Consider the following 119,629-nt stretch of genomic DNA (forward strand, 5'->3'; position numbering starts at 1 on the left):
CGGTAGAATTCGACAAATGGAGACATCGCTTGATGCGTATTTAGAGACACTCATGTTTGTATCTGGTCACTCTTGATAAAGTTCCTCATTGGAACGAAACGCGTTGAGTGAGAATCCCATCATCATCATCATCATTTATTTATATAGCGCCAACATATTCTGTAGTGCTGTACACCTTTTATGTTTGCTGTCTTCTTTCTTCTTTCTGTGTACAGTGCATCAGAACACAGTTCTCGGGAAAAGCAAGTTATTCAGCTGGCCATGAGTTTGGATCTGTAACGGTGTGAGAGGGAGCGGATTCTCGCGGATTGCCCATTGACACACAAGGTATTCCAATCAGATACCATTTGGGCCATACATTGTAAGAAAGCACCGGGTCCAATTGAATATATACCCACGATCAGTCACTCCCACGGACGTTGAAGTACCGGGTTCTATTGAACATACATCCACGAACGGTCACTTCCACGGATACTGTAAGTGACTTATACTGTATCTATTAGACTGCTTCTCCTCTCCCATTTCTCTTCTTTTTTTCTGTATATCTTGATTTTCATGGAACACATTGGAATTGTCCACTACGATCGATCAATAGAATATTAACATCTTGGATAAATCATATGTGGACACACAATCATATATTTATATATATATTGTTGCTATTCAACACATACCAATCGCTATTGTATATTGTTTATCATGATCATTGGTATTGTGGTTATTTAGTTAGATGTTTTTGTTTCACTTATTTTGCTTAAACATTAGTTTTATTTATTTTGTTTGTGCAATAGCCTATAGGATTATTTATTTCACAATAATCACCTGGGAATGACCTGACAAGTCCCCCGGACACCAGCCCTCTCCCATGATATGCAAAGATACAGTGTCTTCTACAGCACATCCTACTTCCTTTATTTGTACTTCAAGGCCATTATTGGGTGACAATCATGGGTTTACGTTATCAGTTAAAACAAAATAACTCAGGAGCTGACGTGTTTTAAAACGAATTATGATCTAAAATTTTAGTATTGTTTTCATTACTCAACACCTAATGCAAGATTTGTTCCCTCTGCGTTTTATCCAGCGAATGGATCCATCTATATTTTAGAACATCTATGATGTTTGTGTTGCTGTTATGTTTTATATCATGTTGTTCTTGTTTAGAATAATGTACTGGTATTTCCACAACTCTTCGTCCTCACATAGTAAGTCTATCAGCTTTAACATCTTTTCAGTCCTTTAATCCGGCTTGGAAGATTTGTGACTTCATCCCTCTAATATTCGTCATGAAACGGGTACTTAGGATGGTCCTGCCACCTAAGGAATAGACAACACCAAATAATTACCGTAGTCACCAAACGCAAGGAGACGGAGGTAGCTCAGCAGATCCAGGCACTTTTTATTTTCCTAGATGGATTTGTCGACCTGTCTGCTATTAGGCTGTAGACTAAAGGTGAACGGTAAGTACCCTTCTTGATGGTCGTTCTAATGAGGATTAATCCTTCAATTTCACACAAGAGTTGATAAGGTGTAGTCAGAATTATAATACAGACTTTGAGAAATAACTGTAAAATAACTAAAAACCAATTAAAATTGCCATAGCTACTGAAGGGGACCCTCCATTGCTAGACTTAAATACTATTTATACAAATTGGGGATAATTCAATTCCCGGCGTTGTTCTAAAGAACAACACAGGGTGAGCGTTATTACTGCGCATTCCTGCTGGCGGCTTAGAGAGCTGCGGGCAAAAGTCAGAGTTTAAATTACCGTAGTGACGGTAATAACGCGCATCAATTACCGTGATAACGGTATTTGTGCGCACCTTGAATCTTCCCCCCCAAACAGGAGGGCTCACATTATAGAAAAAGAACACGCAACAATCTTCTGATTATTTTATTTTTTTATTATTAAGGGGCTTGTTCCAGGTCCCAAAAATGATACCCCTGTCACCTTCTACTCTTTACTCATCTGTGTTGTAGTCGTACGTTAGGGATTATATTTTGAAAATTAATCGTAAAATATTTAATGTCCAAGTTCTTAGCCAATATTCTGTTGCTTCTCCATCCCCGAACCCCCATGCATGTGTACGGGTTATCATCAATACATCAATTGATCATTGACAGCCAGGTCCCTGCTCCCCAAAACCTGCACAGTTCAGATATCGCAGTGATACTTACTTGACAGTATCCATATAACGCAGATTTTTGTTTAGTCCGTCCAAAGTCTTAGTTTCTTCAGCGCTTAACTGGAAGTCAAAGACCTGAAACATGATGAACAACAAGATTTAGTCTGCTACACGACTGAAACATGCATGATGAGTGTCGTGAACATAGAGAGCTTGCAGTTATTTATAAGGGATAAATCATAACTGCAGTGTAAATATGTTATATCAAATGAATTCATTGATAAGCTTAGTTAAAGTGTAAAATGACAGAGAGTCTGATGTAAATGTATTTGCTGGCCTGGGAGGGAGTTTTGGACACTTGAATAGACTGTGTGGGGCCGATCCTAGCTGGAGATCCTTGCAGGCAGCATGTGAAAGCCTATACAACCCTTTTTATTTTAAACTGTTTTGCTTGTTTGGTCAATCTATTGTCTATTCATTATTTTCCTTTATATCTGGCGTCTGGGGTACCATGCTGTTGGTGCCATTCCCTCAGCGCCTCTCTCATCTCCGCCCTGTTTGGCGAATGGCTGATGTCGATGCCCTTGGCACTGCACAAAGTCTCGAGATCCCGGACACGTTGGTGTAATCAGACATCCTGTGCGTTCTCCTGGCTGCAGTTATTCCTCTCTTGAATAACTCGGCTCTCCTGACTGGTTCAGGAAAAGCCGCCTGCGGTTATCCCACCGCTGCCACCAGAAATCTGTGACATGATGGACCATCTATGCCACCCTGCCTGTTGTTGCGAGGGACCGGCTGGGCTTACTTTGCCACCGTTTCCTTTCGTTATCCAAGTAGGAGGGGCTTAAGCTGCTGCCCTCACTGGGCTCCTATACCGGCACCTAGAACCGGGTGTCTCCTTGCTGGTGTACCTGGGCTGGTCCTGCTGACCTCTTACTATGGATCAGGGATGCTGTGAATGGATCCCCCCTGGCCTATCACATTACCCAGGGCTGCTGGGTAGCAGGCAGAGCGTTGGTACTGGGAAAGCTTGGGTCCAAACCGCAGAGTCAGCCGGAGAACGGATTAAATTTTAGGGTCTAATCGGTCACAGGAAAACAGCGATATTGAAGATGTTGTCAAGCAGGTTTTTGAAGCAGAGTGATGTTTATTGCTTAAGTGTCTGCATCTATCTATGCATCAGAAATAGGCATATCCTATAGCAAGGTTAGACAAGAGACAAATTTCTTCCCTGGTCTCAGAAGTAACGATTACCTATCCCACAATATAAACAATATAAAAAATAAGTGCCATGCGCTATTCGCTTTAAATAAATTTTTACTAAAAGTTATTTAATAGTGATCCAGTCACATACTCTGGATTGTTTTCGCACTCGCTCTAGAATGTTTTTGCACTCTCTCTGGAATGTTTCACACTCTCTGGAATGTTTCACACTCTCTCTACAATGTTTTCATACTCTCTCTGAAATGTTTTCGCACTTTCTCTGGAATGTTTTTGCACTCTCTCTGGATTGTCACACTCTCTCAAGAATGTTTTCGTACTCAATCTGGAATGTTTTCAAACTCCCTCTGAAATGTTTTATTACTCTCCCTGGAATGTTTCTGTATTCTCTCTGGAATGTTTTCACACTTTCTCTAGAATGTTTTCGTACTCTCTCTGGAATGTCCACGCACTTTTTCTGGAATGTTCTCGCACTCCCTGTAGAATGTTCTCAAAACTCTCTAGATTCCTCTCACACTCCCTCTAGAATGTTTTCGCACTCCCTCTAGAATGCTCTCGCGCTCCCTCTAGATGTTTTCGCACTCCCTCTGGAATGTTTTTGCTCTCTCTGGAATGTTTCACACTCTGTAGAATGTTTTCGCACTCCTTCTGGAATGTTATTGTGCTCCCTTTAGAATGTTCTCGCACTCTCTCTGGAAATTTATCACACTCCCTCTAGAATGTTCTCACACTGCCTCTAGAATGTTTTTGTACTCCCTCTAGAATGTTTTCGTACTCTTTCTGGAATGTTTTCGCTCTCTCTCTCTGGAATGTTTTCTGCTCAAGTGCGTCTTGATTTCCACCAAAGTGCTCAGGTTAGCAGATCATTTGTGTAATTACAGTGAAGGCGTTCCATGCACACAGTGTGCGCGTGCTGGTGCGCTGAAGAACCCAGATTTATTTTTTCAGAGATTTCTGCAGAACATAAATATGGAAACAAGGGGTGGAGAGGGCACTTTTTAAGGCAAACTAATCCCGTCTGCGGAGGGCAGGTGGGCACCTTCATGGGTGTTGGGCAGACCATCCAGATGAAACAAAAAGGAGTTTTACAAAGCATATGGAATACGCGGCAGAATCTTGCACGGCGCATGGACCATACCTGGTGATAGCTCTTGGTCTACACCCACCAGGTGTCTGCAAAACACCCTCTGAGCGATTTATCTATTTAATGATAATATAGGCACCATTGGCTCTAATTTTAAGACTGTCCTATGGAAAAACTGTCTCATAATCTTTCTGTCTTCTAAGTTAATTAGAACTGCGTCCACCCAGTAAACGTTTGTAATTTTAGCGAGGTATGATTGCTGCAGTTGTATACAGCAGATCTTCCACCACTTATACGTGCTGAATTGGAACAAAATGAGCCCCGCGCCCGATCAGCCCACGAATCGGGACTGAACTGACGAAATTGGGAGTCGGAAGGTATGATATAGTTGGCTGTAGTTGTGTAAAACAATATCTGAATATTGGAGAGCACAAATAGCTACACACACACAAATTTTATGTCTCAAGTTTTAAATGGAGGCTTTTATAAAGGACGTCCACAGACTCCTCACCTGAAAATTCTGCTTAATCCTGGCTGGGTTAAAGCTCTTTGCAAGGACCACAATGCCCTTCTGCAGCAGGTACCGCATTGCCACTTGGGTGGAGGTCCGGCTGTGCTTCTCCGCTATTGCGTTTAACGCTGGATCTTCCAGTACCGCAGGAGAGCTTTGGTCTATCCTGTAAAGCAAAAATATTTTCTGTTGTAGCATTCTGAAATTCTTCTGACAGTTTTAGGGTACAGTCTTCTGGACTTTAGTTCCCCTTTAAGGTTACAAAGTCGGGAATAATTGTTTTAAAAGAAAACACGCACCAGCCGTAACTAGAAATGAAAGCCCCTTCATAAGAAGGAAATCTAAACCTCTATGCCTCAGCTGTAACCCAGTTAATCTAAATATTCATGATCCTGCACCCCGGTCAGCTTTGCACCCTTTTCTACAGCCCTTGGGCCTGATTCATTAGTGATCTTATCTTGTGCAAAAGTTAAAATGCTTACTTTTAAGAAGAATCAGGGAGATAAGAGTGAAGTTAAGATGGATTTTCATCTTAACTTAAGAAATTCTTCACTTACGCAGTGGATTTTGCTTCTTATCTCCCTTTTCTGAACATGAACAGAGTGGATTTGCTTAAGATAAGCAAAAAACAGCAGATAAGATCACTAATGAATCAGGCCCCTTGTTACCAACTTGCGCACCAGCATGCACCTCAATGTGCGCTGGGTGAACAATCTAGGCACATCCAGGGCTCATGTTACGCAGTTAGCGTGGCAGGAGGGCATCGAATCTCAGGGGCACCCTGCCTGCCCGCGCCAAAACAAGTTTTTCCCTGGACCGGCGGATTGGCTGGTGTCATGCTACTCATTTGGGGCTTCACTGCATATGTGCCGACCCCGATCAGGAAGGAGCCAAACAATCCCATCACCAGCCCTGGGCACACCGGTGCAAAATAAAGTGTTTTGCAGTACACATTAAGTACACTTCGTAAATAAAGCAATCTGTGTTTTGTAAGATGAGCTCTGCAATAGAGAAAGGCCGTGTTATGTGCCTCTGGTACAATGAAGAGTAAACAAATGTACTTAGAGAGCTCTGATTTCACTATCACTTGGCAAACACTGTAACTCCTCCAAGAAATAATCTGCAGAAATATGGGTCAGGTTAATATCTCTCTTTCCCTTTATTAATATTTAACAGAAGAGAAACACAAGGTGCCCACGTGTACAGTGTTTTTGCAGCAATTGTAGGCGGAGATAGCATTTTCTATTACAAAAGAGTTAAATATATCAACCTTGCAAACTGTGTCATCCAAAGCCTCATATTACTTATATCTTATATCTTACCTCATATCTTTTTTACTACTAATAAGCAGATTAATTTATCCCCCTGCTTAGAAATCTGCAGAACATTTATATCTCCCACGTGACCCTCATTAGATAGACATGAATGGGTTCTGTGGATTTTGCAGAACATTACATACAGATAAACTAGTAAAAGCTCTTAAACTGGGTATATTTTAAGCCATCTCTTTCTGTACATCCGCAGTTCTTATGAGAACTCCGCTCCTAAGAATATTTTCTTACAGGGACGGCGGTCTTTCCTTCCTCTTCCATGGCCTCTAAAACGTGGGCATTTCTACGGCAAACTCAGCACTCAGAGAGGTATATTTACTAAACTGCGGGTTTGAAACAGTGGAGATGCTGCCTATAGCAACCAATCAGATTCTAGCTGTCATTTTGTAGAATGCACTAGATAAATTATAAATAGAATCTGATTGGTTGCTATAGGCAACATCTCCACTTTTTCAAACCTGCAGTTTGGTAAATATACTCCTAAAAGGGAACGGAGAGGTCAAATGTCCACAGAGACCTCAGTGTCTCCATGATGTCACTAGCTCCCGATGAACGACTTGTTTCAGCCCAAAATACGGTTGTCTCCAGCGTATGTGGATAACAGATGCATGATAACAGTGTATTAGGATCGAGGTACACCAACTTAACAAGTGATAACAGTACAAGTCAGGGTTAGTTTGTACACCCTGCGCAGAGGAGGGGCAGTAGGGTAACAGGTGGGAAAGGTGTTTGGAAGGCTCTCCCCATTACATGATGGACGCTCTTCAGTTATAATTTCCTTACCGTAGAATGATGAAAAAGATCAGAAGCAGTTGGCCCATCCCTGAAATCTGGGTAATACCCAAGAACTTGGGGATTCTCATCAGGTTTACAGGTATAGGATACAATATGGCTCCGGGTCGGCCTCTTACCATTTCTCATCCCTGCTGGACCCCAGCACGTTGTACGCCACCATCACAATGTCATGTGACTTGAGGAACGCCAACAACTTACTCTGGTTCAGGTAAATGTGACACTCTACCTGTGGAGGGAGGGAAATTGCTAATTTAGAATGGTATAAACCATTGATAGTTTTCAGGTATACCTATGGTGCTTTATTTTGTTCTCAAATCCCTTTAGAAAAGCTTTTCATTTATTGCTTTAGTGTCTCTTCAGTGGTGTTAATTTTATATTTGATGCACAGCAACATGGGGCATTGAACCCCTTTATTAATGGCCTTAAAGTGCCCATTTCACACCGTGATTCTGCCATCGAATTAGGTCATTGGGGCATATTGTAGCATGAATTGCTGGAAACTGGCAATCCTGATCGACATCAGAACAGGATCTTTTCAGATGTTGCGCAGAAGCAGGAGAAAATACGTTCGGACAATGACCACATCTAGGGATACATTTATCAAGCTGTGATGTTGCCTATAGCAACCAATCAGATTCTAGTTATCATTTATTTAGTGCATGCTAGAAAATGACAGCTAGAATCTTATTGGTTGCTATAGGCAACATCTCCACTTTTTCAAACCCGCAGCTGGATAAATTTACTCCCTGGAATACAATTTAGACAAGGACTTAGGAATACTAGTTGACAGAAAGCTAAACAGTAGCACTCAGTGCCAGGAAGCAGCTGCAAAAGCAAATACATTTTTGGTCCATTCAGAGGACAATGGGTCATCGATTGTGACAGGAAGAAAGTAGGTTCAACCATGAGCATAGAAACAAAACTAACATGAATTAAGGATCAATATTAATAGTTACCTGATTACAGACTGGTTTGTGTTTCAGTTTGGGGTTGTTGAGGATGAGTTCTAGCTGACGTTTATTGAAATTGGAGACTCCGATGGATTTAACCAGCCCAGCGTCTTTACATTCTTCCAGAGCCTAGAAAAGCATTTCATTATAATTAGTGGTTATAATTTATCTTCGTATTTTGTGTGCTATCAGCTCTGCCTGTGTGATCCTATACAGTTATTTATTCCATCATCGCCCACAGATCACTGGGGTACACTGCAGGTGTTAAACTTGCTGCCAGCCTTTGATTGATTGCTGCTCAGTAAACTGCCCCTGGGTACAACCTGCAACAGCCAGATAGGATGGGTGATGGCGTATTTTACCATTTGTTATGAAGAAGACACCTTCGTTTTAAATTTACTAGGACAAGGAGCAATCAGTTTATTAGACCTTGAACCACAAACTGGGACACATTCAGTAAAACAATAGGGCTTATTTTTTAACATTGCTTTATGGGTGCAAACTCGTCACTGACTTACAGATTAGCCTCATTCATTCAGCACAGTTTCCTTAGAGCGCGGTTTGAGCGCTCCAGGGATACAGTAAACTTGGAGGGCCTGATTCATTAAGGAACGTAAATGCCGATTTTGTGCATATAATCCGCAAATTTGATCTGGACCAGAACCAAACCACATGCAACTAAACGCAGCAGCGTTCCGATTTTATATTCCACGTAGGTATTGGACATATCTTGCCGGGTCTTATATAGTAGAGCTGAACAGACCTTCACCTGAATTCATTAGTGCACGTATCTTCAGATCCGCTCCTTGTCAAATTGGGGCAAGCGCATGCCCAAATTCCATGCATTTTAACACAAACATACCTTGCACCCAGTATGCGGGCCTTAATGAATCAGGCCCCATAGTGCGATCGGCAGCAGGAAGCTGCTTATGATCCCGACACTGATTCAGTTTGACAGCTCAGAACGCCGCGCGCATCACGTGCTGGTGCGTCAATCAAACATGCTCAGAGAGGAAGTGCGGACTTCCGCTCTGGGCAGTATAGGAAGACGACCAGCAGGGTAGGTGAGTGGGGGTAGGGCAATGAGAATTTTGGGAACACTGATTCCAGAGGAAAAGTGGAAAATAAATGGAATTTACGGTGGTAAGATCTAAGGCAGTGGATCAAAGTGTCTCAGTTCAAGGCACCCTTAGAGTCCCCATAATTTTTTCAAGGAAATCCTAAGCCAAAATAATTACCAATTAGTCCCCCGCCTTGCTTATCACCTGGGCCGTGTCACCCCGGTGAGATCGACGCTGCATGGATATGGAGAGATGGTAATACTGACAACTGATTAGCCAGAAAGAAGTCCCGTGACTATATAAGCACACAAAGTGCAAGCCATGTGCTTATATACAAGTCATGGAGTACCGGTTGGCATTTAATGTAATTATCGTACGACTGGGTACATTATGTCGTATAATGCCATACCTCCCATCTGTTCCAATATAGGTGGGTCTGTAACTATTTGAGGTGTCCGTCCCTCCATCCCGACCACCGACACCCTTTGTCCCGACGCTCAGAATGTTTGACCCGTTCAACGCGGATGATTAAGGAAAATCATGCGGACTAGGAGCACTCGAGCTGGACCAGAAAGATGAATGAGTGGTGGCTGGATATTGTCATAGTCATTGTGTTCTGACATCAGTAAATGCTGAACGCATTAAAGTAAAATGAAGAAAAAGACACATTGTTCCATTGTATTATAAGGAAACTGTACTATCAAAGCAGAGGTGTGGTAAAGGAAATTACATTACAAATCATTAAAGAGCAAGAAAATCTACATTTAGACGTTAATATATATTAAAGTCTGTGTATTACTTGTCAAAATCGTTTACCTGTACAAGGTACAGAAGTATTTTAGATTTTCTATCCCATCCCTTTGAATAAATGTGACATCTCTAGATAGCTTTGTAGTGGTGTCATGGCTTCTAGAGCCCCCTCACATCTCATCACTCGGACATGGGAAATGATCTACACGGTTATCTGGCAGCTGTAGTCAGAGGAGGGAACTTTGATCCAGAGATTTTAGTGATGTATTACACTTCCATAATAAAGACAGGGATTAGCTCCAAAGTGATTAACTTGCCCTGATGGGGTAATGACTCTTGTAATGACAGGTATTGAATTATTCAATGTCTGTCACTCTGGTTGGCAAGAGTCATAACCGGAATCTCCGAGTCCGTAGTTCTCACCCATGTCTACAACATTCCGCTTCCTAGAAACAGTCGCTGACTCAGGAAACAAAACTCATACTCTACCTTCCAAGTATCACGAATGTCTGTGTTGTGAAAAATAAATTTTCCATTTTCATCCACGGGCAGAGGATCATCGCCAGGCTATTGTGTAACAAGAAAATAATATAGTAAAACAAGAATTTACTCCATTCAATACACCAATGGTTCTGACAATGAATATAGGTTTGAGTTCCAACTTTCCATCTCCAGAAAATAAAAAACATTTCTTCTAGATAATGCAGTTTTTGCCTTTTGATATATTTTAGAACTGCATAAATAACATGTCCGGATTGGCAGTCCTGAGTCTGTACCAAGTAATATCATATTCACGTACCAATCCGTTTTTCTGACCGCAGTGTTGCCTCTTAACACTAGATGGCACTCTCACTATCACATCTGTTCTATAGTCATCTGTTTCTGCCCTTTAAATGTATGAGACTTAGATTGTCAGCTCTTTTGTCATATGCAGTTGTTTATTCACCTTTATTAAAATGTAACAGTTTAATAATATAGTAAACATTATTAATATAGGTGGGGTATTATTCTTTATAATACACTTTTTATTATTTGTTTATATGGCACCCATCATATTATGCACCCATGCCCCATTGGTTGGCATCGAGCTCATGACTCCAACGCTATAGGGCAGCAGTGCTAACTACTGTGCCGCACCGCAACTGCCCTTAATCCTGTCTCTGGGACTGACCTTCATTTCCATAGGGGTGTGGATAATGTACAGATCGATATAATCCAGCTGTAGATCCTTCAGAGATTTTTCCAGAGCACGTCGGACTCTGTCCGGGGTGTGGGAGTTGGACCAGAGCTGAAATAACATAGCAGGAAAAATGCTCACGTTCATATCAGACATAAAAGACAAAAACATTGAGTGGTTTATAAGTTTTTCTCCGCAGATCTGTGTCTCGTGTTTCAGATGAAATTTGATATGTTAGAGCCTAGTTTTAATGTGCATGGACCTCAATGTTATCATCATCATCATCTATTTATATAGCGCCACTAATTCCGCAGCGCTGTACAGAGAACTCACTCACATCAGTCCCTGCTCCATTGGGGCTTACAGTCTAAATTCCCTAACACACACACAGACAGACAGACAGACTAGGGTCAATTTGATAGCAGCCAATTAACCTACTAGTATATTTTTTAGAGTATGGGAGGTAACCGGAGCACCCGGAGGAAACCCACACAAACACGGGGAGAACATACAAACTCCTCACAAATAAGGTCATGGTCGGGAATCGAACTCATAATCACAGTGCTGTGAGGCAGAAGTGCTGACCACTTAGCCACCGTGCTGCCCCATGTGCATATATGTGCATAGCCCTCATACATGTCAAGACATGTCCTCTTATTTGCACAGGGTCACCACTGCAGAGCGGCGGGAGGTGTGCCCATGCAGACCAATAGGAGGCAATTAGTCTGCGCAGTTACCTACCTCCGCTTTCCCCCATCCTATAAATTGGCGTAGATGGTGTCATTGATAGGAGGACTGGAGTCATCACCCCCCCTCTGTGCCCCGGGCAGTCGCCAAATCTGCCTTCATTATTGTCCACCACTGCCAGGTCCGCAATGCAGGACCGGGCACCTTGTTCTTTCCCCCACCCACTCCAAAAAAATATTGTAAAGACAATGGGTGTCGTTTTCAAAGAACAGAACTTATATTGAGCAGTGGAGCTATAAATTCACAATTACTCTACTTCTAAAGGTCACCTGTTACATGTGTACACACTGATATTGTTACGATCATTACGGATCGTGTGATTGGACTTCCCAGTTCACCCCTAATCACGCCCAAGTATCACATTATACCCTTCTCATTAATCAAATAATTTCTTTCTTTTCTTCTCCTAATACACTTCTTTTTTCACCCTCACTCATTGTGGCTGCCTATAGCTAAACCTCTTGGGCCCTACTTGCAATAATTGCACTTTCGTGGTCAAAGTAAAATTTCATAAAAGTTTCCGTAACCTGCAAAACGAAGTGGACTTCTGGCAGTAGTGTACGGCCCGCAGGGTGAAATCAAAGTGCCATCATTTAAAAATGGATTTCTCCAAATTGAAATATAATTTTACAGATCTTTCACAATGTAATGCGCATCTTTACTCTAACTCTGTAGTAGAAAGCAGTGGCCCTAAAACACTGATCTTCCCGTGCAAAACGTACTTATTGTGCACTGACATCCAGCTCTGTACAAGTAGATGCACCTCGAACAGACTTCTGTGACATCACAGCAGTAATCGCGGGACCCTTGCTCTGCGCATCCATTTTTTAAATGACTCCTAATGTCGCTGTTCAGAAGAGAATTAGTCTCTAATTACCTTCCCAGTGTAGAACACGTCTTCTCTCTTCACCGTCCCATCTGCAATCTTCTCCCTGATGCCCCGTCCAACTTCAACCTCATTGCCGTATATAAATGCACAGTCAATGTGACGGTATCCAACTTCTAAGGCCACTTTTACACCCTCTTCTGCCAATGTCTTGGGAAACTAAGAACAATAAAAGGATTGGTTATTTTTAGCTCCATAGGGTCATTTTACCTTACAGAAGTCCTTACCTTGTGAACTTGGGTTTGTGGAAGGACTAATACCTTTAATCCCACTGAAATGAACACCTGCCATGTAGACAACTGTCCGCCCTTCACCAGTTGCTGAACCATAAAGCCCATCAGCTAATTTAGTGCTAAGGGCACTGACACTTGTATCTGCAATTGATGAATATTAGGACTGCACATACAAACATAAAGATTGCTGTAACTCACAAGCTATGAGTAATCAAGCCAAAAACAAAAACTGGGATGTCCATGTGGCTACTCGGCAGTGTAACGCCATAGCCAGCTCAAGACAAGAACAAGCAGGTAGCAATTCAGAAGTGCTTAGCAGAAAAGATGAAATTCCACTTACGCGTTTCAGGCGCGTCAGTGGGTGAGTATCAGCTCTTGATCATAGATCTGGTACTGTGTTCCATGAGTCCTGGTACACAGTGGGGACTGGACTAGTCTGTATGCTCTTCATATCCACTGCGAGTGGAGCCCCATATTATTTTGCTGGAAAAAATCACATACAAACTTGGGGCTTTGAAAGGGAACACAGGGCCCCCCGAATTGCATGTCCCACAGCAGCTCTAGCCCCTGCTAATATAATAGTTCTGCATTTGTATAGAATAGCTGAGATGCCAAATAGTGATGACAGTGAAGCGGAGAGGACACCTGAGGAGTGGGTGAGTAGAGGACACCTATGGAGTGGGTGAGTAGTGGACACCTGAGGAGTGGGTGAGTAGTGGACACCTGAGGAGTGGGTGAGTAGAGGACACCGGAGGAGTGGGTGAGTAGTGGACACCTGAGGAGTGGGTGAGTAGTGGACACCTGAGGAGTGGGTGAGTAGTGGACACCTGAGAAATGGGTGAGTAATGGACACCTGAGGAGTGGGTGAGTAGTGGACACCGGAGGAGTTTGTGAGTAGAGGACACCAGGGAGTGGGTGAGTAGTGAACACCTGAGCAGTGGGTGAGTAGAGGACACTGGAGAAGTGGGTAAGCAGTGGACACCTGAGGAATGGGTGAGTAGAGGACACCTAAGGAGTAGATGAGTGGTGGACACTGGAGGAGTGGGTGAGTAGAGGACACCTGAGGAGTGTGTGAGTAGAGGACACTTGAGGAATGGGTGAGTAGTGGACAACTGAGGAGCGGGTGAGTAGAGGACACCTAAGGAGTGGGAGAGTAGAGGACACCTGAGGAGTGGGTGAGTAATGGACACTTGAGGAGTGGGTGAGTAGAGGAAACCTGAGGAGTGGGTGAGTAGAGGACCCCTAAGGAGTGGGTGAGTGGTGGATACCAGAGGAATGGGTGGGTAGTGGACACCTGAGGAGTGGGTGAGTAGAGGACACTGGAGAAGTGGGTGAGTAGTGGGCACCTGAGGAGTGGGTGAGTAGAGGACACTGGAGAAGTGGGTGAATATTGGACACCTTAGGAGTGGGTGAGTAGAGGACACCGGAGGAGTGGGTGAGCAGTGGACACCTGAGGAATGGGTGAGTAGTGGACACCTGAGGAGTGGGTGAGTAGAGGACACCTAAGGAGTGGATGAGTAGTGGACACTGGAGGAGTGGGTGAGTAGAGGACACCTAAGGAGTGGGTGAGTAGAGGACACCTGAGGAGTGGGTGAGTAGTGGACACCGGAGGAGTGGGTGAGCAGTGGACACCTGAGGAATGGGTGAGTAGTGGACACCTGAGGAGTGGGTGAGTAGAGGACACCTAAGGAGTGGATGAGTAGTGGACACTGGAGGAGTGGGTGAGTAGAGGACACCTGAGGAGTGGGTGGGTAGTGGACACCTGAGGAGTGGGTGAGTAGAGGACACTGGAGGAATGGGTGAGTAGTGGACACCTGAGGAGTGGGTGAGTAGAGGATACCTATGGCATGGGTGAGTAGTGGACCCCTGAGGAGTGGGTGAGTAGTGGACACCTGAGAAATGGGTGAGTAATGGACACCGGAGGAGTGGGTGAGTAGTGGACACCTGAGCAGTGGGTGAGTAGAGGACACTGGAGAAGTGGGTGAGTAGTGGAAACCTGAGGAATGGGTGAGTAGAGTACACCGGAGGAGTGGGTGAGCAGTGGACACCTGAGGAATGGGTAAGTAGTGGACACCTGAGGAGTGGGTGAGTAGAGGACACCTAAGGAGTGGATGAGTAGTGGACACTTGAGGAGTGGGTGAGTAGAGGACACCTGAGGAGTGGGTGAGTAGAGGACACCTAAGGAGTGGGTGAGTGGTGGACACCAGAGGAGTGGGTGGGTAGTGGACACCTGAGGAGTTGGTGAGTAGAGGACACTGGAGAAGTGGGTGAGTAGTGGACACCTGAGGAGTGGGTGAGTAGAGGACACTGGAGAAGTGGGTGAATATTGGACACCTGAGGAATGGGTGAATAGTGGACACTTGAGGAATGGGTAAGTAGTGGACACCTGAGGAGTGGGTGAGTAGAGGACACCTAAGGAGTGGGTGAATAGTGGACACCAGAGGAGTGGGTGAGTAGTGGACACCTGAGGAGTGAGTGAGTAGAAGACATCTAAGGAGTGGTGAGTAGTGGACACCTGAAGAGTGGGTAAATAGTGAACACCTGAGGAGTGGGTGAGTAGAGGTCACCTGAGGACTGGGTGAGTAGAGGACGCCAGAAGAGCGGATGAGTAGAGGACACCTGAGGAGTGGGTGAGTAGAGGGCATTGGAGGAGTGGGTGAGTAGAGGTCACCTGAGGATTGGGTGAGTAGTGGACACCTGAGGAGTGGGTGAGTAGAGGGCATCGGAGGAGCGCATGAGTAGAGGACACTTGTGAGCAGATATGCAGGCATAAGTATGCATCAGGCAAGACAGAATTAGTGGGCTACAAGTTAGGCAGAGGTCAGATTTACCTTGGATACAAATTGCAAGAACAAAGTAAGGTCATGCACACTCCCAATGGGACAACGAATACTGGAAGAATATGCTTTAAGGAGATCAACAAACAAAATGATTATTTTCACTCAGTCACTTCCTCAACTAGCAGGCGACACAGAACCCCAATGATGAGCTGGACGCAAACTGTGTTTTTTTAACTACTGCGCATGCTCACAATGCACTGGTCACATTTACATCTATATGTAGAGTTGCTTCTTACACTTATGGCTGCTTGTTGCCCTTTGTGATTGAAGAGGTGGAACAGGGGAAGGAGGGGGGTGTAAGGTCGTGTTGGACCTAATACGACTTACATCATCATCATCATCATTTATTTATATAGCGCAACTAATTCCGCAGAGCTGTACAGAGAACTCATTCACATCAGTCCCTGCCCCATTGCAGCTTACAGTCTAAATTCTCTAACATACACACACAGACAGACAGAGAGAGAGAGAGAGTGAGAGAGAGAGACGAGGGTTATTTATTAATAGCAGCCAATTAACCTACTAGTATGTTTTAGGAGTGTGGGAGGAAACTGGAGCACCTGGAGGAAACCCACGCAAAAACGGGGAGCACATACAAACTCTACACAGAAAAGGCCATGGTCGGGAATTGAACTCATGACCCCAGTGCTGTGAGGCAGAAGTGCTAACCACTGAGCCACCATGCTGCCCCTACTTACGTAGACTGAGACTCAGACCCACCTGTCAGGAGACGGGAAACTGGCGGGTGCTTGATCGCTGGTGTAAGTTACTATCTGATAGTGATGACCATCAGATTAGATGCGTCCAGCTCGACATATCTGTGTTATATGTGCGGTTTTTTGGAATGCAATTTCCATCTGAGTTTTAGATGGAAACTGAGTCTGACTCCATATTAATCATAACACACTAATACGTAACAATCTTTCAATGCGTAAAGTGACACAGATAACAAGTGCAGCTTCAGCCTTCACCACACTGCAACACATTTTTCTGTATCTGGATTTTTAGATAAATTGTAGCATTTATATGTGAATTATGTACATTTTCTATTTTACTAAATACAACATGGTCTGAAAGCCCTTTTTAATGAAATGTTTAGAATATTTTACGAGACACAAACAGCGATAAGACCAGCCCACCCTCACCTTCTCAGTGACCCACCTTCTCTGGGGCGTACGTGCCAAGCCCAATCACTGGCATCCTGTGCCCATCGTTCAGCACCACGTAGGAATTTTCCTTCAGCGCCATCGTACTTCTCTGATCTGTCATGAACTTGCTGAACAACCTTCACGTTTAAGTTATTCTTTATTTAATGGAAATAGCCAGACCCTCCCCTTTAGTTCTGTATTATCTTACGAGTATAACACTCCTAGCAGCCAAGCATAACCAGTGAGGGTGGGGGGTAGGGGGAACACCGTCCTCTCTAATCTCTAGTTCAGTACAAAAGCCGCACCCACAGCCAACATCAAAACTTCACATTTTGCAAAGTGACTGTGAGCAGTTTATTAATCCTCAGGGGCACATTTATCAATATTCACATAAAGTGAAAAGTAGTTTTCAATCCTTATCGCAATTTATGTACAGCCCTGCACAGAAACAGCAGTTCCGAAAAACTGCTGTTTCAGTGATAAAAAAAATCATACTTACTCCCCTCTTCGGAAGCGCTGTCTCTGGGTCTTCTCTTCACTCTTCAATTGCGCATGTCCAGTTCCAATTGCGCACACAGATCCCCTCTCTGTATCGTTGCAGAGAGAGCGCGCTGAGTGACAGGGAGGGATCATGTGATCCCTCCACACATGCGCTGTCCAGCTCTGCTCTTCGGAGCAGAGCTGACAGCATTAGATTTCTTCAGTTCCGATGATGTACGCCAGCTGAAAAAACAGTCAGTATTTAACTTATGTGCAAAACAGAATACTAATTTGCACCCCTTGCATTGTAACATGGTTTTGACCATGGAGACTGAAATAAGAAGTTTCTTAAGTTAAGATCCTTAATGAATCAGGCCCTAAAACACCAATTTACCATTATCTTGTGTAAGATGTTAGAAACACAGGCCTATTACAGAGTTGTGTTTTTATTTAGGGGGTTTACATGTAGTTCCACTTTTACTAGACTTGAAAGAAATGAGAACTGAAATATCTAGTCTGCATTTGGCCTCTTTCGCTGTTGTTGCATCAGGTCAGTGTGTACTGTAGACACTGACTAATGTCAGACTTCAATCTTGTTTCACTATAGGCAAAATGCCCGTTCTGCCCTGTACAAACATTAGGAAATAAAAATTGCATGACAGCTCAGTGAGTCCAGGATGTACTCAGCAGTACTGAGAAGAGCATTTTGCACAACGTAAAGTTGCATCTTGGTGCAAAGCTGATGCACTGCAAATGTGCACAACCTGCCTCTGTATTCAGAGTTGCAGGCATCTTGCACTTGTGGCCCTACGCGTTTGGAGAGGCGGATCACGGGCATCAATGTACAAGTGCATTTGTGTAAGGGCATACAGACACAAAAGAACAAAATAAAGAAAACAACTATTTATAGTCAGAGGCACTTCTGAGATATTAATAAAAGTATATTGTTTGATATCTACTGGGGCTAATTGAGATCAGGCTCTCATGACATTATACAGTCCACCATAATCATGTGGATTTGTAGTGATATTCAGATCTTAAACCTGCTTAGGCAAAGCGTTGGCATAACGTACACTTGTGTAGGTGTCCGGACGTCTTCATGCCCATGTCATCACGACCCAGTCAGGAGTACCATAGATTTTTTTTTTTATATATTAATTTTTAAATCAGTGCACTGATTAGATTACACTTATATGAATTGAGAATTTTTGTAATGTATGTAATGTTTTTCATCTAATTATAAATTGAAGTTTGTTTATTTGTGATACATTTTAAGATTGAACAAGGTACAGGAGGGAAACATTCTACAAGGGAAGAGAAGTATTAGAACACGAGGACATGTACTGACACTGGGGGGGAAGAGAAGTATTAGAACACGAGGACATGTACTGACACTGGAGGGAAGAGAAGTATTAGAACACGAGGACATGCACTGACACTGGGGGGGAAGAGAAGTATTAGAACACGAGGACATGTACTGACACTGGGGGAAAGAGAAGTATTAGAACACGAGGACATGCACTGACACTGGGGGGAAGAGAAGTATTAGAACACGAGGACATGTACTGACACTGGGGGGAAGAGAAGTATTAGAACACGAGGACATGCACTGACACTGGAGGGAAGAGAAGTATTAGAACACACGGACATGCACTGACACTGGGGGGAAGAGAAGTATTAGGACACGAGGACATGTACTGACACTGGGGGGAAGAGAAGTATTAGGACACGAGGACATGCACTGACACTGGAGGGAAGGAGGTTCAGAGGAAATGTGAGGAAAAACTACTTCACATAAAGGGTAGTGAATAAGTGGAATAGACTCCCATCAGAGGTGGTAGAGGATAATACAGTAGAGCAGTTTAAACATGCTTGGGATAGACTTATAAAGAACTAAGGATCAAATAGAGTTTGAGGTTACCATAGGTTAATAAAACAATGTGCAGACTAGATGGGGCAAGTGGTTCTTATCTGGTGTCAAATTCTATATTCCTGCTTTCACAAATTCATTTCAGGATTGCAGTGTAATCAACATCCAGCTCTGTGTTTTTTCAGATTGACAAATACTTGATAGCTTTATTATTACACTGAAATTTAAAGTTGATCTAGGACATGCCCAACTATAAATCTGTCACCACAGTATAAAATTACCTCCCCCTCCAATGCAACATGGTTTTGCCAAGGTGCAAAGTTACTCCTCTTTTATGCTTTGCTCTCCTTAATGACTCCGGCGCTTTGTGTTCAGTGTCCTAAGAGTCTGGTAGAGGAAGCAACCAGATCGGCCATTGACGTTGGGTATCGGCACACTGACTGTGTCTATATTTACGGTAACGAGGGAGAAGTTGGCCGAGCCATCCGGGATGAAATTGCAGAGAGGACAGTGAGACCGAAAGACTAGTTTCACACTGGGAAGGTAAACAGATAACTATATTCCGTTATTACTCAACGACCTATACGGCGCAGGTATAGGATGCAATAATTATAAACTTAGACAAGGAATGGCTGCGACTAAACAAGTTGGACGTGTAATCTTCTCAGGGGCAAATGCAGGATTTGCAGAGGGGGGTTTCCACACCACGTCGCCAGTGGGCGTGACCAGCATGCATGGGGGCGTGGCTATAATTTTAGACAGTGCTTGGCTGCTCTCCAGCTCTTCCTATCCCCATAATATACATGGGCAATGCTGCCGTATTTTCAAGCAGAGCCGTGTGAAGCGGGGGCAGGGTCCAGCCACCTCAATTATACAGTGCCCCAGGCTTGGAGGGGGTTTCCATTCACGAGATTTTGCCTATGCTTCTTTACATACTCTTTGTGTCTCATGCCTCAGTATTTCCTAGTGAAAGGCTGAATACTGGCAGAGTCGGATTAAGCGGGGGCACAGGGGGCATGAATATGGTGAAAACTCTGCTGCTTTCATTAATGACATTTTCAAGTATAAATTCTTTGTTTCCAGATTTAAAAAAAAAAAAAGTGCTGCTGTAAGTTATTATTTTAGCATTTGCAGCACATCAGCGTGTGACATTTATCTCAGGTGTAAATACTGCCAAGGGATTATAACCCATTTATTGCTGTTTGAGAAATGAAGATATAGATACATTTACGCCACTGAATGGGTTCATTTTTAGTCAATGGGTTTAAAAATATTTTTTTCTATTTACATCACTGCAGTATTTTGTTTTATTTTCTTGCAAATAATGTATCTGTAATGATCTCAGTAATCTATATGGATCTGACTGTAAGCTCTGTAGCCAATCCCCCTGATTACAGACCGGATGTGATTACTTGTTATGAAGGATTATAAGCACAGGCTGGGAAGGATGGATGAGTACAGGGGATGGTGCCAGAACTGCAGCGCAGATGTTGATTTAAGATTCCTGTATTATCTGTTGGGTTAGAAACATTCTCTAAAAAAAACAAACTGGTGTGTGTTAAACACATGTTGCATTGAAACCTTACGTTATTAACCCCATGGTGTAAAATGCTGTCGCTCAATATATGTTGCAACTGCTATGGTGTTTAGACCATTTTAAGCATTTCCAGGCAGCTGTAAATAACTTGTTGCACAGAAAAAGTCAACAAGACAAGAGAGCGATTTTTGGCTTCTAAAACTGAAGGATTCTGGGTAATATGTGTGCCAACATAGAAAACAAACAGAATATGGTGGCAAATATTAGCACAGGAGCAAGGTCTATTGTGGCATGTGAATACACATGTGAATGCCAACCTGTGGCTCTCTTGGTGTTGTGAAACTACAAGCCCCAGCATGCTTTGTCAGATGTCAGGGTATGCTGGGACTTGTAGTTTGACAACACCTGGGGGTATATGTATCAAGCTGAGAGTTTTCCGGCGGGGTTTGAAAAACCAATCAGATTCTAGCTATCATTTATTTAGTACATTCTACAAAATGATAGCTAGAATCTCATTGGTTTTTCAAACCCGCCGGAAAACTCTCAGCTTGATACATTTACCCCCAGGTGTACATTTACCTTAATAACAGTAATAGGTTAAAATGCTGCGCTACTTCGGGGGGAATTGAATTCCCCTATTAATGTATCTAACATTCATAAGTCAAATAAATAAATTGTAATGTCTGTTATTTGTTCTGCTCCATTTTCTACATAGTAATCTTTCTTCTCAATAAATAGAAGTGTAATTATCTCCAAAATATGGTGTAATACGTTTTGATGTGATGAATGTACAGTGTAAACCCAATGAACTTACACTCACACAAAGGAACCTGGATCGTGGATATCACCAAAGTATCTTTAAATGGACCACTTTTCCAGAACATACCTCCACTTTCCTATTGATCAAAGGTTCCCTTACCACCAACATAATAAAACAAGCACATCACAAGTTATAAAACCATCCCTTTTGGTATAATATATCTCCGACCAGACTCAAGATGTTAAAAGTGCGCGTATTATCTAGTGCAGGCGGAAAAGATGTTCCAAGCGCGGTTTCTTCGGCTACATCCGAGATCCGTTATACTCTGAAAGATGAGAGTCCTAGGGGTCAATCCAAGACCAATAACAATTTGTTCTTAATTTTCCTTTCTTATTGCAATGATAAGAAATTAATTAACGTGTCAATTTATTAAAATTGATTAGCTGGCACAGCGGCTCCAAATAATCTATAGTAAAGTGATAACAATCACGATCATTTTACTAACAGGCTCTTAATGGCCTGGCTGACTTAGCAATGGAGAGGAGCAAGAAGCCTACTGAGGAGGGATCCGAATACCCCTCTCCTGCCCTGCTCTCCGAATAGGTTATAAACTCTAACACCATCTGCAGATGGCGCTAACTACTGGGGTCAAGCCCCGAATGTTGGAACTTAAAAAAAGGACAAAATCGCGGCCCCTGTAGACACCTATGGGAACTGGATATGCAATTGAAGAGGCTGGGACAGCAGCAAATATCACCATCCTCTATTAATAAATAGCCTAGAAAAACTAGCAGAAATCTACTGAGGTTCCTAAATAGGCCTCTCTATTGTTGTTGTTCCTCCTCCCACCAACGCATTTCATTTGTATAATCTTTATCAAGGCGATGGGGAATCAAATTTATGTTGGACTTATATATCGCTCTCCGTCAATCACATAATATTATATCAGCGCCAATATATAGAAAAGTGAAAACCCCTTTACCTACCTGGTTTTTGTACATGAATACAATATAGACAGTATATAACTGATTTGTTAAATACACCAGATAGATATATAGATATATCATCTGGTGCATTTAACATATCATTTATATACATACATTGCTTTTCAGAATTGAGAGATATTGCATCTATATCTGTATAGATGTATGTGTAAATAATATATATATATATATATATATATATATATATATATATATATATATATATATATATAAAGGAATAAAGGAAACACGACGCCACATGGTGTATTACCACAATATATTAATGTAGTAAGAGAGAGTAAAGTGGAGGAGTCAGAGATGTACTCAAGGATAATAACTTCTCTCCGGTAGGGCTAATGAAACCAAAAGGGTGAATAGATATATACAAAAGTGACAGCACACTGTGTTCAATGCCACCAATGTAATCACCAATAAACATAAAACTGCGTACCAGATAAAAGAACCAGAAGATGTATGGATCAGTTCAATGGAAAACTCCAAATCTGTGCAGCTGTTGCCAGTAACGTCACTCATCCAAATGTACAATTCTGTTAGGAAGAGCGATGGGCTGCAGACAGTGCCAGTAGGGTCTACACAGGCAGCCAGGGGAGTCTGCTCTCCATGGATTATATATATATATATATCACAATTCATAAGCTATTCAAGGAAGCAATATGCTACAGCTGTTCGATCATAACTACAATAGTGACATCTCTCATTTAAATAACTTGCATAATGTAATACAGATTTCTGATTGATATATGTCTGACCCAAATACACAGAAGTAGGAAATCAGCAGCTAAAAAATAGAGGTTTAATCAGGCACTAAGCTCAGGACAGGTAGCAGGGAGCTTGGTCTGCACCAGGAGAAATGTGCAAACAAGAACCAATACTCCAGTAAATAAATAAATAAAACAGCCAAATGAGGACGCACAATCTATAACAGACAACTACTCCCAGATGTAGCGCCGGCACTTTAAGGATCACGCATGCGCAGAGAGTGCGAGCAGTCAGAAGTTTGGATTTCCGCTGCGGGCGCTGCCTGGAGGGAGCAACACAGATGAGTATTTAGGTAGAGCCCGGTCTCCCCCCCCCCCACCCCTGTGCATGTAGGATCCGCTAATCCCCGAGGTCTCATGTCTGTAACCTTCTTATTGCACTGTGATTGGCAGCTCACACTGTGGAGGGTCCCAGTTACCCCGCTTGGGGGTATTACAGAGCTGCACAATTGCTCTTAAGTTTGTTCAGTCAGTTCCTGCACCTACCTCGTCACCCACAGCACTGGGTACGTTTGCATTGAATGTCACAAGTGTCCCTCAGTTTGCAATCTGTGGAATTAGTGTATTGTACAGGGCATTGGTGGGAGATGGAGGGGTTACATCATAGTAATGTACAGATGGGGGGCTGGGCTTGTTAGAATACAGTTATGTTCTGTCCTATAAGCCCCACCCACAGGAACACTGAAATTTAGGGTAACTTTGCTGAAATATGATTTTGTCTTCCAGCTGCTGATCTCTGGTAGAAGTTCAGTTTCAAGGATCTGGAGTTATTCCAGTAAGTTGTGATGTTATATATAATGGCCAGGGCCGAACTGGGACTAAAAATCAGCCCTGGCATGTAAAGCGCACAGACCGACATGCTGCGGGCTCCATGCACTATATTGTGCACGGTGAAGCTGGCGCAGTGCATCATGATGTAGTATGAGTGTGTGTTTTGGGGGATATTTATTTATTCTAAAAACCCTTAACATTACATTCTTAGCACCCATATTGCATCAATAAATACCACGGCGATACATTATTAGTACCCAAATTACAGCAAAAAATAACCACACACACACACATACTACATGAATACCCACCACATTACAGCGTCCAGCATCACCTCCCACGTTACAGCATATAGCATCACCCACATTACAGCAACCAGCATCACCCCCACATTACAGCGTCCAGCATCACCCCCACATTACAGCATCCAGCATCACTTCCCACGTTACAGCGTCCATCATCACCCCCACATTACAGCATCCAGCATCACCTCCACATTACAGCATCCAGCATCACTTCCCACGTTACAGCGTCCATCATCACCCCCACATTACAGCAACCAGCATCACCCCCACATTACAGCGTCCAGCATCACCCCCACATTACAGCAACCAGCATCACCCCCACATTACAGCGTCCAGCATCACCCCCACATTACAGCGTCCAGCATCACCTCTCACATTAGAGTCCAGCATCATTCCCCACATTACAGCAACCAGCATCACCCCCACATTACAGCAACCAGCATCACCCCCACATTACAGCGCCCAGCATCACCCCACACATTACAGCAACCGGCAACACCTCCCACATTACAGCAACCAGCATCACTCCCCACATTACAGCGCCCAGCATCACCCCACACATTACAGCAACCGGCATCACCTCCCACATTACAGCAACCAGCATCACTCCCCACATTACAGCGTCCAGCATCACCTCCCACATTACAGAGTCCAGCATCACCCCCACATTACAGCAACCAGCATCACCCCCCACATTACAGCGTCCAGCATCACCTCCCACATTACAGCGTCCAGCATCACCTCCCACATTACAGCGTCCAGCATCACTCCCACATTACAGCAACCAGCATCACTCCCCACATTACAGCAACCAGCATCACTCCCCACATTACAGCATCCAGCATCACCTCCCACATTACAGAGTCCAGCATCACTCCCCACATTACAGCGTCCAGCATCACTCCCCACATTACAGCGTCCAGCATCACTCCCACATTACAGCAACCAGCATCACTCCCCACATTACAGCATTCAGCATCACCTCCCACATTACAGCGTCCAGCATCACCTCCCACATTACAGCGTCCAGCATCACTCCCCACATTACAGCAACCGGCATCACCTCCCACATTACAGCAACCAGCATCACTCCCCACATTACAGCGTCCAGCATCACCTCCCACATTACAGAGTCCAGCATCACCCCCACATTACAGCAACCAGCATCACCCCCCACATTACAGCGTCCAGCATCACCTCCCACATTACAGCGTCCAGCATCACCTCCCACATTACAGCGTCCAGCATCACTCCCACATTACAGCAACCAGCATCACTCCCCACATTACAGCATCCAGCATCACCTCCCACATTACAGAGTCCAGCATCACTCCCCACATTACAGCGTCCAGCATCACTCCCCACATTACAGCGTCCAGCATCACTCCCACATTACAGCAACCAGCATCACTCCCCACATTACAGCATTCAGCATCACCTCCCACATTACAGCGTCCAGCATCACCTCCCACATTACAGCGTCCAGCATCACTCCCCACATTACAGCGTCCAGCATCACTCCCCACATTACAGCGTCCAGCATCACTCCCCACATTACAGCGTCCAGCATCACCTCCCACATTACAGCGTCCAGCATCACCCCCCACATTACAGCATCCAGCATCACTCCCCACATTACAGCGTCCAGCATCACCTCCAGCATCACCCCTACATTACAGTGTCCAGCATCACCTCCCACATTACAGCGTCCAGTATCACCCCCCACATTACAGAGTCCATCATCACTCCCACATTACAGCGTCCATCATCACTCCCACATTACAGCGTCCATCATCACCCCCACATTACAGTGTCCAGCATCACCCCCACATTACAGCGTCCATCATCACCCCCACATTACAGAGTCCATCATCACCCCCACATTACAGCATCCAGCATCACCCCCACATTACAGCGTCCAGCATCACCTCCCACATTACAGCGTCCATCATCACCCCCACATTACAGCGTCCATCATCACCCCCACATTACAGCATCCAGCATCACCCCCACATTACAGCGTCCAGCATCACCTCCCACATTACAGCGTCCAGCATCACCTCCCACATTACAGCGTCCATCATCACTTCCCACATTACAGCGTCCATCATCACCCCCCACATTACAGCGTCCATCATCACCTCCCACATTACAGCGTCCATCATCACCTCCCACATTACAGCGTCCATCATCACCCCCACATTACAGCGTCCAGCATCACTCCCCACATTACAGCGTCCAGCATCACCTCCCACATTACAGCATCCAGCATCAACCCCTCATTACAGCGTCCAGCATCAACCCCTCATTACAGCATCAAGCATCACCCCCACATTACAGCGTCCATCATCACCTCCCACATTACAGCGTCCAGCATCACCTCCCACATTACAGCGTCCAGCATCACCCCCCACATTACAGAGTCCAGCATCACCCCCCACATTACAGAGTCCAGCATCACCCTACCCCCTTGACTCACAGGCAGGGCCGACGCGGAATTTTGGGCCCTGGTACAGCAAGTTCTTTGGGCCCCCGTCATAGTCAACAATGAGAGATTTGCCTTTGGCATAAGTTCATATTATGCCACACCGTAGTGCCCCCAGTTCATATTATGCCACATTGTATTACCCTCAATTCATATTAGGCCATACAGTAGTGCTCCCAGTTCAAGAAAGGATACACACTAGAAAATATATGAACTTATCTGATTATTGCATCCTGTGTTCTGTTTTCCTACTGGGCGCGCTGGGCGAGGAGCGATCCGCAGCCGTCAGTTCACACAGGCAGTCGGGAGCAGGGACAGAGGGCAGTGGTCAAATTGGAAATTTAGAAGTGGGGCTATGTAAAATATAAGGGAATTGAGTATGAAGGCTTCATTTATTTTTATTTTTTATTATAACACTTGTCCCCTCTGCATTCCCATCCTTCATTACTACCTGTGTTTTATGGTGGCTTCATCCTTGACGTTCCCATTCTTAAGATGTCTCTCCCTTTACACTTTCTTTTACCCACTGCACCACCTCCTCCCCTGGCACTCTCACCCCTCTCCCTGCACCACCTCCTCCCCTGGCACTCTCGCCCCTCTCCCTGCACCACCTCCTCCCCTAGCACTCTCACCCCTCTCCCTGCACCACCTCCTACTCTGGCACTCTCAGCCCTCTCCATGCGCCACCTCCTCTTTTGGCACTCTCGCCCCTCTCCCTGCACTACCCTTTCCCCCCCTCCCTGACACTTTTATCCCTCTCCCCCCCCCCCCCGACACTCTCACCCCTCTCTCTGCACCACCCCCCCCTCTCTCTGCACCACCCCCCCCCCCTGACACTCTCACCCCTCTGCCCCCCCCTCCCGCACTCTCACCCCTCTCCCTGCACCACCTCCTCCCCTGGCACTCTCACCCCTCTCCCTGCACCACCTCCTCCCCTGGCACTCTCATCCCTCTGCCCCATCCCCTTCCCCCCCGCACTCTCACCCCTCTCCCTGCACCACCTCCTACCCTGGTGCTGTGACACTCGCGGCACCCCAACTCCCCTCCTCCGCACGCGACTCGCAGGAAACCCCTGCGGCCCCTCCAACATTCCGGCTTCAGTGCAGAACTGGAAACTGTGTCCAGGTTGCAGGGCACAGTTCCAGTTTACTGACAGAGGGCAGAGGCAGGCGAGGATAGGGGGGGGCATGCGCAGAGTGATTTCACAGGCCCAGTAAATTGTCACGTATCATTCTTAAGTGGTGTCATCCTTTAATGTTCGCCGGTAATTTTAACACCATTTATCAAAGCAAAACAACAAATCAACAGCAGGGCCACAATAGTGTCAGAACATGGAACAGTAATGTAATCAGGGCTGGAGTTGTGTAATAATACTCAGCGTAGATTTTGTTGAAGTTGCAGAATGTTAATTTGGTATCCTCTAGGTTAAAAGTCCGGACCCTGGGGGCAGACAGCTCAGCTATCGCTGTGACCACAAGCTGAGCCAAAAAGTTGCGCCCTACATCTGTAACGCTTCACTGAAGCAGGCCGAACTTCACTCTTGTAACTTCAGGACGAATCTAAACAAGTGGGAAAAGCAATGGCACTGACACGAGCTCCCCAGGTGCTACTGAATGACGGGAACAAGATACCGGAGGTTGGATTGGGCACATACTCTCCTGAGGAGGTGGGTGATCACCGCTGTCGTCAGCCATGTAAACAGCGCTTTGTGGTGTACACAGAGTGCATGACTGCTGCAATCCATTTATACTGTCTGACAGCACTTCTCTTACGCCATCGTATATCTTGCATTTAAAATGATTGCAGTGTAATCATGCAACCTTTGTTCTCTTGTAACCTTCACAGGCGCCTTTCAGGCTCCCGCAAGTCACGCAAATCATCCATTAATGCGTGAATATTACAAAGCGTGCTAAGGACATTCACCATATGCGTATAGCGGTATGATGGGAATAGTTGGCTAATAAAAATAAGCCACATTTGAAACTCTTGTCGTTCTAGGTTCCCAGGACCCTGGTGGAAGAGGCTGTGAAAGTAGCGCTGGACGTTGGGTATCGCCACATTGACGGTGCGTTTTGGTACGGCAATGAGGCAGAGGTCGGCCGGGCTATTAACGCCAAGATTGCAGACGGGACAGTGACCAGAGAGGACGTGTTCTACACCGGGAAGGTGACTGGATACTTTTGAAATGATCGTAGACCTTTTTTTTTTTCAACTAAGTATGTTTGGCTCCTTGTGCTACTGTACACGGAACCCCCTAAATCTACTCCGGTGCTACGTTTTTGGTGCAAAAGTGGTACAAGAAACCAAAATAAATAAAAATATATATATATATATAATCACACTCAGACAGAGGAAAATATTTAGAAAGAGTGGAAATGTGATCATCCAGAGATGTGTGGTGTCATCCACATGTTTTCATGGTTGCAGTGTATGTAGCAAAGATCAAAATCCGTTGTTCACATTCTGTTCACATATGTCTGAGTTTTCAACAGGTGATTTCAGGCAGCAGTTACTTGTGTTTCTGCCGTATCTCTTGCTCCAGCTACAGGGCTAGTCTAAGTCCTGATCAGTAGTGATGACAGCTGTGTTTGCAATCAGGAGTAACTGTAAAGATGTATTTTATGTTCAGTAGACATTAACAGCATCCTAATAAATGTATTTCATGGAGAAACTTTTTTTTTTTTTTTCACAATTTCATTAATGCCTTTATTATTAACAGGTCACATTAATTATATATATATATATATATATATTGCAAATGTATAGTCCACATAGTCCACATAGGACGTATCGTGCAGCCTCTTGTATAGTAGACCTGCCCCCGATTTCCACAGGCGTTTTAATATAAACGCACATTGCATTCAGTATGAGTGCTGAATGAATCGGGCCATATATGTGTAGAATAGTGTACACGGAACTGTGTTTGTGTGTCTATTCTTGTGTATCCATTCAGGGGCAAACACGGGATTTGTAGAGGGGGGTTTCCACACCACGCCGCCAGTGGGTGTGACCAGCATGCATGGGGGCGTGGCTATAATTTTGGACAGTGCTTGGCTGCTCTCCAACTCTTCCTAACCCCATAATATACATGGGCAATGCTGCGTGCACTACTGTTAGGTGCACGCAGCTCTCCCTTATCAAGTAGAGCTGTGTGAAGTGGGGGCAGGGTCCAGCCGCCTCAATTATACAGTGCCCCAGGCTTGGATGGGGGGTTTCCAGGCACAAGCAAACCCCCCCCCCCCCCCCCCCCCCCCTCCCCTCGGTTTGCCTATGCCATTTCAATATATTAATATGTTCTACAGTTAGTATTGTTATCGGGTGATCAAAGGTTCCCCAGATTGGAATTGTTGCTTTTACTTTTTTCACTCTTTAGTATTTCAAATAAATTCATTTATTTAATGTCTAGACCTAAATGTTTCCAAGATTTAAAAATCCCTCTGTCGATCTCTTTCTATCCATCGTAACAACATCCCCTGTGACTGCTGTATAGGTTCAATAAGGGAGATGGTGAAATCCTTTTCCACATAAAAAAAAGCAATCCTTGTGTATGAGACGCAGATACCTTTAAATACCTGTTACATTGTAACACAAGATACTGCAAACAAAGGATCTGCCTTTAAAATGTGCAGTTATATATGTAGATTTTTCACAACCTTACCAATAATAAGGACACATGAGAGAAAATTGTGCACATGGGGTAAGATTTTTCCCCTATGCATGGTGGCCAAGTGGTTAGCACTTCTGCCTCACAGCGCTGGGGTCATGGTTTGCAATTGAACTCATGACCCCAGCACTGTGATAATATACAATGTAACCCCTCTGTACTCTCGCAAGTTCTCCAATCTCTTTTACGTTAGACAGATGCCCAAACTGTACTCCTACATTGTAGATGTCGACTGAGTCGTGACTTTGACAGTGTCCTCTTTATGAAATGTCCAACTTTATCCAACCTGACTCTTGAGCTGATCATTCTCTCTCTTCCCGCAGCTCTGGAACACGTTTCACGCCCCCGATAAAGTCCGCGTGGGGCTCGAAAAGTCTTTGAAGCTGCTGGGACTGAATTATATCGATCTTTTCCTCATCCATACTCCCGTTGAATTTAAGGTCATAATTACCAATCAGAAATGTAAAATGTACCATTTTTGCCTTCTTAGTATGGTCAGACACCAGGGGCCTGATTCATCTAGCAATATAATTCCATTTATGTTCTGTATCTTGCGTAAAATCGCTCTGCGCGTGCGCCAGATCCAGGCTGATGCCAGAGAACTGCATGCGATTCATTGTACCGCGCGAATCACCCTTCCCACTGCCTACCATTTGCTGGCGGAACGGGGTTTGGAAGGGGAGGAGCAATGTAGGCAATATACAGTAAGGGTGTGCCGAGACCAGGCGACCGATTCAAGATCAGCGCATCTCTCGGAGACGTGATTTATAGCCGTACCATTTGCAGCAGCTACAGGGCAGGTGTCAGGGCCGACTGATGGTGATGACGAACGCTTATGCGCGCCGCAGCATGCTTTTGCAATTAGGAGAAACTGTGAAAATGCATTTTATGTACGGTGCACATTAACAACATCCAGATATATCTATTTCATGTAACAAAATAGTTACAAATTTATATATTTAAATACATGTTTATAAAGGATTAATAGTAGCGGGTGTTAATGTATTAAATATTTTCCGTCCGCTTGTAAAAAACACAAGTTGCACTCACTTTGCATTCCGTGATGAATCGGGTCCCTACATCTCTATATCCACCCTGTAGGGGTTTTAAAGAGTTTGATTTTGATTTTGTTTTATTTACCTTTCAGCCTAGCGATGACGTATTCCCAGTAGATGAAAACGGAAAACTGATTTATTCCAATACAGACATAAGGGACACCTGGAAGGTACGGCGTTTCAGCACTGAACTATAAACCCTTCTAGCGTAGAGTTGGAATCTGTCTACAGCCTTTGTCACATGTTGTAATAGGGTTGTCCACCTCCAGATAACTTTTACTAGCTGGTACACGCGTTCTATTTCATTGTTTTCTATTCCTAATTCCCATCTGCACTCTTCAGCCCTGTGATGACATCATCAGGCAGATGTGTTGCCTTTGGATACAGCGTTTGGAGACACCTTTGTAAGCAATGCAGAGAGCAGAGCAGATTTGTGCCGTATCCAATGGCAAGGCAAATAAATAACTGCCAATTTTTTTTTTTTGGAGTATTTTATTATGCCTATTATGTAGCAAATGTCTTATTTTATAGGCTATGGAGGACTGTAAAGAAGCTGGGCTGACCAAGTCCATCGGCGTCTCCAACTTTAACCACAGACAAATTGAATTGATTCTCAACATGCCAGGACTGAGATACAAACCGGTCTGCAACCAGGTGACGCCCAATCTTCCTGCCCATCCGCCCCAACAATCTATACCACTAACCCCCCCCTCCTAGAACCTGGTCAGAATCCAACTGGACCACCTCGCGTTGATCTCATCCCAATCGGTGCAGGGGTGTCCGAATGCATAACCTGACAGACGGACCAATGATTTTTATATATAAGATTTAGAGTTTAGCTGCGACACACCCCTCCTAATTTTAGATCTGTCCACACCTTTTTAAATTTTCCGGAATTTCGGGACATAAAGGAAAAGTTCCCACCATCTTTGTGAAATAATTTTATTTCTGACACCTTTGCATGTGCATTTGTAAATGTTTGCCAATATATGTATGTATATATATATATATATATATATATATATATATATACACACACTAAATACAATACTTGTATCAGACCTGTCATCCCCTGTGACCCAGCAGTGACCGTGTCACATGATCTCCTGCAGGTGGAGTGTCACATCTACCAGAATCAACCTAAGATGCTGGCCTTCTGCAAGTCACATGACATCGTGCTGGTGGCGTTCAGTGTCCTGGGCAGCAACCGAGATAAATGGTGAGAGGCCGCCTGGAGGCGTGATTAATGAGATCTCTGTTTTATATCACGCTGAAAGATTATATTAAGATGGCCCCTTCCCTACTCAGAGCATTGGGGGCTGCTTTTTTTCCTGGGGCTCCTCTCTCCCTCTTACACCCCTGGCAAAAAAAGGCTGCGAGCGAGTGGGCCAATCACAAGCGATGACGGCTTGTAATTGCTCCGCCCACTTACAATCCCACCTGCCCCACCCACCCACTGCCATTTTAAAGTGACGAAACTGATTTGCCTGTTCTGTGTTAAATAATGAGTAGAGCTCCTGGAATAAAAAGTCTGCTTGTCGCAGTCCCAGGGATGCCAACTAGCGGGAGGGCACCGTAGTTACATATTTTTACAAAAGTACAATCAGTAGAAAATTCATGATATTAGGTTTGACTTTCAGGAACAGAGAGGGTCCACGCAGGCGAGACGTCCAGCTTTCTGAGTAAGGGGAGAATGGAAAACCACCGCACAGGATAATAATTTTAGCTAATCTCCTCCTATAATATAAGTTACGTAACAAAACCTGGGATATAGAGATATCAACCCAGGGGGTGCACCCTACACAATGGTAATTATGACAGGCAAGACAGAGAAGTGTGTAATTGGGGCACTCCAAAAGAATAAATAAAAGTAATCAATCTTTAATGGTATGCATTAAAATCTGGGTAGAAAGAAATGAGCCGACAGGAGATGGATGTTGGAGCCCAGAAACGCCAAGGCTGACTCAGCCTTGAAAAAGCAGCCGAGCGAAACACGCGTTGGCGTTTCTGGGCTCCAACATCCATCTCCTATCGGCTCATTAGTAGCTTACTATCCCCTGATCGCTCCCCAGTTATTTTAGGCAGGGACTTTTCACAAAATCCCGCGATCATAGGGGGAATATCTCTTTAGCCCCGACCTCATTCTAACTCCCACATATGCTTATACCTAGAGGGACACTTTTACTGATTGAGGTAGCAGCTAGCAATGCCTGAATCTACCTAGCTTTGATACTGTGTACAGATTCTAACATAGGGGCTTCTGTATTCATTATATTAATAACTAGGAGTTACACTAGTCTTTATTAATGGAGCTTATTATGACCCTACTATTGCACTAAGACCTATTACAGTCTTGCTGCATTTAACTATGTGTTAATTGACTGTTGGAGCTCGTGCAACTTAGTTTGCAGTTTTATTTTGTATTGTATCATTATGTTTATATGTAGTTTTTATATTTCGCTCATCTCTCTACACAGATTTTAATGCATACCATTAAAGATTGATTACTTTTATTTATTCTTTTGGAGTGCCCCAATTACACACTTCTCTGTCTTGCCTGTCATAACTTTCAGCTTTCTGCTGGGGGGGGAGAGAGGAGGAAAGCGAAATAAAATATATAGTTTACATTTAGAACAGTTGCAATATCATAACTGTAAAATGATTCCTATAGAAATAGGTGCTTGTAAAAAAAACCTGTATTGTTAAAAATGCGCAATATTTAAGAAAGTGCTGGGTTTTTTGGGGGGGGGGATTGCAAAGATGACTTTGACTTTTAGGGGCGGAGCCCTGCAGCGCCGGATGATGCGGTCCGCCCTTCTGCGACAGTTTTACTGTCACTGCGACACTTCGGTGAGGTGTTTCGTGACAAGTTCCAGTTACAAATACTCTGTGTTGTAATAATGGGTGTCCAGAGCTTCACCGTTTCAGCTTAGACTTTACCACAGATGGCAACTTAAAAAAAAAAAAAAAGACCATTATCTCTTTTCTTCCAGGATAGCCCCGAATTCTCCAATCCTGCTGGAGGATCCCGCGCTAAATGCGATCGCTAGAAAACATGGCCGGAGCCCGTCACAAGTGGCGTTGAGACACCTGCTGCAGAGAGGGATTGTTGTCCTGGCTAAGAGCGTCACACCAGAGAGGATCAAACAGAACTTCCAGGTATCTGTCGGAGATCTACTAACGCTGCGTCCTCTGTCAGCTCTCTGTCAGCTCTCTGTCACGCTGTTTGATAACAGGAAACCATAAAACAAACATGACCGCTTTCTGCTTCCACTTTCTCAGACTGCTGCGTTCCCCTGAAAGATTCTGGCCCGTCACGTTTTTCCATTTATTTGATTGAACAGAGTCCAGGGGGTAGATTTACTAAAGCTTCTAAATAGGAAAAGTGGAGGTGTTGCCCCTAGCAACCAATCAGATTCTAGATGTCATATATCGAATACATTATAGAAAATGATAGCTAAAATCTGATTGGTTGTTATGGGCAACACCTCCATTATTCCTTTTTAGAAGATTTAGTAAATCTTCCCCAGATTAACTTATGAAATGTGAATAGATCTGTTAACAGCATATTGCATATCTTAACTAAAACATTTTATTACATGTGTAAAGTGTTGGGAAATATTGCCGCTTGGGACAGTTTTTGTAACAATTTCACAACTTCATCTCCATCTATATAGGTCATTGTCAGACTTTTGTGCTGACGAAATTTATAAAAATTCTAAACTAATAAGCTACAGTATATGGATTTATTCCTATACACAGATCTACTACAGTACATGGATTTATTCCTACACTCAGATCTACTACAGTATATGGATTTATTCCTATACACAGATCTACTACAGTACATGGATTTATTCCTAGACACAGATCTACTACAGTACATGGATTTATTCCTACACTCAGATCTACTACAGTATATGGATTTATTCCTATACACAGATCTACTACAGTACATGGATTTATTCCTATACACAGATCTACTACAGTACATGGATTTATTCCTATACACAGATCTACTACAGTACATGGATTTATTCCTATACACAGATCTACTACAGTACATGGATTTATTCCTATACACAGATCTACTACAGTATATGGATTTATTCCTATACACAGATCTACTACAGTACATGGATTTATTCCTATACACAGATCTACTACAGTATATGGATTTATTCCTACACTCAGATCTACTACAGTATATGGATTTATTCCTATACACAGATCTACTACAGTACATGGATTTATTCCTACACTCAGATCTACTACAGTACATGGATTTATTCCTATACACAGATCTACTACAGTACATGGATTTATTCCTACACTCAGATCTACTACAGTATATGGATTTATTCCTATACACAGATCTACTACAGTATATGGATTTATTCCTACACTCAGATCTACTACAGTATATGGATTTATTCCTATACACAGATCTACTACAGTATATGGATTTATTCCTAAACACAGATCTACTACAGTATATGGATTTATTCCTACACTCAGATCTACTACAGTATATGGATTTATTCCTATACACAGATCTACTACATTATATGGATTTATTCCTAGACACAGATCTACTACAGTATATGGATTTATTCCTAAACACAGATCTATTACAGTACATGGATTTATTCCTACACTCAGATCTACTACAGTATATGGATTTATTCCTATACACAGATCTACTACAGTATATGGATTTATTCCTATACACAGATCTACTACAGTACATGGATTTATTCCTACACTCAGATCTACTACAGTATATGGATTTATATCTATACACAGATCTACTACAGTACATGGATTTATTCCTATACACAGATCTACTACAGTATATGGATTTATTCCTATACACAGATCTACTACAGTATATGGATTTATTCCTATACACAGATCTACTACAGTACATGGATTTATTCCTAAACACAGAACTACTACTGTATATGGATTTATTCCTGTATCCAGCATAACATTAGCAGTGGCAGATTGCCATGTTCCCTTGTAGTGAATAGAGAGAAAGGGTGGGTGAGGGGCTCAGACTAGTATCTTTATTCACTCACTTATTAAATTTCGGCTGAAATTTCCAGCTCACAGAAGTTAAAGAGGACGTTAATATACCTCATGCTAATTATCTCTGGAGATCTGATGATAATATTCATGTAAATCATCTCCTTATCAATTAGGGGACATAAATGAAAAAAATATATATATTTTCCTTTTGTACAGAATGTGTAGAGTTTCCATGTGAAATGTATCACTTAAAATTATCTAATTTTTCAGGTCTTTGACTTTGAGTTAAGCGACGATGACATAAAAACTCTCGATGGATGCGACCGAAACTGGCGCTTCTTGAATTTTTGTCTGTAAGTGTCGGAACTTTTTCTTTTTCAAACACATCATAAATGTTAGCATTCCCCTCCGCAGTGCCCCCTCCTGTTCTTAGTAGGGAAGTGTCTTTTAAATGCTTTTTTGTTTTGTTTTTTTATGATGCTGTAGAGATTAAAGCATAATTAAACGCTGTGATTTATTTTGTTTGAAAATAGATTTTATATATATATATACAAGTTAACCCGTGCATGATACTCATGCATTCTAGTCAAATCAAGATACTTAAGGTCTTAAAAAGGTTCTTGTCATGCATTTGGGCCTAGCCCAGGCCTCCTCAGGGGAAGAGCGTTACTTCCCGACGCAAGCGGCCTTTTTAATGTGTGTTCATGAGGTAAAATTACCTCACGAAAATGAGTTTGACCCCTCAACTCGTAAATTTAGCCTTTACTACCCCTCCCACGGGGGGAAGGGGGGATGATGGAAGTTAACTGACTTGACTATTCTAATTTTTTTGTCAAATAATGTCAGTATACCAAATTTCAGGTCAATTGGATGAGCCTTTTCTGAGAAAATAGTTTTTTCCACACACACACACACACACACTAACGCACGCCTCTACACATGCGTGTTCATGAGGTAAAATTACCTCATGAAGATGAGTTTGAGCCCTACCAAATTTCAGCCCTTTCTGAAATGTTTTTCCCACACACACTAAGAATTTAGTAGGTCAGTTTATAACTCCGCCCAGCAGGTGGCGCTGCAACTTGGTTTTTTTTTTTCCCACACACAGACAGACGCCACTAAGCATTTATATATTAGATAGATATATATATATATATATATATATATATATATATATATATACATTGAAATGTACCATATTTTAGCAGTAAATTAAAAGCATATAGATGAACCCAAACCCTACTAATACTGACATATTAGGGAGCACCCATGTAGCCAGGGATGAAGTTTTTGTGAGTTAAATTGGCACCTGGTTGGATGGCCTCCTGTCCAATCATGTCCTGCCTGCAATACACAGCTCCCAAGAATAGGCATCCTGGGACAAGAGCCACTACAGGGGTGGGGGGGGGGGGGTCACTGAAGGTGGGGGAGGGGGTGCTACTCTAAACTGGACAAATCATTTCATATAGATTCTATTAATTAATATCTCGTTTCTGCAGGTGGAAGGATCACCCCAAGTTCCCATTCTCTGAGGAATATTAATCATCACAGTAACAATGTCCTCAACGTTCACAGCGATAAAGTTAAGTTTTTATAACATGTGCCCGTGGGTGTTTTCTTTTTAACCCCAAAATCCCCATTCCGGGCACCGGTTTTGCTTTTATTGCATTTTTTTAAATTTGATTTTAATTTTAGATCCGTCACGATAGACACGGAGATAAAAAAAAACTAAAACTATAGCAATCTGCATTTTTTTTTAAAAACGTAGACAACAAACAGGTTAATAAAAAAACAAAAAACGTCCGTCTGCTTTATTACTGTTTTACCTGATTATCTGCCCGGTAGGTTTCTTCAAGAGGAAATTAAAGGATGACTGATACAAGGGATCATATATCACTACCTGGTGTGAATTACTACATGTTCTGTGTAATGAGATTAGCATTGTATAAATAAACACTTTATAATACCCGTGAGACGATTCAACACAGAGAATATTATTCCCAATATTATAGCTTTGCACACACCATTAAAGAGTGCGCTACTATACACTTCTTTCTCCTTTTTCTAAACTTTGTTAATTATATGTGTGTAGATGGACCCTTGGGGTAATGAAGAACATCACGATTGTCCTGAATGAGAAAATGATTTATATGTCAGTATAAAATAAAGGGGGTGTTCGTAAATAATACCTAGTGCGTTTTTTTTCCCAATTACAACTGGTTCTTAATCTTCTCTACAAATAATCCAGCGAATGAAGTTTTGGGGTTTTCCCGGAATGAGAACTGACATAATTATTGCCCAAATTAGTTTGGTGAACTCCTATGAAATTATTTAAGGAAATCCACAAAGACCTAAGTACACAAATTCCTACAACGTAGCTGGAGCTACTTCTAGCACCAGTTGTAGAAAGTAATCAGAATTACTGCAGTATTATCAGTTATTTTAGGTTGTAACGTGAGTGTGTGATATATAAATCTACAACACAGCAATGTATAATATGTATGCTGTATAATGCTTCTGTGTGGTCTAAATGGAGAATATAGGGTCAGACCCGCACAGTACCTCTGACTAAATAAATAGTTGTCCCCAGGACACGCCTTTCATTGGCCAGCTGATCACAAACATTTTAAAACAGAAATTTGGAATTAGGCGCAGCTGGGAGGGTAATGAAATGAACAGGTTTTCTGAATATCACAGCATAATTGGATTATATGATGGCATGTAAAATAAATAAATATAAATATAAAAATAAAAAATACAATATATAGTGTATAAAATATATAAAAATATATACAAAATGCACTTCAACGTCCACAGTATAAAGTGAATAAAATCCCAATATACAGTCTGTTCAGGTCATCTGAATATAGTTCCAAATAGTCACTCAATAAACTCTCATCCGTTCCTCTCCGGATCCACCATACAGTTCATAAATATGCGGAAGACAGGGAGAAAAGGGGAATCTCTTATGGTGTAGTATTCCAATAAAAGTTTATATGTGTGGATAATAATCAAATACACTTACATTTGGTAAGGGTAACAAATCCCATCAAGGTATCTTTCACACGCGAAGCACGTTACATCGCGGTCATGTCTCCATATAGGCTTCCAAATTCAGTTGTCCCAACCACCAAACGGAAGGTAAAAGAAGAAAAAAGTCCCCAAATGGTGTAGTATTCCAATCAAAAGTGTATTTAATAAACAACATTAAAATTGCACTTACATTTAGTAAGAATGACAATGCACATAAAGGTGTCTTTTAGACGCGACTAGGCTCCTGCTGCCACGTTATAGCGCGATCGTATCTCCGTCGCTACTTCCGGAAGTAGCGACGGAGATAACTTGAATCTGGTTGCTATAGGCAACGTCTCCACTTTTTAAAACCCGCAGTTTAGTAAATATACCTCCTGGGGTTCAAATCTTGTTTATTAACCCATTTTCACCGCCCACAAAGGTGGAAAAGAGCCCCTATGTTGTTTAGGCTAGGGCTGGTAGACAGGGAGGGAGTCTGCTGTTTTTGCGCCCCCTCAAAGTAGAGGAACCAGCTCTGTGCTGGACAACCTGTGACTGATTCTCACTATGATATGACCCACGCTTGTGGTCTCTCTGTTACAATGAAAGCTAACTCAGTTTGTCTAGCACTGGGGCTGCTTGGATTTGGGGAGGGGGAAATGCTGCCCAACTTTCTTTTGCTTTATTTTTAACTTTAAACTGCTGTGGGTGTAAGGATTGTCTGTATTACAGCTGGCAGTTTAGTATGTGAGGTGTGTTATTACATTACTCTGAGTGCGTCTGGAAAGTGCCACATTCAGGTATGGAACAGTTCTCATTAGGAGTATAAGACTCAATCTCAGCGTCTGGTGCTGAATTCATGTCCTTGCTCAGCGTGGTAATGGCCGTGCACAGGGAGGAACACGCCTTGTCTTCCTCTTTATGTCGTTCCAATAATCTTGGTGTCCTTACAAGGTGGCCGATTAAAGAAAATTATCCCTCCCCTCCTTCCCCTAGGACAGGAGTCATCGTCCCTTAATGTTTTTAAAAATTTCACACCTGTCACAGCTAACACCGCCAACTATGATGGCTGGAATTGTTAGACAGAGGAGAAAGTACAGCAGGGCGCATCTTAGAGCACTCTCAGTTAATGCGCACATATCAAAAATCAGCTTTATGATGAATGTTTTTCAAAGAAAGCTGTATTTATTTATATGCACACACAAAAATAACAATTATTATGTTAGCTTTTAAGCACCCTCCTCAGCTTTTACTCGCTGTCTTCTATTGACACAAAGATTGCAGTTGGCTGATGGGAAGGGGAGCGGGGCCAATCAGAGCTGACAACTGGCGTACCAGAGAGAATTGAAGGAGATCGTGATTTGCTAAATAATTTAGCAGCAATTCGAACTTTTTAGAATTCAGCCGGTGATTATTTCCCAGTTATTAACAATAACATTTATTTTGAATGTTCACTGCATCCCGCAGGAAGCTAATAGGAGAGCCATGAATTTCTGGTGGTCAACAGTTACACATTAAGGGCTAGAATTATTAAACTGCGGGTTTGAAAAAGTGGAAAATTTGCCTATAGCAACCAATCAGATTCTAGCTGTCATTTTGTAGAATGTACTAAATAAATGATAACTAGAATCTGATTGGTTGCTATAGGCAACATCTCCACTTTTTCAAACCTGCAGTTTAGTAAATCTAGCCCTGAGTGATTTACGATACTTTTGACGGACAATGAAATAGTCTCCATAGAGTGAAAACAGAGCACCCATTGTTGATGTTACAGAACAGTTGCTGCATAGTTGTAACTTTGTATAGAGAGTTAAGACCATGAAGGTTGCAGAGTGCAAGTGATACAGTTTCACAGATTACTTTCAGCACCTAAATACAACTTGTTTTGTGCAGAGAATTTGTCTGTGCAGCATAAGGATTAATGATAAAGTAAACAGGTTGGGTAAGGTGCATTGTTATATACACACAGAATTAATAGGTCCCTGCTATAGTTCATTTTTGGGGGGGTTCAGAACAATGGCACACTGATGTTTGGGTCCCTGGTTAAAAATGTTTGAGCACCATTGACAGAATATATACATAACATTTGTACATAAACCTTGTCAAGAACAGTCTACAAACCAGTAAACAGCCCCACCTACTGGCCAGAGATGGTATTTAATACAACCCCAAGGGGGGGTTTCAGTTGACCGCAAGATTTTTTTTTTTTTCACCGCCGCGTTAAAAAAAAAAAAATCACACGGGTTTTTAACTGCTATAGCGACCGTTTTTAGTTAACGCAGCGTGAAAACTCGTGCAATTCAACTGCACGTCAACACTTACACAGTTTATACTGCGCTGTGTTAAAGCACAAATTCATTTTTGGGCCAAACTATAACATCAGATTTCCGGTAAGAAATTCTTTTTCTGCTGCAGAATTTTTGTACTAACTTTCAGGTACAAAGTGTTGGAAAGAATCTGACAGTGGAGCTTTTGGTCACTAAGGGGGTGATGAAATGATGGTCGCAAAATGAGTGTAAATTACTGTTCAAAAAAAGCGCACGCGAAAATATCATATTTCCGCCCTTATACGGTGCTCTGAAAATCTTTACTGGTCCGCAACACCTGTTTTACGCCAAGTCACCATCATTAGTGTGTGTTTGCACTTATTGTAGATATATATTGTGGATAAGCGCCCTAATCCAGCACAGACTAACGCTCTGGCACGAGCAGCATGTAGGTAGACCTGGATGTTTGTGTTTGCACCTATCCTTTAGCAGGTCCAAAAGACACGTCGCTTAGCAGGTGTATATGCATGGATTCACAAAAATTCACGAGCCGCCTTTGTGCAAATACATCTTTACTGTGTCCGCCTCTCCATTTGTAATTAGGACTAAGTGCCACATTTGTAAAAGTCTTCATTGGTACAAATGCGTCAGTTCTTTACGCAATTCGAAATAAGTTTAACCTTGTATATCTGGGTACAGGCTACGGCAGGTAAATGTATCAAACTGCGGTTTTTGCAAGTCGCCCTTATTCGACGACTTTGCAGGGCAAATTTGAAACGGCAATGTCTTTAAAGGCAAGTTTTGCCGTTTTAAATTTGAATATCGGCGCCTTGCAAAAACCGCTGTCTAGTACATTTAACCTCAGGGTTTTCACCTGATTATCATGTCAATCGTATAAACGACTGTTAGATCTGATCCCGCATTAGTGTCTACGCTCCAACGATCGCGTTTTATCGTACCAAAGCTCATCGTATCGTTTGATCTGATTTTATAAACTGACTAAAAATCACTATAAACAGTGGAAGGATGTCGTTCCAATCCTGCAGTGTGTAGAGACTCAGGACCGGCAATGTCCATAGATCTCTATGGCGTGTCCAGAGTCACCATTTCAGACGATGGTTATGACAGATGAAGAGCACAGATCTGACGGTAAATCTTGTAAAACGTGTATAGTGTGTGCACAGGAATCGGCTGCTGATCGGGACTTTCAGTCATTGCTAAAATTGTTAAAGAGATGACATTGGGAGAAATTTTCTGCAATGTGTATCTAACTTATCAGGCAAAAGTGTCAGCTGGGAAAAAGCATAACTACAATGTCCTGGATGGACACCCCACACTGACACAACGACGCTGCATTGTTCTGTGTTTCTCTGTTAATCTTAGTTGGGAAAAATCTGTAAAATTACTTCAAGGTCTAAAATCGGACCAGGTGGGACTGAGCACAGTGCAAACTGTTTTCTCCACATTTTTGGGAGTAACAAATTATCTGTGACTGATACTAACAGGACAGGAGGTTTGTACTCTAAGTCTATAAAAGCCATCAATCTTACAGACACGTACATATCTCCATTACACCTGTGTTGTTACCACACATGTAAACATGGATCTCCACGCAGAATCCTTCCTTGTCATGAATGACGGACAGAAAATCCCAGTGATCGGTTTTGGTACCTACGCCCCCGAAGAAGTGAGTACATATCGATTATAACTCTGATAAATTATCAGATTATTCTATAAAATAATAGAAATTGATTTTCAAAATAATTTATTTTAAATCTATAACACATTTTTTTATAAAAATATGACACAAATTTGTAGTGATTAAGTATTTGCTCATAATTTATGACTCAATCCTAACACTCTGTGTATACAATAAAATGATCTATTCAGAAACTTTGGGAGACTTATAAGTTGGGGGAGGGTGTATGTGACAAGTGATGATGTAATTAAAGTTACTGTTTCCATCATTCAAAATCATTTGTGATCAACATTCTAAATATGTCAGTCATGTAGTTATGATTTTTGTACTAAACCTAACACTATATAGTAAGATGAATAAACTTGGTTTCTCCAAAGGGAAAGTATCATAATTCAAAAGGATACAATTATTCTCCTCACCTTCCTTCATTGTTAATGCCATTGTAATAATATTAAAAACACAAATGAAGAATATTTAAGGGTCATATTGAAAAATGTTTCTGCATTAAATGCCCTTTTGGACTGGCGCAGAGATGTCAGGGTTCCATAGTTTTAGATTTTGATTTAATTTAATACAATTTTGGATCCAGCAGCTTGTAACATGTTTTCAATAAAATGAAACCAGTCAGTTTATATAATGTGGTACAGCCAATGATACATTAGAAGAGAAAACTATATCAGCGGTTAAATAAGTGGAGATGTTGCCGATAGCAACCAATCAGATTCTAGTTATCATTTATTTAGTACATTCTACAAAATGATAACTAGAATCTGATTGGTTGCTATAGGCAACATCTCCACTATTCAAACCCGCCGGAAACTCGCAGCTTGATACATATACCCCCAGGAGAGATAAATATTCTGTACAGAAATGTGTGATTCACTAAGGTCACTGGTTTGCTTTTTTTCACAAATATATAAATATATATTATGTACCAGGGGTGCACAACTTTTTATTGTCTGAGGGCAGTGTTAATATTTATATATAATTGTTATATTACATAAGGGGCTGCATTGATAGATAGTACTTATTTTATGGGCCCGTGTTACAATTTAAGTTACTTAAACATGTAAATTAAGTAGAATTTGCTAGAGGTAAAAAGGAACGTTCCCAATTATGTCAGTAAACGTAACTAATCAGGCGCAGAGATTAATTAAATATACAATCAAAAATCTATAACATATATTGGACCATTGGGTCAAGGCTGCGGCTATTCTAGAGGTTGCCAAAAAAACCTGTCAACGTGAAGAACATTACAAAACCAACACATCAATAACAGCGCTCTAATATATAATATATATAATATACCCAAAATAAAAATAAATCTATCCAACACAGATGGCACAATGTTAATAAACAAATGCTGCAAACGGTAAATAAAGCAAACATTATTTATTAATAAATCATAAAAATCTCATAAAATATTTTTTAAAAAAAACAGATAATAGAGACGCAGTCACCATAAGTTCTCTTTTTCGACATTTGCGCTGTCTTTTTGCAGTTTTGTTCTGTTCTAAATGACATTGTTGTCTTTGTGTTCAGTGTCCCAAGGGTCTGGCCGAGGAAGCAACCAGAGTGGCCATTGAGGTTGGGTATCGGCACATTGACTGTGCCTATATTTACGGTAACGAGGCAGAAGTTGGCCGAGCCATCCGGGCGAAAATTGCAGATGGGACAGTGAGAAGGGAAGACTTGTTTTACACCGGGAAGGTAAATAGATAGATGTATTGTGTTATTACTCACTGACCCATATAGCTCGGGTATAGGATGCAATAGTTATAAACTTAATTTAAGATAAGGAATAGCTACGAGAAAATAATTTAATTTCATACAGAGGTGAACTTTGTGCCTCGTGCCTCGGCAGTCCCTCATCCAACCCTCTCTCGTCCATCACCTCGTCTTCCTTTGCCCACCGTCTGCATTTTAGTAGTTCCTACTGTGTCTCCCTTTCCTCTAGAATGTAAGGTCTGATGTCTGGCTCTCTGGGTCTTCAGAAGCCAATACAAATTACAAACCTTACCTACAAGTCCTCATCAACAACCCCCTCTGCATACGTCTCAAATCTCATATCAAGATACTCTCCCTCCCGCCCTCTTAGATCTACCTCTGACCTGCACCTAATAATCGTCTCTGGTAACCACCTCTCCCTCCCGCCTACAAGACTTCTCCCGTGCTGCTCCCCACTTATGGAATTCCCTATCACGCTCAGTCAGGCTTTCCCACAACCTTCAAATCTTTAGATGCTCTTTGAAAACCCATCTCTTTATTAGAGGTGACCTTATCCCCGATAACACTATTCACACAAGTGTCGCAATCTCTACTCTGAGCCACACTCGCTCCTCTTGTTTCAGCTGTGCCCTCTTCTACTTAGAATGTAAGGTCTCTAATGAGCAGGGTCCTCCATACCCTTTGTTTTCATGTCTGCATTTATTTTGTCTACCTTGTATGTCCCTGTTATATGTGTGTCCTGCTTTCCCTACTGTTCGGCGCTGCGCAGCATTGTTGCGCCTTACAAATCTACAATAATAATAATACTGTGCGTCATATGTGGTCTTGTCATGTTTTTTGCTACATTCTATACGAGTCCCTACAGTTTTGCTCACAATCATCTGTGTAATGGCTTCATGTACTTTGGATTTTGCACCCTGCATTAGTTCTGTCTTATCTGTATTTGTACGATTGCCCGTCGCTGCGGAATCTGTTGGATCCCTATAAATAGGTAAATAAATAATAATAATCCCTATTACCTAGTGAATGGCTGAATACTGGATCGTCCCACAAAACGGCTGCCTCATCAACCTAAATTCTATCAATGAAATTCAAATGCCATTTTTAAAATCTGTAAATAAAAGGCAATATAAAAACCAACACTGTCGTACTCCTACAGGCTGCACACATCATCATCACCATTTATTTATATAGCGCCACTGATTCCGCAGCGCTGTACAGAGAACTCACTCACATCAGTCCCTGCCCCATTGGAGCTTACAGTCTAAATTCCCTAATATATACACACACAGACTAGGGTCAATTTTTATTAGCAGCCAATTCACCTACCAGTATGTTTTTGGCATGTGGGAGGAAACCAGAGCACCTGGAGGAAACCCACGCAAATACAAACTCCTCACAGATAAGGCCATGGTCGGGTATTGAACTCATGACCCCAGTGCTGTGAGGCAGATGTGCTAACCACTAAGCCATCGTGCTGCCCACCGATGGTAGTATACAAGAGACAAGTAAGCGATGCGGAATTAGTGGCGCTATATAAATAAATGGTGATGATGATGATGATGATGACAAGTTACTCAATCAAGTAGCAATAGCTGCTCGCGCTTCAGAAGCGCTAGGCCTACCTCCGTGGCCTTAACGTGACGCCTTTTTTTGAAGGGTGTGTAAATGTCCCAATTCCCAGTCATATAATTTGGGGAGTTATGACTTTTGTATACTATACATTGTGGATTTACACAGGGATGTTCATGGTCTCTGTGTCACATATTATGATAAATTAATATTTTATTGTACGTGTATATTAAGACGTATCCTGATGATAGTTTCCTGTAATATCCCGCCAGCTCTGGAGTACATTCCACGCCCCCGCGCTCGTCCGTCCCGCCCTGGAGGAGTCTCTACAAAATCTACAGCTGGAGTACATGGACCTGTTCATTATTCACTTACCTCTTGGAATGAAGGTAGCATCCATAGTGCACAATTAAATTATTACCCTAATATTAATCATATAAATTAATATTCACTTTAGCGGTGGTAATATTGATTTTGATGGGTTTTTGCAATAAGTTGAAGTCCATTATAAGTACTATTAAAAACACCACAAAAATATAGATTGTTATACTCCAATATAACTAGAGGGAACAAGATGCATGTTTTATTTCATATGCCCAGAGTTAATATTAAAATGATTGCATTTAAGATGCTTATTGTTTTATCTGATTGTTCATATGCCTCAGTACTTCTTTGTCTGATATTTACCGTTGACCATTGCAAAAATAAAGTATTCAAAAAAATAAATAAAGTGATTGCATTTGTCAGAAGGACAATGGCCCCCTGTTTGCATAAGTGGTTTTGGTTCTGAAACAAGTGTTATTATGGATCGCTCAGCCTGAATCACCCTCTGAGCCTTGTGATTACTAATTGGGCTTGGGCAAATGCATTTGCATGATTGGTACAGTTTTCGCTACACTGCCAATGGAATGAATCCCAAGTATTAAGCTGTGACAACAAATGTTGGCTTTGGGGGTATAGTATAGTGGTAAAAGTGGGCTGGTATACGGTGGTATGTCATACCGCCACTTCTACTGCCTTCATTGTACAGTATATATATATATATATATATAAAACACATAACAGGAAAGGCACTCATGTTTGTAGATATTTCTCCAGCCTGGGTGCAGGAACTCCAATAACATGAATGTTAAAAATAGTATAATTAGGATGCACTCACAGGACTTTTCCAGAATATTAAAGTATTTATTCCATTAAAAATTGGTCAACGTTTCGGGCTCCACACAGCCCTTTATATATCATATATATATATATATATATATATATTGTGGCAAGAGCCCGCTACTGCAGAAGCAAACACGAACAACTTCTTCTTTTTATGTAGTTTTATTGTCAGGATTGTCAAAAAATGTATTTGACACCATATGAATTTCACAGCAATTATGGAGACCCTAAACACTAGCTAGCCATAGACCAGCTCTCTCTCAAGACCAGCCAGCTTCCCCAGCGTTGGTCTCAGGGAACAAATAGCACAAGCAAGCTTTTATGCATGATACTCCTCCCCCAGCCTTAGCTTGATGGACAGGTGACACACCCACCTTCCATTTAAGAGGAAACGCCCATCACTGGCTCTGTTTGCACTAACAGACACACCCTGTCTGTTTGCTGAGAGGAAGGAGCTTTCAAATCATGTAAGTTAACCAAACTTTAAACTATACATAAGTCTTTACCTTGTTTAACCTCAATCTAGGTACATAACTGCGCCAATGTCTTACTCTGCTTGTATGCTTTCTCTGCATCTGGTCAGATTAATGCCTCCCTTTGTTACAATATATATACACACAGTGTTAGAAGTATGGGGTGCATGGGGTATGTCATACCGTCACTCCTACTCCCCTCATTGTAACACTATCACATTCCAATCACTTACATTCCTGTCACATTTTCTATACCGCCACTTATAAATTTCCACTTCGACCACTGGGCATATACACAGATTTGGGGTTCCCTGCATTGTATGACAGGTTTGTCTATTAATCCCAGTCCTGTACACAGTCCACTTTACTCCACATTCCATCTACAATTCCATCACAGAGGTGTCACCGCGGAAACATTTACAAAATTTTCTGAGTGCTCCAATTAACATCCACTGTTCATCGGTCCGCTGGGATTGTGTTTTGTAGCCTGGGGATGATCCATTCCCGATGGACGAAAACGGTCAACTAATTTTCCACCATTCAGATTTACGAGACACCTGGGAGGTGAGTTATTTCACAGACAGGTGAGTGATATAAACACATATGTTGTGATAGACGCATGCACTGTACAATATAACGACACAGTGATGGCTTCATTCATTGTTCTGAATAATTAGCGTCTGCTCTGTTTATCGGTTAATAACTGAATGCAGGAGAGAAGCGGTAAATAGTTTCGTCCATAAACCTAAGTTCTTTCGCTCTTTCAGGCCATGGAGAGATGTAAGGATGCCGGTCTAGCAAGGTCTATAGGAGTGTCCAACTTTAATCGCAGACAACTAGAATTGATTCTCAACAAGCCAGGGCTGAAGTACAAACCGGTCTGTAACCAGGTAAAATTAATTATTGAGCGAGTTCCAGGACATTCAGGGGCTATTATAGAGTGTAACACATTTGCGCCGTAAGCAGGAAACGATGCATGCATAAAAAGATTGCATTTGCGTGCAAATGTTCAGTGGTACGGATCGCAGTGTGTGTCCAGCTTTACACTAGCATATGCGCAAGTAGTAGTAGTTAATGAGTCGCATTATCTTATTTGTACACAATATAATATAATGTATTGAAGTGTCAGATACATAAGAGAGAATCATGTCTGAACAGCGTTATTTATAAATGTTTCAATTCCCATATAAAATATAATTAAATCATACTTGCCAACTTCTTCTTGTTGACGTCCGGGAACTGCCGGGGGGAGGTGGGCGTGCGAGGGGCGGGTATCCGAAAATCCCGTCATTTTGGGCCCGCCCCCCTATGACGTAATGACGCAAACGCGTCATTTTACAGTGGGGGGCGGGGTCAAATGCCACGATTCCCAGAGAATCGCGGCATTTTGGACCTAATTCTCCCCACTTCACTAGGAAGTTGGCAGATGTTGGAGACTGCTATACACTCCCAGAATCCGGGAGTCTCCCGGACATTCTGGGATAGTTGGCAAGTATGAATTAAATACAAGTACTAAATACAAATTAAATTAAATCCGAATATCTTTTATTTTACACTTTAAAAATCAAATGTGAATCGTATTTCCTGCTGAAGTACAAATACAAACATGACTTAAGTAATGCAAATAGATGATCATTTAACATAGCAGCCACACTAATGAATTAAGTACTGTCTGTGGGAGGAGTCAAGACACAATCAGCCAATCAGAAGCAGCTACACTCCCTTACTGTACTGCACTTGCCCGTGGTCCCCCGTGATCTGGCTCTGAAGCTCTAATCTCACATGTTAAATATGGGCAGCTCAAAATACTGGTGTAAGCTATGTGTATGGGCAGTAAGAGGCAATTTGGTGCAGATCTCCCCCATAGATCACTTCTCTTGTGTCTTAGTAAAGCAGTAACAAAGCTGAGCCGGTCGTATAGATGGAGTTGTATGAAGGGTCCATCTACAGTTTATTGTTTACTTTCTGGTCCTGGATTTATCAGGTCACTTCTGCCCCCTACAGGTGGAATGTCACATTTACCTGAGTCAGAGGAAACTGCTGGAGTTTTGCCGATCTCACGATATCGTTTTGGTCGGATACAGTGTGCTCGGGTCCAGCAGGGACAATAAATGGTAACGGACAACGTCATAATGTTCTGTTTACAATCAGTGATTCATTATCAATTTTATCATAAGCAGTCCAGAATATGGACAATTATTTAAAGGGCCAGTGAAAGATTTTATTATTATAAAGCTGAAAAAACAAGTAAAAAAAAAAACATATTGCTCTCGTCATCTCCGAATGGTTCATATTTTTTTCTCCTACCATGACAGCTTGTAATGTACAATTATAAGCAATATAACAGGCAAACAACAGGTAAAGGTCATCTAAAATTTCACCTCCTATAACTTTAGTCATAGCTAATGCTTTGCAGTAGATTTTAACTGGGGTCATAGACCAGTAGAACACTGACACCTGGGGTTCTAGAACAGTGGAACACTGACACCTGGGGATCTAGAACAGTGGAACACTGACACCTGGGGTTCTAGAACAGTGGAACACTGACACCTGGGGTCATAGACCAGTAGAACACTGACACCTGGGGTTCTAGAACAGTGGAACACTGACACCTGGGGATCTAGAACTGTGGAACACTGACACCTGGGGATCTAGAACTGTGGAACACTGACACCTGGGGTTCTAGAACGGTGGAACACTGACACCTGGGGTTCTAGAACAGTGGAACACTGACACCTGGGGTTCTAGAACGGTGGAACACTGACACCGGGGGATCTAGAACTGTGGGACACTGACAATGGGGGTTCTAGAACAGTGGAACACTGACACCGGGGGTTCTAGGACTGTGGGACACTGACAATGGGGGTTCTAGAACAGTGGAACACTGACACCGGGGGTTCTAGGACTGTGGGACACTGACAATGGGGGTTCTAGAACAGCGGACCACTGACACCGGGGGTTCTAGAACAGTGGAACACTGACACCGGGGGTTCTAGGACTGTGGGACACTGACAATGGGGTTCTAGAACCGTGGACCACTGACACCAGGGGTTCTAGAACAGTGGAAGACAGACACCAGGGGTTCTAGAACTGTGGAACACTGACACCAGGGGTTCTAGAACCGTGGAACACTGATACCTGGGTTTCTAGAGTGGTGGAACACTGACTCCTGGGGTTCTAGAACTGTGGAACACTGTCACCAGGGGTTCTAGAACCGTGGAACACTGACACCTGGGTTTCTAGAGTGGTGGAACACTGACACCTGGGTTTCTAGAGTGGTGGAACACTGACTCCTGGGGTTCTAGAACTGTGGGACACTGACACCGGGGATTCTAGGACTGTGGGACACTGACAATGGGGGTTCTAGAACAGTGGACCACTGACACCAGGGGTTCTAGGACTGTGGGACACTGACAATAGGGGTTCTAGAACAGTGGACCACTGACACCGGGGGTTCTTGAACAGTGGAACACTGACACTGGGGGTTCTAGATGGGTTCAAAATAATTATATTATTAATTGGGGAAATTATCAAAAACTTCATTTTTAAAGAGTGAGTAAAGCCTCTGTTTGACTGAATAATGTTCATGAAATGACTGATATGTTTATAATTGCATCACACTCTTTGTTACCTACAGCAATATCAGACTATTCTCTTTCTCAGGATTGACCAACATTCACCAGTTGTCCTTGAGGATAAAGTCTTGGTCGCTATCGCCGGGAAACACAACAAGTCCCCTGCTCAGGTGGCCTTACGATATTTCCTTCAGCTCGGAGCTGTTGTTCTGGCCAAGAGCTTCAATCCTACAAGGATCAAAGACAATTTTCAGGTTTGGTTTTGGACATTATGGGGAACCCCGATGACGGATAACTGCAGAATTTATATCACTCTTTGGCCCTAAACAGCTCACTCTGACACCTCGAGTGTCGCACAGAATATCAGTTGCCGTATATTGACCCCGGCCGCCCACCACCAATAATTATATTCCTTATTAGAACTAAAATATACATCTTGGGACCTTGTGTTGAGCCCACATATTTGGTATTCCCATACTCAAGGGAACTACACTGAAAAACACAATGGAAGCGTGTATTTTTTTCATATAATAGTGAATATTTTCTTATATATATCACCCATAAAATAAAAATATATTTATTCAAATGTACTATCAAAAGAAATCCAGATCTGTTCTGCAAAAAAATCAATAGATCATTAACTTGTGATTTACTTGCGTGGTCTAAAAATTAATAAAGTTACGGCAGTTTGAATGAACACATCTCAAAATGGAGCTGAAGTGGTTAAACTATTTGCTATTTACTATTTGTATATGAGTCTTTTTTTAAGGCTTTCCCTCTAATTTTTTTATGTCTTTTGGACTCTTGAATTATAAGAGGAATATTCAATAAAGTGCAAAGTGCCCTCGGAACGGATCCGAATGCACTCCGCGTTACCGTAACATTGCGGATCCCGCGATGTTACGGTAGCGTATTAACAAAAAAAAAGCGTAGCCGCGATGTTCAGTCTTAATTGCAGCACGGTGGCTCAGTGGTTAGCACTTCTGACTTACAGCACTGTGGTCATGAGTTCAATTCCCGACCATAGCCTTATCTGTGTGGAGTTTGTATGTTCTCCCTGTGTTTGTGTGGGTTTCCTCAGGGTGCTCCGGTTTCCTCCCACACTCCAAAAACATACTGGTAGGTTAATTGGCTGCTATTAAAATTAACCCTAGTCTCTCTCTGTCTCTGTGTGTGTGTTAGGGAATTTAGACTGTAAGCCCCAATGGGGCAGGGACTGATGTAATTGAGTTCTCTGTACAGCGCTGCAGAATCAGTGGCGCTATATAAATAAATGATGATGATGATGATGATATGCCCCTATGGGTTGATAAAAGCTAACCAGGATACAACAACTTAGCTATAACTGTTACTGATGAAGACGTCATATAGGAAGTTGTGTTGTCTCATATTACAAGAGACATCATAATATAATGCACTACACTTGTGTCTTAGTATCTATATGCACCATAAATCACTGTATTATTACTTGTTACACTCTTCAATATACTACTACTCTATATTTAATATTACACTAATATTCCCTCCTTACTAGTTCAAACCCAACGTCTTACCTAGAAAAGACTGGAATAGTTTTCCTTCTAACTATCTATGTAAATTGATGTTACATATTGTTTGGAACATTTTTGACAAATTTTAAAGATAACACAGATTGTCTTATTCTAGCTTAATGTTCTATTCATCATTTTTCAGGTCTTTGACTTCCACTTATCACCGGAAGACCTGAAAGCACTGGAATCTCTCAACAGAAACTATCGCTACGTTGCAGCCAGACAGTAAGTGATATCATTGGGTTATGTTTACACAATGACTTAAGCTGCAGTGTCATGTGACCTAACGCACTCGCACAATGAGCATTCATTTAGGATTAGGAAATCCTGCAGTATTGTAAGGAGGGGCGGGATGTTTGAGGGGTAGATTTATCAAACCTGCTAAAAAGAATAAGGCTGTGTACACACTGGAGGGTTTTCAGCCAACAATCGGGTTAATCACCTGATAAACGACCGCTCTGCCGCATACGGCATTAGTGTGTATACTTACACGATGAACGGCAGTCGTTCCAAAGTGTCGATTGCCGTTTTTATTTGGTTGGTCGCACTGTTTAATAATCTCGCTCCAATCACCGACCGATCATGCAGTGTGTACACACTCAAGATCACGATCTCCATAGAGGTTACAGAGTCTTTTCAGCCGATGGCGGCAATGAACATGTCCCGGTGACTAAATTTAGTGAGTGCTGTAGATGGAATAATTTGTTCCTTCGCTCTGAGACTGAATATTTTGTTTCAGAGTCACAGCAGCGAACTAAATTCGTTATGACATGTGGATAGCTATAACAAGGCGGTTAATCAGTGTGACAGGAATGAATGACTACTGTGTTGTCATTCTCTAAATGACTATAGGACCAGATTGAAGAGCACAGATCTGAAGGTAAATCGAGTGTAGTGTGTATGGATGACTCACCCGAGCGATCGGACCTTCAGTCGTAGGAACAATCGTTGTAGATAACAGATTGGTCAGAAAACTCTCCAGTGTGTACCTAACTTAGGTGAAGGTGTTGTTCAGAACAACCAATCAGATTCTAGCTGTCGCTGTTCTAGAATGCACTAAGTAACTGAATGCAAGACTGAATAAATACATTGATTTCTGTTATATTTTTGTTTTTAGATGGATTAACCATCCTGAGTACCCTTTCCATGATGAATACTGAAGAGCGCAGATGAAACCGGCCCTATCTCAACATATCAGACGCTTTGTTTGGATATAAAGATAAAACATTATATATCGCATATTCCTAGACCATGGACAGGGACATCCTGCAGCCACTCCTTGCGCCCTGTTCCACTTTATCTAACGCTTTCCTAGTTCAGTGACTGCAGGAGGAAGCTCAGAGCTATTCATATCAGACTGTTGTCACGAATTGGAGTCTTAGACCACTTGGCGGTACCATATAACCGTACATCTCCCATAGTAACCAATCAGACTCTAGCTATCATGTTCTAGAATGTACCCAATAAATGATAGCTAGTATCTGAATGGTTGCTAGGGGCAACACCTCCACTTTTCCTTTGTAGATGGTTGAGGGACCGAAGCTCATTTTGCGATTAGTAAGTGACCCCAATGTAATCTGCTGCAGAAGTCTTACTGGCAGCACAAGCGAGAGGGGCCTGTCTATTGATTATATAGATATAATAAATAAAATGCACTATCCAATTCCCTGTGTTTATCTATACACATAATAAAGAGAGGTTTCCAGATTGCATCTGTTTCAACGTTTCATTTATTGGTTATTATTCATGTAAATACAATGCCAGTATACACAAGTTATCCATCTAGGGGTTTATGTTTTATAAATACTAAGTTAGTTTACCAAATAATCGTGTTGTTTCTCTTTGTTTCCAATCTACCTCATGCTGAAGCTTCACATATAGAATACAGAAAGTGACTTCTTAGAGACTGTGGGTGTAACTCCTATCAGTCTTCAGTACTCATCGTGAAATGGGTATTCTGGGTGTTGTTTCATCCTGAAAGAGGCAAAAAAAAGAGGTAAATCTGGGATTAAAGAGGTGTAACTGTGTCTATAGCCCCTCTGTTGTCCAAAAGAGACTTCTTGCTGAATAAAGTGTCAGTACTGCCATTGAATAGAGTATCTGTATTAAACCGCTAAATATAGAGAACTGGCTGCAAATTACAGGTTTTGTTTTTGCTGTGAGGGGGTGAAAACACTATTTAAATAATATTTTTAAATATAAAAAAAATATATATTAACATTTAGCACTAATTTGAACACTACTGCGCAGTTCAAAGGTCGCTGTTTGCCAAAAAAAAGCCTAAACTTTTATCAGTTTAAAGTTTGAATGTGTGCAAGCTGATTTGATTATGTGCAAAGATGTTAAGCTTTCTAGATTTCTGATAATCGATTAAAAAATGTAGAAATTCCAGAAAATTTTCTAATTTTGCCCGATTTGAGTATCGTCCCACGACCGTTCGGAGCATCGTTACTCTTTTCCTACAGCAATCACCTCTCGGCAGATACATATTAACATTAACATACATTACTTCCTGGTGATCTGCAAAACTTACAGAAACCCCAATTCCTGCACGAACTTTCTCGAAAAAACGTTTATTGCTGCAGTTACCCCCCTCAGACTGCCCCCGGCCCCATCTGTATACTTTGGACATTTGGAGAAGAGGCAACTTACTCCTTGAAAGGTCCATAATGAAGGTTTTTATCCAGACCGTCCAGAGTTTTCATGTCTTCAGGTTTTAGTTCGAAATCAAAGACCTGAGAGGGAGAAGACCTCAGATGAGGAAATAATAAATAGAATACTAATGACCACTCAGCAGCTTCAGAGAGAACCAGCTATGTGTAAGCGCTTAACAGAGAATTGCACTTATGACCCTAATGTAATTTAAAAAATTGAGCCATCTCCTACACACACACAGCATCATCAGCCAAATCACAAAGAAAATGAAGCAAGATCCGGTAGGGTGGCGTAACTCCCCGGAGTCCTGGAGGATTTGCAGAGAGAATAGGCAAACATGACTTATTTCCATGGATGCAGAACTCCTAAATAAAGAACATACTGAGTTTGGACAGGGAGAATAACACCATTAGATGGGCGAAACATTGACGAAGACGTAACGCAGAAACAAGTAATGACAGTCTGTAGTTACCCCAAGATTTTGCTTAAGACGGGCTTGGCTGAAACTTTTGGCTAAGACCACGATTCCCTTCTGGAGGATATAACGCATGGCCACCTCCGCTGGGGAGCGGTTGTATTTGGCTGCCACCCTAGCCAGCACTGGGTCTTCGAGGAGGACAGGGCAGCTCAGGTCCACCCTGCAGGGAGAGTGAATTGTAGAGTGGGTGCATTAAGTCACAAATCCAAACTAGGTTCCTCAGTAGTCACCCCCACAACTAGGGACATAGATGGAGGATTGTGATACAGCCCCTCCATAATCTCACTAATGATTAAGTCTTTATATTTTACCCATCAGACTATTGGCCACACTCCGCTGGCAGCTAAGCATAGACGGTTTGCAGCTTCCGCTCCCATGAACAATGCCCTCGCCATGACCTCAGAATACAACCCTAAATCATTAATTCTGCACTTCATCTCCTCCGTTCGTTTTACTGGCATAAATATGTTTTTAATAAAGTTCAAAGGACAGAACTGAAAATTAGAATATAAAACACTATCTAAGCTGCCCTTGGTATGTCCCTAGCTTGTCTATAAAACTGGATGAATGTGTACAGCCTCAGTGTGTCTCTATGACATGTACAGGGCAGTAGAGACGGATGGTCACACGCCCCGTTTTACGTACCAGTTCTGGTCTCTGTGTGACCCCAAAACACTGTATGCCACCAGCACAATATCCTTGGACTTGCAGTACACGTGCAGTTTGTTTTGATTTAAGTATAGGTGACACTCCACCTGTGGGATGTAAAACATAAATATACTACTGTGCATAGATTTACAGAATGCAAACGCTGGTATTTCATTTGTCATTATAATATATGTATCATCCTCAGCCAAATTAGTAGTAAAAGTTTCTCTTCCATCTTCAGGTGACTTTAACATATTGTCTTGTACATGCCATCATAGCTGGGTCATCTATTACCCAAACTAGGCTCCAGTATAGGGCACAGTGGTCAGTATGACCCCCCACCCCCATGGGATCTTAATGCGACTCTGAGCGCCCTCCTTCAAATTTTGCTAAATGCATTGCTTCTTCCTTCTGCACCTTTCAGCCCCCTAGTTATTTTAGTTGCCCTGGGGTAATACAGGAAGCTGCTTGTATCCAATGCAGGGAAGAGAAGTTGGTCATCCCAGAGCAACAATAGCAGGTTTGCTGGATGATAGAAACACAGAGCTGAAGAGCACAGAAGTATGCAATTGGAGTATCATTAAAGTGGCAGGAGGGGGTGCGCAAATCAATACATTGCGCTGCTCTAGAACCTTTTGAACTTAAAAAGAATGTAACCAATTTACTGTGTTAAAGAGATAAAATATGTAATCTATTAGGGAATGTTAAACAGCAACAATGTATCACTTAAAGATGAGGCAGCATTTTATTAACCACGGACCAATGAATTGAGTGCTCAGGTGTCACTGTCAATCATTAAACTGGACTGAGGATATGGAGACAATTGAACTTATAAACCTCTCTCATAATGGCCAACATACCAGTATATGGGTGTCAGGCGTGTGTATGTATATATAAATATACATACACACACGTGTCTCGTCACTTTTTATATCAGTTTATTCTTATCAAATCTCAACAGTCAATTTCTCATTACTATATTACAATTGGGGCTATTAAACCAAGCCCACAAGTGGAAAATAAAGTGTTTTTTGTATCTGTGTGCTTAACAATGGGCTAAAGTAGCAATTTATACTGTATACTAAACCCCAAGAAAGAAAGTAACCACCAGATTGTCCCCTACATGTGACCACAGTGTATTAGTGGCTATTTCATACTCTACTCCGGCATGGCAATCACAGATAAGCCTTGGGCCGCGACCTCAGTTCTTGCTCTGTCACCTACCCCTAGATCTGTCCGTTTAATTGTTCCAAACCTTTGTTTTTATATTATGCATAGGGCATCTATGTATCCACATAGAGGAATCTTAGCAGGCCAACGACACCGTAAATGGAGGTCGGAAAAAGTGGGAATGATGGCGACGATAAAATATTCTCCGGGAAGCAGCTCCGGCATCTATGAATCACCCCGGCGGTGGACGTACCTGGTTGCAGACGGGCTTGTATTTCAGCCCTGATTTGTTCAGGAGACGTTCCAGCTGCCTGCGGTTGAAGTTGGATACTCCGATGGACTTCACCAAACCTGCGTCTTTGCACGCCTCTAGGACCTACAGGGTAAAGAGCAGACCGACAAATTATCAGTCCAATGACTTTCTGTATATTAACCGATCCATGAACGTGTTTGTAGGGATCAGTTCAGAAGTAGGATCATGTGACCAGATTCCATTGAAAGACTCGGAATCTCTCTGCAGAGCAACATTCTGTTGGGTTCCGTAACTAACGTCAAATGAATCAGCAGTTATCAAATGTTCTACTAGTTATATGGATTTGTTAGTAAGTAAATAAACACAATCAATAAACGCTCAGTTGATCGCTGCTCAGACAAGTACAGAGGAATCCCAAATCTCAGAATCAGATTCTGCTATTTTGACCAGACATTCTGAATGGGCCATTTAAAGTTTCAAAAGCTGAAGGGAAGGGGTCATGAATATTGTAGTTTAATTGGGTTACAGTTCAGGACTAGAGGGCATTAATTTTCCTTCTCGCCCCAAGAGCTAACATTTCTAGGTCTGGCTCTGACTCTGAGCACAGGGCAGTAGACCCTCAACTCTTGGTTTCAGACCTTCAACAGCTCAAGTCAAAACCTGTTTCTCAGGACTTAAACTCTTTGAGCTGATCCCATGTGCCCCTTATGCCCTCCTGACAGCCTGGGCAATAGCGTGAGCGCACCAGCCTCAGACTGTCTGGGAGGGAGACTTTGGGCTCAGTTGTAATAAGAGACGAGTTCACTAGAGGTTTAGAGGATGAAATTCTCTTTAGATTACGCTGTTAACACTTTCAAATCCAGTTGGCTTAGTTTAGAGTAAAGGTTGGTCTGCAAGAATGAAACATGTATAACATGCACACAGTGTACATAGAGTGTGTAACATTATACGACTCACAGGGTCAGTTCCCAACTTGCTATACAAACTCTATGTACCCGCACCCCTATCAGTTTCTTTGGGAAATAACATATCTGGAATATGTTGGCACAAATGCCCTTTATTCTCTATATATTGTAACCTACACCAGGTAAACAAGCCCGTACAAACAATGTGTTTCTTTTCAGAGTACGTGCCTGGAAATGTTCCCAGACTGGTAAAGAACTGGTGCTCAGATATCTGCGCAGGAAAATAACAGGATTCCAACATAATAAAATGATCATTAAAGAAAACAAAGTTAAACACATATCTCTTACATGTATATGTCATTAGTAAAAGCCGCTGATATGCAAGTAAAAGTTTTCCATGCCTTGAAAAATCTTTGGGGCTGCAAATTGTTTCACGATGATCAGCTATTAATTTATTAATTATATCATCTGCAATCCGGGCAGCACAGTGGTAAGTATTGCTGTCTCCCAGCTCTGGGGTCATGGGATCGATCCCGACCAGGGCCCTATCTGTGCGGACTATGTATGTTCTCCCTGTGTTTCCTCCCACACTCTAAAGGCATACTGGTAGGTTTAAACCAAGTATTTTTGTGGGTGCGTCCACCTGGTAAGGAATATATAGATTGCAAGCTTCGTTGAGACAGGGACTGAAGTGCTGTGATTAAACAGAAATGATAAATCGCTGCGTAATATTTAGACACTATATAAATAACTGTAAATAATTAATATTGCACAACATTTCTAAGTCTGGGGGGTGGCAGGGCTGTTTCCAACCGTGGGAAGTTGCCATGTTTTCCTCAGAGGCAGTTTTATTCAGAAATGGCAGCTCCCACTGGACACAAAATAAAGACAATTCAGTGTAATACAACACAGCACTATAAAACATGTTCTGTACTGTGCCACTAATTTTTAGTGAATGAAGTGTAAATTAACCATATTTATCCAATAATAACTCACCTCCCAAGTAGAGCAAAAGTCCACATGATCATATTGAAAGGGTTTGTCTGGGTCATTGGGAGCCTCAGCGCCTGTGGGCTGTACGACAGGAGACATCAAAGCGTTAATAGGTTTTACGCCATGTTACAATGTTGCGTGAAATCAGACTTAAATATATTACCATTTATTTTATCTTAAAAGTACTGTTTGCATTGTCTTGACATGATGCTCTTCCTCCGTACCTCCTAAAGGTTCCGATTTAGGTGGGTCAGTCCCGATTTCAATGAATGGAGGGAGGTGGTGCTTCTGAAGAGACACGCCCCCATGGTGTGGCCACACCTCCATTGTGATATAGCCTCACCCCCATCTTGCCATGGACCGCCCCCTTTCAAGCCTTTCCCATTCAAAGAGATTTAGCACCTGCGTGCTATTACCCATTGCAGCCAATCAGACATCATCTTTGATTTAACTGGCCCCCTGACAGATTAGAGGTGACATCTGATTGGTTGCTCATCATAATGTCCCCTTGATTTCATAAGACATCTGGGCAACCTGTTATTGATACTATTTTCCGCAGATTCATTTTTCTTATCACAGATTGGTTCGTACAGTCATATTCCTACCACTGGGATGTGATCTATTCAAAAATTATAGTTTGGTAACGCCATAAAACAATCCCATGGGGTATCTCCATTTTAATTGACCCGCCCCCCATGTCTGAACGTTGGAAGGCTTTGAATGGAAAAAAACCCTCATCTGGAGAAGTGACCCATCCGCTAAATGGAATTTTGTTATGTGTTTACGCTGATTTTATGTAGCAAAATGGTCTTTATATTCTACCAGTGACATCTGTTGGTGGAGCTCTGCCAAACCACTTTCTATTTTGCTAAAAATCCAGTGCTGTTACTGCAATTATTTCCCAAACAAGTTGTCCAGTCATGCGCGGGTAACCTGCATTACTTCCGCCCCTGCTGGCTGCAGCGGAGAGAACGAAGGGTCACATCGACCCCGATGCAAGCCCAAGACTGATTCTTTAGCCGATTAAAACTCCTCTGGGCACGGCAAGGTTTAAATATTCATTAAAACACATCCCTCACCCTGAGCATTTTAATGACAAATACCGCAATCATTTTACAATAAACAGCGATATCATCTCCCCAAAAATCATTGGAATAAACATCAGGACCCCTCATCTCAAGCTCACTCTATTAGGGTCGATTGATCAAACCTTCTAAAAATGAAAAGAGGAAGTGTTGTCCATAGCAACTGATTCTAGTTATCATTTTCTGGAAGGTACTAGATAAATGACGGCTAGAATCTGATTGGCTGCTATGGGCAACACCCTCCACTGTTCCTTTTTAGAAGATTCCATCCATCTATCCCTATTTTTGTCAAGGGCATATTTGCTTTGTGTGATTGGCTGCAGCTTGAAATCTTGAGGATAAAGATCTTTGAGGAAAATTCAATGGGGAAGAAGAAAGTGAAGTTAAATTGACACCATGTTCTTTAAAATAAAAAATACACACTACTTTTTGGTTATAAACTGAAAATAGAAGTGTTGTGCTTTTTAATAGACATGGTGTTGGCTGGAGTGAGGGCTTAGTGAGTATAGACGCGGAGGGGAGCAAATAAATATCCACTGCTCAAGACAAGTTGAGTTTTCCACCAGCTTAACACGGGAGGAGATTGGGTCTCGTCCTACGTTTTTATATGACACGTTTTGCTCCTTTCAGCTACACTTTGGCGAGGAGGACAGGCACAAATTTAGGGCCTGGAGCCAAAAATTATGACGGTCCTAATGTGAGCAGTACCGTGCCACCGGAGGAGATATGGCCAGAATCATGGAGGACATCGGTAGCGCCTCTCTCCAACCATCTCCATCTCCCTCTCCTGTACCCTTATATGATCTACGCACCTCTAACTGGTTCCTGCAGCATTTAAGGAAAGGGAAGGGTGAGGAATACCCCATATCCCAACTGTTCCTCATGTTTAGGGCTGAGCAGGACAGTCCCCCAAAATCAGGTCTATACGGATAGAATCAGGACAGCTGAGCAGTAAAGTTATGTTATTTTACTGGTAATAAATAACGACAATATAGATACAGCATATAAATGGTATTAATCAATATTGACAGGAGACTGCATATAAAAATTATATTAATCAAAGGATAAATTGAGCAGCACGATGGCTCAGTGGTCAGCACTTCTGCCTCACAGCACTGGGGTCATGAGTTTGATTCCTGACCATGGCCTTATCTGTGTGGAGTTTGTATGTTCTCCCCGTGTTTGCGTGGGATTCCTCCGGGTGCTCCGGTTTCCTCTCACACTCCAAAAACATACTGGTAGGTTAATTAGCTGCTGACAAAATTAACCCTAGTCGGTGTCTGTGTGTGTGTGCTAGGGAATTAAGTTCCAATGGGGCAGAGACTGATATAGATGACAAATATTCTCTGTATAGCGCTGCAGAGTTCTTATATAAATGATGATGATTATAACTGATATGTATTGAAGTAAGACAAAGCAGGTATTAATAATGTGCCCTGTACTAGTGACATACAATACAGAGATCATCCTATTGACCAATATACAACACAGTACAGAGAGTATTCTAGAGACCACCATCCAATACAGAAAGCATCTAAGTGACAACAATACAATGCAAATTGCTGGTCCCTTAGGTAGGGGCCAGCACCAGGAAGAGGCCCGGTGCCTGGCATATTAGTAGGAAATGGATCTATATATTTCACCTACCTTGAGAGAGAAAGGCCAGTGCAGTAGGAATAGATCCAGGTAATCCAGCTGAAGATCATTCAGAGTTTTTTCCAGACCCTTGCGGACAAGCTCAGGAGAGAAATATGTGCACCAAAGCTAGAAGATAAAGGTAAAAGTATACAGGAAATTCAAGATTCAATTTAATCTCAAATTTTGAAGTTTATACAGATCCCTACAGTAGATATTAACAAGAAATTCTGTTGGATAAGGCTGATGGATCAGTTGTATTTGAATGAATATGTGTTGCTGTTCCTTAGCGAGCTAGTTTGTCAGTTATATGATTTATGTATTTTACATTGGCAGTTCAGGCCTATATCTAGGTCTTCCTGCATCAAGACGCAGGACCTGACTGACTACTATTGCTTGAATGCGGCTTCTATATCCCAAACTCCCAGAATGCAATGCTTCCTTATATGTAACGAACACACACCTATCTACATTTATGCATGCTAAATCAATTCAAAATAACCACGCCCCCAATCCACCCAACCAAGCCACACTAATTTTTTTGAAACCCCATCCACTTCGACTTAGACTCCACCCATTCATTTTTTTCACAATTGAAGCTCCGCGAGTCAATATATATTCCCGTCACTTGTGTATTATACTGGCATCGATTATATCAGCCTACCATTTAAATAAGTAAAAAAGAAAAGGGGATCAGATGCATACTATACCTTCCCCGTGTAGAATATGTCCTCTCTCTTGACCGTGCCGTCAGCAATCTTTGCGCGAATGGCTCTGCCAATCTGAACCTCGTTGCCGTAGATATAAGCGCAATCAATGTGGCGGTAGCCAAGATCAATGGCGATTTTGGTAGCGTCCTCTCCGATATTTTTAGGGACCTAGAAAAAAAAAATAAGAGACAGAAAAATCAACAAAGTAACTCAAAAATAAATATTGAATATTAACAGGGTTGCTAGTTTCCGAATCAGGGTTTTTCTGTAATTTGGAGGACCATGCATGAAAACGACTAAACACATTGATAAAATTCCCCGTACTGCCTCCTGCATTTTCACCTCTTCCTTAAATTGTTTAGCAGAGCTCCTCAAAGTAACTAATGGAGAAACGCGTGGTGACCACGATCATGATACAGCACTAAGTATTTTTTATCAGTTTTGTAATTTGGAATACTGTGGATGCTTTTGAATGTGACCATATCATGGTATTTAGCCAGAAGGACATGAAGCAGAAGGTGGAGCATACAAGGCATTCATTTAAAATGATGAGAGGTATCCAGTCTGAGGTTTTCAAATCTGGTATCGACAGAGGCAGCACCCTCCCCAAGATATCATTTTTTTAAAATTAATTTTTTATAATCTTGCATTCTACGTGGCTTTATTTACAACAATCACAATTTTTGAATTACGTTTTGCGTATAGTTTATTATTATTATTATTATTATTATTATTATTATTCATTTTTATTTATAGGGCGCCACTAGGTATCCGTAGCGCCGTACAGGGACAGACAGAAACACGATACTGTATTTAATAGTACATTTTACAACATCCAGCGTTCAGTGTAGGTATTGCTGTCCATTAAGAGGTATAAGGAATTAGAAGAAGTGGGATCAGGGTTTCAGTAAGATTCTGTTTGCAGGAACTGAGTCCACACAACGAAAGTCAGAGTTGAAGATATTAGGATGCAGCTACCTCTAGTTTTGTGACATTCTCTGCAATGTTTATGAACACCTCTCTGACCGTGGAAACAGATCATGTTCTGTAGATATCTACAAGGTAATGATCTAAAGGTCAATTGTACAGTGAGTAAAACTGACATATTATACAAGAAGAATTATTCCATTCTGGATGTTATGCCAACATGCTGAGGTCTTGTTTCAATGTGTAACTTTCCTGGATTTAATCAGTAACTAAAAAAAAATAATAGCAAAAACCCCCAAAAAAAGAAGTAAAAAGTAAAAATGAGATATTTAAAAGCAAAAAAACTACAATGTATACCTTGTATAAACAGTACAAATAGACTGTAGCACATTGCAACTAATGCTATTAGTGTCGGGGGCGGTAGTGATAAATGCTCATTACACAGACCGACACGGACAGTTATATCAGTGTCACATAGTCTATAAAACATTCAATTTCACTTTTATAACAGATCTATCAAATAGATAGAAAACGCTCACTTTTACAGCAAAAAGTTTTGTATTTTTTTTTTTATATAGTCCCTACATTTTCCTCCCCTCTCCCTGAGACAGATGCCTCTGTTTGCCTCATTACAGGTACCCTACCCCAATAACAAATGTAAAGCTGGGTACACACTACAGAAATTTCGACCAACTTTTTATGCCAAGCGATTTTACATGCGATCGATGGTCTGATCGCTCGGTCCATGGACTGCATACACACTAGCCTTGTTTAGGACGATAAAGGGAAGAGCGGACGTCCCTTTAGCGACTTTTTACAGCCATGTTGTCCTGAGCAATGACTGTAATTTCGTACTCACTGTTGTGGATCGGTCGGAAGTTTATACACACTACACAGCGGAAACGAGATTGGATCGAAAATATTAAACGGTACGACCAACCAAATGAGGCGACAATCGTCCATTTGGACAGACTTTCGACCATCGTATCACTGCACACACTGACCCGACTTTTGAACGAGTGGACGTATGTCGGCTGTTTGAGCCGATTATTGGATGAAAACAGTGTAGTGTGTACCCAGCTTTACTTATAGAACGTTGTATGCAGATCGTCTATCATATACGATGCCTTTTATTGGCCTGATAACCAGATAGTATCTTCAAAGTCCACAGTTTTATTTCTCTGTGTAAGCAGTTATTTTTATTACATTTACATTACTAATGGAAGGAAAAAATACCCTTTGAAGTGTCAATAATTTGTCCTTCATGTAATCTATATATTTATCTTCATTATGGTAAAAAAAAAAAAAGCATTTAGCAGTCTCCACAGTTACTTACTGGAGTTTTAGAGTAAAAAGACCAAAGTCCGTTTTGTTTTAACCGTATGTAAATTATAACTGTGTTGATCCGGAACAAGTCAGGCTCACTATGTATTTTAAATCTATTTCCTAAATCATCCTCATACAAATCACTGTATTGATTTGAAATATATTTGCAGTATACAGGGTACTTGCAGGCAGTTATAGAGTCACTCATAGTACACACTGACCTACATTCACGGCCATCAAACTATTGATCACTTTGAGGTCCCCACTGTCAATACTTTTGGCGTTGAAGTTAAATGATGTCTGGAACCTGCAGGCTGTCTTTATTTTTGGTATATTGGCCACTTGATGTTATACTGTGCATTACAACGTACCCTGGACAACTGTATATCCAACAAGATTTTAATTGTGTAATATATTTTTTTGTAAGGAATTAATTAAGTCTACGGAAGCATCGGCAACTCAACACAACGGAGGACTCACTGATTCCTATAGAGAAACAAACAGAGTTCACTGGTTTTTAAAGAGAAGCATGTTTTGCTGCTGGGATGGCACGCGTATTTTAGAAATCAATGAATATTTACCTGTTAGGGGGTATATTTACTAAACGGCGGGTTTGAAAAAGTGGAGATGTTGCCTATAGCAACCAATCACTTTCTAGGTGTCATTTTGTAGAATGCACTAAATAAATGATAACTAGAATCTGATTGGTTGCTATGGGCAACATCTCCACTTTTTCAAACCCGCAGTTTAGTAAATATACTCCCCAGGATTCCTATGTTGTGCCAAGGTACGCTGTTATCACCCATGCTTTGAAGCCACATAAATATCACTTGCATTCCAAAATCTTTCTATATCAGCCGCTGGTTTCACCATTTGTAACGTACTTGCTGTGCACTTTATTGAATGGTGCCAATTATTAGAAATATTTTATGCAATTTATTATGAATCTAGGCTAAGGGAGGGGTCTCTTGGAAAAATAAAATTGAGCAATTTAGCAGTGGATTTCTTTTATGTCTGCGTGATAATAGATAATATATTATATATACACATGCAACTTTGCAACAAGCTAATACTATTTGATAATGCAAAGAATGAATAACTCACCTACGTTTGGCATTCACGCAAAGCCAATTAAGTAACCGGAAAATATCACTATCGTTGCAGAAGTAACTACTTGCTTCATTAATATCCGTTATATAAACCTGTCTTGATTTTATTTTTTTCAACATGGCTTTTAATAAATTAATTGAAAAAACAAAAGCATCAACATGTTATTGTTGGGGAATTCAAAGAAATTATATAATTACATTTCATTACTGTTGTTGCTATTGATTTTTAATTGGATTTTCTTATCCAATCTACAAGATAGCAGTTTATCTTATACCATAAACTATATGAATAAATTGTTGCCAAGCTGTCATTATTTTTGCAAACTGTGAGTAAACTGTGGATAATTAGTATTTATACTTGGGACAAGTCTGGTAGTGTTAGTGTTATGATATATACAGGCTTATATAATAACATAATAATTATATCAGATAACTGCTTTTGTCAGTGATAGGCTAATGAAAGCAATATTGATTAGTAGCTTGCAGTATATACTGTAAGCGTTGTATATAAATTGTTCATATGTTATGGTCGGACTAGATAACTAATTACACACCGAAGTGTTAAGATATGAGGCTGGGTAGACACTATAGGGTTTTCACCCAATTGTCGTGGCAATCACACAATAAACGACAGGTAGGTCTGATATTGCATTAGTGTGTACGCTCCAACAATCATGTTTTATTGTTCCAAGGCACATCGTATCGTTTGATTTGACTTTTATAAACGGACTAAAACTCTCTATAAATGATGGAACGATGACGGGCAAATTCTGCAGTGTGTACGCACTCACCACCGGCAGTGTCCATAGATCTCTATGGAGCGTGCAAAGTCACAATCTTTTCAGCTGATGGTTGTAACAGATGAAGAGCATCTATAGTGTATAGTATGTACGCAGGAATCAACATGGAGAACGGGACTTTCAGTCGTTGATAAGACCGTTAACAATATCGCATCGGGAGAAATTTTCTGTAGTGTGCACCCAGCCTAACTCGTGACGCTCTTGGGTTGAAGACGCTTATGGTTTAGTGCCTTCAGGCAACAATTATATAAATCTTGCCTTGCATATATTATCCTTGATTTGCCACTATTATGAAAATAGCAGGAAAAGAGTTCATGAAAAAGCAAAGTGACATTGAGGTCATTACAAGCGTCAAACGGCTTTTTATTGAACGATATTGTTGCTCAAGCGTTAATTTTCAATAAACGGGTATTTAGGAATATTTAAAAGATTAGTAGTGATTATCGACTAAAACAAATGATCATTTTTGTATTAACACCGGTTCGTTATCTCACCAACAACTGGTCTCAATACCTTTCAACAATCAAAGCAGGAAATCCCAGGTGGTTACAGGTAGATTAGAATATATTAGAAATCGGTGGGATTCACCTAATCCAGTGATAGCTAACCTGTGACACTCCAGGTGTTGTGAAACTACAAGTCCCAGCATGCTCTGCCAGCTATCAGCTAGTTATCTACTGGCAAAGCATGCTGGGGCTGGTAGTTTCACAACACCTGGAGTGTCACAGGTTAGCCATCACTGCCCTAATCTATTTCAATTAAAATTGATCTGCTTTACCTTGGATTCAATGATCTCTTTCAACCGCCTAATTAACTTGTACCTCTAAAAATAAAAAAAATTAGTAAATAATTATGACTTACTTCAGGAGAAGCGTAAGTGCCCAATCCTAAAATGGGAATGCTGTGGCCGTCATTTAGGGCGACTCGGGTGTCTTTGTTGAGAGCCATGTTGCCCGTTGGGAGTGTGTGGTGAGCGATCTGCTTTACCTGGCTTTATAGAGACTGTTTTGAGGCTGATAACAGCTGAGGGTGTGGCAACAACTGACAAGTTAACACCCTGTCTGAGATTTCAGGGCTGAAGCCTGAACAGAAAAAAAAAAAGCTTAATTGGGTTTAACCGTTTGCGGAAAACTGCAAGGTCATCACTCGGTTTATGAAAAGAGAGGAGTCTAGACTTTACACAGTAATTACTGCTGATAAATATGGTTGTTTTGGGTCCTGGCACCAACTCCGCAATGACCGCAGAACTTTGAGGGGAGGGGCGACTGCTGCTGATCTCCTTAGGGACCAGAGATTTCCTATTTACTGATTCATAAAACTAAATAGGTACTGACAGCTCTGCTTCCCGGGAGATATTTGTAAAAGCCGCTGGCACTAGGAAAGGTTGGACAGTGCCAAATGAGTTGAATCAGACAAGCCAGGGAAAAGATAGTGACAATGACCCTATAATAAATTCCAAACAATCGAAAATTACTGTCAGATATTTATTTGGATATTTCCCATGGCTTCTGGAACAAATGGGACTTGTTAGCTAAAATGCAAATAAAGTTTATCGCTAACAAGGGGCTGGTTGGGCTGGTGGGGCATCCCACCCCCTCCCCCCACCAGGCTGGCCTCATAGTGGTCTTTCTTGGGCTGGGTCACTGGGCTCTCTGCATTTTTTTCCCTTTAATTTGTTCCCAATAGGTGGTGGAGTCTCACCCTCAAAGGCTAAAATTTGCCAGCTAGCCCCTGCTAGCTGGCTACATATCAAGAGATAATGGAACTATATAAATAAATGATGTTGATGATGATGTTAAGGTTGAATTGGCTTTTAGAAAAGTGCTAATTTGCAGTAAGTGAAAAAGAATGTGCAGTTGTCATTGTTGATGGTGTACTGCCACCTGTCGCCTGTAGCTGGTATTGCAGTGGATAGGCAGGAGAGTTTTTACAATTTTCCGTCCATTAGGCTGGGGCCATAACCACACGGTACTGTTTATTTCACCTCCTGTTTGTTCACCTTCTTTTTTATGCTTTTAATTTCACAGGATGAAAGGGTTTGGAAGGCATTTATGGGTTCTGTGTTCCCCGAGATCTAGGGGGTAGTGTAGCCCTGAGGTTCCAACCCCCCTCAATCTCCGACACCCCCATTAGAGAGTGGGGGAGAAGTTTCTGGACCTTGGGTGTAGATTTGCCGGACATCCCCTAGCCTTGTGGGGAAGGGGGATAGAGGGGTCCTAACTCTTTTTAAATGGGTCTGAATGGCGACCTCACGCCTGCGCCAATCACAGCATTTCAATTAAAAAACAGTTGTCAGTGTTGTTCTAGGATCCCACCTTTCCAACGAGTCATTTTGTCAAATTTCTGCCCTCCTAGAGCTGCTATGTCCAGTGTGGTTATTGTGAAGTGGAAACATCTACGATCACAACAGTTCGGCCGTGAAGCCGTAGGCTGCATAAGCTGACGGAATGGGACTGCAGCGCGCTGAAGCTCATTGTGTGCAAAAATCGTCTGCTCTCTGTTGTAAGACTCACTGCCAAGTTCCAAACTGCCTCTAAAACAAACATCAGCAAAAGGACTCTTCGGCGGTAGCTTCATGGATTGGTTTTCCATGGTTGAAGCACATCAAGCCAAGGATCGCCATCCTCAATGCCAAACATTGACTGGAGTAATGTAAAGCACACGGCTTTAGGACCCTGGAAACATGTTCTCTGGAGAGACGAATCACTTCCTACTCAAACTTTGTTTTGGGGAAGACCCATTCCTGTTAAAGCATGATAATGCCCCTCTGGGCACAAAGCGAGGTTCATCAAAAGTTGGTTTGTTGCATTTGGTGGGGAATAATTTGACCTGCACAGAATCTTGACCCTTTGGAATGAAATGGAACGAAGACTGCGAGCCAGGCCTTATCGCCCAACATCAGTGTCCGACCTCACTAATGCTATTGTGACTGGAAGGATGCAAATCCCCACAGGTTTGTTCCAAAATTTAGTGGAAGGCCTTAATAGAAGAGTGGAGGCGATAGCAGCGATGGGGGTGCAACTCCATATTAATGCCCATGGTTATGGAATGAGGTTTCCAACAAGTACATACGGATGTGATGTTCAGATGTTCACATACTTAAGGCAACGTAGTGGATATTTGGACTAAATTTTGAGTGTGTGGTCTTTTATGGAAGATAGAGAACCATACAAGGATGTATTTACCATATAGGACTAAGCCAGGGGTCAGGGAACTTTTTTACCTTTTACCCCCAAATATATTTATATACGCCGACGTTACCCCCTTGATTTGAAAGGGAGGAAATCATATATTATTAATTATTGGAATTCAAAATTTTATTGAATCTATTCAAAATTTCTTTGAAAGCTTCAACTTTAAAACTTCAGGTTTTGGAGAAATGATGTTGCTTCATTTTTGATACGAGAGCATCAATATTGGGGCATTTTGATGTCAGAGCACTTTGGACACAGTCTTCAGCGTCCAATCAATTTCTCTGCTTTGTTTTTATGTTCGTTAGAGTGGAAAATCCTTGTTCGCAAAGGTAGGTTGTTGCAAAAGGCAGCACATTTTTGACTGCCTCCTCATGTGCAATGTTGAATGTCTTTGCAGCTGTTGACATCCAAAAATATGACAGATCTGCTTTGTTTTCAAATGCAATACGTGCTTCATTATTGCACCGAAGCTCAAGATGTGCCTCTGCCAACCCTTGAGGCTCTTCTGGTACAACAGCAATTTCACATTTAAAGGGGTCTACAATCCAACTGACAGCATGTGAATCGGCAGCCATACCCCCAGGAATTAAATTTTTACCCCATTTAGGGTAGTTTATCCCTGTTCCCTGACCACTGAACTAAGCGCACTAGAACGGTACTATTCAGGGGTAACAGAAACTGATTTATGTTGACGTTATCTCCTCTCTTTTTCTTCTTTTCATTTATTTATTTTTTGGATTATAAAATGGACTAGAGAGGCTTAAGCTATGTCATATTCACTCAACCTGCCTAGGGCAGTGTATACTGGAAATAAATCCGCAGGACTCCAAAATCAATCTCAAAGAGCCACGTGCTTAAGTTGTCTTAAACATCCTTGTCCATCCTCAGAAAGTTTGACAGTGTTGTAATATATATATATAGTTTTAAGTCTTTGATAATGATCTGAAGTTAAATGGCAAATTTAAAGCATTCATTAAAACAACAGTGTCATTGTTACACAGCAAGTCAAGAGTCACATTGTGTTAAGTCACCATCTCACAGTGTGATTTCTCTCTAGAGCTTCATCCACATCTCCTTATCTGATCAACTGTAAAGTCAGCACCTTCAAATAAGGATTATACAGCACAAATGAATGTAAATCAGTAAATGTTACAACTGTTAACATCTAAGCTAAACTGAACTTTTAAACTTGATGCTTCCTAATTAACAAATCATCATGTTGTAAGGAAATAGTTTCATGGTGGTATTAAAAATCTGGAGTTAAAACAAAAAGTATGAATTAAATCTATTTATACAGAAAGGGTAATGGGGACCGACCATGAACGTTAATAAGCATTTATTCTGATTAATATCTTGGGATTTTGGGATTTGTATAAGGGTTATAAATTACGAGGTATCTCCAAAGACATCATCATCATCAGTTATTTATATAGCGCAACTAATTCCGCAGCGCAGTACAGAGACCTCACTCACATCAGTCCCTGACCCATTGGAGCTTACAGTCTAAATTCCCTAGCACACACACACACACACACACACACACACACACACACAGACTAGGGTCAATTTGATAGCAGCCCTTCCAGCTATCAGACCCTCCTCCTGTGTCCCCTATACACACTGACTCCTCACACACATATACGTAGCTCTGACACAGTGACTCAGCTACAGACATGGCAGCCTGCTCTCTCCTGATGAATGATTGATGGAAACAAGATCCCAATTATTGGGTTTGGGACCTACGCTCCTGAATACGTGAGTACAGAGATCAACCCCAGGTAGAGATATATGAGGGAGTCCTCTGTACAGCGCTACGGAATTAGTAGCGCTATATAAATAGCTAATGATGATGATGATGATATAACAAGTAATTAAAATCAAGCCATCGAGCTATTGCGTTGTGCTGTGTACCATCCTTTCTATTTTGGACTGTGCTAATGGAAATACTCACAGCATCTGTCAGTCTGACAATACCTATATGATGATACGAAGATCCTGCTTATATAACAGATGGCTGCAAGTAAACCAGTTTGTCCATTAGCGAGGAGACTTGTTGGAATAATATCACTCATAGTTAATGGATTATCTTCAATGCTTGTGCTCAGACACTGCTTTCTATACATTGGCCTCTCCCCCCTCCAGCTATCAGACCCTCCTCCTGTGTCCCCTATACATACTGACTCCTCACACACATATACGTAGCTCTCACACAGTGACTCAGCTACAGACATGGCAGCCTGCTCTCTCCTGATGAACGATGGAAACAGGATCCCAAGTATTGGGTTTGGGACCTACGCTCCTGAATACGTGAGTACAAAGATCAACCCCAGGTAATACTATATATCTGATATATAGTATTAATACAGGATTGTGTAGGTGAGCAGATACAGTGACTCGTGTAAACAGTGAGATATGGGTCTGTATGCTCTATTCTGCTCCACATGTTAGATGGTTGAAGGAGCAGATGAGGGGCTTGTTATACAAACATAAACTAGTTCTTGCTAAAATAAATAATAATATTTAGGCTCAATGATAGTATACAGTGTGGAGCTAAATAGATACCTTTGAAAATCCGTATAGGGGGAGGTATGCAATTAAAGTCTCTACAAGTGTAGAATGGTCCATTCAGCCAATCATAATAGGATCACATTCACATATCACTGATCCTCCAGATGATCCCCACCATTACCTGTATCAGAGATCCTCCCGGGAGCCTTACAGTTACCTGAATCAGAGATCATCCCCGGGACCCCCACCGTTACCTTTATCAGAGATCCTTCCCGGGACCCCCACTGTTACCTGTATCAGAGATCCTCCACCGGGACCCCACCATTACCTGTATCAGAGATCATCCCCGGGACCCCCACCGTTACCTTTATCAGAGATCCTCCCAATGACCCCCACTGTTACCTGTATCAGAGATCCTCCCCGGGACCCCCACCATTACCTGTATCAGAGATCCTCCCCAGGACCCCCACTGTTACCTGTATCAGAGATCCTCCCAATGACCCCCACTGTTACCTGTATCAGAGATCCTCCCCAGGACCCCCACCGTTACCTGTAATAGAGATCCTCCCAATGACCCCCACCATTACCTCTATCAGAGATCCTCCCCAGGACCCTCACAGTTACCTGTATCATATCCTCCCCAGGACCCCCACCGTTACCTGTATCAGAGATCCTCCCAATGACCCCCACTGTTACCTGTATCAGAGATCCTCCCCAGGACCCCCACCGTTACCTGTAATAGAGATCCTCCCAATGACCCCCACCATTACCTCTATCAGAGATCCTCCCTGGGACCCTCACAGTTACCTGTATCATATCCTTCCCGGGACCCCCACCGTTACCTGTATCAGAGATCTTCCCAGGGAACCACACTGTTACCTGTATCAGGCACTGGGTGCTTTCTAGAGAAGGAGATCCCCTTCCCTATTTGCTCAATCTGGGGTCAGGATTAATTATCAGGACAACCAATTTCAACAGTGCACAGCCCCTTTAATCTTAAATTGAAGTCAACAAACATTCAAGAAGAAAAACAAATTTGTTCTGTAACTCATCTCAAGCAATCAGATTTCTAAACTGCGCTACAACAATGGCGTCCCTTGTCTGCTGGGCTTCTATGGGTGTTAAACACAGCGCTTACCCTCAATCTGTACCATAGTACGGCCTATGTTACTGCATTTGTTGATTATATTCTCTTTCTACTGTGGTGTAATGTTCATAATCCTAGTATTAGTGCTCCTTCCACTGTGTGGAGAATAAAAACGAAAAAAATAGGGTGCAATCTTACATACCCCCCCCCCTCACATTCCAGACTTTCAAGGGACGTTTGCAGTTGTGTGCAAGCAATACGGGTGTGACATAGTATGAGGCATGATTATTATTAAATGGGGTGTGGTGGGGCAGATTAGTGGCAGATTAGTGGCAGGGCAGATTAGTGGCAGGGCAGATTAGTGGCAGGGCAGATTAGTGACAGATTAGTGGCAGGGCAGATTAGTGGCAGATTAGTGGCAGGGCAGATTAGTGGCAGATTAGTGGCTTGGGGCTGTAAGCATTTCCTATCTCTCTATTCTATTGTGCAATGGAGACTTGTACATGTTTTGCTTTGCTGTCCCGCATTCATGTTAGATTGTGTTTACATACTTCCTTACATCTGCCTCAATGTTAGATCTCAGTTTATTAGATACTTTGTGTTTGTAACCAGCTTTAATATACAATGTGTTCTGTTCACGTTTCATTGTACATCTCTGAATCCTGCACGTGCCTGTTCCTTATGCGCTACAGAAATACAGTTTGTCCATTTTTACCATCTTTGTCATGTGATCTCGTCATTCAATGCCAAAGTACAAGAGATCGTTTTCCTAAATCAATGTTTCTCAACAATACCTTATAATATACAATCAGGGTGGGATTAATAAAAAGGGTACAGAAGGAGGAAATACTTTTGTTAAAATTCATGTCCTCCAGATGATGAGATGATCTGCAGAAATATTTTATTCCATTCATTTCACTCCATAGTAGCAGAACTCTGTGTTAAAATTACCGTATGAACAGTAACAGTGCGCAGGCCGTGTTACTTTCGAGAAGAACGCGGCCAATTGAATTCCCCCATAGTGTGCAATCCTGTCGGCTGAATTATCTCTGAGTTCTTTAACAAACTAAAGCAATGATGAGAACAGAAGATAACCTTTAAATACATCAAAACTGGGAGTTTGGAGTTTCTTACTTGTTTTGTTCAAACATTACAGCTCTTCCTCCCAAACGACTGTTAAAATAGCATATTACCAACTTGTGTTATAAATTCTTTGCATCTCGTTTACATTTAGGCTGAGAGTTTGTAAAATACCTGTATATGCAGGGCCGGCGCTCCCATTAGGCAACCTTAGGCAGCTGCCTAGGGCACCCTGCTCTGGGGGGCGCCACTCAAGCCAAATATAATAGTTAACAGTTGTCCCTTAATGCTAGCGTCAGCCGTGGACATGATTAAGATAACCTATTTGCCGTTATAGCCGCAGTGCACCTCATGAATTAACCTGGATCAGCAATTGAGTCATTCAGTGACTCTTTTGAACAGCTGCAGAGTAAGGCGCCCTCCCCTTCACTGCTAGACAGTTATACTCCGCCCACGGAGGAGGTCCTGAGGGAGCAATGGTGAGCAGTGCCTCACTCACCCTTGGATCGCTACTCGCAGGCGACTCATGGCCAGGATGATATCAGCGTCAGCAGCTGCAGGGGTTCCGCTGCAGCCGCATCGCCCATCGATCTGTAAAGGGAGTCAATGTCGGAGGCAGCTGCAGAAGCAGACTCCAGCGGAAGCATGATTGACTGTGCAGGAAGTGGACCCCGCGAACCTCCTTCCTCTGTACATTCAGCTGCAGCCTGAATGCAGCCCAGAGAGCTGAGAGTTGGGCAGGGGAGGTGCTGTGGTACCTGCACTGCTCAGAATTGCTGTGAAAAATGAGCAGCTCTGTTCAGCCCCTTGGACTACAACAATGGAGAGCCTTGGAGTGTAAGGTAAGGAGATTTGTATGCAGAATGACAACAACATGACACCCACAGGTGCCTGCCCCCTGCTCTTGTTTGCCTGACCCACCCTGCTAATGTGTGCCTGTCCTCCCTCCCCTGCTCATGTGTGCCTGTCCTCCCCCCGCCCCGCTTATGTGTGCCTGTCCTCCCCCCCCCTGCTCATGTGTGCCTGTCCTCTCCCCCCTGCTCATGTGTGCCTGTCCTCCCACCCCTTGCTCATGTGTGCTTGTCCCCCCCCTTGCTCATGTGTGCCTGTGCTCCCCCCCCTTGCTCATGTGTGCCTGTTCTCTACCCCCTGCTCATGTTTGCCTGTCCTCCCCCCCCCTTGCTCATGTCTGCCTGTCCTCCCCCCTCCTTGCTCATGTGTGCCTGTCCTCCCCCCTCCTTGCTCATGTGTGCCTGTCCTCCCCCCTCCTTGCTCATGTGTGCCTGTCCTCCCCCCCTTGCTCATGTGTGCCTGTCCTCCCCCCCTTGCTCATGTGTGCCTGTCCTCCCCCCCTTGCTCATGTGTGCCTGTCCTCTTCCCCCTGCTCATGTGTGCCTGTCCTCCCCCCCTTGCTCATGTGTGCCTGTCCTCCCCCCCTTGCTCATGTGTGCCTGTCCTCCCCCCCTTGCTCATGTGTGCCTGTCCTCCCCCCCTTGCTCATGTGTGCCTGTCCTCTCCCCCCTGCTCATGTGTGCCTGTCCTCCCCCCCTTGCTCATGTGTGCCTGTCCTCCCCCCCTTGCTCATGTGTGCCTGTCCTCTCCCCCCCTGCCCATGTGTCTCCCCCTGCCCATTTGTGCCTGTGTCCCCCACCCCTTTGAATGTATGCAACTCTTACTAGACAATAGGGACCCCCCACCTGTCAGAGTGTGCTTTGGGCTCCCTAAAGACTTCAGTCAGCTCTGATGGTGGCTATGTAATGATGTAGCCCTTGAACAGCAGCAGTTGAGACACCAGCTTTGTGACAGCCTGACAGGCAGTATACATTAATTTTGAATTTTTAGGTAAGATGCTGACTTTAGTCTTTAAATAAATAACCATAAACAAAAACCTATACTCTTGACTATACTCATGTCCACTTATACTAAATATACTCAGAAATGTAGAAATAATATAGAAGGATGTTCTACTGCCCATAAGTTCACACTAAAAAAATACCTTTACTATATTTGAAGCTTTCAGTTCTCTTCTTGATGAGTTAATAAATGTGGATCAAGGGTAATGGGGGCGGTAGGCTGAAGCTTTGCCTAGGGTGCCCAGAAACCTAGCACCGGCCTTGTGTATATCCATATTAAATGGCCAGGACTGCTTCATAGTGTGCATTCCAGTAACTGTAAAGGGAAGTCTTCTCCATGTAGGACGCTTATTTTTATGGTATTTAGTTATTGGGTCTATATTGAGTTTGACATAGTCAGACGCATGAGCCGTCACATAAATTACCAAATACTTAAATTTGCTAGTCCATTGGATTGACTTACAGAGCACATCACCAAGTGGAGTTTGCCAACCTAGACGCAAAACCATTGATTTATTTAAATTAATTCTGAGACCAGAATAGTCCCCAAAACCCTCAACCACTTCCATCATGGTCTTTAAAGAAGATCAGCATATCATCCGCATATAGCGCTATACTATGAGAGATACTCCCCATCTGGATACCCTTGATATTTTCATGAGACCTGATCAAACAAGCCAATGGTTCTATCGCCAAGACAAATAAAGCAGGGGACAATGGGCAGCCCTGCGGGGTGCCCAGACCCATATCAAACGTGGCTGTCGTAAAACCGTTAACACTTATCCTGGCCACTGGTGCAAATTAGAGGAGCCTAACAAGTTTGATAAACCTGGAGCCAAAGCCAAAACTCTTCAGAGCCTGCCAGAGATAGTCCCACTCGACCAAATCAAAGGCCTTGACCGCATCCAAGGACACAAGCACTGCTCTCTCCGCAGGCGACTGAATCCTTCGGATATGCGTAAATAACCACCTGACGTTAATCAGGGTAGACTTGCCAGGCATAAACCCAGTCTGATCTTGGTGGACCACCTCAGACAGAGGAAGAATGAGAGAGAGAGAGAGAGAGAGAGAGGAGAGAGAGAAAAAGAGATTGTAGGTAGATAGATAGATGTTGAAACCCCCAAGAGAGTGAGAAAGAGAGAGAGAAAGAGACAGAGACTGTAGGTAGGTAGATATATACTGAATTCCCCTGAGAGCAAGAATAAGATAGAGAGAGTTTGTAGATTGATAGATAGATGTTGAAACTCCCCAGAGAGAGAAAAAGAGAGGGAGAGAGAGAGAGATTGTAGGTAGATAGATAGATGTTGAAATGAAATCCCCCAGAGAGAGAGAGAGAGAGAGAGAGATTGTGGTGGATAGATAGATAGATAGATAGATAGATAGATAGATGTTGAACCCCCCCCCCCCCCCAGAGAGAGAGAGAGAGAGAGAGAGAGAGAGATTGTGGTGGATAGATAGATAGATAGATAGATAGATAGATAGATAGATAGATAGATGTTGAACCCCCCACAGAGAAAGAGAGAGAGAGAGAGAGATTGTGGTGGATAGATAGATAGATAGATAGATGTTGAACCCCCTCCCCCCCAGAGAGAGAGAGAGAGAGAGATTGTAGGTAGATAGATAGATAGATAGATAGATAGATAAATAGATGTTGAACCCCCCACAGAGAAAGAGAGAGAGAGATTGTGGTGGATAGATAGATAGATAGATGTTGAACCCCCTCCCCCCCAGAGAGAGAGAGAGAGAGATTGTAGGTAGATAGATAGATAGATAGATAGATAGATAGATAGATAGATAGATAGATAAATAGATGTTGAACCCCCCACAGAGAAAGAGAGAGAGAGATTGTGGTGGATAGATAGATAGATAGATAGATAGATAGATAGATAGATAGATAGATGTTGAACCCCCCACAGAGAAAGAGAGAGAGAGAGATTGTGGTGGATAGATAGATAGATAGATAGATAGATAGATGTTGAACCCCCCACAGAGAAAGAGAGAGAGAGAGATTGTGGTGGATAGATAGATGTTGAACCCCCCCCCCCCCTCCAGAGAGAGAGAGAGAGAGAGAGAGAGAGAAAAACTATAGATAGATCACATACAAAACCAAAGCTTACACTTTCTCTGTAAGCTATTGATCCTCTTGATTGGGATCTCTGGAATCTTCCTGAGTTAGGTCTCTCCCTCACGCTGCCTGCTCCCACCTCTGAGCGGCTGCATGCCATGCCATCCACCCTAAGTCAACTCAGTTTTCATTGTGTGGTCAACACTGCAACCTGCAGCACCGACTTCTGGCAGATGGGACAGCACAAATGGAGATGGGGGCATCTAGTGGCACCTGGCAGTACTGCACTCAGCACACAGTGACACTGACAGCAGCTCTCTTTTCTGCGCCCGGCCGGATCATAAGAGACATCCTTTGGTCGGAGCTGTAGCTTGATTGTCTGATGGCCAGCACTGATCATGGTGGGATTTCTGAGTAGTCAGAAGCCTCCCCTGCTTAGAGCATATTCTAATATCAATATTAAGTACTTCCACCCATTGACTTATGAAGTTGTAATGATGGCACCTCAAAAGTAGTGTAAGGAATAATTCTACAGGCCGGTGGTATGGTAGAGAGGCAAAGGCCCCCCCAGCAGTGTTGGAATAAAACAAGGAATACAGTGCTAAAACTTCATAAACTTGTGGATTTATTCTCTTTTATTGTGGCATAAGGAGTTACCACAGCAGCAGGTAAGTAGTGGTAGTGTAGGAAAGTAATACCACGATACCATCAACATTCAATATTATTCAACATGTCACAAAATAAATAACATTTTAGGAATCTTGGTTCAACAATATGGAAACATAAATCTACACAACACGTAGGTCACTGAATAAATATATCCCACTTAAAATTTAGACACTGTGCTTCAGTGAAATGGATTTCATTGGATAGATGCTTTAGGAGGCAACCAGTTGCTACAAGTTAATTAAACCACTACAGCAAATGCTGCGGCAGCTGATAATATAGACCAATCAGCCACAATACTTTTAGTGCAATTATACAGATCATACTTATCACACAAGAATAAGTAGAAATGGGGACACAAAGTGTGAGAACTGGTGAAGGGGAGACAAAGACTGTGAGAGCTGGTGAAGAGGGGACACAGAGTGTGAAAGCTGGAGAAATGGGGGACACAGAGTGTGAGAGCTGGTAAAGGGGGGACACAGAGTGTGAGAGCTGGAGAAATGGGGGATACAGAGTGTGAAAAATTGGGACTAGCTGATAATTATCTTGGCTTACGGGTGCCGTTGAAAAATTATGGAGACCCTAAGGGTGCCTCAAACTGAGAAAGTTTGGGAACCACTGCACTAACCAGTCCGTTTTTGGCTCCTCCCTATTTCCCCAAGAAACTCCTGGGCCCTTCTAGTTCATTCATTGCAGTATTCCCATCTCAAAATGGCTGACGCAATTTGCATTTAACTTTTCAGAGACACGCTGGGGAACTATAGTTTTCGGAATGAGTGCATACAGTAATATACCTGTGATTATACTATCACTAAAATAATCTTATTTCAATAACAGACACAAAAATAACTCCATCGATTTTGTTGAGAAATGCCGCTTTAAAAAAAAAATAAAAAAAAATAGATGGCCATCAAAATAGTTGGTAAAGGGCCCCTCTGTGATTAGGGGCCCTGAAGCTTCAGCTTCATTAGTTTCATAGTAGATCTGTCACTGCAATCGGTCTATGTGTGTGTGTGTGTGTGTGTGTGTTAGGGAATTTAGACTGCCGAATTATTAGGGCTATATAAATAGCTAATGATGATGATATAACGGGTAATTGAAATCAAGCCCTCGAGCTATTGCATTGTGCTGTGTACCATCCTTTCTATTTTGTACTGTGCTAATGGATATACTCACAGCATCTGTCCATCTGACAATACCTATATGATTATACGAGGATCCTGCTTATATAACAGATAGCTACAAGTAAACAAGCTTGTCCATTAGCGAGGAGACTTGCTGGAATAATAGTTAATGGTTTATCTGCAATGTTTGTGCTCAGACACAGCTTTCTATACATTGGCCTCTCCCCCCTCCAGCTATTGGACACTCCTCCTGTGTCTCCTATACACGCTGACTCCTCACACACATATACGTAGCTCTCACACAGTGACTCAGCTATAGACATGGCAGCCTGCTCTCTCCTGATGAACGATGGAAACAGGATCCCAAGTATTGGGTTTGGGACCTACGCTCCTGAATATGTGAGTACAGAGATCAACCCCAGGTAAAAATCTATATTATTAATACAGGAATTGTGTAGGTGAGCAGTTACAGTGACTCATGTAAACAGTGAGATACGGATCACCATCATTTATTTATATAGCGCCACTAATTCCGCAGCGCTGTACAGAGAAGTCCCTCGCATCAATCCCTGTCCCATTGGAGCTTACAGTCTAAATTCCCTAACACACACACACACACACACACACACACACACACACACACACACACACACACACACTAGCAGCCAATTAACCTACCAGTATGTTTTTGGAGTGTGGGAGGAAACTGGAGCACCCGGAGGAAACTCACACAAACATGGGGAGAACATACAAACTCCTCACACAAGGTCATGGTCGGGAATCAAACTTATGACCCCAGTGCTGTGAGGCAGAAGTGCTAACCACTGAGCCAACGTGCTGTTCTATTCTGCTCCAAATGTCAGATGGTTGAAGGAGCAAAGGGCTTGTTATACAAACATAAACTAGTTCATGCTCTAGGGTGATTCTCTGCAGACTCAGATACAAAGTATACAATACCAGGGTTTCCCAAACCCAGTCCTCAGGGCTCCCTAACAGTGCAGGTTTTCCGGATCACACTTGATATAATTAAGACCACCTGTGGATCTGTTACAATGTGTCAGTCAGTAATTAATACACCTGTGCTCCAGCAAGGAGATATGGAAAACCTGTACTGTTAGCCCTGAGGACTGGGTTTGGGAAACCCTGCATTATACATTAACAGTTACAGCAAAGCGCTAAAGTAATATGCAGGTTCAATGCTGGCATACATTGTGGAGCTAAAAAGAGACTGTTTGAAATCGGAGGAGGGAGCTCACTTCATCAGAATCCTATGAGGGACTATATAGATGTATAGGGGGAGGTATGCCAATTATAACAGAATCATAGTCTCATATAAGACAGCATCCCCCCCGGGACCACCACTGTTACCTGTGTCAGAGAGAGTGCACCAGGACCCCCACTGTTTCCTGTATCCGAAATCCTCCCCGGGACCCCCCCTGTTACCTGTATCAGAGATCCTCCCCGGGACCCCCCCTGTTACCTGTATCAGAGATCCTCCCCAGGACCCCCATTGTTACCTGTATCAGAGATCCTCCCCGGGACCCCCACTGTTACCTGTATCAGAGATCCTCCCCGGGACCCCCATTGTTACCTGTATCAGAGATCCCCCCCGGGACCCCCACTGTTACCTGTATCAGAGAGCATCAACGGGAACCCCACCATTATCTGTATCAGAGATCCTCCCCGGGAACCCCCTGTTACCTGTATCCGAGATCCTCCCGGGAACCCCCTGTTATCTGTATCCAAGATCCTCCTCAGGGCCCACACCATTACCTGTATCAGAGATCCACCCCGGGACCCCCACCGTTACCTGTATCAGAGATCCTCCCCGGGACCCCCACTGTTACTTGTATCAGATATCAGAGATCCTCCCCGGGACCCCCACTGTTACCTGTATCAGAGATCCTCCCCGGGACCCCCACTGTTACCTGTATCAGAGATCCTTCCCGGGACCCCCACTGTTACCTGTATCAGAGATCCTTCCCGGGAAACCCACTGTTACCTGTATCAGAGATCCTCCCCGGGACCCCCCTGTTACCTGTATCAGAGATCCTCCCCGTGACCCCCCTGTTACCTGTATCAGAGATCCTCCCCGGGACCCCCATTTTTACCTGTATCAGAGATCCTCCCCGGGACCCCCACTGTTACCTGTATCAGAGATCCTCTCCGGGACCCCCACTGTTACCTGTATCAGAGATCCTCTCCGGGACCCCCACTGTTACCTGTATCAGAGATCCTCTCCGGGACCCCCACTGTTACCTGTATCAGAGATCCTCTCCGGGACCCCCACTGTTACCTGTATCAGAGATCCTCTCCGGGACCCCCACTGTTACCTGTATCAGAGATCCTCCCTGGGACCCCCACTGTTACCTGTATCAGAGATCCTCCCCGGGACCCCCACTGTTACCTGTATCAGAGATCCTCCCCGGGACCCCCACTGTTACCTGTATCAGAGATCCTCCCCGGGACCCCCACTGTTACCTGTATCAGAGATCCTCCCTGGGACCCCCACTGTTACCTGTATCAGAGATCCTCCCGGGAACCCCCTGTTATCTGTATTCGAGATCCTCCTCAGGGCCCACACCATTACCTGTATCAGAGATCCACCCCGGGACCCCCACCGTTACCTGTATCAGAGATCCACCCCGGGACCCCCACCGTTACCTGTATCAGAGATCCACCCCGGGACCCCCACCGTTACCTGTATCAGAGATCCTTCCCGGGAAACCCACTGTTACCTGTATCAGAGATCCTCCCCGGGACCCCCATTTTTACCTGTATCAGAGATCTTCCCCGGGACCCCCATTTTTACCTGTATCAGAGATCCTCCCCGGGACCCCCACTGTTACCTGTATCAGAGATCCTCCCCGGGACCCCCACTGTTACCTGTATCAGAGATCCTCCCCGGGACCCCCACTGTTACCTGTATCAGAGATCCTCCTCGGGACCCCCACTATTACCTGTATCAGAGATCCTCTCCGGGACCCCCACTGTTATCTGTATCAGAGAGCATCAACGGGAACCCCACCATTATCTGTATCAGAGATCCTCCCCGGGAACCCCCTGTTACCTGTATCCGAGATCCTCCCGGGAACCCCCTGTTATCTGTATCCGAGATCCTCCTCAGGGCCCACACCATTACCTGTATCAGAGATCCACCCCGGGACCCCCACCGTTACCTGTATCAGAGATCCTTCACGGGAAACCCACTGTTACCTGTATTAGAGATCCTCCCCGGGACCCCCCCTGTTACCTGTATCACAGATCCTCCCCGGGACCCCCACCGTTACCTGTATCAGAGATCCTCCCCGGGACCCCCACTGTTACTTGTATCAGATATCAGAGATCCTCCCCGGGACCCCCACTGTTACCTGTATCAGAGATCCTTCACGGGAAACCCACTGTTACCTGTATTAGAGATCCTCCCCGGGACCCCCCCTGTTACCTGTATCACAGATCCTCCCCGGGACCCCCACTGTTTCCTGTATCAGAGATCCTCTCCGGGACCCCCACTGTTACCTGTATCAGAGATCCTTCCCGGGAAACCCACTGTTACCTGTATCAGAGATCCTCCCCGGGACCCCCCCTGTTACCTGTATCAGAGATCCTCCCCGGGACCCCCCCTGTTACCTGTATCAGAGATCTTCCCCGGGACCCCCATTTTTACCTGTATCAGAGATCCTCCCCGGGACCCCCACTGTTACCTGTATCAGAGATCCTCCCCGGGACCCCCACTGTTACCTGTATCAGAGATCCTCTCCGGGACCCCCACTGTTATCTGTATCAGAGAGCATCAACGGGAACCCCACCATTATCTGTATCAGAGATCCTCCCCGGGAACCCCCTGTTACCTGTATCCGAGATCCTCCCGGGAACCCCCTGTTATCTGTATCCGAGATCCTCCTCAGGGCCCACACCATTACCTGTATCAGAGATCCACCCCGGGACCCCCACCGTTACCTGTATCAGAGATCCTTCACGGGAAACCCACTGTTACCTGTATTAGAGATCCTCCCCGGGACCCCCCCTGTTACCTGTATCACAGATCCTCCCCGGGACCCCCACCGTTACCTGTATCAGAGATCCTCCCCGGGACCCCCACTGTTACTTGTATCAGATATCAGAGATCCTCCCCGGGACCCCCACTGTTACCTGTATCAGAGATCCTTCACGGGAAACCCACTGTTACCTGTATTAGAGATCCTCCCCGGGACCCCCCCTGTTACCTGTATCACAGATCCTCCCCGGGACCCCCACTGTTTCCTGTATCAGAGATCCTCCCCGGGACCCCCACTGTTACCTGTATCAGAGATCCTCCCCGGGACCCCCACTGTTACCTGTATCAGAGATCCTCCCCGGGACCCCCACTGTTACCTGTATCAGAGATCCTCCCCGGGACCCCCACTGTTACCTGTATCAGAGATCCTCCCCGGGACCCCCACTGTTACCTGTATCAGAGATCCACCCCGGGACCCCCACTGTTACCTGTATCAGAGAGCATCAACGGGAACCCCACCATTATCTGTATCAGAGATCCTCCCCGGGAACCCCCTGTTACCTGTATCCGAGATCCTCCCGGGAACCCCCTGTTATCTGTATCAGAGATCCTCCCCGGGACCCCCACTGTTACTTGTATCAGATATCAGAGATCCTCCCTGGGACCCCCCTGTTACCTGTATCAGAGATCCTCCCCGGGACCCCCCTGTTACCTGTATCAGAGATCCTCCCCGGGACCCCCCTGTTACCTGTATCAGAGATCCTCCCCGGGACCCCCATTTTTACCTGTATCAGAGATCCTCCCCGGGACCCCCACTGTTACCTGTATCAGAGATCCTCTCCGGGACCCCCACTGTTACCTGTATCAGAGATCCTCTCCGGGACCCCCACTGTTACCTGTATCAGAGATCCTCCCCGTGACCCCCACTGTTACCTGTATCAGAGAGCATCAACGGGAACCCCACCATTATCTGTATCAGAGATCCTCCCCGGGAACCCCCTGTTACCTGTATCCGAGATCCTCCCGGGAACCCCCTGTTATCTGTATCAGAGATCCTCCCCGGGACCCCCACTGTTACTTGTATCAGATATCAGAGATCCTCCCCGGGACCCCCCTGTTACCTGTATCAGAGATCCTCCCCGGGACCCCCCTGTTACCTGTATCAGAGATCCTCCCCGGGACCCCCACTGTTACCTGTATCAGAGATCCTCCCCGGGACCCCCACTGTTACCTGTATCCGAGATCCTCCCGGGAACCCCCTGTTATCTGTATCCGAGATCCTCCTCAGGGCCCACACCATTACCTGTATCAGAGATCCACCCCGGGACCCCCACCGTTACCTGTATCAGAGATCCTCCCCGGGACCCCCACCGTTACCTGTATCAGAGATCCTCCCCGGGACCCCCACTGTTACCTGTATCAGAGATCCTTCCCGGGAACCCCACTGTTACCTGTATCAGAGATCCTTCCCGGGAACCCCCTGTTACCTGTATCCGAGATCCTCCCGGGAACCCCCTGTTATCTGTATCCGAGATCCTCCTCAGGGCCCACACCATTACCTGTATCAGAGATCCACCCCGGGACCCCCACCGTTACCTGTATCAGAGATCCTCCCCGGGACCCCCACCGTTACCTGTATCAGAGATCCTCCCCGGGACCCCCACTGTTACCTGTATCAGAGATCCTTCCCGGGAACCCCACTGTTACCTGTATCAGAGATCCTTCCCGGGAAACCCACTGTTACCTGTATTAGAGATCCTTCCCGGGAAACCCACTGTTACCTGTATCAGAGATCCTCCCCGGGACCCCCACCGTTACCTGTATCAGAGATCCTCCCCGGGACCCCCATTTTTACCTGTATCAGAGATCCTCCCCGGGACCCCCACTGTTACCTGTATCAGAGATCCTCTCCGGGACCCCCACTGTTACCTGTATCAGAGATCCTCTCCGGGACCCCCACTGTTACCTGTATCAGAGATCCTCCCCGGGACCCCCCCTGTTACCTGTATCAGAGATCCTCCCCGGGACCCCCCCTGTTACCTGTATCAGAGATCCTCCCCGGGACCCCCACTGTTACCTGTATCAGAGATCCTCCCCGGGACCCCCACTGTTACCTGTATCATAGATCCTCCCCGGGACCCCCACTGTTACCTGTATCAGAGATCCTCCCTGGGACCCCCACTGTTACCTGTATCAGAGAGCCTCCCCGGGACCCCCACCATTATCTGTATCAGAGATCCTCCCCAGGAACCCCCTGTTACCTGTATCAGAGATCCTCCTCAGGGCCCACACCATTACCTGTATCAGAGATCCACCCCGGGACCCCCACTGTTACCTGTATCAGAGATCCTCCTTGGGACCCCCACTGTTACCTGTATCAGAGATCCTCCTTGGGACCCCCACTGTTACCTGTATCAGAGATCCTCCTTGGGACCCCCACTGTTACCTGTATCAGAGATCCTCCTTGGGACCCCCACTGTTACCTGTATCAGAGATCCTTCTTGAGACCCCCCCTGTTACCTGTATCAGAGATCCACCCCGGGACCCCCATTTTTACCTGTATCAGAGATCCTCCCCGGGACCCCCACTGTTACCTGTATCAGAGATCCTCCCCGGGACCCCCACTGTTACCTGTATCAGAGATCCTCCTTGGGACCCCCACTGTTACCTGTATCAGAGATCCTTCTTGAGACCCCCCCTGTTTCCTGTATCAGAGATCCTCCCCGGGACCCCCACTGTTACCTGTATCAGAGAGCGTCAACGGGAACCCCACCATTATCTGTATCAGAGATCCTCCCCAGGAACCCCCTGTTACCTGTATCAGAGATCCTCCTCAGGGCCCACACCATTACCTGTATCAGAGATCCACCCCGGGACCCCCACTGTTACCTGTATCAGAGATCCTCCTTGGGACCCCCACTGTTACCTGTATCAGAGATCCTCCTTGGGACCCCCACTGTTACCTGTATCAGAGATCCTCCTTGGGACCCCCACTGTTACCTGTATCAGAGATCCTCCTTGGGACCCCCACTGTTACCTGTATCAGAGATCCTCCTTGGGACCCCCACTGTTACCTGTATCAGAGATCCTCCTTGGGACCCCCACTGTTACCTGTATCAGAGATCCTCCTTGGGACCCCCACTGTTACCTGTATCAGAGATCCTTCTTGAGACCCCCCCCTGTTACCTGTATCAGAGATCCTCCCCGGGACCCCCATTTTTACCTGTATCAGAGATCCTCCCCGGGACCCCCACTGTTACCTGTATCAGAGATCCTCCCCGGGACCCCCACTGTTACCTGTATCAGAGATCCTCCCCGGGACCCCCACTGTTACCTGTATCAGAGATCCTCCCCGGGACCCCCACTGTTACCTGTATCAGAGATCCTCCCCGGGACCCCCACTGTTACCTGTATCAGAGATCCTCCCCGGGACTTCCACTGTTACCTGTATCAGAGATCCTCCCCGGGACCCCCACTGTTACCTGTATCAGAGATCCTCCTTGGGACCCCCACTGTTACCTGTATCAGAGACCATCCCCGGGACCCCCATTGTTACCTGTATCAGAGATCCTCCTTGGGACCCCCACTGTTACCTGTATCAGAGATCCTCCTTGGAACCCCCACTGTTACCTGTATCAGAGATCCTCCTTGAGACCCCCACTGTTACCTGTATCAGAGATCCACCCCGGGAACCCCCTGTTACCTCTATCTGAGATACTCCCCGGGACCCCCACCGTTACCTGTATCAGAGATCCACCCCGGGAAACCCCTGTTACCTGTATCAGAGATCCTTTCCGGAACCCCACCGTTACTTGCAGGGCCAGCAGAACGGAGTAAGCAAGGCGGGGGTCCGCCATGCCTTTGAGGCTCTCCCCTCTGTCGGCCATCTTCGCTTGCATGCTGGCACATATAAACCCAAGACAAAACATGGTGCACTCTCTCCCCTCCAGCTATCGGACACTCCTCCTGTGTCCCTTATACAGACTGACTCCTCACACACATAAACGTAGCTCTCACACAGTGACTCAGCTACAGACATGGCTGCCTGCTCTCTCCTGATGAACGATGGAAACAGGATCCCAAGTATTGGGTTTGGGACCTATGCTCCTGAATACGTGAGTACAGAGATCAACCCCAGGTAGAAATATATAGTATTAATACAGGAATTGTGTAGGTGAGCAGATACAGTGACTCGTGTAAGCAATGAGATACGAATCTGTATGCCCTATTCTGCTCCACATGTCAGATGGCTGAAGGAGCAGGCGAAGGGCGTGCTATACAAACATAAATTGTTCATGCTCTAGGGCAGTGGTTCTCAAACTTTTGCAGTTCGCGGCAGCCTTAGAGTCTCCATAATTTTTTCAAGTGACTCCTCCAAAATAGTTACCGAGCAGTCCCGTTTTATAAGCAGGCGAAAAAACGTAATAAGTATTTAGGTCAGGACAGAGATACTTATTTAGTTGTATGCAAAAATAATACATATAAATCCAAGGGAAAATAATATTTTTATATACATTTTTTTCAATTATATTATAATTATAATTTACAGCTAACTTACACTATGCTCCCTCTGCATCTCCACATACTCTGTGCCGCTCTGCATCCACACACTCTGTGCCCCTCTGCATCCACACACTCTGTGCCCCTCTGCATCCACACACTCTGTGCCCCTCTGCATCCACACACTCTGTGCCCCTCTGCATCCACACACTCTGTGCCCCTCTGCATCTCCACATACTCTGTGCCCCTCTGCATCCACACACTCTGTGCCCCTCTGCATCCACACACTCTGTGCCCCTCTGCATCCACACACTCTGTGCCCCTCTGCATCCACACACTCTGTGCCCCTCTGCATCCACACACTCTGTGCCCCTCTGCTTCCACACACTCTGTGCCCCTCTGCATCCACACACTCTGTGCCCCTCTGCATCCACACACTCTGTGCCCCTCTGCATCCACACACTCTGTGCCCCTCTGCATCCACACACTCTGTGCCCCTCTGCATCCACACACTCTGTGCCCCTCTGCATCTCCACACACTCTGTGCCCCTCTGCATCCACACACTCTGTGCCCCTCTGCATCCACACACTCTGTGCCCCTCTGCATCCACACACTCTGTGCCCCTCTGCTTCCACACACTCTGTGCCCCTCTGCATCCACACACTCTGTGCCCCTCTGCATCCACACACTCTGTGCCCCTCTGCATCCACACACTCTGTGCCCCTCTGCTTCCACACACTCTGCCCCCTCTCACGCTGCCCCCTCTGCCCTCTCTCACGCTGTCCCCTCTGCCACACTTCCCCCTCTGCCCTCTGTCCCTCTCCTCTGCCCTCTGTCCCCCTCCTCTGCCCTCTGTCCCCCTCCTCTGCCCTCTGTCACAGGGGTGTCACTGGCCAGCCAGAGAAAAAAACAAACAAAGCAAAACAAAAACTTACCAATCTGTGCGGCTCCGGGACCCAGCATCCGCCTCTCACGCAGCTGTCACTGACAGCCAGAGAAAAAACAAACGTTTTTTGTTTTGTTTGGTTTTTTCTCTGGCTGGCCCGCGGCACCCCTGTGACAGCGCCGCGGCACCCCTGGGAGCCGCGGCGCACACTTTCACCAGCACAAAAAGACAAAAAACAAAACCAGGTGCCCTCCTCCTCCTCTCTTCCGAATGACAGTGTCGGGAGTGACGACATCACGTCCCGACAATGTCAGTGAACAGCGGCGCAGAGAGTAACCACATACTGATAGAAGTGAAACAGATGAAGATAAGACTAAAGAGAAGAAGACAGAAGAAAAGAGGAAGAGAAGAGAAGAAAGTTATAGAAAGGTAAAAAAAGAATGAAGGGGGCAGCAATGTGACAGCAGTGGAGGGCGCACAATGTGATGAAGATGGAACAGTGATGATGGAGAGGGCACAGTGTGATAAGGAGTGGGCACAGTGAATGAGGGGGCACAGTGATGGAGGGGGCACAGTGTGATGATGGAGAGGGCACAGTGTGATGAAGAGGGGGCACAGTGATGGAGAGGGCACAGTGTGAAGCAGGGAGCACAGTTGATTGAGGAGCAAGTACCTGATGGAGGAGGCACAGTGTGATGAAGGAGGAGGCACAGTGGATTCAGGAGGGGGCACAGTGGGATGAAGGAGGGGGCACGATGAAGGAGGGGGGACAGTGAGGATGAAGGGGCACAGTGTGATAATGAAGGAGCAGTGTGATAAAGATGGTACCATGACACATTGTGACGATGAAGGGGACACAGTGTGATGAGTGTAATAAGGGGCACAGTGTGATGTTGATGGCGCAGTGTTATGTTGAAGGTGGGTACAGTGTGATGATTGAGAGGGCACACTGGGCCTGATTCATTAAGGAACTTAAATTAAGAAGTTTCTTATTTAAGTCTCCTGGGCAAACCCATGTTACAATGCAAGGGGTGCAAATTAGTTTTCTGTTTTGCACATAAGTTAAATACTGACTGTTTTTTCATGTAGCACACAAATACTTGATAGCTTATTGGTACACTGAAATTTAAAGTTGATATTTGTGTGTTACATGACAAAACAGTCAGTATTTAATTTATGTGCAAAACAGAACACTAATTTTCACCCCTTGCATTGTAACATGGTTTTGCCCTGGAGACTTTAAATAAGAAACTTCTTAATTTAAGTTCCTTAATGAATCAGACCCAGTGTGATGAAGGAGGGAGCACAACCAAACTAATTTGCCAAAAATGTAAAATCTTAATAAAAAGAATACATATTCTTTATTTACACTATTCATATAGCAATTCATGTGTTCTGTTTAATGCATTTATTTGTACTACTTTATGAACTCATTCCTGCCACACATAGCACTACAGTAACGTTCTATTGTAGTGATATGCATGGACTGAGTACTTCAATGCTGAAATCAGGTACTGAGCGCTTTCTAGGGGAGGGGATTCCCCCCCCCCCCCCCCCACCCACCCATTGGCTCAATCTGGGGTCAGGATTAATTATCAGGACAACCAATTTCAACAGTGCACAGCCCCTTTAATCTTAATTTGAAGTCAACAAACATTCAAGAAGAAAAAAAAAATTGTTCTGTAACTCATCTCAAGCAATCAGATTTCTGAACTGAGCTACAACAATGGCGTCCCTTGTCTGCTGGGCTTCTATGGGTGTTAAACACAGTTCTTACCCTCAATCTGTACCATCGTACTGCTCCATCTTACTGAATTTGTTGCTTATATTCTCTGTATACTGTGTTGTAATGTTCATAATCTCATTAATAGTTCTCCTTCCACTATGTGCAGAGTAAAACGAAAAAATAAAATAAAATAGGGTGCAATCCCCCCCCCCCCTCATCCCGCCCCATTATGCAAGTAAAGCGGGTGTGACATAGCATGAGGCATGATTAAAATCAAATGGGGGCATGGCCGGGCAGATTAGTGGTAGATTAGTGGCCTGGGGCTGTAAGCGTTTTCTGTCTCTCTTTTCCATTTGGACATGTTAGGAGATTTTCCATATATAGGGACTAATTTTGGATTAGGTGAACCTTTTGCCTGGTGCAGAATTTGCAGTTGAGCCAACCATGTTGCACTACAAGGGGTACAGATGCAAAATGTTTTGCATGCAGAGCACATAACGCATGTTATTGACTGCTGCATACACATACTGACAAGCATTTCAGACTCGGCCCAAACCATACCCTCCTCACAATTCCAAAATCAGGATTCTTCCTCCCCCCCACCTGCAACACAAACTGGTCCTTTCCTGGTTCTGATTTTGCACCCATTAGTTTGGTTGGCTCCTATAGGAGCCCCTTGTAGTATCATTTGCAATGGAAACTTGTACATATTTTGCATTGCTCTCTCGCATTGATATTAGATTGTGTTTACATACTTCCTTACAGCTGTCTCAATGTTACACTTCAGTTTATTAAATAACTTGTGTTTGTAACCAGCTTTGATATACAATGTGTTGTGTTCACGTTTCATTGTACATCTCTGAATCCTGCATTTGGCTGCACCCTCTGTAGTATAGAAATCCAGTTTGTCCACTTTTGCCGCCTCTGTCAGGTGATTTCGTCATTTCATGCTAAAGTACAAGAGATCATTCTCTAAACCAACAAGCCGCCAGCTTGTTTCAATGCATGTAACACAAGTTAAACTAATTGAGATCAATTGACTGACCTCACAATTTCGCTGGTGCTTGAGCATGCATTTTTATACAGATTTAAAATGTCAGTGGGTGCCCAGCGTTATAGTTGAAAACAAGATCTAAAATGATTAGCTTTTCTGCAGAACTAAGGGTTAACTATCTTGTAGAGAACTACAACACTGTTGCAACAATGTTGCAAACAATAGTCCTGGCTGCCTGCCAAGATTTATTGTAGGGAGTGAGGAAAGGGGGGGAGGGGGGGGCAGTGCGAGCTCAGACTCCTATCTTTTCAAACTGAATTGATGTGTGCCGGCTAAAATTTCCTTTCACTTCAATAAGTCGGCACAGAGCAATTTTAGGAATATGAAGCCATCTGGTTACGCCCAATGTGTCTGGGTGACAACACCCTTTAGGAAAAGCCTTTTATATGCTAAACAGGAAGCAGAAAAGGTAATACTAATAAAATTTCAAAATATCTTATAGGTTGGGGGATAGGAATTTTCAACAAAATTTAAGTGAGGTTTCCTTTGAAAGAGAAAAGACATTCTTGTAATTGGGGCTGTACTTACTACCTAGCCCAACTAAACAAATGCCCAGGGCAGCATATAAGCAGATTATGTTAATTGTATTTTTCCATGTAATTCGTTCGGGGCCTTTTTATAAGTATGTGCCCGATTCGGGCGAAACATATTTGCTATAATTTTGGGATGTACAAGTCCAAAGTTTGTAACCAGCGTTAGGATAGATTTCTTGCATATAATTCATTAGTCACATGTGTGGCATTAAAATGTGATTTATCCGAGACTTTCAAAACGATGTGACTTGTTACTGGCTTTCTTAGCTGTCAATTCTTTTACTCTCTTACTAATGGTTATACATGTTTGTATGCCTGCAGTAACCTATGTCTGTCACAAGATAGCACCAAATCCCCTATGGCTGAAACTGCACAGTAAATCTAGCATTGCTAGGAAACTAACCTGCAAATATAAGAATTAAGGGCCTGATTCATGAAGGATCTTAACTTGAGAAACTTCTTATTTCAGTCTCCTGGACAAAACCATGTTACAATGCAAGGGGTGCAAATTAGTATTCTGTTTTGCACATAAGTTAAATACTGACTGTTTTTTCATGTAGCACCCAAATATCAACTTTAAATGTCAGTGTACAAATAAGCTATCAAGTATTTGTGTGCTACATGACAAAACAGTCAGTATTTAACTTATGTGCAAAAACAGAATACTAATTTGCACCCCTTGCATTGTAACATGGTTTTGTCCAGGAGACTGAAATAAGAAGTTTCTCAAGTTAAGATCCTTAATGAATCAGGCCCTAAATTACTAATGGTAAGAACAAAATACTATAAACTATCTTCAAGGAGCCATAGCATAATGCAATAAAGATGGTATACAGTTGAAAAAATAAAATAAAACTTATTTTCAACATGAATTAGCAGGCATATATTCAATGTGTGAAAGATTGCCTATTGGATACTCTTACACAACACATATATATTCAATAGATATTTCATAGGATACATGACCTCAGTTCTGAGAGGGATATAGCCTCTTTTCTGATCTTTAGATCTTTCTACCTTTATTTAATGATGCTCCATCCTTTTCCGCCATCATCTTACATTCTTGTTCTCCTTTCACCATCTCGGCTCGTTGCTCTCACATCCTTTGTCCCGTCTCCTGGGTTCTAGGTTATTCTACCATTCTAGATTTCCTCTCGTGTTCTAGACCACTCTACATCTTCTCTGCTTTCTCTTGTGTTCCAGATCCCAGTTTCTCTCAGTGAAAAAGCCACGGAAGTGGCTATAGAGGTTGGGTTCCGCCACATCGATGGGGCTCACCTGTACGGCAACGAGAAGGAGGTCGGTCGGGGCATTCAGAAGAAGATTGCAGATGGGACAGTGAAACGAGAAGACCTGTTCTATACCGGGAAGGTATCATTACAAGGGTCACTACAGATCCTGGACTGCTACGTTGACATAAATCCACCTTGTGCTTCCATTGGAACTCTGGGACAGCTCCAGTATATCCATCATTGTCATAGATAGTCCTAGTTACACAGTATTATTCCCAAGATCCAGTACTTGAAGATTGCTGTAGGGTCCTGGCATTGCAAAGGTGGAGAATACGGACTTGTCTACTCTCTTTTGCAAAACATAGATAGTACCAGGAAAGAAAAACAATATTATAGTATCAAACACCAGTTAGAAGTGAATGATGAGCTCTCCAAATTTTTATACACATTATAATATAATTCTAATAATATTTTCTATTTTTGTTCATATGAAACGGGCGCATATACATTTTACTGCAGTGACTCTTCCAAGTGTGTCAGCTAAAATCTTAAATTGACTGTCTACATTCAGGTGGCCCCTATCACTACTCACATGGACTGAACTCATGATCATGGGGACATACATTCCAAATAAAGAGGCAGGCCACACGTTGTCTAGACCCTGTTCTAGATCCTTAGTTTATGCTGATCTGGTTCCCATAATGTGCATCTTTTCATTGTTTTTTTTAAATTTCTATTCTCTTTATATTACAAAATGTATTTATTCTTTTTTCATTGCTAGAGCATGGGCATTTTCATAAGCCTATGCTAGAGCATGACAACATTTGTCCTAACAGTGCAGTGACTTTGGAAGGGCTAAACTAAGTCTTATGCAACACAAGTTCACTCTCTACAGCCAGTGAACGCGGTAATATCTTCAGTAGAATCCCCGCGACCAATTCCTGCTACAGAGAGCAGATATGTCTATACAGTACTTGCAAGTGCCTTACTCAGAAGTCAGTGGAAATATGTAAAATAATTTGATATCTTATTCTCAGTTAAAGGATGAGCATTAAACACTGGACTGAGGTCACCTTTAAACGTTTACGAAGCTGTAAAAAGGCAAATCGTTGTCCCCCATTTTCAAGAACAATGAACCTATTTTCGCATTGTTTACATTTCTCAGTTGTGGTCAACGTTTCACAGACCGGAACTGGTGGAGCCGAATGTGAGGCAGTCCCTGGAGACCCTTCAGCTGGACTATATGGACCTCTTTCTCATCCACTGGCCTATTTCTTGCAAGGTAAGTCATTGTATTCACTGTATGGGATATTATATACTCCACAGTATATTACAAGTTACTGTGTATTTACCTATCCATATAACAAGCACGAGGCTACGGATCTTCTTTTATACAGGTCATGGAACTGCAACTTTTAATGGCTATAATAATTAAAATTTTCTTTATAGTAGACAAGTTTTAATAGGAAAAAAATTAAAAAAACTGATTCTCACTGATATAAATTGACACACAGGATAACAGTGATACAATATCTCCCAACTGTCCAGATTTAAGCAGGACAGTCCCGATATGAGGGTTCTGTCTTCGTCATCCTAACCACGGACACCTTTGTCCTGTGGCTTGGGAAGTTGGGAGGTATGTCCTGTTCACCACTGCTCTCCATAGCCACACACCTTATGTGGCTATGGAGAGTATGGTCTATTTGCCCTGCTCTCCGTGTAGAGCTCTGTCTGTCTCTATCTCTGTTGCAAAATTACTTAGATATTGAATGTACGGCTCCCCATAGACCCTGTGACCTGGTGATATTTTTCAATATAAATTGTTAATGAAAACTCAGCTCCACGGATTTCTTTGGGAAGTTGCCACATGGAACGAGGGTCCATGTCTCCATCCAATATCTCTGCCTGAACTCCTCAGGGGGGTGTCATAGATCTCATGAACTGCTCTTATTTCCTAGGCTGGAGGAAGTTTTATCCCTATGGACGAAAACGGGAAAGCGCTGCTGGACACCAGTACGGACCTGTGCGTCGTTTGGGAGGCAAGTGAGCTGTGTGTTTGGCTCAGGACGGAAACATGGAAATTTAGAGCAGAGAAGAACTGGGCCAATTGCAGCATTAAATCCAAATGTTTTTCTTTTCTGTATATCTTATTACACAACTCCAACAAATATAACTTACTTCCATTAGCTCTATATAGATACATATTAAAGCCAGAGCTCTCAGTGTGTTTAGATTGGATGGCTATAAAGGTTTAAACAAAACTTGTGCACAAATACGTAAATATTATATTTGGTGCATGTAGTACCCTCTTCTAACATGTAAACAATTTGCAATTAAGCACAGAGGGCCTGATTCATTAAGCAAAATAAATAATAAAAAAGAGAGTAACTTTGCACCTGGGCAAAACCATGTTGTGTTGGAGGGGGAACTAAATTTGAAATGCGGGGACAGATTTATAGTTGGGACAGGGCATGTCCTAGATCAGTTTTAAAAATAAAGCTATCAAGTATTTGTGTACTAAATGAAAAAACAGTCAGTATTTAACTTATGTGCAAACTAATAAACTAATTTGCACCCCTTGCATTGTAACATGGTTTTGTCCAGGAGAAAACTTACTCATTTTTTTTGCCTTACTTTCCTTATTGAATCAGGCCCATAGAAAATATATGCTTTAAAGTGTTTGTGCACCTTCAGATTACATTGATTTATTACCTGATACATGACCTACAGATTTTACAAATTTGTATTACGTATTGGTTTATTTATATCTATTATATTGTACTGTCCACAGCCGGCTCGGTGCTGTATCCAAGGGCATCAAAATTGCACAACTCAGCCTTGGTGATATAAGGGCCATCATATAATGTATAGAGTGAAAGTTACAGGAGGGCGTGGACATGCCAACACATTGCTTCCCATTTAATTATCTTTTGACCAATGAGTATCCATCCTGTGCAGGCTTTGGAGAAGTTGAAAGACGCTGGGTTGGTCAAATCTATCGGTGTCTCCAATTTTAACCGTCGCCAGTTGGAAAAGATTCTCAACAAACCGGGTCTGAAATACAAACCTGTCTGCAACCAGGTAAAGGCAACATCCAGCACTAACGTCCCTCGTTCTTCTCATGTTCCTGCAAAATCACCCAAACATCGCCCTGTGTACATTTCTCAAGTTATGACATTGAGAATTTTTTGTCAGTGTTTCTTGGGTTAGCCAACCCCAGTTTCTTTGTTAGTTTTACTATTAAAATGTATTTATACATTATTAAATAATATAATTATTAATATTGACTACCAATTAGTACAATAGCTGTTATAACGTTAGATAAATTCAATTGTTCATCTTAAAAATGTACGTTTTTCATAGTCGTTAATCTAGTTATATACTAAGGCAATCTATATTACAGAACATTTGGTGGATATACTAAGACCATCTATAATTTAAAAAGGTTTCATAAGCTTAGAACAGATACCATGACTTCAGAAAGTAGCATGAAGGCTTTTGTGTAGAAGTCCATGGAGGGGCATATCCTAATGTTTGCCCACCCAACAGAAATCATGGGGGGGGGGGGGGCAACTACCCCCTCTTCTCCACCCCCTTTCCCGGTTCCTACACCCCTGACCATACATTATCCTGGGAGCAAAACAATATTGGCAGAATCTAGGATATGAGTTTAGATCTGTGCCCCTGTCTTCTTGTGCCAAAGGCAACTGCCTATTGCGCCTGACCCAAGTCCTACTGTATCTTAGATATATCCAGTCTAAAGGAACAGGTAATCATCAACAACGGGTGTGTGCGGCAACATGTGTATGGGAGGGCAGTATTTAGGGAATAGAGGCTGAGGGTGAGCAAGAGCTTAATAACCAATGGGCACGCCTCTTGGGGAGATACCGCACTCCAATGATCCTTTCTCATCATCACGCGCAAAGTCTATCGTACACTATTCCAATGTACTGTGACAAGCCACAATTCCTTGTGTTGTCTCAGCGATGTTGTTAGTTCAGTTCCCATACATAGTGATCTTGTGCACTTACTAAGAACTATCTAAAGGCCTCATGTTACTCAAAATTCCCATCCAAAATGAAAGTTCGGTTATGTGCCTAACACAGGATTAATCACCCACAATGTAATCGGTTATAGAATATACTGTGTGTAAATATTCAGTGTATGCCAGTGACTCATTGTAGAGTTTTGCAGGTGGAATGTCATCCCTACCTAAATCAGGGCAAACTGCTGGCCTACTGCAAGTCCAAGGACATCCTGCTGACCGGATACAGCGTGCTGGGCTCACACCGACACAAGAACTGGTACGGAGATTTTGTAGCTATTCTACTCTATTTTTATTAGTCCAATGTTATAAATGTCAGCACACATCACATGGAGGGACCAACTGGGATTCCGGTCGTCTTTGCATGCTGCGGTTTCCATGTGAAGGGCCACGGATAATGACATTGTGTGTCCTGTTCGGAATCCTCCAGAGTACAACTGCAGCTCACATGAGGGTTACACTCCCAAAGGAAGGACGTCTTCAGGACATTTTGCAAGTTTAGAAAAAGAAAAAATCTTCCCCAATTAAACTGAGCCTCCTGTATACCCCATATGGCCCTCCATGTACTTCGAAGCACCCCATTGCCTTGCGTTACCATTACTCCTATCCTAAGGAGAGTCTTCTCTTTCATTTTAAGGGATTCAGACGTTGTTCTGTTTGTCCACCCACATGTCACTCAGGATGGCATCTTCTGTCTCTGTCTACACTTACCATTGGTTATTTCTCCCCCCTTCATCTCCTCTGATGGATCCTTCCTAATGCCGAAGGCAACGTACGCAAATAAGACAGAGGAGACCAACTCAGCAGGCAGTCTTGTAGCTTAAAAAATTAAAATGGTGAAGAGAGAACATTACCATCAGAAGTGAAAAGATTATAGCAAAATTAAATTTACGCTTTTACTGAAAAGCAGCAAAACAAAATCTTATATGAATTTTAATACACATTCGAGACAAGAGCAAGGATTTGGAAGGGGGCTGCAAAACAAAATATGAATAAAATTTAAACACTATAACAAAATATGAATGAAATTTAAAAAAAAAGCTACATATATATGTAGTGTTGCTTTTTTTAATTTATTCATATTTTTGTTATCCCAATTTGCTTTTGCACATTTATCTATTTCCAACACTTATATAAAATAAAATACTGACGGATGAATATTTAAATAATTAGAGGTGAACCTTTCTGTCCTCAGGGTGGATCAGAGCTCCCCGGTACTGCTGGAAGATCCCATCTTAGCCGAAATAGGCAAGAAGTACAATAAAACTCCGGCGCATATCGCCATCCGCTACCAGATTCAGCGCGGCGTTGTGGCCATCCCCAAAAGCTATACCCCAGAGAGGATCAAGGAAAACTTCAAGGTAAATTAACCGCTAGAAATTCTCTTTACCTCTGGATTAAAAGATTGAGATCATTGTAAGGACCCTTTAAGATATGTTTGTGCTGATCCTTTAAGTCTAATCTGGTTTTCAAGATATACAATCAAAGCCCAATTTTACATCAAGTGGCAAAGAAAATTGGTGTAACCTCTGGGTACAGCGTAGAATGGGAGAAAGGTTTATAACGCACCCTATACTGCATGTAAAATAAAGGAAAGCAGACGAGGCAATTTATAATTGACCAGATTACATGATTTGTTTACTCTAACTTGCTTAAAGTCTAGAGGAGTACTTTCCAAAATTGTTAACTTAGGATAAAAATAAATTAACCTTTTTATTACCTGTATCTATCATCATCATCATCATCATCATCATTTATTTATATAGCACCAACATATTCCGTAGCGCTTTACAATTGGATCTTGCGCACACTCCCGCTCTCTTGTGTCTGTCCTGTTTCTTCTGTGCTCACTCTCTCTCTTGCTTCCTTTATTGTCTCTTTCACCCTATCTTCCGCTCGCTCGCTCACGCTCTCTTGCCTGCTGTCTATCTTGCGCGCTCTCTCTTTATACTACAGTACAGCTCTCTTCTTCTGAAAGTTTATTATCATAAAATTATAGCATACTTGCCAACCTTGGCAAAAGGTGCTCCGGGAGATCGGGGGGGGAGGTGGGCGTGTTGGGGGCGGGACCTGGTGGGTCGCATCATTTGGCACCGCTCCTAAAATGCCCAATGACACGCAATTCGCGTCATAAACCCCGCCCCCCAACACTTTAATATAGAGGTGTTTAGGAACCGGGAGGTTGCCCTGCTCACCCAGGAATCCGGGAGGACTCCCAGAAATTCAGGAGTCTCCCAGAAATTCCAGGAGAGTAGGCAACTATGAATTATAGTCAGACTCCCTGGCTTCACAGCAGGGGCAGGCTGAGCTGGAGGGCATTTTTTTTCCTTTAAAATGTTCCTAATAGGCTACTGAGTTGAGTCTTGCCCACTGGGCTAAAATTTGCCAGCCCTCTGCTGCTTCACAGCCTTGCTCACTATAAACAGTTTACTCGCCAGTATTGGCGCCAGCATGCCCATAAATGAATGTATTCTTGGCCTGGAAAATTCTGAACTTGTTAGAATCTATGTGAGATGCACCAGATGACTGATAGGTGATGTCAGACATAAAGCAGGTGATGCCAACTTAACTCCTTCAAAGATACAGTAATTTATATTCTCACTTCCTTATTGTATGGTTTGTGTTGAACGTTCCCTTCATTTCTGCAGGTTTTTGACTTTGAGCTGACGCCCGAGGACATGAAAACTATCGATGGAATCAACAAGAACCTGCGCTATGTGAACATTCCACTGTACGTCTTGTTCTTTTATGTTTAATGTATCTGTGTATAAACTGAGCGTGTGTATGTACTAAATGATGTGGAAGCGTTTAGCAAATAATACATATAAATGGTGCGTGCATGTGTCTGAATAGTTACTTTAGTTACTTTAATAGCTACTAAGCTTTAATAGCATACCCTTCCAGCAATAAGCTGCTATATATTGGCAAAGCATGCTGGGACTTGTAGTTTCACAACACTTGGAGTGCCACATTGGCCTAGGACGTGCTCTGCTAGGAGGAAAGGGGGGCGCTTAGGACCCACGGCGGATCCTCCACCAGCCCTGGGGGAATAATCATCATCATCTATTTATTTATATAGCGCCACTAATTCCTCAGCACTGTACAGAGAACTCTCTCACATCAGTCCCTGCCCCATTGGAATCATTTAAAACATTAATTCCGCCACTTATCCTTGGTAAATAAACCTGCTCCCCGATCCGCCCATCGCCCAAGGATGAAGCCCCACCCTGGGTCCACGAAATGGGACAGCCCCGTGGGAGCTACTGGGAGATATTCTCAAAGGGCTTACATGTCAATGACATTACCCAGAATCCCTTTCTACTTTTACAGAGGCTTATGTGGATGTATTTAAAACTGTAGTAATGTCTAACTTCTAAATATCGTATGACAAATTAAACAAAACCGTTGGCCGTTATAATACGATTAATTCCCCCGTTGACTCACGTTACAGGATTATGAAACATTCTAGAGGTTTCAACGTTAAAATAAATTGAATTTGAAATAAAAAAAAAAAATTCCTGTTGGCCTTCATCGATAAATAAAACACACACATACCAGGGAGGATTGAGGTATTTGCAGAGTATTGCACATGATCTCTACATATAAACACATTAGGTGCACCGTCCTTTAGCCGTAATGTATACAGGGAAATAAGCGGATGAGGGGCGGATTGCCAGGGACATTTCTAGCCTGGAAAACTCAAATATCTAGGCTGCAAATAACGTGTCCCGTCCAACTTCCCAATCAAGAAATAACAGAGGTTCCGTGTAACATTCTAACCGGATCTAACCAACAGTTCTTATTTTTAGAGATAATAACAGCAGATCTATCATCTGGTTACATTTATTCCAATAATAGATCAGTAACAATGTAAAGCTTTTTGACCATAAATAATGTTATTAGTGGCTCCTGATATATATCTGCCGCCTACATACCGTGGAGCCAGCCGTTTTGTGAGCATAATCCATATTTCTGAGAATGCAAACTGTGCATTCTCCAAGAACTACGGACATTACTGAGACGTGAGGCACCCAATGCCTCATGCCTCAGCAATGTAGATAGTTTCTATTAAATAGGCTGCTTTCTCATACAAGCCTCCTGGTGGAAAGGACAGATAGATCGCGCTCCACAAAATGAAACCTTGTTTTCTTCCCACTGCTACTCAAAACTAGGCGCAACTGCGCGCTTAATTCGTGCCTGGCAATGAACGCAAACGATCTGCTCATCTACTCATCCCAACGTCCAGTGCAAACTTCTGACCAATCCCAACACACCGCCATTCCCGGTCCTCACGCCAGGGTGCTATTAGCGGAAATCTAAGCGCACCAGCGTAAATGTGATTCAGAAATTACCTCCACTATATACGGGTGATACGTACACTTTAAAAGAATAAGACCGATCCCCGCTGCTTTCTCATGATACCGTTATATATCTTTCCAGATTTTCTGATCACCCTGAGTACCCCTTACATGACGAATACTAAAGGGAACAAAGACCCGTGAAGTGATGCTCGGTCGTGTGGACGTTATTCTGGAGGAGCCGGGTGTAAAACACACAGGAAATGCTGACAATTTTTAAAACCTTTTATAATTCCGATTTTGTGGTTCAATTTTGTTCTTGGTGGATCTTTGTTACGGGTCTATTTATCAAAGGGTGACGAGTTCTTTGGCATGTGATAAGTCATTGTTTGACCACCTATTACTTACACCCTCTGGCGATAGTTACCCCAATGTTTAATGCATAAGGGGGTCTATGTATCAAATATTGTACTTGGTATTCTCTCCGAATGCAAGTAGCAGAAAGAGTGGCCTGAAAAATAATTGTTTATCGATGTAATAAAGTATTTTCAAAATAACTGGGGCTATTGTACCGACACCCAAAAATAGGTTTTATACTATGTACCATATATTTTAATATATAAGGTTTGTGTTTTACATTTTTTCACGCTATCGTCTCTGGATATTGTTCGCTGTGGCAGCTGAGCATCGCTTAAAAATTGTGGCAATATGACATTTATTTTTTTATTGCTGCTATTAAATATTCTTTGATACATTTACTCCTTAAAGTCTAATGACTGTTTCTAATACCATAACATAATGGAAAAATAAATACTTTCACAATGAACACAAGTGACTGATTATTACTGGACTATTTTAGTTATTGGGAATTTACACATATTAAGTAAAAGCATACTTGCCAACTCTCCCTGAATGTCAGGGAGACTCCCTGATATAGGGGTGATCTCCCTCACTCCCTAGAGAGTCCGGCATTCTCCCTGATGCTGAGCCAGTACAAGACGTGGTTGGCTTCGCCATCTGTGGCATGATGACACAGTTCAGAAATTGTGTCCTATGTCCATGTATTGATGCCTATGGAGGTGGCCATTTTCATGGAGACCAAGATTTAATCAAAGACTGACAGGTAAGACAACATGACTTCAGTAATGGAGACAGAAATGCAAAAGACACTTCAGTCTCTAGAGATTCATTAGCTGCTTTTCTTTAACGCATAGTTGCCTACTCTCCCGGAATGTCCGGGAGACTCCTGCATTTCTGGGAGACCTCTCGGGCTCCTGGGAGAGCAGGGCAACCTCCCAAAATTCATTCTGTGAATAAACTTTAAGGGTTAAGTTTTGGTACGTGGTACAAGTCTACTCTTTCTGGAATGTTAGATCAACTATTTACTCATATTCCTTGATGAATCAGGACAGTTATTTCCATCCAAATTTATATTCATATTCTACAGTTATCACTTAACTTTGGGTGGTACATTGAGCTTATTCTCCATTGGTTGCAGTTTTTGCTTTGAATAATATAATAGAAAACATTTCAAAAACTCACAACTGTACCCGGAGCAAGCGGATGCCACAAAACATAATTGAAAACAATCTTCCCTTTACTGATAAATGAAACGCTAAAACTGAAATGTATAAACACAAAACTAGCATGAAATGAATAAACAATGTTTATTTTGTTCTTTGCAAACCTTCTCTATTACTGTGTAATTTCGTTTCTGTGAATGAGGACTTTCTAAAAGCCCTTTCTCATCTGCATCAAAAACCATTTAATCTGCATTCGGATTATATAAATCAGCGTGAATCCTACGTGTTAAAAAAAAGACAGTGGTACATTGTCAGGAGTTAGTCAGGCATAAAGTAGGAATATTTCTGAACAAACAAATGCACTTTGTTTATAAAGAGTATATTTAAAAAAAAATACACATTTTATACCTGTAGGAAATGGTTTATATGTTTGTTTGTAACCACATCTAAAATACCATCCGTACTGAGTATGCAGTTTTCTGACCTGCCACACACAAGATGTCAGTTGCCAACCAGGAGCGGATTCACCTGGACCAAGACTCCTGCGTTTTTCTCTACGGTGGCAAGAAGATGCCAGTCATAGGATTAGGTACATTTATCCCATTTACTGTAAGTAATAAATTCATGACATGACTTTTTACGCTCTCACTTTTATATCAATGCAGAGTTACACTGAACAGTCTGGAAGATCAAGTAAGAAGTAGAGAAGTTCACTGACCCCCGTGAACTGGTTTTGGTTTTGGTTTTGGATCTGGATTAGCTTCGTGTTTTGGTTTTGGTTTTGGCAAAACCACCCTCGTGTGTTTTTGGTTTTGGTTTTGAATTTTTTAGAAATAATCCTAAAACGAGCAAAATTATGTGATTTTAGTATTTTTTTTTGTTCCTACATTATTATTAATCTCAATAACACTAATTTCCAGTCATTTGCAGTCAATTTAGACCACCTCACAGGTCACAATATTATTTTCATACACTTTCAAACAGATACTGCAGCGACCTGGCTGGATGGTAAGCGACAGAGCAATGACACAAACACACGGCAGTTCCTAGCACATCTAGGACACATTGGCACACAGCAGTGGCAGAAAAGAAAAATGGGGGTCCGCCCTCCCTCCCACCCCTCGTGATGTTGGATCTTTAAAAGGAATTCAAAACTCCCGAGATCCAATGATGTCACGATGACGTTTTGCCTCGTTTTCAATTCCGAGGGCACGCGACAGTACCGAGCCGGCTCGACTGAGCATCTCCAGTAAGAATAAGCCATTGACCTTAGTTGATATAACACCGATAGCGATATATGTACTTACAGACTGTATAATGTATTGTTACTTTGTTTTTAAAATTCTTAAAGAATCAGAGGTGATAACATCCACAATCATGGTTGTCTTTGCCCTCAGTATATAAAACACACTAACGCCCGCTGTGTGAGACGTCAATATAGAGTCCCCCCCCTCTTCCTCAATGGGCCCCCCGGTACCTTTCTCCCTCTGCCGGAAAAGGCAGCTTTATGCATATGGAAGGAGCAATGAGAGAGATAACAGGGGTCAATCTTTACATATGTGTGTGCATTAGACCAGTGTTTCCCAAACCCCTAACAGTGCAGGTTTTCCATATCTCCTTGTTGGAGCCCAGATGTGATCATTACTGACTGATACAATGTAACACATCCACAGGTGGTGTAAGTATTTCCCTTTGTCACCTGGAAAACCTGCACTGTTAGGGGTCCTGAAGACTGGATTTGAGAGACGCTGTGTCGGACCATAGACCCACCCCGTCTTATGTGTTCAGGGCTAAACCCAAAGTCTTAATCCAGCTCTGGCAAACCCACGTGTTTTATGTAAGTCATGAGATTTACTAAAGGCAGAACTGCCCCACGAGCAACATGATCTCAAAGAGCGAGTTCTGAAACTACCTTCTGATTCACATGTATAGAATACCAGTGGCGCACGCAGGGGGGGTTTCTGAGTCTCCAGAAACCCCCCCTGCGCTAACTAAGTGGCCGCTATAGCTGCACTGTCCTATACAGCAGCCGCGGCGCTGTCAAAGAAGCGTCCGCGGCGGTGCTGTAGTGTATACATGCACAGCAGCTCTCGCGGGGGTGTTTTTTTTGGGGGGGTCGGGGGGAAACTCCCCCCCCGACAATCCTCCGTTCGCCCCTGAATACAAATCATGCCATGTATCAGGCTGCAGATTGCACAGCCGCACGTCCAACCTGCCGGAGAAGGAATTTTTTTTTCAGCCATGGTTCCAATAGCCCAAATGCATGCAGTTTGAGCTAGCCGAACAGGAAGCAGAATAAGGTATTTACTAGACAGTCACCACTGACTTATTACTTATGGGGACATTAATTATTTATTAAACAGATAGTGTTGAGTTATTTTTAATAAGGAGCCAATATAAAGTGATGATTTTATAAATAGGGCAATATCACGTTATTATTTTATAACGGGGGCAATATAAATGTATAATTTTATAACAGGGACAATCTAAACTTTAGAACTGGGACACTTAATTTTGTAGATAACTATGGTTGGTCCCTGGGGCAACACAGAGGGGACTTCATCCAATGTTTATCAGTTAAACAGAGCTGAGGTTTGGCAGCTGAAGTAGAGGCATGAGATTAATGCTGGATTAAGATTAGCATCCAGATTCGCGCACACCTAAGGATTATAAGGGTCACAGGCAGCAGAACGTGTTCTTCGAACCAGATTTGGAAGAATAAGGATTGCACAAGACAGGAGGAGAAGAAAAAGGCTTTTGTCTTCCAGAAATCGTCAGAACATCCTGAGAAGTATGAAGGAAGAAGGGGGGACTGACATTCAGTGAAGGACCTCATGTAAGTGTACTATTATTATTATTATCTTTGACTTATAAGGCGCCACAAAGGGACCGCAGCGCCGTACATTACATATACAGAAAACCAAGACACAACATGATACAAAAATATATACAAACACAGGTGACAGGGTAAAGCAAATCAGGTTATATCTGTGACAGATAGTGAAAGGGATGGTAGAAATCAACGAGAAGAAGGCCGAAGCTTAAGAAAACAGGGTAAACAGGGCTAGGAAGCAGCCAAGAGGTACAGAGGGTGATGGAATAGTAGAAGGAGCACACAAGGAAAGAGGGCCCTGCTCCTGAGAGCTTACATCCTAAAGGGAAGGGGGAGACACAAATAGGGTGGTACTAACTGGGGGAGAGAGCCAGGACAATGAGGTTAGGAGGAGACTGATAGACTTGAATAAAGAAATTAGTGTTAAGGGCACGCTGGAAGCCTTTGAGAGTAGATGCTAACCTGCTGGAACGTGGAAGCTCGATCCATCAGTGTAGAGAACCAACTTGTGAATCTACAGGTTCAGTATGAGGAACATCTGTAACATTTCCCGGACAGAGTTTTACCCCCATCAGTTGAGTTCTCTCATTCCCTCATTTAGTAGAATGAAATAAGCTGGACATATACCTTATTTAGGTAAAGAGCTGCCCCGTTCTCTGTGGCCCCTATACACTGGCTTACGGTGTCCTGTTCTAACTGACCTGACTACACATAAGACAGACATAAGAATGGAAAGAGAGGTTTGTCAGCTCATTTATATATTCAGGTATATAGGTTACTTGTCGGAGCTCCCTAAGGTTCAGTTTTTTGGCCCCCTGCGTTTCTTCCTCTACACCTCCTCCCTTGGTGAGCTCATCCGAACCTCTGGCTTCCAGTACCACCTGTATGCCCAAATTTATCTTTCCTCCCCTCATGTCTCGTATCACCTGCTGTCTCTCAACCATCATATCTTGGACATCCAGCACTTTCATAAGCTCAATATTTTCAAGACTGAAATAATCATTCCACCCCCTCTCTTTTTCTGTTAATAACACTACCCTCCTTTCTGTCCCTCAAGCCCACTACCTAGGGGCCATCCATGACTCATCCTTCTCCTTCAGATATCTGTCCCTCCTACAAACCTGCTACTTCCACCTACAGACTATATCCAAGAATCGGCCCTTTCTCACCATGGAAGCCAACAAAACTCTTATTCACTCTCTGGTAATCTCTATTTACTCTAACCGCCTTCTCTCTGGGTTACCCAACTCCCACCTTGCCCCTCTTAAGTCTATCCTCAATGCTGCTGTCTGCCTTATTATCTATCCCACCGCTCTATCTCTGCCGATTCTTTGGACCAGTCCCTACATTGGTTTCTTGTGTCCCACAGAATTAAATTTAAACTCTTCACCCTCAGCTACAAAGCTCTCTCAACCATTCCCTCCCCCCATATTTCATACCTCATCTCTACCCACACTCCTTGCTACCACCTCTGCTCCGCTGATGACCGCTTCACCTAGGGTGTGGGAGATCATTGTACAGACCATCAGGGCAGCCTCTACTTTCCAAGCCTTCAAGCGCAAGTCCTTTATTCAAGCCAACTCCCGCACTCTGTACCCGCCTATTTGTGTCTCCCCTTCCCTTTAGGATGTAAGCTCTAGCGAGCAGGGTTCTCTTTCCTCGTGTTCTCCTTTTACTATTCCATCACCCTCTGTACCTCTTGGCCTGCTTCCTTGGTCCTGTTTTATTTTAGCTCAGGCCTCGTTCCAACTGATTACTACCATCACTCTCACTCCCTGTCCCGTAAATAATGTGATCTGCATTACCAAGATATCTGAGTATTTATTGTTTATTAAGTATATCTGATCTTTGTATTTTGTTTTTTATGTATTGTGTTATGGATCACTGTGTTCTGTAAATGTCGTGGACGGCGCTGCGGACCTTTTGTGGCGCCTTATAAATAAAAGATGATAATAATATGTTAGCAAAAGGCCATTACATAGAAAATATTTTAACGTTGTTAATCACACGAACATGAAACTCATAAGTAGATTAGAGGACAAACAATGTAAGCTACCCTGGTTGTCCTCTAATCTACTTATGGACCTATGATGTTCATGTTTGTGTGATTAACATCAGGAGTTTCCTACAAAATGTTTTCCTACTTAACATATCAACTAATTATTTAAATGTCCTTCTGGTACAGTCACTTTATGCAGTGTGCGTTGGACCCAGGGAATGACCATGGGACAATAATGTGTCCGTCCACTTCTCTTGCTTCTGACCTTTAATGAAGTATATAATAGACAAGGTGAAGGAGGCCACCAAGACTGCGGTGGCCATTGGATACTGCCATGTGGGCGGGGCCTAGGAAGGCTTCGGAGAGACCGCTCAGCAGAAGGTTGCTGAGGGGACCTCAAAACGAGATGATCTGTTCTATCCATCAAAGGTTTGTTTCTCTTCTGGCTCCTTTCCAGAGGAACCTCTGGTGGGCCCTGAGCCTTAGGGGACCCTGAAGCATCTTTAATTCAAGTAAAGCTTTGGAAACCTTCTTAATTTCTCACTCATTAAAAAAAATAATCAACCAATGTCCATATTGTAGAATATTGTGTGTTTATGGGATACAATATTTATGCTACAGAACATTGTGTTCTAATCTACGGTGAGACATTGTCATGTATGGGTGGACCTTACATACCCCAAATAGACTTCCTTCCGAATAATGGAAGGAAGCAAAATATATGGCATCACTGTTCCTTCATACATCACATATAGATAGGGACTGCATTCCACCATATGTACCTTGGAGATTCAGAGGTGAAATCACAATCAGCCAATCAGAAGCGGCTGGCGCTATACAAATCTGTGGATTTTGCGCTACACAAACAGCTCCTCATCAGACATGTGGTATGTGAAGCAAAAATGGTTCGCTCATCTGTAACTAAAGTAACATTTTAAAGGGAACATACCCCAACCTACGCCCCCCATAGCTGAACACTCTACCATGATTAGCCGGGTCTGTCATCATAACAAATCCATGACCATTTTGAAATATTGACAAAGTACATTTCTATCTTTTAGGTGGAGGTGACAAGGATCTCCGAAAATGGAGGGAAAAGGGGGGTTCTAAGAGACAATACAATAAGAATGGGGGGTGGGGGGATTTGCTGTTTTTTTTCCAAATACAGGATGTTCAATTCAGGAATGGTTATTTTCTATCAGCTATCAGTGTATCGTCTATCAGCTGCATCAAATGATAAAAAATGACCACTACGATTTGTCTGTTATATTTTGTTTAGTCTATGGGGACGCAGACCCCGTGCAGTGGCTCTCTTGTCTAACCCCATAATTCTGCACCAAAGGATACTTTGCTGTGTTTTGATCAAATGATAAGTTTAATTAAAATTTGGTTTATAAACTTTATTTTGCTACCATTGTATGTACCAATGCGTGGGTGTTGCCCATAGCAACCAATCAGATTCTAGCTATTAATCTAGTACATTCTAGAACATGACAGCTAGAATCTGATTGGTCACTATGGGCAACACCCAGGGCCGGATTTACCACTATGCAACCTAGGCACTTGCCTAGGGCCCAGCGGTCCCCAGAGGGCCCTCCCATGGCTGGCGGTGAGACCAACCTTTAAAAATGGGCCACTACTACTTATGGGACAGTGCTATATGCTTGCCCCCCTGGGCTAAAGTCTGCCAGCCAGGCCCTGAATAAGGCTATATGTTATGCTAAAAAGTATAGTGCTATGGATTTTTTCAGGGAGGGGTCCCCAAACCAGTATCTTGCCTAAGGCCCCATGAGGTCTAAATCCGGCTCTGGCAACACCTCTACTCTTCCTTTTTAGACAGTTTGCTAAATCTACCTCTAAGTTTTGAAAGCAGTAAAAGTTTGTCTTGAAATAGAAATATAATTATTAATTATAGGGTCTGGGATTCCTGCCGCTCACTACAGTTCCGCCCATACTTCACCTGTCCCCAGAGAAATCATTATTCTGCAGCTTCTGGCCGGGGATGTGTAAGGATTAGAGTTTTCTTGAACTGGCTCCATGTAATATTGTGCAACCTTACAAGTTTGGCTCAGTAGTGTCACAGGGGCCTCTTTAATGGCTGCTCTATGTAAATAATAAAACCAGGACGTGTGTTTGTTATTAGATTGTCAGATTTTTCTGGCCAGAGGCGAGATCCAGCTGTGGCCGTATAATTACTCCTGAGATGTTTTATAGACCTTCTGATCCAGGCTACGGAGCGTTGTGTAAAGACTCCAGGCTGGTGAAATCTATCGGGGCGTCCAACTTTAACCGCCGGCAGCTGGAGCTGATCCTGAATAAGCCGGGACTGAAGTCCAAGGCAGTCTGCAATCAGGCAACAAAGTTATTCTTCATCTCCTGCATGAAAATTAAATGTCTGATCTGAAGAGCTTACAATCTAAATTGGTAATGGCAGGCCACCATACATCAAAAGGTTGGTTACCTACTTTGCAACATTTTTAATGAAAAATTTGTCTGGTTTTATATCTTGTTACAGACAGAATGTCACCTGTACCTGAACCAGAATGAGATGCTGGAATATAGTAAATCTGAGGACATCGTTCTTGTTGCTTTTGGGGTCTTGGGGTCACCAGCAGGAAGGCAGTGGTGAGAGAAATTAGTATAGTGTAACTCGGCGGATCCCAAACTGTGGGCTGCGGGTACCTGCGGCGATCTCACAAGGGTGCCGTGGCCAGGGTAGGGGGTAAGCAAGGTGGGCACTACTTGGTAATTATTTTGGCTAAAGGGTGCCTCGAAAAAATTATGGAGACCCTAAGGGTGCCTTGAACTGAGAAAGTTTGGGATCCACTGGTGTTACTCATGGGATTTTCATTTATTCTCCAAGAGTGCCACCTAGTGGTAGTATTTATATATAGGTGAAGATGAAGGAGGGTTCCAATTTTTTTTTTTAGCAGTCTACAGGAATTTTATAATGGTATAGCATGGACTTTGCTACCTGCACTGTAATTGGCTGCTAGTATTGTGTTGCTGTGTAGGGGTCTTTTATCTGGAGACCCCAAAATAGAGAAAGCCCCAAAAGCTAGCAAATAACAGTAGTTAATAATTGCTGCCACTTTGTTGTCATGTCCTACACAGAGACACTGTCACCGTCCTCCTCCTCTAGTCACTGTGAGGAGCTCTGCAATACAAGTCATTGAGGAAGGGAAGTCACACACAGATATGATCAGAGTGCCTTCTCCTCCTGTCAAGGGGTTAATTTGTAATGTGTTTTAGCATATTTTATGCATGGTTTTCCAAATGACAGAAACCCCAGAGTTCTGGACAAAAGATCCCGTATATTTACTCATTGGCAGGTGAGTTGATTTGGCAAAATGTATATTCATATTTACATTGCTGTACCCCACCCACATATACCAGCAGTGTGACCCTGTGCAGAGTCCATTCTGGTAGTCTGTATACCATTCCCGTTCTTTGGTGGCTAGTGTACAATACAGACGGCATTCTTTGCTCACCCAGTATATGTGCATTCACGATCATGTGCAGGTGTGCACAGTGGTGAACACTTTGCCATGCCTCATGTGCCTTCAGGAGGGGGTCTCAATCTATGGAACTCTGCCCTTTCATAAGTGCGCTGCAACCTGTGGGTTTGCTGCAGCAAAGTTCATCACTCTCCTGAAGGTGGTGAAGATCGTACTATTAGACTCTATGTTTTTGGATTAGCCAGTGCCAAGCAGCAGTGGCATTCTGGATACACATGTGGACTTGTATGAAAGCCAGCATACAATTTAGACCCTGTCCTCTGGTGGCTAGTGTATGATTCAGGTCCTGTTCTCTGGTGGCTAATGTATGATTCAGATCCTGTTGTCTGGTGGCTAGTTTATGATTCAATCCTGTTCTCTGGTGGCTAGTGTATGATTCAGATCCTGCCCTCTGGTGACTAGTGTATGATTCAGATCCCGTTCTTTGGTGGCTAGTGTATGATTCAGATCCTGTTCTTTGGTGGCTAATGTATGATTCAGATCCTGTTCTCTGGTGGCTAGAGTATTATTCAGATCCTGTTCTTTGGTGGTTAGTGTTTGATTCAGATCCTGTTCTTCGGTGGTGTAACGGATTACTGGATACACTACTAATCTTGATTAGCGCTGGCTTACCTGAGGTGCGGAGTCTAACGATCTCCCCGGTATTCACCAAGAACCGCCGCAAGGCGGGATGGGCTTTGCTGCCAGGAGTCGCAGGTCGCGGTCCTCAGGTTTGCCTCAAGATGTAGTACAGCGGAATAGGAGCAGGATGAGAATAGTCGGACAGGCCGGGTTGGTACACAGGTAGGCAATGCAGACAGAATCGGGAGACAATCTCGGAGTCAATCAAACCGGGTCGGTACACGGGTCACCAGAACAGATGCGAAGTCAGCTAGCCGGGTCGGTACACAGAAATGGCAGATAAACGTATAGAAGCAGGAGCGTGAGACAATCCGGGTCAGGAGCACAGGCAATCAGGGAGGTCAGCCATCCGGGTCGGCACACAGGAGAAACAGAATCAAGAAGGGTCAGCAAGCCGGGTCAGTACACAGGAGATCAATACACACAGGAAGCAGGAACCAGGAGGACACAGGAATCAGGAGCCAGGAACAGGTAAGTTGCTCTGACACTCCTAGAGTGTCAGAGCGCTGTTTAAATAGGAAGTCCCAGATTTGAATTCCCCGCCCTAGATCTGGCGGTCATGTGACCGCCGAACCCGGAAGTGCGGCTTCCGTGTCCGACGGAGCTAAACGGGGGAGCGAGGAGAGGTAAGTATCGTTACAGGTGGCTAGTGTATGATTCAGATCCTGTTCTTTGGTGGCTAGTGTATGAATCAGATTCTGTTCTCTGGTGGCTAGAGTATGATTCAGATCCTGTTCTCTGGTGGCTAGTGTATGATTCAGATCCTGTTCTCTGGTGGTTAGTGTATGATTCAGATCCTGTTCTCTGGTGGTTAGTGTATGATTCAGATCCTGTTCTTTGGTGGTTAGTGTATGATTCAGATCCTGTTCTTTGGTGGTTAGTGTATGATTCAGATCCTGTTCTTTGGTGGTTAGTGTATGATTCAGATCCTGTTCTTCGTGGCTAGTGTATGATTCAGATTCTGTTCTCTGGTGGTTAGTGTATGATTCAGATTCTGTCATTCGGTGGCTAGTGTATGATTCAGATCCTTTTCTTTGGTGGCTAGTGTATGATTTAGATCCTGTTCTTTGGTGGTTAGTGTATGATTCAGATCCTGTTCTTCAGTGGCTAGTGTATGATTCAGATTCTGTTATTCGGTGGCTAGTGTATGATTCAGATCTTGTTCTTTGGTGGCTAGTGTATGATTCAGACCCTGTTCTTTGGTGGTTACTGTATGATTCAGATCCTGTTCTCTGGTGGTTAGTGTATGATTCAGATCCTGTTCTTTGGTGGCTAGTGTATGATTCAGATTCTGTTCTCTGGTGGTTAGAGTATGATTCAGATACTGTTCTTCAGTGGCTAATGTATGATTCAGATCCTGTTCTTTGGTGGCTAGTGTATGATTCAGATCCTGTTCTTTGGTGGTTAGTGTATGATTCAGATTCTGTTCTCTGGTGGTTAGTGTATGATTCAGATTCTGTCATTCGGTGGCTAGTGTATGATTTAGATCCTGTTCTTTGGTGGTTAGTGTATGATTCAGATCCTGTTCTTCAGTGGCTAGTGTATGATTCAGATTCTGTTATTCGGTGGCTAGTGTATGATTCAGATCTTGTTCTTTGGTGGCTAGTGTATGATTCAGATCCTGTTCTTTGGTGGTTACTGTATGATTCAGATCCTGTTCTCTGGTGGTTAGTGTATGATTCAGATCCTGTTCTTTGGTGGCTAGTGTATGATTCAGATTCTGTTCTCTGGTGGTTAGAGTATGATTCAGATCCTGTTCTTCAGTGGCTAGTGTATGATTCAGATCCTTTTCTTTGGTGGCTAGTGTATGATTCAGATCCTGTTCTTTGGTGGTTACTGTATGATTCAGATCCTGTTCTCTGGTGGTTAGTGTATGATTCAGATCCTGTTCTTTGGTGGTTAGTGTATGATTCAGATCCTGTTCTTTGGTGTCTAGTATATGATTCAGATCCTGTTCTTTGGTGGCTAGTGTATGATTCAGATCCTGTTCTTTGGTAGTTAGTGTATGTTTCAGATCCTGTTCTTCGGTGGCTAGTGTATGATTCAGATCCTGTTTTTGGTGGCTAGTTTATGATTCAGATCCTGTAGTTTGGTGTCTAGTGTATGATTCAGATCCTGTTCTCTGGTGGTTAGAGTATGATTCAGATCCTGTTCTTCGGTGGCTAGTGTATGATGCAGATCCTGTTCTTTGGTAGTTAGTGTATGTTTCAGATCCTGTTCTTCGGTGGCTAGTGTATGATTCAGATCCTGTTTTTGGTGGCTAGTGTATGATTCAGATCCTGTTCTTTGGTGTCTAGTGTATGATTCAGATCCTTTTCTCTGGTGGTTAGAGTATGATTCAGATCCTGTTCTTCGGTGGCTAGTGTATGATTCAGATCCTGTTCTTCGGTGGCTAGTGTATGATTCAGATCCTGTTCTCTGGTGGCTAGTGTATGATTCAGATCCTGTTCTCTGGTGTGTAGTATATGATTCAGATCTGTTCTTTGGTGGTTAGTGTATGATATTTAATGTATTGACATGTAACTAAGTGGATAGGTCATGGAAGAGTGAACCTGCATGGAGTGATCTCTTCTCCTACTCTTAATTTGAATTAAGGTGTAACTATATAAACAATATCCATTACTGACTACAATTCCCAGCATGCCCCACCAGCCAGAGGCTCTCTGAAACTTGTATTTCCACCACAGCAGGAGACAGCCACAGTTAACCTACCTCTTAAATAAATAATTTCCTTTAACCCAAATTCGATCTTCTGCAGTGCCATCTTGTGGCACACTTGTGGCACTACAAGTTACTGTAGTTTTATGGAATGAGATTACTATGAAATGTAGCAATCTCTGTGTTTTCAGCAGATAATTCAGGATGTTGTCCAGGCATGTTGGAGTTTTCTTTGTTCTATACCATTCCGCTGTATAGTACTGTGGTCTGGAACACAATCAAGCTCCCTTTGAAGATGCTTTGTGTTATGTTGTCACTTTCTAACGGCCAGTGCATTTTATCATCTGGCTGTATAAATCACTTTTGATACCATTAGCAAGCTATCCTTTATTGAATCAGGGTTCCTAAGCAGTGGTGCACCCAGGGGGTTTTTTCTAGTGCCTGGAAACCCCCCTCCCAGCCTGGGGCACTGTATGCTTCAGGTTCTTGCTTCTTTTAATACTTGTTGGGGAGAGATGGCTGTGAACAGTGCAGACAGAAATGATCTGCACACAAGCTGCAAAGTAGCTGGTCCTGGGGCAGGGTCCACCCACCCCAAGCATACAGTACCTCAGGCTGGGAGGGGGTTTCCAGGCACTAGGCCGGTACATGAATTGTTGTCATCTTCTGTTATAGCATTTTGCAGCTTATTTTTCCACAGCTGGATGATTGTACATTTCCATCCTTGGCAGTCGATCTTCGTGTGTCCAGGTTTCTTAAATACAAACCATTCACGTGCTTTGTGCTCATTCTGCCAGGCACATTGTCCTTCTCTGCTCTCTCTGCGCTCTGCTCGTCTTCGTCCAACAGCTGGTCATAGATATATTCTAATGTGAGCTCATCACTTGGTCAAACATCATTTACAGTCATTATTTTATTAGTCTGTGGGTCATTAATTACACAGTAGAATGATTAAGGATACCAGCCCCTTCCCCTGACTAGCTGTAACCCTCACACACTGTACTCGGCCCTGTTCTCCAGGGATTGACAGCCTGGAAGACTTGGAATAAATACAGCGAGCAATAAGTGCACTGAGGACATTGGATGTTTTCATAGTAATGTTTTAAACTCACCTTTGATACTGTGTAAGAATTAAATGGATCCAGATGACAGTAAATCATTACATGTCCTATCAATTTGTTGTTTAAGCAGGAACAATGTATCGCATGAGATGTTTAATTGCAGTTGGCTCGCTTTGGGTTTAAGGATGATCGCTGTTTAGATAATGTTTCATGGAGATGAGGTCAATCCTGGGAGAAGGAAGTTTAATTGGGAGATTATTTCTAGCCCTGTCAATATTTGTTCTAAATCACAGTCCTGTAATAAGGGAATGGGAGGAAACTACTGTACATGATCCTCGGCACACTGCACAGTCAGTGACCCAGATACGGGTACCATAAGGTAACTGTCCACAGGATGCCAATGAATATTTGTCTATTTAGTACTGGAGAAAGGATTTATAATGGATAATCTTAACATAAAACTAAATCTAATACTGTATAAAAGATACTTTGATATGTCTTGCGTTCACTTGAATGTCACAACAATAGTTGCTCACTACATGACACCATATTTCTGCAAAAGTCCATGCAACCTTCCAAGTCACTAATTTGGATCAATAAACGGACCAGTGAATAGATCAATGTATTGCAGTATTGCCTTTGCTTAACATACCATAATGAACTCCCCGTTTACAAATGCCCCATTTTTAATACGTTTACTTTTCTCTTGGGGGGGGGGGGGGGGGGGTGCATTTTGTGTTATTATTCCCTGGGTGTATGAATTAGAGTTTACAGTGATGTTCGGGGTGATATTAAGATTAATTTCTACATTTTCTGCACCCAACATTAACCCACGGATGACTACATGACACAGAATGAAATGTAAATGTTGCCAAGTAATGTGTGTAATTACTGTAGGCTATTATTGCCGTACAAAGTAAAATACTTTATTAAAATAAACTGTAAAAAAGTAAAATTGGGGAGGACCAAAATACTGTCCACATGAATTGAGCCGCTATTAGTGTATTGTCATTTTGATATATAAGGAACATGGTGACGGGAAAGTCAAAATTGATATAGGTTTTCCTCTGTGGCAAGGAGGAATTATTAGAAGCAGCATGTGTTTGTTTTATGAATAATCATGCTTTGGTAGAAGCCATGATTAGTACCCGACAGACCTTTTCCCTCTCAAAGTGCACTTGTCACCTTGTGGCAGCCATCTTGTGGGCAGAACCAACCTTTACGGCAATCGCTGAGGCGTGTCACTAATTTCT

At 43.1% G+C, this 119,629-nt stretch overlaps 5 protein-coding genes across 11 annotated transcripts; 3 read left to right on the forward strand and 2 right to left on the reverse strand.

Annotated features, from left to right (window-relative positions):
- Positions 1-680: 680 nt before the first annotated feature.
- Positions 681-17,084, reverse strand: LOC142153149 (aldo-keto reductase family 1 member C15-like). Its single transcript, XM_075210469.1, has 9 exons — positions 16,874-17,084; positions 12,631-12,798; positions 11,001-11,117; positions 10,319-10,396; positions 8,025-8,147; positions 7,185-7,294; positions 4,943-5,108; positions 2,179-2,261; positions 681-1,317 (listed from the first exon to the last, which is right to left on the reverse strand). Exons 1-9 carry the CDS (start codon positions 16,979-16,981, stop codon positions 1,275-1,277), a joined length of 996 nt encoding a protein of 331 aa, XP_075066570.1. The 5' UTR covers positions 16,982-17,084; the 3' UTR covers positions 681-1,274.
- Positions 17,085-19,632: 2,548 nt separating this feature from the next.
- LOC142153156 (aldo-keto reductase family 1 member C15-like) lies at positions 19,633-38,766 on the forward strand. Of its 3 annotated transcripts, XM_075210480.1 has the most exons (12): positions 23,522-23,562; positions 23,996-24,044; positions 28,255-28,496; positions 28,829-28,996; positions 30,818-30,934; positions 31,642-31,719; positions 32,081-32,203; positions 32,662-32,768; positions 34,543-34,708; positions 36,851-36,933; positions 38,080-38,162; positions 38,426-38,766. In XM_075210480.1, the coding sequence occupies exons 3-11, from the start codon at positions 28,410-28,412 to the stop codon at positions 38,120-38,122; spliced, it is 972 nt and encodes a 323-aa protein (XP_075066581.1). In that variant the 5' UTR covers positions 23,522-23,562; positions 23,996-24,044; positions 28,255-28,409; the 3' UTR covers positions 38,123-38,162; positions 38,426-38,766. The 3 variants fall into 3 exon arrangements, with proteins under 3 accessions (XP_075066580.1, XP_075066581.1, XP_075066579.1); XM_075210479.1 differs by lacking the exon at positions 23,522-23,562 and adding an exon at positions 19,633-19,753 and having other exon boundaries at positions 38,080-38,766; XM_075210478.1 differs by having other exon boundaries at positions 38,080-38,766.
- Positions 38,767-43,190: 4,424 nt separating this feature from the next.
- Positions 43,191-55,033, forward strand: LOC142153154 (prostaglandin-E(2) 9-reductase-like). Of its 3 annotated transcripts, XM_075210474.1 has the most exons (9): positions 43,193-43,546; positions 45,101-45,268; positions 47,131-47,247; positions 48,982-49,059; positions 49,263-49,385; positions 50,500-50,609; positions 52,159-52,324; positions 53,763-53,845; positions 54,738-55,033. In XM_075210474.1, the coding sequence occupies exons 1-9, from the start codon at positions 43,460-43,462 to the stop codon at positions 54,778-54,780; spliced, it is 975 nt and encodes a 324-aa protein (XP_075066575.1). In that variant the 5' UTR covers positions 43,193-43,459; the 3' UTR covers positions 54,781-55,033. The 3 variants fall into 3 exon arrangements, with proteins under 3 accessions (XP_075066578.1, XP_075066577.1, XP_075066575.1); XM_075210477.1 differs by lacking the exon at positions 49,263-49,385 and having other exon boundaries at positions 43,191-43,546; XM_075210476.1 differs by lacking the exon at positions 47,131-47,247 and having other exon boundaries at positions 43,191-43,546.
- A 299-nt stretch (positions 55,034-55,332) lies between these two features.
- LOC142153153 (rho crystallin-like) lies at positions 55,333-69,386 on the reverse strand. Its single transcript, XM_075210473.1, has 9 exons — positions 69,176-69,386; positions 64,153-64,320; positions 63,455-63,571; positions 60,726-60,803; positions 58,825-58,947; positions 57,399-57,508; positions 56,748-56,913; positions 56,273-56,355; positions 55,333-55,594 (listed from the first exon to the last, which is right to left on the reverse strand). Exons 1-9 carry the CDS (start codon positions 69,260-69,262, stop codon positions 55,552-55,554), a joined length of 975 nt encoding a protein of 324 aa, XP_075066574.1. The 5' UTR covers positions 69,263-69,386; the 3' UTR covers positions 55,333-55,551.
- Positions 69,387-73,720: 4,334 nt separating this feature from the next.
- On the forward strand, positions 73,721-105,001 carry LOC142153158 (estradiol 17 beta-dehydrogenase 5-like). Of its 3 annotated transcripts, none has more exons than XM_075210485.1 (9): positions 73,721-73,815; positions 95,792-95,959; positions 96,986-97,102; positions 97,779-97,859; positions 98,779-98,901; positions 100,015-100,124; positions 101,061-101,226; positions 102,514-102,596; positions 104,306-105,001. In XM_075210485.1, the coding sequence occupies exons 1-9, from the start codon at positions 73,738-73,740 to the stop codon at positions 104,346-104,348; spliced, it is 969 nt and encodes a 322-aa protein (XP_075066586.1). In that variant the 5' UTR covers positions 73,721-73,737; the 3' UTR covers positions 104,349-105,001. The 3 variants fall into 3 exon arrangements, with proteins under 3 accessions (XP_075066586.1, XP_075066587.1, XP_075066584.1); XM_075210486.1 differs by lacking the exon at positions 73,721-73,815 and adding an exon at positions 82,208-82,290; XM_075210483.1 differs by lacking the exon at positions 73,721-73,815 and adding an exon at positions 89,843-90,003 and having other exon boundaries at positions 104,306-105,000.
- The last annotated feature ends 14,628 nt before the right edge of the window (positions 105,002-119,629 follow it).

This window comes from Mixophyes fleayi, chromosome 4 (assembly GCF_038048845.1).
Source record: "Mixophyes fleayi isolate aMixFle1 chromosome 4, aMixFle1.hap1, whole genome shotgun sequence".
Lineage (NCBI taxonomy): Eukaryota > Metazoa > Chordata > Amphibia > Anura > Limnodynastidae > Mixophyes > Mixophyes fleayi.

Bases quoted from the DNA above. Each gene is read 5' to 3' on its own strand.
- LOC142153156 (XM_075210479.1), top strand. From the start codon at position 28,410: ATGGCACTGACACGAGCTCCCCAGGTGCTACTGAATGACGGGAACAAG. The intron at 31,720-32,080 runs GTACGGCGTTTC...CTTATTTTATAG, and splicing joins ACATAAGGGACACCTGGAAG to GCTATGGAGGACTGTAAAGA. The intron at 32,769-34,542 runs GTGAGAGGCCGC...CTTTTCTTCCAG, and splicing joins GGCAGCAACCGAGATAAATG to GATAGCCCCGAATTCTCCAA.
- LOC142153158 (XM_075210485.1), top strand. From the start codon at position 73,738: ATGGCAGCCTGCTCTCTCCTGATGAACGATGGAAACAGGATCCCAAGT. The intron at 97,103-97,778 runs GTAAGTCATTGT...CTTATTTCCTAG, and splicing joins ACTGGCCTATTTCTTGCAAG to GCTGGAGGAAGTTTTATCCC. The intron at 100,125-101,060 runs GTACGGAGATTT...TTCTGTCCTCAG, and splicing joins TCACACCGACACAAGAACTG to GGTGGATCAGAGCTCCCCGG.
- LOC142153154 (XM_075210474.1), top strand. From the start codon at position 43,460: ATGGATCTCCACGCAGAATCCTTCCTTGTCATGAATGACGGACAGAAA. The intron at 49,386-50,499 runs GTAAAATTAATT...TGCCCCCTACAG, and splicing joins ACAAACCGGTCTGTAACCAG to GTGGAATGTCACATTTACCT. The intron at 53,846-54,737 runs GTAAGTGATATC...TTTTGTTTTTAG, and splicing joins CGCTACGTTGCAGCCAGACA to ATGGATTAACCATCCTGAGT.
- LOC142153153 (XM_075210473.1), bottom strand. From the start codon at position 69,262: ATGGCTCTCAACAAAGACACCCGAGTCGCCCTAAATGACGGCCACAGC. The intron at 58,948-60,725 runs GTGAGTTATTAT...TTTACCCTGTAG, and splicing joins ACTTTTGCTCTACTTGGGAG to GTCCTAGAGGCGTGCAAAGA. The intron at 57,509-58,824 runs GTACGTCCACCG...TACATCCCACAG, and splicing joins ACAAGCCCGTCTGCAACCAG to GTGGAGTGTCACCTATACTT.
- LOC142153149 (XM_075210469.1), bottom strand. From the start codon at position 16,981: ATGACAGATCAGAGAAGTACGATGGCGCTGAAGGAAAATTCCTACGTG. The intron at 11,118-12,630 runs GTAATTAGAGAC...ATGTTATTTCAG, and splicing joins ACGTGTTCTACACTGGGAAG to CTCTGGTCCAACTCCCACAC. The intron at 1,318-2,178 runs GTAAGTATCACT...TCTATTCCTTAG, and splicing joins CGTTATATGGATACTGTCAA to GTGGCAGGACCATCCTAAGT.